Source organism: Staurois parvus, unplaced genomic scaffold (genome assembly GCF_062004578.1).
Source record: "Staurois parvus isolate SC_StPar_1 unplaced genomic scaffold, SC_StPar_1.0 ptg003186l, whole genome shotgun sequence".
Classification (NCBI taxonomy): domain Eukaryota; kingdom Metazoa; phylum Chordata; class Amphibia; order Anura; family Ranidae; genus Staurois; species Staurois parvus.
In genome coordinates, this window is record NW_028320982.1 from 117,712 (window position 1) to 261,890 (window position 144,179).

The 144,179-nt window shown below is 45.0% G+C and overlaps 2 protein-coding genes across 2 annotated transcripts; one reads left to right on the top strand and one right to left on the bottom strand.

Moving 5' to 3' along the window:
- Window positions 1-6,903: 6,903 nt before the first annotated feature.
- LOC149428502 (uncharacterized) lies at window positions 6,904-102,508 on the top strand. Its single transcript, XM_089667330.1, is given in 9 exon segments — window positions 6,904-7,058; window positions 7,145-7,348; window positions 8,118-8,241; window positions 8,358-8,455; window positions 8,563-8,704; window positions 39,436-40,400; window positions 40,402-41,333; window positions 41,568-41,735; window positions 101,825-102,508. Coding segments are annotated over 9 exon segments (3,375 nt in total). The 5' UTR covers window positions 6,904-6,962; the 3' UTR covers window positions 102,471-102,508.
- Window positions 102,509-119,965: 17,457 nt separating this feature from the next.
- LOC149428503 (uncharacterized) lies at window positions 119,966-127,782 on the bottom strand (the record flags this gene model as incomplete). Its single annotated transcript, XM_089667331.1, has 3 exons — window positions 119,966-122,074; window positions 127,314-127,455; window positions 127,579-127,782. Coding segments are annotated over 3 exons (1,482 nt in total), but the record flags the coding sequence as incomplete, so codon positions are not given.
- Between the last annotated feature and the right edge of the window lie 16,397 nt (window positions 127,783-144,179).

Consider the following 144,179-nt stretch of genomic DNA (forward strand, 5'->3'; position numbering starts at 1 on the left):
GTGTGAGTTGCGGCGATGTCCTTGCGAATTGTGTCAATCTTGTTTTTGAAGTGATTGGCAATCTCAAGGGCAGTGAGTGAGGTGCTGGGTGGAGGTGGGGGTGGAGAGAGTAGAGAGTTGAAGGTGGAGAAGAGTCAGCAAGGATTGGAGGAGAGGGCCTTGATGAGGGTCAGGAGGTAGGCTTGTTTGGCTGCGTGGAGGGAGGAGGTGTAGGTGTGGAAGGCAGATTTGTAGCAGGTGAAGGCTTGTTGGGATTTGGTTTTGCACCATAGTCGCTCCAGGGCACGACTGCGTCGTTTGAGGGTTTTGGTGTGATCAGTCTGCCAGGGCTGGAGCGGTCGGGGTCTGATGTTGCGTGTGGTTAAAGGCGCTAGTGAATCAAGGGCTGCTGACAGCGCGTTGTTGTAGGCAGTCATAGCCAAGTTGGGGCAGGACAGGGGGAGGATGCTGTCGTGGAGTTGATCAGCTGCGCAGTGGAGGGGGGCAGGGTTAAGGTTGCTGAGGTTACGGCTGGTAGTAGTGTGACATTTGGAGGGGTAGGCGTTGGAGGACGAGGAGACAGAGAAGGTGATCAGGTTGCATCATAGAGCTGAGTTTATGTAAAGGGGTTTAGACCCACTTTGAGGGCGCCATGTAAGTGTTTCCTCTGCTCTTGGGGTTATTCACGGTTGGAATCCCCTGAAAGCAGCCTGAGTGTAAAAGTGAGTTATATTGCTTCCGGTCTCAGGATTTGCTGTTCTCTGGATTCACCGAACGTATACCTGTTGTTCATGTTTATTACTTCCCATAGAGGTCTTACAGTAAAGCTGATCTCTGTGTTTATTATACCGTGTGTGCTTTTCATTGGTCCTTGTACTTCACTATTGTCAGGGGTGTCAGTTGGGGCTGAGACAGTTCTTGGGGTTGGGAGGCAGAGTGGTGGAGTGAACAAACTTACCCCCTTTGGGGGGATCGCTACACTTATAGAGGGGTCACCTCCACTCCCACCAAGGGGGACAGAAATATATGACTGCCTAGTCCAGCCTTCCTCAGTCAGGGTTCCTCCAAAGGTTTCTCGGGGTTCCTTCAGCAATGAACAATCCCTGTGTGAATCTGTCAGATTACAAGTCCCCATTATCTGGGTAAGGGGGTGTCAATCATCGCACGTCGCTGACATTTACAGATCTAGAGAAGAGTTTTAAATTGCCAACAAATTACATTTCCCTCCCAGATTCCTTTTTACACTCAGCCGATGCGGGGCCGCTGCATTTTTCAAAGCCCTGCTTGTCACATTTTTAGTGCAGGTTTGGCGTGGTAAAAAAAAAGCCACACAAAAAATGCACCTCCCCATTGAAATCAATGGAAAACATGGCAAACCACATCAAAAATGCACCTGCCTTGTGTTTTTGGTGCAGTTTGTGAGTCACATGCATTGAGTGCACTTGTTGGGGTCAAAGAACAGCCTCATTCACTTCAATGGGTCACATTCAGCAGGAGCTACACCCATCAAAAGTGACATCTTGGGAAAATTCCTGCTGTGACTGCGAAGACAACCATCACTACTGGGATATGTGTAGACACTGCCCACTGCCTCTGCAGATATAGGGGGCAGTAAAAGTTCAGCTCAACTGTGAGGGCTAACAATATAAAGGAAAACTCTGCTTCAAAACTAAACAAGTGTGGGGTTCCCCTTTAATATCCATACCAGACCCTCATCCAACATTAGGAGAAGTATGAAGATGAAGGGGAACTCCACTTAAAAATGAACTAATGATAACACGGTGTTATCTTATTGACAAATGGTGGGTCCCCCATATACCCCAGTAATGGTTGGCTCCCCCGAACTCCATTGTAATGGTGGGTTCCCCCACACACCCCAGCAATGGTGCCCCCCCGCGCACACACCCTGGTAATGGTGAGCCCTCCCGCACACACCCAGGTTATGGTGGATTCCTCAATACATATAAGTAATAGTAGATCCCCCTACATAGCCCAGCAATGGGGTTTTTCCCCACACACCCTGGTAAAGGTAGGTCCCCCCACACACCCCTGCCATGGGCCCATTAGCACACCTAGGATTGACACAGGGGGTGATGCCAGTTAGAGGGGTGGGATTTCCACTTCCCATGGTGAACATTCACTCCTGGATTTCTCCCTCCTGGAGTGAGCATTCATTCATGGATCTCCCCTTCCTTTAGTGAATGTTCGCTCCTGGATACCCCTTCCTTCAGTGAACATTGACTGGTGGATATCAGAGGATGGGGAGATGTCAGAGGTCCATCAGCTTCATCAGATGACAGGAGAGACATCAGAAGTCCATCAGCTTTATCTGAGAATGGGGAGACATCAAAATGTCCATCAGCTTCATTGTAGAACAAGGGAGTCATCAGAGGTCCATCAGCTTCATCAGAGGATAGGCACACATCAGAGGTCCATTAGCCTCATTGGAGATGGGAGACATCAGAGGTCCATTAGCTTCATCAGAGGACAGAGGAGAAATCAAAGGTCTATCAGCTTCATCAGAGGACAGGGGAGACATCAGAGGTCCATCAGCCTCATTGGAGACAGGGGAGACATCAGAGTTCCATCAGCTTCATCAGAGTAGAGGAGAAATCAGAGGTCTATCAGCTTCATCAGAGGACAGGGGAGACATCAGAGGTCCATCAGCTTCATCAGAGGACAGGGGAGACATCAGAGGTCCATCAGCTTCATCGTAGCACAAGGGAGACATCAGAGGTCCATTAGCTTTATCAGAGGACAGAGGAGAAATCAGAGGTCTATCAGCTTCATCAGAGAACAGGGGAGACATCAGAGGTCCATCAGCTTCATCGTAGGACAAGGGAGACATCAGAGTTCCATCAGCTTTACTGGAGGACAGGGGAGTCATCAGAGGTCCATCAACTTCATCAGAGGATAGGGGAGACATCAGAGGTCCATCAACTTCATCAGAAGACAGGGGAGACATCAGAGGTCCATCAGCTTCATCGTAGGACAAGGAAGACATCTGAGGTCCATCAGCTTTATTGGATGACAGAGGAGTCATCAGAGGTTGTCACAGATCCCACCCACATGCACACACCCACAGCCACTAGCTAACAGAGGCGTGCATGTCTGGCCATGACTTGGTGTAAAGAGGGAATGAGGGGGACTTATTTTGTCACAGCCCGCACTACCTCTCCTCTCATATTAGGACACATGCAGTCTAAGACCCTGATGTTTTGGTATCGGACCCCTGAGGTTCTCCATGATCATAACCTGAATGTTTCTTCTGTTTGCTGGTGTTGTGGGACGGAAACTGACACTCTTTTCCACATTTTTTGGGATTGCCGGTCCATTGCGCCCTTTTGGAGGAGGTCCTTACCCCATTGTGGTTACTTCTGCGGGCTCCTGTTCCTTTTGAGCCCATTTACTTTCTGTTGGGTCTACTTTTTTCAGGTCTCTCTAAATGTGCGAGGAAACTTTCCACCTACATGAGGGCAGCCAGGAGAACCATTCCCATGCATTGGCTGTCTTCTATGTCCCCCATGTTACCGGCACTGATGAAGGTCAGAGCAGAAATGAGAAAGTTGGAGTACCTACCTGCTTTACACCCTGCTACTGTCCCTGCGCTGGAGGCAGTTCAGGACCCACGGGACACCTATGACACCGATCTGTCTGCTCCGATCGTTTGTGATTGATGGCCATGTCACTGTTTTGTATTGACATTGTATGTTCTTATGTACCTCTCATCGATGAGCTGCTTTATCAGCCTTCTCTCCCTCTCTGCTTTTATTTTACATTTACCTTTGTGACTGCTTGTTGTAATATGTGACATAGAGATGGAAATGGGTGCTAATAGGCTGCAGGAGATCTGCTGAGACATAGAGAGGGAAATGGGAGCTAATAGGCTGCAGGAGATCTGCTGAGACATAGAGAGGGAAATGGGAGCTAATAGGCTGCAGGAGATCTGCTGAGACATAGAGATGGAAATGGGTGCTAATAGGCTGCAGGAGATCCGCTGAGACATAGAAAGGGAAATGGGAGCTAATAGGCTGCAGGAGATCTGCCGAGACATAGAGAGGGAAATGGGTGCTAATAGGCTGCAGGAGATCTGCCGAGACATAGAAAGGGAAATGGGTGCTAATAGGCTGCCGGAAATCTGCCGAGACATAGAGAGGGAAATGGGAGCTAATAGGCTGCAGGAGATCCGCTGAGACATAGAGAGGGAAATGGGTGCTAACAGGCTGCAGGAGATCTGCTGAGACATAGAAAGGGAAATGGGAGCTAATAGGCTGCAGGAGATCTGCTGAGACATAGAGAGGGAAATGGGTGCTAATAGGCTGCAGGAGATCCGCTGAGACAATGAAATGTGTATGAAATGGATGGATGTGCAGACACTCCCAGAAGATGATGTCATTATGAGTGGATATATATTTTTGCATTGTCCCCCCCAGAAGGATCAGGTTTGGCGGGATCGCTCTCATTAGCTATACATTTGTATTTTGTGTTCTGTGTTTGTAAGACTTTTCTATATGTAATAAGAGATGTTTGTTGAACAGTTGGTTACATAAGAGTTACATTTATTTCTTCTTCCTTTATTCAGTAATGTTTCATCTCCCGTAGTATCCCTGTAAGGTACATATTATACAGGAAGGGGGATTATGGGATGGATCTCGGGGCTGCAGTTCCTCTGAACTCCACAAGGTGGGGATCTCACCTATACTCACACAGGAAGTCTCTATGGAATACAGACAGGAAGTGATGTCAGGTACAGACAGGAAGTGATGTCAGGCACAGACAGGAAGTTCCAGATGAGAGGTGAGGCAGGAAGAAGTATAGAGGAGACGTTGGTGGAAGTGGCAGCAGAGGAGGTAATAAGATGTAATTTCCTATTTACAACAAATGTATATAAATCTGAGGCTCTTTTAGGAATGTTTGTGGCTTTAAAAAAATTAAAGGGGTTTTATAGCAACTTAAATGTGTAATATGTGTAACATTGCGCTGTTTATCTCCTCCTCCCCTCCCCCGCCTGTCTCCAGCACCGCACCCGGGGACTAGCAGGGAGGGGAGAGACCTTGCAGTGTAATGAGAACCGATTGGCTGCTCCTCAGGAAAGGGGAGTGTCTGGCTTATCCTTCTGTTCACTCCCAGAGCCGTTTTTGCATTTTTTGCACACGTTTAAAAAATCATTTTAGGCCTGAAGATGACATAAAACCCCCAAAATATCGATTTTCTGAAAGTAGAGACTTTAGAGAATAAAATAGTGGCAGTTCTAATTTTTATGTCACAAAATATTATCACAAAGTCTAGGAAATGCCAAATTTCATTAAAAAATTCACTTAAGCTGATTTCAGGGCACAAAAAAGCAATAAATGACTCATTTATGTGTAACAATATAAAAGCCGAGGTTGCAGCGAGTAAATAGATATCCAACATGTCAAACCTTAAGTTGTGTGTGCTGAAATGGTGACAACCTTTAGTCCCCGGTATTATCTATAGGGGACACATTTATAGCCCCTTCTAGGTCATCAGTATAGAGTACGGAGGAGGTCTGCTCCTAGAATTATCCTCTCATTCTGGTGTGACCGGCGATATGTAACGTGTATCGCAATCAATGTTATCACGTGTAGGCGCTCCAGCGTGTGCTCTTACATTTGGGTGCGCATATATGTGGGGGTGGGGAGCCTAAAAATTTTTTAAGGGGAGGAGTTATGTACTTGGGTGTAACTTTATTTGTTTACAATTAAAAAAAAGCATTTTTACTTAAAGGGACAATGTCCTCTATGAGATGACTTTTGATGACAGGTTCTCTTTATTGAGACATCCAGGGTCTAAAAGACCCCCAATGTCTCCCCTGTACTCCATTGGATGTAATGTAGTGCACATCGCACCGCATTACATTCTTTGCCGTCCTCGATGGTCGGGAAATCTGTCATAACGTCACTTCTGGGTCAGGACAAGAAGGGAGTGAACATGTCCGCTCTCCTCCATCCCCTCTACCCTCCGACACCCGCTGACCCGGGCCCACAGATGGGCAAGCAGAGCTGGGGAAGCATAGTAGGTACAGGAGAGGTTCACACAGACGGGGTGGCAGAGGCTGGCACCTGAAAGTAGAGCCCTGCGGCTTGCCCTCAGCAGGGATAAAGAATAAACACAATACTTGCCCGGCCCCCAGAACTACATATCCCGGGCGTCGGGTGATGTAAAGTGACCATCCCTGCATGATGAGCCGACATTGACCTCACAGCACTGCCTCAGAGCAAACTAGTCATAGGAAGGATCAGATTTATCATTCCTTGTCTGCAGATCTAATACTCATCAAAACCAGTTCAGAGACCAAACAAACCCAACAGAGAAAAGGGCCCCGGACCCCAAAATTGTAGTAACACTAAACAGTCCAAACAAAATGTCTTCCCATGGGGGGAGTAGTTCTTCAATGTCCAGCAACCCTCCTATTCCCCCCTCACATCCACATCCTATTATTGTGTGACCAATACCATCCAAATCATTCTTACTTTCATTTCCCAAAGTTATCCGTCTACAAGGAGACCTGTATAGATCACATGATGGCACCAATGAGGATGGAGGAGGACCGGAGTCACATGACTGAGAAGATACTAAACCTCACCCTGGAGATCATCTACCTGCTGACCGGAGAGGTGAGGAGGATTCTGGGAGGTCACATGACATCACTCTTATCTCTATTAATAAAACACAGACCTGACCGGAGAGGTGAGGAGGATTCTGGGAGGTCACATGACATCACTCTCATCTCTATTAATAAAACACAGACCTGACCGGAGAGGTGAGGAGGATTCTGGGAGGTCACATGACATCACTTGTCTATTCTGGTCAATAGACCATTTTATTTTTGCACACATTTAGATGATGTCAGGTGGTTGATATTGTTTTATTTGTCTCCTGATCTGTAGGATTATGTTGTAAAGAAGAAGTCTAGTGGGGAGCCAATCTCAGGAGGATGGAGCAGAACCCAGAGCCTCACCATGGTGCCTCCATCTCCTTCTCTGATACCTGAGAGGGAGAAAGAGCATAAGATTCTGGAACTGACCACCATGATGGTCCATCAGCTGACAGGAGAGGTGAGCGGTGCCGGGAATTCTGGGACATTCTCCAGTAACAGACAAGGGGTGTGTCTGGATGGTGACTGTATCATTGTGTGTGTCAGGTTCCTATAAGGTGTCAGGGTGTCACTGTCTATTTCTCCATGGAGGAGTGGGAGTATTTAGAAGGACACAAGGACCTCTACAAGGACGTCATGATGGACAATCAGCAGACTTTGGGTTTTGTGAAGATTGTAAGGAAGGAATTTCCCCGGAATGAGACGATATTGAAGCTCACCCTGGAGATCCTCAGCCTGCTGACTGGAGAGGTGAGTGTAATGAAGGGGTTAAATCTGACTCGGCTGTACACTGGGGGTATTCAGAGTCACTTGAAGTCTTCTGATGTTCTGTAATCAATAACGACATCCACACAAGTACTATGAATACATAAAGTGTCCGGACTCTATGAGATTTGGTTATAGCACAAGATGGCGGCATTGGTTATAGAAGAGAACAATCTCAGCTTTAGTCCAATCAGAGAGACCCATGATTACCAGCATGCCACGCCCACTGACCACTAAATCCATGGGTGACATTTCCTGGTGGGTCAGTGAGCCTTACTAGTAAACCATTAGTGACTCTATTATATGACTTCTAGAAGGAGCTATAAATCTGACCCCATTGTCATCATATCATTGGATGGACATGTCTGTCCTTTGCTGAGTCGGCACATTGTGGCCAATCCCTGGAGAATAAATCTAGAGCTGACCATAGAAGTGAGGGATTATGGGAGAGTGAGATTTATCTTTGTATCACACAGAACTGTACAGGAGTCATGAAGAAATCTACCGACAATGACACCAGAAGGAGATCTCATCGTATGACCACAAGATCCTCGAGAATCCAGAATCCCATCACCATCCCCCCACCTCCATCCCTGATCCCTACAAGACAGAAGACACAGAAGATTCTAGAAGTCACCAAGAAGATGATGGAGCTGCTGACAGGAGAGGTGAGCGGTGCCGGGAATTCTGGGACATTCTCCAGTAACAGACAAGGGATGTGTCTGGATGGTGACTGTATCATTGTGTGTGTCAGGTTCCTATAAGGTGTCAGGGTGTCACTGTCTATTTCTCCATGGAGGAGTGGGAGTATTTAGAAGGACACAAGGATCTCTACAAGGACGTCATGATGGACAATCAGCCGCCCCTCACATCACCGGGTAAGAGGAGACTTTATTGTAAAGGAGAGAGCAGTACGGAGGATCCACCTAGATCCCCCATCATCTGATAAACACATAGAAACACAGGATTCAGTCAGTGTGTGTGTTTCCTACAGATGGATCCAGTCATGGGAACCCACCAGAGAGATGTCCCCATCCTCTGTATTCCCGGGATTCCACACAGGAAGATCACATCATCCCTCCCCATTGCAAGGTTGGTGGGATGGAGCATCTAGAACATGGACTTGTGGAGATGATATGTGGAAGTGTATGTGACCTTACATTTTACAGATGATATTCTCTCTCATTTCCTTGATTTAGAGTGGAGATCCAATCGATATAGAATTTGAGGTGAAAGCAGAAGAAGAAGAGGCGTATGTGAGGGATGATCAGCAGTCTATGGAGGAGGATGGAATAACGGGGACATTTATAGAGGAGGACACTCCTACAGAGATCAGCACAGGTGGGTCATGAACACTAAATCCATTCCTCCACCCATACTGCTCACTGATTGGTTCAGAGTAGGGCGGGGACTGGGTGATATCAGCCTGTAATCCCCTGGTCACTTTCCTGAGCTGTGTTCCCCGTCCTGTATTCCTGGATTTCTCTCGGATAATCTTCCTTCTCTGTGCTGCAGACAAAAGAATCCAGGACTTTCCTACAGCAATCCCCCCCATCATGTATTATACATGGAGATCATATCCCCTCTTATGTATTATACATGGAGATCATATCCCCCCTTATGTATTATACATGGAGATCATATCCCCCCTTATGTATTATACATGGAGATCATATCCCCCCTTATGTATTATACATGGAGATCATATCCCCCCTTATGTATTATACATGGTGATCATATCCCCCTTATGTATTATACATGGAGATCATATCCCCCCTTATGTATTGTACATGGAGATCATATCCCCCCCTTATGTATTATACATGGAGATCATATCCCCCCTTATGTATTATACATGGAGATCATATCCTTCTTATGTATTATACATGGAGATCATATCCCCCCTTATGTATTATACATGGAGATCATATCCCCCCTTATGTATTATACATGGAGATCATATCCCCCCTTATGTATTATACATGGAGATCATATCCCCCCTTATGTATTATACATGGAGATCATATCCCCCCCTTATGTATTATACATGGAGATCATATCCCCCCTTATGTATTATACATGGAGATCATATCCCCCCTTATGTATTATACATGGAGATCATATCCCCCCTTATGTATTATACATGGAGATCATATCCCCCCTTATGTATTATACATGGTGATCATATCCCCCCCCTTATGTATTATACATGGAGATCATATCCCCCCTTATGTATTATACATGGAGATCATATCCCCCCTTATGTATTATACATGGAGATCATATCCCCCCTTATGTATTATACATGGAGATCATATCCCCCCCTTATGTATTATACATGGAGATCATATCCCCCCTTATGTATTGTACATGGAGATCATATCCCCCCCTTATGTATTATACATGGAGATCATATCCCCCCTTATGTATTATACATGGAGATCATATCCTTCTTATGTATTATACATGGAGATCATACCCCCCCTTATGTATTATACATGGAGATCATATCCCCCCTTATGTATTATACATGGGGATCATATCCCCCCTTATGTATTATACATGGAGATCATATCCCCCTTATGTATTATACATGGAGATCATATCCCCCCCTTATGTATTATACATGGAGATCATATCCCCCCCTTATGCATTATACATGGAGATCATATCCCCCTTATGTATTATACATGGAGATCATATCCCCCCTTATGTATTATACATGGAGATCATATCCCCCCCTTATGTATTATACATGGAGATCATATCCCCCCCTTATGTATTATACATGGAGATCATATCCCCCCCTTATGTATTATACATGGAGATCATATCCCCCCCTTATGTATTATACATGGAGATCATATCCCCCCCTTATGTATTATACATGGAGATCATATTCCCCCCTTATGTATTATACATGGAGATCATATCCCCCCTTATGTATTATACATGGAGATCATATCCCTCCTTATGTATTATACATGGAGATCATATCCCCCCCTTATGTATTATACATGGAGATCATATCCCCCCCTTATGTATTATACATGGAGATCATATCCCCCTTATGTATTATACATGGAGATCATATCCCCCCTTATGTATTATACATGGTGATCATATCCCCCCTTATGTATTATACATGGAGATCATATCCCCCCTTATGTATTATACATGGAGATCATATCCCCCCTTATGTATTATACATGGAGATCATATCCCCCCTTATGTATTATACATGGAGATCATATCCCCCCTTATGTATTATACATGGAGATCATATCCCCCCCTTATGTATTATACATGGAGATCATATCCCCCCTTATGTATTATACATGGAGATCATATCCCCCCCTTATGTATTATACATGGAGATCATATCCCCCCTTATGTATTATACATGGAGATCATATCCCTCCTTATGTATTATACATGGAGATCATATCCCCCCCTTATGTATTATACATGGAGATCATATCCCCCTTATGTATTATACATGGAGATCATATCCCCCCTTATGTATTATACATGGTGATCATATCCCCCCTTATGTATTATACATGGAGATCATATCCCCCCTTATGTATTATACATGGAGATCATATCCCCCCTTATGTATTATACATGGAGATCATATCCCCCCTTATGTATTATACATGGAGATCATATCCCCCCTTATGTATTATACATGGTGATCATATCCCCCCTTATGTATTATACATGGAGATCATATCCCCCCTTATGTATTATACATGGAGATCATACCCCCCCCTTATGTATTATACATGGAGATCATACCCCCCCCTTATGTATTATACATGGAGATCATATCCCCCCCTTATGTATTATACATGGAGATCATATCCCCCCTTATGTATTATACATGGAGATCATATCCCCCCTTATGTATTATACATGGAGATCATATCCCCCCCTTATGTATTATACATGGAGATCATATCCCCCCCTTATGTATTATACATGGAGATCATATTCCCCCTTATGTATTATACATGGAGATCATACCCCCCCTTATGTATTATACATGGAGATCATACCCCCCCTTATGTATTATACATGGTGATCATATCCCCCTTATGTATTATACATGGAGATCATATCCCCCCTTATGTATTATATATGGAGATCATATCCCCCCCTTATGTATTATACATGGTGATCATATCCCCCCTTATGTATTATAAATTGAGATCATATCCCCCCTTATGTATTATACATGGAGATCATATCCCCCCTTATGTATTATACATGGAGATCATGTCCCCCCTTATGTATTATACAGTTGCAAGAAAAAGTATGTGAACCCCTTGGGATTATGTGGAGTTTTGCATGAATTGGGCATAAAATGTGCTCTGAACGTCATCTAAGTCACAACAATAGAAGAACACAATCTGCTGAACATAATACTACACAAACATTAGATGTTGCCATGGTTTAATTGCACATAACATGTAAACATTCACAGTGCAGGGAGGAAAAAGTATGTGAACCTTTGGACTTAATAACTGGTTGACCCTCCTTTGGCAGCAATAACCTCAACCAAACGTTTCCTGTAGTTGCAGATCAGACCTGCACAACGATCTGGAGTCATTTTGGACCACTCCTCTTCACAAAACTGTTTCAGTGTAGCAATATTCTTGGGATGTCTGGTGTGAATCGCTCTCTTAAGGTCATGCCACAGCATTTCAATGGGATTGAGGTCAGGACTCTGACTAGGCCACTCCAGAAGGCGTATTCTGTACTGTTGCAGCCATTATTTTGTTGAATGACTTGTATCTTTGGGTCATTGTCCTGTTGCATCACCCATCCTCTGCGGAGCTTCAGTTGGCGGACAGATGGTCATACGTTTTCCTGCAAAATGTTTTGATAAACTCTGGAATTCATTTTCCCATCAATGACAACAATCCGTCCAGGCCCTGAGGCAGCAAAGCAGCCCCAAACCATGATGCTCCCTCCGCCATGTTTCACAGTGGGGATGAGGTTCTGATGTTGGTGTGCTGTGCCTTTTTTCTCCACACATAGTGTTGTGTGTTCTTCCCAAACAACTCAATCTTGGTGTCATCTGTCCACAGTATATTTTGCCAGTAGTGCTGTGGAACATCCAGGTGCTCTTTTGCAAACTTCAAACGTGCTGCAATATTCTTTTTGGACAGCAATGGCTTCCTCTGTGGTGTCCTCCCATGTACTCCATTCTTGTTTCATGTTTTCCTTATTGTAGATGTGTCAACAAAAATGTTAGCATGTGCCAGAGATGTCTGTAGGTCTTTAGCTGATACTCTGGGATTCTTCTTTACCTCATGCAGCATTCTGCGCTGTGCTCTTGCAGTCATTTTTACAGGACGACCACGCCTAGGGAGAGTAGCAACAGTGCTAAACTTTCTCCATTTGTAGACAGTCTGTCTTACCGTGGACACATGAACATCAAGGCTTTTGGAGATACTTTTGTAACCCTTTCCAGCTTCATGCAAGTCAACAATTCTTGATGGTGGGTCTTCTGAGAGCTCTTTTCTGCGAGGCATGGTTCACATCAGACAGTGCTTCTTGAAACCAGTAAACCCAAAACAGGTGTGTGTTTTTTAAGGGCAGGATAGCTGTCAGCAACACATCCAATATCATCACACTGATTGGAGTCAAGGTTGGCTCACTCCTGGCTCCAATTAGCTCTGGGAGAAGTCATTAAGCTAGGGCCTCACATACTTTTTCCTCCCTGCACTGTGAATGTTTACATGTTATGTGCAATTAAACCATGGCAACATCTAATGTTTGTGTAGTATTATGTTCAGCAGACTGTGTTCTTCTATTGTTGTGACTTAGATGACGTTCAGAGCACATTTTATGTCCAATTCATGCAAAACTCCACGTAATCCCAAGGGGTTCACATACTTTTTCTTGCAACTGTACATGGAGATCATATCCCCCCTTATGTATTATACATGGAGATCATACCCCCCTTATGTATTATACATGGAGATCATATCCCCCCCTTATGTATTATACATGGAGATCATATCCCCCCCTTATGTATTATACATGGAGATCATATCCCCCCTTATGTATTATACATGGAGATCATATCCCCCCTTATGTATTATACATGGAGATCATATCCCCCCCTTATGTATTATACATGGAGATCATATCCCCCCTTATGTATTATACATGGAGATCATATCCCCCCTTATGTATTATACATGGAGATCATATCCCCCCTTATGTATTATACATGGAGATCATATCCCCCCTTATGTATTATACATGGAGATCATATCCCCCCTTATGTATTATACATGGAGATCATATCCCCCCCCTTATGTATTATACATGGAGATCATATCCCCCCCCTTATGCATTATACATGGAGATCATATCCCCCTTATGTATTATACATGGAGATCATATCCCCCTTATGTATTATACATGGAGATCATATCCCCCTTATGTATTATACATGGAGATCATATCCCCCCCTTATGTATTATACATGGAGATCATATCCCCCCTTATGTATTATACATGGAGATCATACCCCCCTTATGTATTATACATGGAGATCATATCCCCCCCTTATGTATTATACATGGAGATCATATCCCCCCTTATGTATTATACATGGAGATCATACCCCCCTTATGTATTATACATGGAGATCATATCCCCCCCTTATGTATTATACATGGAGATCATATCCCCCCTTATGTATTATACATGGAGATCATATTCCCCCTTATGTATTATACATGGAGATCATACCCCCCTTATGTATTATACATGGAGATCATATCCCCCCCTTATGTATTATACATGGAGATCATATCCCCCCTTATGTATTATACATGGAGATCATATCCCCCCTTATGTATTATACATGGAGATCATATCCCCCCCTTATGTATTATACATGGAGATCATATCCCCCCCTTATGTATTATACATGGAGATCATATCCCCCCTTATGTATTATACATGGAGATCATATCCCCCCTTATGTATTATACATGGAGATCATATCCCCCTTATGTATTATACATGGTGATCATATCCCCCCTTATGTATTATACATGGAGATCATATCCCCCCTTATGTATTATACATGGAGATCATATCCCCCCTTATGTATTATACATGGAGATCATATCCCCCTTATGTATTATACATGGTGATCATATCCCCCCCTTATGTATTATACATGGAGATCATATCCCCCTTATGTATTATACATGGTGATCATATCCCCCCTTATGTATTATACATGGAGATCATATCCCCCCTTATGTATTATACATGGAGATCATATCCCCCCTTATGTATTATACATGGAGATCATATCCCCCTTATGTATTATACATGGTGATCATATCCCCCCCTTATGTATTATACATGGAGATCATATCCCCCCCTTATGTATTATACATGGAGATCATATCCCCCTTATGTATTATACATGGAGATCATATCCCCCTTATGTATTATACATGGAGATCATATCCCCCCTTATGTATTATACATGGAGATCATATCCCCCCTTATGTATTATACATGGAGATCATATCCCCCCCTTATGTATTATACATGGAGATCATATCCCCCCTTATGTATTATACATGGAGATCATATCCCCCTTATGTATTATACATGGAGATCATATCCCCCCTTATGTATTATACATGGTGATCGTATCCCCCCTTATGTATTATACATGGAGATCATATCCCCCTTATGTATTATACATGGTGATCATATCCCCCCCTTATGTATTATACATGGAGATCATATCCCCCCCTTATGTATTATACATGGAGATCATATCCCCCTTATGTATTATACATGGAGATCATATCCCCCTTATGTATTATACATGGAGATCATATCCCCCCTTATGTATTATACATGGAGATCATATCCCCCCCTTATGTATTATACATGGAGATCATATCCCCCCTTATGTATTATACATGGAGATCATATCCCCCTTATGTATTATACATGGAGATCATATCCCCCCTTATGTATTATACATGGAGATCATATCCCCCCCTTATGTATTATACATGGAGATCATATCCCCCCTTATGTATTATACATGGAGATCATATCCCCCTTATGTATTATACATGGAGAATCATATCCCCCCTTGGGATTTTTAATATCAGACCCGATATTGTTTATAAATATATTAATAAGTCGGGGTCCCAACACTGAACCTTGGGGTACTCCACTAACCCCTTCCATTGAAGACACTGAACCTTGGGGTATCCCACTAATTACACTGAACCTTGGGGTACCCCACTAATCACACTGAACCTTGGGGTACCCCACTAATCACACTGGACCTTGGGGTACCCCACTAATCACACTGAACCTTGGGGTATCCCATTAACAATAAACTTTGGGATACACCACTGATGACACTGAACCTTGGGGTACTCTACTAACACTGAACCTTGGGGTACTCCCACTAAGAACAGTGAACTTTGCGGTACCCAACTGGCACCCCCAGACCATTCAGAGTATGAATCATTACCCACTACTCTCTGAATACCATCTTTTAGCCAGTTTCCTATCCATTTACATTCAGATTTTTCCAGCCCATAGACTTTACCTTACACATTTGCCGTGTGTGGGGAACTGTGTCCAAGTATACCACGTCCACCATCACCCCTCTGTCCAAGTATACCACGTCCACCGCCACCCCTCTGTCCAAGTATACCACGTCCACCGCCACCCCTCTGTCCAAGTATACCACGTCCACCGCCACCCCTCTGTCCAAGTATACCATGTCCACCGCCACCCCTCTGTCCAATTATACCACGTCCACCGCCACCCCTCTGTCCAAGTATACCATGTCCACCGCCACCCCTCTGTCCAAGTATACCACGTCCACCTCCACCCCTCTGTCCAAGTATACCACGTCCACCGCCACCCCTCTGTCCAAGTATACCACGTCCACCTCCACCCCTCTGTCCAAGTATACCATGTCCACCGCCACCCCTCTGTCCAAGTATACCATGTCCACCGCCACCCCTCTGTCCAAGTATACCACGTCCACCGCCACCATTCTGTCCAAGGATTTGCTCACCTCCAATCTAACCTGTTTCATGATGGTTTAATCCCAGCTCACCTCTACATGTTGTCTACAGTAAACATTTAAGCTTCCACTGATTACAGAATACTAATACTGAGAGTCCTGACCCTTATACTATATAACTTGTACATTACATACTCCTGACCCCTGCACTATATACTCTATGTTGTACATTACATCCTCCTGACCCCTGCACTATATACTCTATGTTGTACATTACATACTCCTGACCCCTGCACTATGTACTCTATGTTATACATTACATACTCCTGACCCCTGTAGTATATACTTTGTTGTATTTTACATCCTCCTGACCCCTGCACTATATACTTTATGTTGTACATTACATCCTCCTGACCCCTGCACTATATATTCTGTGTTGTACATGACAACTTCTGAGCTCTGCACTATATACTTCGTTGTACATTACATACTCTTGACCCCCCCCCCCACTATATACTTTATGTTATACATTACATACTCCTGATCCCTTGCACTATATCAGTGGTCGGCAAGCCGTGGCTCGCGAGCCACATGCGACTCTTTACACACTCTAATGCGGCTCTTCTGTGTGCCGGGCGCCCGCTCCCCTCCCTCCTCTCGGGCGGCCGCCCCAAAAGTCAGGACTCTGCAGCTAGCCCAGCAATGGGCAAACTTTGGCCCGCGGGCCGTATATGGCCCGGCGGACCTTTTAATCCGGTCCGCGGAGCTTGGCAAACACTGGCTGTCAGGATGTAGGCGGGGGAGCGTAACGAACTTCTCTCCTCTCACAGTCCGCCCTGAAGACCGGAACGGCGCGGGAACACGGCGAGAGGAATGCGCGGAGCAAAGGTAAGTGAATTGACACAGTATGGGAGATGAATTACTATATGGGGGATGAATTACTATGGGGGATGAATTACTATAGGGGGGATGAATTACTATAGGGGGGATGAATTACTATATGGGGGATGAATTACTATGGGGGATGAATTACTATAGGGGGGATGAATTACTATATGGGAGATGAATTACTATATGGGGGATGAATTACTATATGGGAGATGAATTACTATATGGGGGATGAATTACTATGGGGGATGAATTACTATAGGGGGGATGAATTACTATGGGGGATGAATTACTATATGGGGGATGAATTACTATATGGGGGATGAATTACTATATGGGGGATGAATTACTATAGGGGTAATGAATTACTATATGGGGGATGAATTACTATGGGGGATGAATTACTATAGGGGGGATGAATTACTATATGGGGGATGAATTACTATGGGGGATGAATTACTATATTGGGGATGTATTTTCAGTTTTAAAAATGTGGCTCTCAAAATAAATTTCATTCGTGGTTTTGGCGAGATTTGGCTCAGTTGAAAAAAAAGGTTGCCCACCACTGCACTATATACTCTATGTTGTACATTACATCCTCCTGACCCCTGCACTATATACTCTATGTTGTACATTACATACTCCTGACCCCTGCTCTATATACTCTGTTGTACATTCCATACTCCTGACCCCTGCACTATATACTTTATGTTGTACATTACATACTCCTGACCCTCCCCGCACTATATACTCTATATTGTACATTACATCCTCCTGACCCCTGCACTATATACTCTATGTTGTACATTACATACTCCTGACCCCTGCACTATATACTCTGTGTTGTACATTACATACTCCTGACCCCTGCACTATATACTCTATGTTGTACATTACATACTCTTGACTCCTGCACTATATACTCTATGTTGTACATTACATACTTCTGACCCCTGCACTATATACTTTATGTTGTACATTACATACTCCTGGCCCTCCCCGCACTATACACTCTATGTTGTACATTACATACTCCTGACCCTCCCCGCACTATACACTCTATATTGTACATTACATACTCCTGACCCCTGCACTATATACTCTATGTTGTACATTACATACTCCTGACCCCTGCACTATATACTCTATGTTGTACATTACATCCTCCTGACCCCTGCACTATATACTTTAAAGGCAAATTTGTCTTTTTTAGATTTTTGATCAAATCAAACATTACATAACAGGAAAATTATAAGAATATCAACAATAAAATGGGCAAGAATAAAGCACAATATAGGTAGTAGTATGATTCATGGGGATGGAGGAATACGTATCCAACCAGAGCTACAAAAGAGGTGTCCCCAAAGAGGTGATATTCAACAATAACAAAATCATACCATAAAGCCTAGAAAATATACCCAATCAGAGAGCAAGGGAGAAAAGGGGGGGAGGGAAGGAGAATGGAGACATCAGATCGAAAGATATTGAAGGAAGAGAGGAAAGTAAAGGGAGAGAGTCAGGAGACAGGCATGGTGACAAGTGCAGACAAGGTGGGAGGGAAGGAGAAGGGAGACATCAGATGGAAAGATATTGAAGGAAGAGAGGAAAGTAAAGGGAGAGAGTCAGGAGACAGGCATGGTGACAAGGGCAGACAAGGGGGGAGGGAAGGAGAAGGGAGACATCAGATGGAAAGATATTGAAGGAAGAGATGAAAGTAAAGGGAGAGAGTCAGGAGACAGGCATGGTGACAAGTGCAGACAAGGAGGGGAGGGAAGGAGAAGGGAGACATCAGATGGAAAGATATTGAAGGAAGAGAGGAAAGTAAAGGGAGAGAGTCAGGAGACAGGCATGGTGACAAGTGCAGACAAGGTGACCATCCATCGGTATCCCAGCAGGGTGATCCCACTGGTTGTACCCCAGCATGGACTACAGAGCCTCACCGAGGAACACACCAGGGGGAGTGGGCACAACTCCATTAAAGCACAACAGGGGAACACAAGTCTCGGAGTAATAAAGAGGAGGAGAAATGGGGCCAGACTGACCACAACTTGTGTTTATCGTAGGTATCATTAGCAAATGCCAGCATTTCCTCCATACACATGGCATCATGAAGTACCGAGACCCACAGGGGGAGAGGCGGGGGAGTAGCCAATTTCCAAAAGAGAGGTATCAATTGGCAGGTCGCGGATAGAGAGTAACACAGCAAATTTTTCTTCTGCACAGCCAGTGAACCCGGTAAGATAGAGAGGAGAGCAATTTCCGGGGAGGGGGTCAAGGACTCCCCATAAATCTTGTCATATAGAGCAAAGACCTGCCACCAGAAGGGGTGTATTAGGTCGCAGTCCCACCAGATATGGAGCTTTGGTACAGCCCCAGCATAGATTGGATGTACAAGGAACTATTCTGTGTAAAGAGACGGGGTCTCTGTACCATCGAGAAAGGGGCTTAACCGTTTCAATACCGGGCAATTTTACACCTTCCTGCACAGGCCAGTTATCACGTTTCAGCGCTCTTACACTTTGAATGACAATTGCGCGGTCATACAACATTGTACCCAAACTAAAATTGTATCATTTTCTTCACACAACTAGAGCTTTCTTTTGGTGGTATTTAATCACCGCTGGGGTTTTTATTTTTTGCTAAATTAACAAAAAAAACAAAACATTTTGAAAAAAACACACGTTTTTCTTTGTTTCTGTTATAAAAGTTTGCAAATAAATAATTGTTCTTCATAAATTTAGGCCGAGATGTATTCTGCTACATGTCTTTGGTGAAAATAACCCAAATTAGGATGTATTATTTAGTTTGTAGGAAAGTTATAGAGTTCACAAACTATGGTATAGATCTGAATATTGATCAATCCTGAAGTACTGACAGCCAATCTCATTTCTTGAGGTCCAAGAATGTCAGAACAGTACAGATATCCCCCAAATGTCAGGACGGTACAGATATCCCCCAAATGTCAGGACGGTACAGATATCCCCCAAATGTCAGGACGGTACAGATATCCCCCAAATGTCAGGACGGTACAGATATCCCCCAAATGTCAGGACGGTACAGATATCCCCCAAATGTCAGAACGGTACAGATATCCCCCAAATGTCAGAACGGTACAGATATCCCCCAAATGTCAGAACGGTACAGATATCCCCCCAAATGTCAGGACAGTACAGGTATCCCCCAAATGTCAGGACAGGACAGATATCCCCCAAATGTCAGGACGGGACAGATATCCCCCAAATGTCAGGACGGGACAGATATCCCCCAAATGTCAGGACGGGACAGATATCCCCCAAATGTCAGGACGGTACAGATATCCCCCAAATGTCAGGACGGTACAGATATCCCCCAAATGTCAGGACGGTACAGATATCCCCCAAATGTCAGGACGGTACAGATATCCCCCAAATGTCAGGACGGTACAGATATCCCCCAAATGTCAGGACGGTACAGATATCCCCCAAATGTCAGGACGGTACAGATATCCCCCAAATGTCAGGACGGTACAGATATCCCCCAAATGTCAGGACGGTACAGATATCCCCCAAATGACCCCTTTTTGAAGAGTAGACAGTCCAACATACTTCATAAGAGGCATAGCGAGTTTTTTGAAATTGTATTTTTTTTGTCATTTTTCAGAAAATGAAAAAATTTAAAAAATTTGTTTCACTATTTTTTTTTACATACTGTCACCAGTGCAGTACAGCGTCATCATATAACTGGCATGGCGGTGATCAGGGACACTGACTGGTGACAGTATGAAAAAAAAAATATATATATTTTTTTTTATTTATTTTTTTTTTAAATTTTCATATTTTACTATGTGAAGTGATCAGTATTTTTTTTTTTTACACAATTTGCTTATAGCAAAGAATTACTTTGCTATAAGCAAGCATTTACCTGAATGACATCGATTCATTCAGGGTTTTTTTTTTTTGTGCTTAGCTGTGACTTGGCCACAGCTAATCACATGACATGTGCATGTGATTAGCTGTGACCATTCACAGCTAGACACTAGTATACAATGGATGGCATGAATGAAGCCATCCATTGTATACAACTGTCATGTGACCTGCTGTGATTGGTCACAGCAGGTCACATGGTATCGGTAATGGGGTCCGATACTCAGATCTGTCATCAGCTGTGTCTGAGGTACATGGCCGGTGACAGATCGTGCCGCTGCGTGGCTCTGCAGGAGTGCAATCTGCACCTGTGCGGGATGACGCCATATGGCGTCCACCCGGAACGCTGATGACATTTGCCGGCTGCCATTCGGCCATAGGGCGGGGGGCAAATGGTTAAAGTTCTTTTCTTGTGAATAACAAGAAATAGAGGTGAAATGGAATGACATGGACCAGTCAGCCGCCAAGATGTCTTTATCGAGATCTCGTGCCCACGCCTTGGTGTAGGGAGGGAGATCGGAATAAAGAGCATTGTGTAGACCTTTATATAAGGAGGCTAGGGCATGTCTAGGCAGATTAGAGAGGGAGCATAGCCGCTCAAACTCAGTAAGCGGACAATGAATGTCGGAAGAAGAGTGTAGGAGTTTGCAAAATGTGGATAAGTGTAAAGTGGTCAACCAATCCCGAGATCCGCCCCGCAGGAGCGGAAGACCTGATTGAGGGCAGATAAAGTCTTGGGCTACGGGCCATAAGGTGCGTGTAAAGGGACCAATGACAGAAGAGCCCAAGCCCTGAGGGAGAGCAGGGTTGTCAAACGGGTGATAAAGGAGAGGGATCAGACGATAAAAGAGCAACAATGTCCTGTTGGTACCACAATCACATTACAGCCACAGTCAATAGGGATAGGCTGAGAAAACGCCGGTGGTCTCGACTATAACCCCACGGCAAAGCCCGAAGATCGACCGGAGACAAATCTTGTTCAATCATACAAGAGGCTTTAAGTTAGGGCCTGGGAAACCAGTCAAGGATCCGGGCCAGCAGTATGGCTCTGTAGTATAGTTCAAAGTCCGGTAAACCTACTCCGCCTCCGGACTTCGGGTATGGAAGCACCCTATATTTTAATCATGAGAAACCTTGGCGCCAAATCTAATTGAAAGGGAATGTAGGGAGAGGAAGAAACTCTTAGGGACAGTAATTGGTACAGTCTGGAAAACTTATAGTAATTTCAGTAAGGTGTCCATTTTGAGGGTGTTGATGCGGCCGAACCAGGACAAGGCCAAAGCACCCCAGGACGCCAGATCCTTTTGGATATGAGAAACCAAGGGTAAGTGTGATGGAAGCATAAGGAGGACAGAACACACAAGGCAGATGGCAAACACTTAAAGCTTTATTAAAACAGACAACAGTCACTCAATGGGGAGTAGTGCAGGGAGAGAGAGTCCAAAATACTTGTAATCCAGCCCCGGTGGGCAAAGTTAAAGTCTACACAGCAATTTGTAATCCAAGAGGCAGTTCATAAGCAGTCAGATAGCACAAGGGAAGCATACACTCATGCAGGGCTGATGCGGTGGTCTCAGGCAGAGCTGATGTGGTGGTCTCAGGAAAAGCTGACAGCATTTCAGGCAGGGCTGATGTAGCTTCAGGGGTCCCCCTTCCTTCAATGGGGCTCAGGCAGAGCCAGGGGGCCACTATAGTCCAGCCGCAGCTGGACCCCTCAGTAGTTGCACAGCAGAAATAGCACACAGGAGAGGCCAGCACTGACCTCTTAAACCCCCTGAGCAGGACGAGAGGTGGAGGGGGGTCATTAGCAGGATGACAATAATTGAGTTTAGGGACATTTTGGATGACACTGGAGAGAATGGACAGGAATGGAACTACAGTAATTTAATTTGTAGCTGTAAACAGAAAGGACTGGTTGGACAGGATGGACACTGAAACACAATAATTGAATTTGCAGCTGTAAACAGAAAGGACTGGTTGGACAGGATGGACACAATAATTGAGTTTGCAGCTGTAAACAGTGTAACAGTGGGGAAAATACATTAATACAAAAGTAAGGCACTAATTAGTGGGCAAGATATTATAATTAGGCAAACGACTGGTTGGACAGGATGGACACAATGTAGGACATCTGGGCACAACACAATATTTAGATTTGTAGCTGCAAATAAGATAACAATGGGGGAGGATACACTAATTTAATTTGGGACCTTTGTGGAGGGGCGCAAGCCCAAACCTATCTGTTCTAAAGTAAGACGTAAGAAACGCCAATCAACGTGATTGAACGCTTTCTCGGCATCAAATGAGAGGAGGCAAGCCTTTAAGCCATGTCGCTTGATATAAGAGATGAGATGGACAGTTTTAGAGGTGTTATCCCTAGCCTCACGACCTGGGACAAAACCAACCTGATCACAATGATCCAAAGTTGGTAAAAAAGGTGAGAGGCAGTTCGCTAAAAGCTTCACAAAAAGCTTAACATCTAGGTTAGGTAGAGATATTGGGTGGTAGCTACCGCAGAGAGATGGGTCTTTATCCGGCTTCGGGATAACCGAAATGTTGGCCAACAAAAAGGCTGACGAAGGCACATTCAGATCGTCGATGGTAATAAAAGCTTGGGCTAAAAGTGGGGCCAGTGAGGCGGCAAAAAATTTGTAAAAGCAAGGGGTAAACCTGTCCAAGCCCGGGCACTTACCTGCCTTCAGGGCCTTGATCGCCCTAAGGACTTCCACAGTCGAGAAGGGCTCTTCCAGAGCCAATGCATCCTGAGTATCTAAGACAGGCAGTGCCGTCTCCGTAATGTATTGAGACATAGCCGTAAGAGAAGAAGCAGGAAGAGTATCAGGATGCACTGCGGATAGGTTATAACTAGAGATGAGCGAAGTATTCAAAAATTCGATTCGACTGATTCGGCGAATTCGTGGAAAATATTCGATTCGAGTCGAATATATTCGCTGTGAATTTAACTTAAAAAAGGGTGTTTCTAGGCTTCAGAGAGACTTAATATTAGTGCAGAACACTGTACCTTTAATTTAAATGCCCTTGGAGTCTGCTGGGGAAGAGAAATAATACTGTCAGTCAGTATGACATGCAGATGAGTGCCGTCGATCTTAGAATCACCGCACACTTCACTCATTTGGCCAGTCACGGGGCCAAAACCAGTGTTTGGAGCTACAGTGTGGCGGTGGAGGCAGCAGCAATGGGAGGCCATACAGCAACCTATGACAAAATGGAAACCAGCAGGAGTGTGAGGAGACCTGAAAGTGGCACATGGCAGAGTGGGAGCAATGGGAGGCGGTACAGGGACCCAGGTCACACTGTGGGCCCAGCAGCAGCGTGACCAGGCGGTACGGGGGCCCATGGCAGATTTGGGGCCTGGCAGCACCTATGGGAGGCCTGTAATCTGCCAGCAACCTATGACAAAATGGAAAACCGCAGGAGTGTGAGGAGACCTCAAAGTGGCACATGGCAGAGTGGGAGCAATGGGAGGCGGTACAGGGACCCAGGTCACACTGTGGGCTCAGCAGCAGCGTGACCAGGCGGTACGGGGGCCCATGGCAGATTTGGGGCCTGGCAGCACCTATGGGAGGCCTGTAATCTGCCAGCAAACTATGACAAAATGGAAAACCGCAGGAGTGTGAGGAGACCTCAAAGTGGCACATGGCAGAGTGGGAGCAATGGGAGGTGGTACAGGGACCCAGGTCACACTGTGGACCCAGCAGCAGCGTGACCAGGCGGTACGGGGGCCCATGGCAGATTTGGGGCCTGGCAGCACCTATGGGAGGCCTGTAATCTGCCAGCAACCTATGACAAAATGGAAAACCGCAGGAGTGTGAGGAGACCTCAAAGTGGCACATGGCAGAGTGGGAGCAATGGGAGGCGGTACAGGGACCCAGGTCACACTGTGGGCCCAGCAGCAGCGTGACCAGGCGGTACGGGGGCCCATGGCAGATTTGGGGCCTGGCGGCACCTATGGGAGGCCTGTAATCTGCCAGCAACCTATGACAAAATGGAAAACCGCAGGAGTGTGAGGAGACCTCAAAGTGGCACATGGCAGAGTGGGAGCAATGGGAGGCGGTACAGGGACCCAGGTCACACTGTGGGCTCAGCAGCAGCGTGACCAGGCGGTACGGGGGCCCATGGCAGATTTGGGGCCTGGCAGCACCTATGGGAGGCCTGTAATCTGCCAGCAAACTATGACAAAATGGAAAACCGCAGGAGTGTGAGGAGACCTCAAAGTGGCACATGGCAGAGTGGGAGCAATGGGAGGCGGTACAGGGACCCAGGTCACACTGTGGGCCCAGCAGCAGCGTGACCAGGCGGTACGGGGGCCCATGGCAGATTTGGGGCCTGGCAGCACCTATGGGAGGCCTGTAATCTGCCAGCAACCTATGACAAAATGGTAAACCGCAGGAGTGTGAGGAGACCTCAAAGTGGCACATGGCAGAGTGGGAGCAATGGGAGGCGGTACAGGGACCCAGGTCACACTGTGGGCTCAGCAGCAGCGTGACCAGGCGGTACGGGGGCCCATGGCAGATTTGGGGCCTGGCGGCACCTATGGGAGGCCTGTAATCTGCCAGCAACCTATGACAAAATGGAAAACCGCAGGAGTGTGAGGAGACCTCAAAGTGGCACATGGCAGAGTGGGAGCAATGGGAGGCGGTACAGGGACCCAGGTCACACTGTGGACCCAGCAGCAGCGTGACCAGGTGGTACGGGGGCCCATGGCAGATTTGGGGCCTGGCAGCACCTATGGGAGGCCTGTAATCTGCCAGCACCCTATGACAAAAAATGGAACACACCAGCAGTGTGAGGAGACCTGAAAGTGGCACATGTTTGGGGCATGATTCATGGCGGATTTAGTCAGTTGTGTCAGGAACTGGTGGTTTGAAATCCAGACTAATCCACGCCTGATTCATTTTCACAAACGTGAGTCTCTCCACACTTTGGGTGGACAGTCGTGTCCTCCGCGGAGTTACAATACCTCCTGCCGCACTAAACACGTGCTCCGATGCCACGCTACTGGCCGGGCATGACAGCCTTTCAAGGGCAAATTCAGCTAGTTGGGGCCAAAGGTCAAGTTTTGTTGCCCAGTAGTCAAGGGGATTGTCTACCTCGGTTGGCAGGGTGCTATCCAAGTAGGCCTAAGCCTGTTGTTTGAGGTCCTGCTCCAGGTCCACCTGATGCTGCTGCTGCTGTGGCTGGTTAGTAGTTTCCTCACTGCGCTGGTGAAGAAAGCTACTCATCATCGACTGCAGACTGAGGCAGCCGCTGCTGGTGGAGCTGCCACTGCTCCTACCACCCCACCCCTCCCCTGCTGCCATGGCAGCGGAACGCGAGCGCACAGGGCCCACAGTGTCTGAGGATGGACGTTGGCGCAGAAAGGCAGAGACCAGCTGACTACATAGGTGGTTTTTATAGTACGTTATTTTGGCCTCCCTCTCAGCAGGTGTGAAAAAGGCCACCATTTTTGAACGGTAGCGAGGGTCCAACAAGGTGGACAGCCAAAAGTCATCCCTCTGTCTGATGGTTATTATTTGGCTGTCGCTACGCAAGCAAGCGAGCATGCTATGGGCCATTTGTGCCAAGGAATGCGAGGGACTCCCTGCCTCCATCTCCACAGCATACTGCCACGGTGCGTCTGGGTCCTCTGTCTCCTCCTCCTCTACCAGATTCTCCTGCTCCTCCACTCCTGTCCGCTGAGTGGAAAAACCACCCATTTCACTCAATAATTCCTGAGCACCAATGTCCTCCTCTACCTCCTCCTCTTCTTCCTGTCCTGCCCCCACAGGGGTCATGTGGCGTTGAGATCTGTGCGCCACGTCTACCGCACCCTGACCAGCCATTGTTAACAGCATTTGTTCCAGGACGTGCAACAGAGGAATGACGTCGTTCATCCCATAGTCCTGCCGACTCACGAATAGCGTGGCCTCCTCAAAGGGCCTGAGCAAGCGCAGGTGTCACGCATGAGCTGCCAATGGCTGACATCTAAGTTACACAGGGAGTACCTTTATCCGCTTGTAACATCAGGAAATCGGTGATGGCCTTTCGCTGTTTGTAAAGGCGGTCTAACATATGTAGGGTTGAATTCCACCTTGTTGCAATGTCACAGCATGAGGAGTCGGTACGGGGGCCCACGGCAGATTACGTGCCTGGCAGCAGCAATGGGAGGCCCGTAATCTGCCAGCACCCTATGTCAAAAAATTGAACACACCAGCAGTGTGAGGAGACCTGAAAGTGGCACATGGCAGAGTGTGGCGATGGAGACAGCAGCAGTGGGAGGCCGTACAGGGACCCATGACACACTCTGGACTTGGCAGCAGCATGAGGAGGCGGTATAGGGGCCCATGGCAGATTAGGGGCCTGGCAGCAGCTATGGGAGGCCCGTAATCTGCCAACACCCTATGTCAAAAAATTGAACACACCAGCAGTGTGAGGAGACCTGAAAGTGGCACATGGCATGAGAGACTGTGGACCTGGCAGCAGCATGAGGAGGCGGTATAGGGGCCCATGGCAGATTAGGGGCCTGGCAGCAGCTATGGGAGGCCCGTAATCTGCCAGCACCCTATGTCAAAAAATTGAACACACCAGCAGTGTGTGAGGAGACCTGAAAGTGGCACATGGCAGAGTGTGGCGATGGAGACAGCAGCAATGGGAGGCCGTACAGGGACCCATGAGAGACTCTGGACCTGGCAGCAGCATGAGGAGGTGGTACAGGGGCCCATGGCAGATTAGGGGCCTGGCAGCAGCTATGGGAGGCCCGTAATCTGCCAGCACCCTATGTCAAAAAATTGAACACACCAGCAGTGTGTGAGGAGACCTGAAAGTGGCACATGGCAGAGTGTGGCGATGGAGACAGCAGCAATGGGAGGCCGTACAGGGACCCATGAGAGACTCTGGACCTGGCAGCAGCATGAGGAGGCGGTACAGGGGCCCATGGCAGATTAGGGGCCTGGCAGCAGCTATGGGAGGCCTGTAATCTGCCAGCACCCTATGTCAAAAAATGGAACACACCAGCAGTGTGTGAGGAGACCTGAAAGTGGCACATGGCAGAGTGTGGCGATGGAGACAGCAGCAATGGGAGGCCGTACAGGGACCCATGAGAGACTCTGGACCTGGCAGCAGCATGAGGAGGCGGTACAGGGGCCCATGGCAGATTAGGGGCCTGGCAGCAGCTATGGGAGGCCCGTAATCTGCCAGCACCCTATGACAAAAAATGGAACACACCAGCAGTGTGTGAGGAGACCTGAAAGTGGCACATGTTTGGGGCATGATTCATGGCAGATTTAGTCAGTTGTGTCAGGAACTGGTGGTTTGAAATCCAGACTAATCCACGCCTGATTCATTTTCACAAACGTGAGTCTCTCCACACTTTGGGTGGACAGTCGTGTCCTCCGCGGAGTTACAATACCTCCTGCCGCACTAAACACGCGCTCCGATGCCACGCTACTGGCCGGGCATGACAGCCTTTCAAGGGCAAATTCAGCTAGTTGGGGCCAAAGGTCAAGTTTCGTTGCCCAGTAGTCAAGGGGATTGTCTACCTCGGTTGGCAGGGTGCTGTCCAAGTAGGCCCAAGCCTGTTGTTTGAGCTCCTGCTCCAGGTCCACCTGATGCTGCTGCTGCTGTGGCTGGTTAGTAGTTTCCTCACTGCGCTGGTGAAGAAAGCTACTCATCATCGACTGCAGACTGAGGCAGCCGCTGCTGGTGGAGCTGCCACTGCTCCTACCACCCCACCCCTCCCCTGCTGCCATGGCAGCGGAACGCGAGCGCACAGGGCCCACAGTGTCTGAGGATGGACGTTGGCGCAGAAAGGCAGAGACCAGCTGACTACATAGGTGGTTTTTATAGTACGTTATTTTGGCCTCCCTCTCAGCAGGTGTGAAAAAGGCCACCATTTTTGAACGGTAGCGAGGGTCCAACAAGGTGGACAGCCAAAAGTCATCCCTCTGTCTGATGGTTATTATTTGGCTGTCGCTACGCAAGCAAGCGAGCATGCTATGGGCCATTTGTGCCAAGGAATGCGAGGGACTCCCTGCCTCCATCTCCACAGCATACTGCCACGGTGCGTCTGGGTCCTCTGTCTCCTCCTCCTCTCCCAGATGCTCCTGCTCCTCCACTCCTGTCCGCTGAGTGGAAAAACCACCCATTTCACTCAATAATTCCTGAGCACCAATGTCCTCCTCTACCTCCTCCTCTTCTTCCTGTCCTGCCCCCACAGGGGTCATGTGGCGTTGAGATCTGTGCGCCACGTCTACCGCACCCTGACCAGCCATTGTTAACAGCATTTGTTCCAGGACGTGCAACAGAGGAATGACGTCGTTCATCCCATAGTCCTGCCGACTCACGAATAGCGTGGCCTCCCCAAAGGGCCTGAGCAAGCGCAGGTGTCACGCATGAGCTGCCAATGGCTGACATCGAAGTTACACAGGGGAGTACCTTTATCCGCTTGTAACATCAGGAAATCGGTGATGGCCTTTCGCTGCTCGTAAAGGCGGTCTAACATGTGTAGGGTTGAATTCCACCTTGTTGCAACGTCGCAGATCAGGCGATGCTGTGGAATTCCGTTCTGCCGCTGCAGCTCAAGGAGGGTGTGCTTTGCGGTGTAGGAATGGCTGAAATGCATGCAAAGTTTACGTGACATTTTAAGGATGTCTTGCAGTGGGATGGTGGATTTTAGGAACCGCTTGACAACCATATTGAACACGTGAGCCATGCATGGCGCATGGCACAACCTTCCTTGACGCAGAGCAGACACCATGTTCTTTCCGTTGTCGGTCAACATGGTTCCGATTTTCAGTTTGCGCGGAGACAGCCATCTGTCGATTTCTCTGTTCATTACACTCAGAAGTTCCTCCCCTGTGTGACTACGTTCGCCAAGGCATACCAGGTGCAGCACAGCGTGACACCGTTGCGCCCTGCACATGTGATATGCCGGTCGGGTAATGGGACTTGGCACGGGAGTGGCGGCTGAGGACACGGCGGAAGAAGAGGTGGTAGAGGCGGACATCTTTTGTGGAGCAAGGACGTGCAAACGTGGAGGCAAAAGCGGAGTGACCTGTCCAAGTTGCTGGTGCTGCTGTGACGGCACCACGTTCACCCAGTGGGCCGTAAATGACATGTACTGTCCCTGACCGTAGTTACAGCTCCACACGTCGGCGCTGCCGTGCACTTTGGCAGAGACCGACATGCTCAAAGACTGGCCCACCATCTCTTCTACATGTGAATGCAGGGCTGGCGAAGAAATGACGGCTTGGCACTCTCCACCGCGGCGCGGCACAAGCCATCATTTCTCGGAAAGGTGCTGAGTCCACCAGTTGGAAAGGGAGGGACTGCAGCACCAGCAACTTGGACAGGAGGACGTTCAGCTTTTGCACCGTCGGGTGCGTGCTCGCAAACTGTTGTCTCTTGGAAACGGATTCCAAGAAAGACTGCTGACGGAATCCGAGAAGAGGAGTAGCAGGAGAAGGAGCATCTGAACGAGCGGAAGATGCCAACGAGCGACAACTCCCCTCAGCAGAGGTGTTGGAGCCTTGACTGGCTGATAGAGGGCGATTGACGTCGGGTGACGGAGCAAGTAACGGAGCGGGTGATGGAGCGGGGGCTGGGGCAGGCAGAACCGCCGTATCTTTATCATGGTTTTCCCAGGCCACCGAATGGTGACGCTGCATATGCTGACGCAACGCTGCAGTCCCAACATGGGCCCCCTGGCCACGCTTGACTTTCTGGCCACATAGTCGACATACGGCTACGTTTACTTCCTCGGGCGGCTTGACGAAAAATTGCCACACCGCCGAGTAGGAAACTTTGCCCCCGCTACTCCTCACTGGCTGACTGCTACTTCCTCCGTGCGCACCGGCACCACTACTGGCCGTGGTGGTAGGCTGCAGTGGAGCTGGTGCTCTACTCCGTGGCTGTTTGGCTCCACTGACACTGCTGCGACCCTGCTGCCTCCTGGGCAACCCACCGACTGTTTCGCTCGCTGCCAAGCTGGCACCCTCTTCTCCTGATGATGCGGAAGAAATTACCTGATGACGACGAGGCTGCCAAGTGCGATCAACCTCCTCATCATCAAGTAGGGTCTCCGCCTCACTACTAGACCCCTCGGCTGCGTCTGGGTCAGGAGACAGACCTGTCTCTTGACCGGCTACCGAGCCACTCTCCTCGCCAGTACTTCTTCGTCTGGCTGCTGAAAAGGCGGATGTCTCCCCCCGTTCCTGACCGCCCTCTGTTAGCTCTTCCTCACTGTACAGTGGGGCTGAGCCCACAGCATGCTATACTTCGCTTGGTGAGGGAACAGCAAAGGACAGGGGCAGGTAGAGGACACGTGATTTCAGTGGGCTTGCTCCCGGGCCATGCCAACTAACGGTTGTGTCTGACGTACCCACCGACCGTTGGCTGTAGGTGTCAGAGGTGACCTGGGAAGAGGAAGACGACCGAGCCAACCAATCGATGACGGCAGGGTTGTCGGTGGAGACACGACCGCTGGATGACACCGGGAGCACTGGCCTCTGGCTGCGAATAGTGCTGCCTCGACCCCTTCCTCTGCTGCCACGTCTGCTCGCTCCTAAAACATTGCCTCCTCTGCCACTCCTCTGCATGTTGTCTGACATACTCTTTAATTCAACGATTCTGTGTCCCTGAGTAACAATTCTGTGTCCCTGAGTAACAATTCTGTGTCTGTCCCTGAGTAACAATTCTGTGGCCCTAAGTAACGGTTCTGTGGCCCTCAGTAACAATTCTGTGTCCCTGAGTAACAATTCTGTGTCTGTCCGAGTAACAATTCTGTGGCCCTAAGTAACGGTTCTGTGGCCCTCAGTAACAATTCTGTGTCCCTGAGTAACGTTTCTGTGGCCCTCAGTAACAATTCTGTGGCCCTCAGTAACAATTCTGTGTCTGTCCCTGAGTAACAATTCTGTGGCCCTAACTAACGTTTCTGTGGCCCTAAGTAACAGTTCTGTGGCCCTCAGTAACAATTCTGTGTCCCTGAGTAACGTTTCTGTGGCCCTCAGTAACAATTCTGTGGCCCTCAGTAATAATTCTGTGTCTGTCCCTGAGTAACAATTCTGTGGCCCTAACTAGCGTTTCTTTGTCCCTAAGTAACGATTCTGTGGCCCTCAGTAACAATTCTGTGTCCCTGAGTAACGTTTCTGTGGCCCTCAGTAACAATTCTGTGGCCCTCAGTAATAATTCTGTGTCTGTCCCTGAGTAACAATTCTGTGGCCCTAACTAGCGTTTCTTTGTCCCTAAGTAACGATTCTGTGGCCCTCAGTAACAATTCTGTGTCCCTGAGTAACGTTTCTCTGTCCCCAAGTAACGTTTCTGTGGCCCTAACTCTGTCCCTAATACAGAGCGGTCTGCCTTTCTTGAATGACTGGAGGCAAATGAAGAATTCTAAAATGGCCGCCATTTATAGCTCGACCATTACACAGTGCTGGCTGGCTGGCTGCTGATTGGCTAATGCGATCACATGTCATTAATTAATGCATTATGGGTCAGCGCGCCTTGTCTGCGCGCCTTCCCAGACATCCCCGCTCCGTCGCCGCACATGTCGCCGCCATTTTAGGAAAAATTTTGATTCGCGCATCCGAAGTAGGCTATTTTTCGGAAAATTTTCCAATATTCGAAACGAATTCCACTTCGCCTACTTCGATTCGCTCATCTCTAGTTATAACGTTGAGAATAGTAACGCTTAAACGTGGATGAAATTCCTCGATTATGGTAGTTTAGTATTGGCGGGCGCCTTGATGTGCTGGATTGGACGATGGTATGGCCGGGGGTGGAGTACTCGTGCTAAGTGTTGACCACATTTATTTGTTAGGAAGTAGTAAGTGTTGTGTGCTTTGTCTCGAGCAATAAGAAAAGAAGAATCTAATAGTTGGAGTAAATCTCTGTGAGCATTAGTTATGTCCACCACAACCCTCGGGTCTAACGTGCTCTTATGAGAAGATTCCAGGCGCAAAATGAGTAAGAACAAGCGAGGCATTTCTGCCGTTTAAGACTTTTTTAAACAAGAGCCATGCTTAATAAGAACCCCTCTAATAACACATTTAAGAGTCTCCTATTGATTAAGAGAGACAGTTGTGTCTGAGGAGTGATCAAGAACAAAATGTTGTATAGTCTGCAAAGCCTCTGCGGTACACAAAGAATCCTTGAGCAGAGTATCATTCAAGCGCCAAGAAAAGTGGCGCAAAGATGATGATCGGTCCTGAATCATAAGATGTATTGGGGCATGGTCAGACCACAGGAAGTGACCGATGGAGGAAGAAGTCGGACAATCAAGGAGAGACTGCATCACAAAGAAATAGTCAATACAACTGTATGACGTGTGAGCCACAGAATAATAACTATATTCGTGCTCCGAAGGGTGTTGGGTTCACCAAACGTCCACAAGGTGTAGGTCATGCAGGCGCGACTTAATAAGGGATAAGATCAATGAAGGGAGAGAAGATTTACCCATGGAAGAGTCCAGGTCTGGAGAAAGAGCTACATTAAAGTCCCCTCCAACAATGTAATAGGGAACCCCAAAATCAGACAGCTTAGAGAGGACCTTTGCAAGAAATGGAGCTTGATCTTGGTTGGGAGCGTATACATTCGCCACCGTGAAAACAAAATCTTGAAACTTTAATTTGAGGAAGAGGTATCGACCCGCTGGGTCTATTAGTGAGTCCAAGACCTCCGGGCCAAAGGTATGATGAAAAGCAATCGACACCCCTCGAGACCTAGCCAGCGGGTTAGTACTATGATACCATTTAGTATCATAATGATTGCGGAGGACTGAGATACCATCGGAGCGGAAATGAGTTTCCTGAAGGAGCAGTATTTGTGAAAATGATAGAGCATCTGGCCCCGCATCTCCAGAGTGTTGAAGCCCCTACAATTAATAGAGGAACATTTAATTTGGAGTCATAGTCATTGGCAGTGGAGCAAATAGGAAAAAGACGCATCACAAGCAATGCTGAGCAAAACCTCTCCCGAGCTCTGAGGAAAAGAAAGAAGAAGAGAAAGGATAAAAAGAGAAGAAGGGAAAAGAAGAAAAAAAGGGGGGGGGAGGAGCAGAAAAAGAATGAAAAGCAGAAGAAAAAAACTAACAGACAAGCTGTCTGAAAAAACATACAGTGTGGTACAACACAGTACACTGAAGACCTAGGTGGGGAACGTCAAAGGCGCATGAATTCGATCCCGACCCAGGCCTCCCACAGGCAATTAGTAACTTCAGGGAGGGTCCCCCTCAGACAAGAATGACCCCCCTTATAAAACATATTCAATGAACCCTCAAACAGGCATGAAAAAATAGACACCTTCCTCAATAGATAAACATATACACATAACCAGGTGCAGATGAGGTGAATAGAGGGAGGGCCCAAGGCCCCTGAGACCATGGCTGGAGGCACCCCAGTCCACCACAGCAAACGGCGACGGTGTCACCCGAGAACAATCCTTGAGCCATGGCCCCAGGGCCCGGAAGGCAACAAGCACAAATATAAAAGTCACTGAACCAACAGGAGCAACCAAAAGAGGCAATCAACCCATAAAAAATAGGAAAAAGGGTGCAAACGTCTCAAATTACTTGGACAGTAGATCATCTTTCTGGGAAGAGGACCTGGAATGCTTCTTTTGGACGGACCGCTGCCAGGGAGAGGGAAATGGGTGACCTGGTGTCGGGAGCTGAAAGGACAAGTCCAGGAGGGACACCTGAGGTAGCTCGAGCACACCTAGGAATGTGGGACAGTCTCCAAGAGTGCAGAATTGAGCGGATTTACCTTGCTGTGAAGCTTGAAGTTGAAACGGAAATCGCCAATGATAGCGGATATGCCTTTCCTGCAACATCTGAGTGAGAGGACGCAGAGCCCTGCGCATGGCCAGAGTCTGGCGGGAGAAGTCAGGAAGTAGCATCACCGACACTTCATTGAATACAATGGTATCCTGCAAGCTGGCTGCACGCATGATGGCGTCTTTGATCTTGAAGTAGTGAACCCTGCACAAGGTGTCATGAACAAAAGATGGATCAGGATTCCTGGTGCCCAGCGTGCGATGTACTCGATCCAGCTCTATATAGGTGTCTTTAGGTTGCTGTAAGAGTTGATCGAAGATAGCGGTAACCACCGCGGCTAAATCTTTAGATTCAATGGATTCTGGATGCCCCTAATCCGCATCTTGTTATGGCGGTTTCTGTCCTCAATGTCATCTTGTTGGTACATGAGATGTTGTATAGGGACCGTGTGGGAGTTGAGGGTCTCTTTGTGGGTTTGTAAGGCATTAGTTACGCCATCAGCGGTACTTTCAATCCTTTCCAGACACGTACAAACGTCTTGTTTAAGAGCACAAATTTCCTGTTTGTACGCTCAATACGTTTCACACACTGCTCAAAATCCATCTTCGTAGGGAGAGATTTGATGTAAGTGTGTAAGGATCGCATGTGGGACTGCAGATCCCAGCTATCCTCAGAACAAAGAGAAGCCGGAGAAGGGCTGCAGGACCCCTGTGTGTCCTGTGGTCTTAGTGTAGAAGAGGGGTTGTGGGACCCCTGTGTGTCCTGTGGTCTTAGTGTAGAAGAGGGGCTGTGGGACCCCTGTGTGTCCTGTGGTCTTAGTGTAGAAGAGGGGCTGTGGGACCCCTGTGTGTCCTGTGGTCTTGGTGTAGAAGAGGGGCTGTGGGACCCCTGTGTGTCCTGTGGTCTTAGTGTAGAAGAGCGGCTGTGGGACCCCTGTGTGTCCTGTGGTCTTAGTGTAGAAGAGGGGCTGCGGGACCCCTGTGTGTCCTGTGGTCTTAGTGTAGAAGAGGGGCTGCGGGACCCCTGTGTGTCCTGTGGTCCTAGTGTAGAAGAGGGGCTGCCGGACCCCTGTGTGTCCTGTGGTCTCAATGGTGAAGAGGGGCTGTGGGACCCCTGTGTGTCCTGTGGTCTCAATGGTGAAGAAGAGGGGCTGCGGGACCCCTGTGTGTCCTGTGGTCTCAGTGGTGAAGAGGGGCTGTGGGACTCCCGGGCGACCTGTGTTTGCAATGCAGAAGAGGGGCTGTGGGACCCCTGTGTGTCCTGTGGTCTTAGTGTAGAAGAGGGTCTGTGGGACTCCTGTGTGTCCTATGGTCTCAATGGTGAAGAAGAGGGGCTGCGGGACCCCTGTGTGTCCTGTGGTCTTAGTGTAGAAGAGGGGCTGTGGGACCCCTGTGTGTCCTGTGGTCTTAGTGTAGAAGAGGGGCTGTGGGACCCCTGTGTGTCCTGTGGTCTTAGTGTAGAAGAGGGGATGCGGGACCCCTGTGTGTCCTGTGGTCTCAATGGTGAAGAGGGGCTGTGGGACCCCTGTGTGTCCTGTGGTCTTAGTGTAGAAGAGGGGCTGCGGGACCCCTGTGTGTCCTGTGGTCTCAATGGTGAAGAGGGGCTGTGGGACTCCTGTGTGTCCTGTGGTCTTAGTGTACAAGAGGGGCTGTGGGACCCCTGTGTGTCCTGTGGTCTTAGTGTAGAAGAGGGGCTGTGGGACCCCTGTGTGTCCTGTGGTCTTAGTGTAGAAGAGGGGCTGTGGGACCCCTGTGTGTCCTGTGGTCTCAATGGTGAAGAAGAGGGGCTGCGGGACCCCTGTGTGTCCTGTGGTCTTAGTGTAGAAGAGGGGCTGTGGGACCCCTGTGTGTCCTGTAATCTCATAGCAGAAGAGGGGCTGTGGGACCCCTGTGTGTCCTGTAATCTCATAGCAGAAGAGGGGCTGTGGGACCCCTGTGTGTCCTGTAATCTCATAGCAGAAGAGGGGCTGCGGGAACCCTGTGTGTCTCGTAATCTCCGCATAGGAGAGGGGCTGCAGGACTCCTGCAAGTCCTGTGGTATCAGTACAGGAGAAGGTGGTTTTGCAGGATCCCCAGGGAGAGAGAGATAGAGCCCCATGGGCTTACCTGCCCATCTTCCGGCAGCCCTGTGTATAAGAGGGATGAGGAGGGGAGAGCCATCAGTGCCATCTTTGAGGCCGGGGTGCCGAAGGCCTCGGCCGTGGATTGGGCCAGGAACAGGATTATTGTGCCACCAGACCGGTCCCCCGTTGCTCCCTGGGGGGTCCAGTGTTGTTTCTTGCACATAAGGATGAATGTGGAGAGCCTGGGAGGAAGATAGGAGCCTGTGAAGGAGGTCCAGGCCAGGAGCTGTGCAGAAATGCTGCATAGCTTGTCATGCGCCAAGCCACGCACCCCGCTCTATATACTTTATGTTGTACATTACATCCTCCTGACCCCTGCACTATATACTCTGTGTTGTACATTACATACTCCTGACCCCTGCACTATATACTCTATGTTGTACATTACATACTCCTGACCCCTGCACTATATACTCTATGTTGTACATTACATAGTCCTGACCCCTGCACTATATACTCCATGTTGTACTTACATCCTCCTGACCCCTGCACTATATACTCTATGTTGTACATTACATACTCCTGACCCCTGCACTATATACTCTGTTGTACATTACATACTCCTGACCCCTGCACTATATACTCTGTTGTACGTTACATACTCCTGACCCCTGCACTATATAATCTTTGATGTACATTACATCCTCCTGACCCCTGCACTATGTACTCTGTTGTACATTTCATACTCCTGACCCCTGCACTATGTACTCTGTTGTACATTTCATACTGCTGACCCATGCACTATATACTCTGTTGTACATTACATACTCCTGACCCTTGCACTATATACTCTGTTGTGCATTACATACTCCTGACCCCTGCACTCTATACTGGCTGTTGTACATTACATACTCCTGACCCCTGCACTATATACTCTATGTTGCACATTACATACTCCTGACCCCTGCACTATATACTCTATGTTGTACATTACATACTCCTGACCCCTGCACTATATACTCTATTGTACATTATATACTCCTGACCCCTGTACTATATACTCTGTTGTATGTTACATACTCCTGACCCCTGCACTATATACTCTATGTTGTACATTACATACTCCTGACCCCTGCACTATATAATCTTTGTTGTACATTACATACTCCTGACCCCTGCACTATATACTCTGTTGTACATTACATACTCCTGACCCCTGCACTATATACTGGCTGTTGTACATTACATACTCCTGACCCCCGCACTATATACTCTATGTTGTACATTACATACTCCTGACCCCTGCACTATATACTGTATGTTGTACATTACATACTCCTGACCCCTGCACTATATACTCTGTTGTACATTACATACTCCTGACCCCTGCACTATATACTGGCTGTTGTACATTACATACTCCTGACCCCTGCTCTATATACTCTGTTGTACATTACATACTCCTGACCCCTGCACTATATACTCTGTGTTGTACATTACATACTCCTGACCCCTACACTATATACTCTATGTTGTACATTACATACTCCTGACCCCTGCACTATATACTCTATGTTGTACATTACATACTCCTGACCCCTGCACTATATACTCTATGTTGTACATTACATACTCCTGACCCCTGCACTATATACTCTATGTTGTACATTACATACTCCTGACCCCTGCACTATATACTCTGTTGTACATTACATACTCCTGACCCCTGCACTATATACTCTATGTTGTACATTCCATAGTCCTGACTTCTGCTCTCCCCCCCTCCCCCCACTGCTATATATACACATAATATGGATTCTCTTTTGTTCCCCCCATTTCCTCCCAGCTGGACATTTTATATCGGATGATGTGATTGGAGCACAGACTTTTACATGGTGATAATAATGTGATAACATCCTCCAACTTTGGACCCTTAAACAGAAAGTGATAATGAGGGAGGAGTCAATACCCCAATGATGGTGGTCTTCAGGATCAGTCTAGTCTTCATCTTGGTTGTTCTCCCCCCATCCTCACTCTCTGACCTCTGGTGGGGCTCAGCCCCGCTGTTCTTCATGACTAAATCATGGAGTAAATAAGGAAGTGCAGTACTTCTTGTGTTGGGAAGATGGCGATGAGTGATAGAGGGGGTGGGGACCCTCGTCCTATAATCCCCTCATCACTGTCCCTCCTATAAAAGACAGTTCTGGTTGTTTCCTCACTCTCTGACTAAGGTCCATGAATAAAGAAATGACCTGGTAGGAGATCAGAGGAGCCATTTCCTAGTTCCCTTGAGGGTGGAATTGTAAGCTCCTCAGAGCCCAAGCTGCCTGATGTGGGCGGAGTCCTGGTTTGGGGGAACCAATCAGCTCCTGTCTAGTAATCCTCTTTGTCTTTGTATTTTAGTCCATGGCCGGGAGATGAGGAAAACCTCCGAGGATTGTCTCACTTTGTCTCCAGACTGGAAAGTAGAAGATGAGGACATCACACAGTATAGTCCAGGAGAAAACCCGGCTCCCTCCAATGTCCATCCGGCACCACCCAGTGTAGATGGACCATCGGATTCCTCGTATCCTGAGGAACCTCAGACTGTGCGGGACCGGGCCGGCCTTCCAACAGAGAAGAGATTCTCCTGTACTGAGTGCGGGAAGGGTTTCCAATATAAATCCGGTCTTAATGTGCATAAAAGGTCTTGCACAGGAAAGAAGCCGTATTCCTGTCCTGAGTGCGGGAAATGTTACCATTCTAAATCCAAACTTAATGTGCATAAAAGATCTCACACAGGGGAGAAGTCCTATTCTTGTACTGTGTGCGGGAAATGCTTTTCAGACAAGTCCAATCTTTCTGCCCATCAGAGATTGCATACTGGGAAAAAGACATTTTCCTGTCCCGAGTGCGGGAAATGTTTTTCAGTCAAGTCCAGTCTTTGCATACATCAAAGATCTCACACGGGGGAGAAGCCATATTCATGTCCTGAGTGTGGGAAGGATTTCCAGCGTAAATCAGATCTTAATGTGCATAAAAGATCTCATACGGGGGAGAAGCCATATTCCTGTCCTGAGTGCGGGAAATGTTTTTCACAGATATCCAGTCTGCATAAACATCAGAGATCTCATACAGGGGAGAAGCCGTATTCCTGTCCTGAGTGCGGGAAATGTTTTTCACAGACATCCCATCTTTACAGTCATCAGAGATTTCATACGGGGGAGAAGCCGTATTCCTGTCCTGAGTGCGGGAAATGTTTTTCAAATAAGTCCAGTCTTCATAAACATCAAAGATCTCACACGGGGGAGAAGCCTTATTCCTGTCCTGAGTGCGGGAAATGTTTTGTAGAAAAATCAAAACTTGACACACATCAGAGATCTCACACGGGGGGAGAAGCCGTATTCCTGTCCTGAGTGCGGGAAATGTTTTTCAGATTCGTCCAGTCTTCATAAACATCAGAGATCTCACACGGGGGAAAAGCCTTATTCCTGTCCTGAGTGTGGGAAATGTTTTGTAGAAAAATCAAAACTTGACACACATCAGAGATCTCACACGGGGGAGAAGCCTTATTCCTGTCCTGAGTGCGGGAAACATTTTTCACAGAAGTCCCATCTTTCCAGACATCAGAGATCTCACACGGGGGAGAAGCCATATTCCTGCCCTGAATGCTGGAAATGTTTTTCACTGAAGTCCAATCTTTACACACATCAGAGATCTCACACGGGGGAGAAGCTATTTTTCTGTTCTGAGTGTGGGAAGGGTTTCCGGCATAAATCAGAGCTTAATGTGCATGAAAGATCTCACACAGGAGAGAAGCCGTATTCCTGTCCTGAGTGCGGGAAATGTTTTTCAGTGAATTCCAAACTTCATAGTCATCAGAGATCTCACACGGGGGAGAAGCCGTATTCCTGTCCTGTGTGTGGGAAATGTTTTTCAGTGAAGTTCAATCTTTACACACATCAAAGATCCCACAAGGGGGAGAAGCCGTATTCCTGTCCTGAGTGTGGGAAGGGTTTTTGGCATAAATCAGAGCTTAATGTGCATGAAAGATCTCACACAGGGGAGAAGCCGTATTCCTGTCCTGAGTGCGGGAAATGTTTTTCAGTGAAGTCCAATCTTTACACACATCAAAGATCTCACACGGGGGAAAAGCCACATTCCTGTTCTGAGTGTGGGAAGGGTTTCTGGCATAAATCAGTGCTTAATGTGCATGAAAGATCTCACACGGGGGAGAAGCCGTATTCTTGTCCTGAGTGCGGGAAATGTTTTTCAGTGAAGTCCAGTCTTTGCAGACATCAGAGATCTCACACGGGGGAGAAGTTATTTTTCTGAACTGAGTGTGGGAAATGTTTTTTAGAGAAGTACAAACTTCATAATCATCAGAGATCTCACACGGGGGAGAAGCCGTATTCCTGTCCTGAGTGCAGGAAATGTTTTTCACAGATATCCAATCTTCACACACATCAGAGATCACACACAGTGGAGAAGCCATATTCCTGTCCTGAGTGTGGGAAATGTTTTGTGCGGCAGTCCCTTCTTCATAAACATGAGAGATCTCACAAGCGGGAGAAGCTCTATTCCTGTCCTGAGTGTGGGCAATGTTTTTCAGTGAAGTCCAGTCTTCACATACATCAGAGATCTCACACAGGGGAGAAGCCATATTCCTGTTCTGAGTGCGGGAAATGTTTTTCACAGAATTCCAATCTTTACAGACATCAGATGTCTCACACGGATGAGAAGCCACTCTGCTGTCCTGAGTGAGGGAAATGTTCCTCTCTGAAGTCCTGTCTTCCTGTACATCAGGGGTCCCACACAACCCTGGAGGTGTATTAGTGCCTTGAGTGCGGGAAATGTCTTCTAGATGAATGTTGCTGGACATCCCAGCTCTCATGTGGGGAAGAAGCACACCCTGATATACACCTCAGATATACTCCATGGCTGATCTTCATCATGGAAGAAACAGTTCAAGGAGATCAGAGGCCCCCAAAGACATGGATGAAGTGTGGGACCGGGTTGACCATTGATGGCAGGAGAAGAAGTTTTCAATGTATTTCCCATCAATGGAAGACATTCCAGCAGCTCAGATGTGATCCTAATAACATTGGTTCCCCCATTCACACAGGAGGAATGGACATGAACTCTCACTGAGGGAATTGCTATACAAACATTCTATGAATAGACCCCCAAATGTCAGGAGACGTTTCTATAAAGACGGGAAGTATGGAGCAGAGAAATGAATAGACCTCCCAGCAATGCTATTACCAGGCTGCAGCTAGGGGGAGCTCTAATGTCACCCCAGCAGAGTGATCCCATCTAGCCCACATTAACCCTCTCACTGCCAGAGCTGTTTCTGCATGATTTTGCACACATGGGAAAATGCAGATTTTGGTCCTGAAGATGAGATAAACCCCCAAACATCTATTCTGTGACATCAGAGGCCCTGGAGAATAAAATGGTGGTGATTGTTAAGGTGTTCCCCGTACACAGATTCCCCTTCATATCCGCCTTTATTTCCTCCTTTCCCCCATTTTCTATGTTGGGATCTTTTCTACAATACTTTGTTATAATAATGGAACACGTTGTGTATTGTATTGTACACCAATAATAATGACTCCGCCCCCACATTCCAGACAAAGGATCTTCTTGACCAATCAGATTTCTTCCTTTGTTATTTCCTGATTCTATGATCACAATCTTGTTAAAAATATAATTACAATAAAAAGTTTATTGAATGAAAAAACAAAATTGTGTTGTGAGTGACAAACGTCTTCATCATAAATTGTTCATAGATGACACATTGAGAGCCTTCCCAGGTCATCAGCCTAGAGTGCAGTGGTCAGGAGTGTGTCCTATACAGCCCTGTGTATAGAGTGCAGTGGTCAGGAGTGTGTCCTATACAGCCCTGTGTATAGAGTGCAGTGGTCAGGAGTATGTCATATACAGCCCTGTGTATAGAGTGCAGTGGTCAGGAGTATGTCATATACAGCCCTGTGTATAGAGTGCAGTGGTCAGGAGTATGTCCTATACAGCCCTGTGTATAGAGTGCAGTGGTCAGGAGTATGTCATATGCAGCCCTGTGTATAGAGTGCAGTGGTCAGGAGTATGTCATATACAGCCTTGTGTATAGAGTGCAGTGGTCAGGAATATGTCCTATACAGCCCTGTGTATAGAGTGCAGTGGTCAGGAGTATGTCCTATACAGCCCTGTGTATAGAGTGCAGTGGTTAGGAGTATGTCATATACAGCCCTGTGTATAGAGTGCAGTGGTTAGGAGTATGTCCTATACAGCCCTGTGTATAGAGTGCAGTGGTCAGGAGTATGTCCTATACAGCCCTGTGTATAGAGTGCAGTGGTCAGGAGTATATCATATACAGCCCTGTGTACAGAGTGCAGTGATCAGGAGTATGTCATATACAGCCCTGTGTATAGAGTGCAGTGGTCAGGAGTATGTCCTATACAGCCCTGTGTATAGAGTGCAGTCGTCAGGAGTATGTCCTATACAGAACTGTGTATAGAGTGCAGTGGTCAGGAGTATGTCATATACAGCCCTGTGTATAGAGTGCAGTGGTCAGGAGTATGTCATATACAGCCCTGTGTATAGAGTGCAGTGGTCAGGAGTATGTCATATACAGCCCTGTGTATAGAGTGCAGTGGTCAGGAGTATGTCATATACAGCCCTGTGTACAGAGTGCAGTGGTCAGGAGTATGTCCTATACAGCCCTGTGTATAGAGTGCAGTGGTCAGGAGTATGTCATATACCAAGGCCTTCCTCTCTGCCTGGCAGTCAAGGAACTTTAGGTATGCCCCAGGAACTGTCTCCATGATGCATTTCAGGGCTTCCTGCATCTGAGGAGAATCTCTACTGGTTACAGGCTCTCTGGTGCTGGCCCACTCAGGTGGTGGTGTGAAGATAACATTTGATGATACTCCAGTGTCAGTCTCTGTATGCCCATCCTGTGAGGCCATCTCTGAGCCCCTGGGATCTGAGGAGGCGGGAACCCCATCATGGTCAGGTTCCCTCGAGTTCTGGTCTGCTCGGCTATCATGCTCCTGTAGGTGCCAAATCAAATCTTTACGAGTTTTGCAACCGATGTCCATTCCTCATGAGGCACATTCAGCACTCAAATTACTTTTGCTCATTTTCTTGCATTCTGCGTCACCAGGCATAATTGCAAGCAAAGATAGAATAGGAAGCAGAAAAAGGAAGGAGCTGTTGCTATATGTCTTTCTCTCTATATACAGTTGTGTTCAAAATAATAGCAGTGTGGAGTTCTATTAGTGACGTCATTCATTCTTTGAAAAACAGGTGGCAATTATTGCCCTTATTTAAGGAAGGAAGGCAGCAAATGTTGTACATGCTGGTTACAGTGCATTTCTCTCTGAAATTCTGAGGAAAATGGGTCGTTCCAGACATTGTTCAGAAGAACAGTGTACCTTTATTAAAAAGTTGATTGGAGAGGGGAAAACATATAAAGAAGTGCAGAAAATGATCGGCTGCTCAGCTAAAATTATCACAAATGCTTTAAAATGGCAACCAAAACCTGAAAGACGTGGAAGAAAGCGAAAAACTACCATTGGAATGGATAGAAGAAGAGCCAAAATGGGGCGGACTCAGCCAACAATCAGCTCCAGGAAGATGAAAGAAGGTGTGACGTTCCCTGTGAGGACTGTTACAATTAGAAGACGCCTATGTGAAGCCAAGCTATCTGCAAGAAGCCCCCGCAAAGTCCCACTGTTGGGAAAAAGACGTGTGCTGAAGAGGTTACAATCTGCCAAAGAGCACATTGACTGGCCTAAAGAGAAATGACGCAACATTTTGTGGACTGATGAAAGTAAGATTGTTCTTTTTGGGTCTAGTGGGCGGAGACAGTTTGTCAGACGACCCCCAAACCCTGAATTCAAGCCACAGTACACTGTGAAGACTGTGAAGCATGGTGGTGCAAGCATCATGATATGGGGATGTTTCTCATACTACGGTGTTGGGCCTATTTATCGCATACCAGGGATCATGGATCAGTTTGAATACATCAGAATACTTGAAGAGGTCATGCTGCCTTATGCTGAAGAGGAAATGCCCTTGAAATGGGTGTTCCAACAAGACAACGACCCCAAACACACCAGTAAATGGGCAACATCTTGGTTCCAGACCAACAAGATGGACGTTATGGAGTGGCCAGCCCAATCCCCGGATCTTCATCCAATAGAAAACTTGTGGGGTGACATCAAAAATGCAGTTTCTGAGGCAAAACCAAGAAATAGAGAAGAACTGTGGAATGTGGTCCAATCATCCTGGGCTGGAATACCTGATCACAGGGGCCAGAAGTTGGGGGACTCCATGCAACACAGATGTACAGCAGTTCTCAGAAACAGTGCGACTACAACCAAATATTCATGAAGTCATTCAAAGGAAAGCAAAATCTTCAAACATTTCTCAGTTTATATAGTGAATGTTTGAGTTTGTAAAGAAGAATACAAACATTGCTATTTTTTTGAACCGTCTAATATTCACTTTTCTTCAAATTTTTTAGAGGAACAACACAAATTTGATGTATTTTTCTTCATGTTGTGATTTGGAATAGAATGTGTCGTGTTCCCAATGCATTTGTGTGGATGGAAATAAAAGCTATTAGAAGGATTTTCAGCTTTATTCACTTTTTTCAACACACTGCTATTATTTCGAACACAACTGTATATAAAACATATGCACCGCTTGTCTCTAAGGACTGTTTCCACAAAGGTTACAATCCTTCAGTGCAGAGCTAATTCCTAACACAGCTCTTACTGCAACTATCCCACATATGCTACCATCCAATATGTGACGGGCGCGGCGTCAGACCCCTGACCTTCTCACCAAACTCATGATTAAATGACTAGCCAATCTAAAACCGCGCTGTCATGTGTGTAACAATGTCACGCCCAGCTGCACCCTGCACAATGATTTTCCAGCTCACTGGACCACAATCGATGTACTGGCAGTCTGAGCGATTGTTACTGGGTCAGGTTAATTACACAATTAACCCTTCACACTGCCACCACCTCCTTTTTGTACAGAGAAAGAGAAAGCAATAACACTAGGATGGTTGAATAATTGTCTGTACACCACTGTCACCGCAGGCAGGTTATACAGAGGGTTAAACACACACAGTAGCGCACTTCAGAGGCAGGAATACATAGTTTGCATTAAAGAGCTTTAGAAACAGTTCAACACTTTCAGAAATTAAGATTTATTACTAAAAGGTCAAAAGGGTGCAATAAAAATATTTACAGAAAAAGATGTAGCCAATATATATATAAATATACAGAGAACAATAACACAGCAAAGAGATAACGGAAAGGAGTTTAAAGGGATAAAGTACTTGCCAAAAGCCTTGGGTTAAGCAACTTCAAGTTTTCTGAGCAAAAGGGTGTTTTTCCCAAAGTTTGTTCTGATGTTAAAGGGAGAATCTTCAACGCTCACCCACCTCAACTCAGCCTAGCTTATATTTTTCTAGCAACTCCACAGGGTGTCTGACTGGAGCAGTAAACCAATCGCCTCATTTGGGGAGGGAGTTGTAGGTGGAGACCTCCGGCTATGACCAAAGCCTGCAAAAATTATATTATGGTTCATAACTTATTCTAGATACATATCCACGAGTAGATTATTACGCAGAATCTTTGGCTGAACGGATAGATATGAAATATGAAATATCCACTGGAATGGTTAAGAAGATGTAATTTTCAGCTCTCCTGTATATGCCAGCTAGGGGGTGTAATATACCAGAATGGTCTTAAATTAAGCTGTCCGAATATGGGCTCCATGTTTAGGTAATTATGTCCTATTTAAAGATATAAACTTATATGAAATGTGAGTTTTTAAATGTAAGTCTGTTTTTACGACCCCTTGGAATGTCTTTTGAACTCAGTGAAGGACTTGGTTTATGGCTTTACGAGCCCAGATTGCAAAGTTAACAGACATCTAGGCCCCAGCTCAGTTGTGGGATTTATAGCCATGATGCCCTCTCATGGAGTTTGCTGCCTGTGATCTGCATCAAACAGACCACATGTCACTCAACAGAGAGGGAGGGGGGATGAGGAAAGCTGATTTGGGAGTAGAGATGATACAGCTTGGAAGATTCTTAAGAAGATGGATGACCGTGTCCATCTCGGTGTGCACGATTGCTACAATGTGAAGTCATTTTACCTGCAGTATAAATTATTTTCTTTTCACTCCTCTGGGGAAGATTTATTTTAACCACCACCCGCCCGCCATATAGTCCAATGATGGGCGCAAAGTGGTTCTCTCATTCTGGGAGGACATCATATGATGTCCTCCCATTCTCACCACGCATGTGTGGCTCTGGGAGCGTGCAGCACGGCGATCGGCGGTGCGCTGTGTCCCTTGGAAAGAGCTGAAGATGTCGGCTTGGTCATGTGATCAGCTGTGTTCAATCACAGATGATCACATGTAAACAGGGAAATGTCGGTTATCGGCATTTCTCTCCTCACGAGCTGTCACGCTGACAGAGGAGAGGAGAGCCAGTAATCGTCATTCTGCAGAGGGGACATGTACACTGATCATCTGGGCACTGATGATCAGTGTCCCCTGATGATCAGTGTGGCCCCAGAAGTGCCACCTGCCAGTGTCCATCAGTGCCAGCTGTCAGTGCTGAACAGTGCCACATTCCAGTGCCCATCAATGCCACATATTTGCCTACCAGTGCACATCAATGCCACATATCAGTGCCCTTTTGAGCTGCCTTTCAGTGCCACCTATCAATCCAATCAGTGCCGCCTATCAATGCCAGTCAGTGCTGCCTATCAGTGTGCATCAGTGCCAGTCAGTGCTGCCTATCAGTGCTATATATGAGTGCTGCCTTTCAATGCCCATCAGTGCTACCTACCAGTGCCTTCTCATCTGCGCCCATCAGTGCAGCTTCATTAGCACACATCAGTGAAGGAGAAAAATCACTTACTTACAAAATTTTATAACAAAAACTAAGAAAAAAAATTTTTTTTTTCAAAATGTTCAGTGGTTTTTGGTTTGCTTAAGAAAAAATAAAAAAAACCCTGAGTTGATTAAATACCACCAAAATAAAGCTCTATCAGAAAAAATTATAAAAAATTTCATATGGGTACAGTGTTGTATGACCGCGCAATTGTGAAAGTGTGATAGCGCTGAAAGCTAGAAATTGGCCTGGGCAGGAAGGGGGTAGAAGTGCCCGGTAGGCTGATTCTGGCTTCTAGTCAATGGTTTATCCGGATGTATACAGTATATATATGACAAGGTAGACTACTTCATGTAACATTACATCTTCATCTCAGATTGTAAGCGGATTGGATTGGCCTGTGTATGGGATTCCAGATCAAGTCATGGCAAGGTACACGTTGAGCGTTGAATATCTGGCTGTAGAGAGATCACGGGGGGGATTTGTATATCTGTTGTCACATGTTGCTGAGTTACTGATTTCTTACACGACATTTCCAGACAGTTGGATGTAATTCATTAATATTTGGAAGTAATTGCTGGCTTGTATTTCTCCCCATTATTGTGGATTAGATCTTTGTACTGTTATCTTGTATTGTTTATTATTTATCATCACCTATTATATTTCATCCCCATTTTGTACTGATTTATATTATTAATAAATATATATTTTTGTACATTATTGCGTTTTATTTTGTCTTCCAATTATCACAAATACAGAACTGGGATGTCGGTTACTTTGTGAGAATTAGTAGGGAATCTCCTTCATTCCAGATCCCGCCTGTTTCCATGAATTGTATACGGATTATTTCCTCACAGATAAAGTTCTGACAATTTGTACCGTTCTGGTGTTTTTGATCCTCAGAAATGAGATCTGCCGTCATCAGACATGATGGATTTTCAGACATCTATCCCATAGTTTGTAGACTCTATAACTCTCCTACACACTGAATCATAGACACTGATTGGGGTTATTGTACCCAAGAAATGGCGCAGAATACACCTTTGTCTACATTTAGAAGGAAAGACGATTTATTTGTAAAAACAAGAAACAAGAAAAATGGTAAAAAGTGGTGTTTAATACCACCAAAATAAATATCTATTTGTGTGAAAAAATTACAAAAATATAATTTGGGTACAATGTTGCATGACTGTGTAATTGTCATTCAAAGTGTGAGAGCGCTGATAGTTACCAGTCGGCCTGGGCAGGAAGGGGGTGGAAGTGTCCGGTATACAGGAGGTAGAAATATTTATTTTTATACAGACCTCCAAGTGTTTGTGAAATCTCCCACCACAAAATGTACTCAGCCAATCACAGGGCAGGACTCCATTTTTTTTTCTTCTCCTGCCATCAATGGCCAACCCGGTCCCACACTTCATCCATGTCTTTGGGGACCTCTGATCTCCTTATGAACTGTTTCTTCCATGATGAAGATCAGCCATGGAGTATATCTGAGGTGTATATCAGGGTGTGCTTCTTCCCCACATGAGAGCTGGGATGTCCAGCAACATTCATCTAGAAGACATTTCCCGCACTCAAGGCACTAATACACCTCCAGGGTTGTGTGGGACCCCTGATGTACAGGAAGACAAGACTTCAGTGAGGAACATTTCCATCACTGATGTCAAGAAAGTGGTTTCTTGGGGCGTGTCCAAGATGGTGACCGGAGCAGGCGCCTAATCCAGAACTCCGGCGCCCAGGATTGTAATCTGCTGTCATCCGGGCAGCGGGGGCATTGTACGGGGTGCTGGAGGCTGCTGCACAGTCCCCTGCATCTGGAGGAGGGGATCCGGGCTGTATTGCCCATCTCCACAATCGCGGACATCCGCGGCCTAGTGCGGCTGCGGAGCCTCGATGCCTCGGCCTCATCTCCGCTGCCATCTGGCGACCGTGGACCCATCTGAGTCACAGGGGGGCTCCCTCACTATCCTCTGCATTTGGGAGAGGGGATCCAGATTGAATTACCCCTCTCCACGACCGCGGAGGTCCAAGGCCTGGTGCGACTGCGGAGCCTCAGCACAGAATCCGTGGCCATCTGGGTGGAGGGGGACCCATCCGGGGCATCGGAGGCACCTGGACCATTCCCTATATCTGGGGGGGCGCCGGACCTTATTTCCCTCCTCTGAGGCGGCAGAGGCCTGCAGCCAAGTGTGACCTGCTCCATCCAACCCTGATCCTGTCCCATCGGGATCGCAGTGAGTACAAGCAGTATAGGGGGGCAGGTGCTAGTTATCTGGTCCCCCTCCAACGTTTGGTGGTCCGTGGCTCCCACTGTCTGGTCCGCGTGCTCCTCCCCCTGTGAATGTGAACCCTGCTGGGCCCAAAGGCCTCCTGTGGTGGGAATTGGAGCCAGCTCTTGGATCCTTGGTCTCGTTGGGGGAGCCTGTTGCAGCCTATGTCCACTCTGCATTTCTGCGGCTTGATAATAATTTTTACAATATAACGATCCTGCTGATGTGCCTGACCGCATCCATGTGACTATCATCGTACCTGCTTAGGGCGTTATAGGTCTCCTGGGGTATCTTCCTTGGACATCTAATTTTCAATTGATCACCCCCAAGAGACTTCCTATATGCCATCCACCAAGAAAAAGAAGGGACAAGCTCAAAAGTCCCTTACGACATACCTACTTAAAACGCACGAGATAAGCAACATAATTAAAAATAACCACCTCCAAATTAAAATAAATACCCTATAACACCATCAACACCCTCCCCTAAAGGTGTGCAAAATCATATAAAGTGACAGTGAATTTACAAATTTATCCTAATATACAATAACTATGAAAAATGTCTCTATATACCTTTGTCCTAAAAATAAAAATTATTTTTTTTATATATATATCCAATCCACTAAAAAATAAAGTCCACTCAAATTTTATGTCCAATCCACCAACTAAAAAGTCCAAAATTTCTTCCAACGATATCCCAAAATATATCCACCTCAAAAAAAGGAAAATCACATAGTGCATTACCCTTTATACATAACAATTTCCATATACTTCATATAGTGAATATCCGTGAAAAATAGTGAAAAACGTGAAACATACGTGAATAAGTGAAACAAATAAATAAATGTGTATAACACTCAACAGTGCCACATCAACGCCACAGCAAAATTTAGTGCCACTTCTATTTATAGTAAGGGTACCCTTACCAACTATCCCAAAATAATATGCTTCAAAATGCTTCAGGAACTTTCCAGGCTAGCCCTCTCATAGATTTTACTTCAGACCTCTCTTGTTATCACGGTACTTTCTGATCTCCTCAGACACTCTGTTTGTATTCATCTCCAAGAGAACACACAGGACATAGTATAATACCGCCAGATAGATATATCAAATATGCTTTAATGTAAACTGCTCACATGATATAAGGTTTAAAACCGCTTAATATGAAATGGAAGGAGTCTCACAACCATCCAGGGAAACGTCCACGTGTGTCTCCACGATTTTCCCTTCTCCAAGATGGCCACCAGTAAACTTCCGGTTTAAGGGGTTAAGGGGTTAAGGGGTTATGATTAAGTCAATGAAGAAACGCGTCAAGGGTAGTGACGTCAAGACGTTTTACCGGAACCAGAAGTTTACTGGTGGCCATCTTGGAGAAGGGAAAATCGTGGAGACACACGTGGACGTTTCCCTGGATGGTTGTGAGACTCCTTCCATTTCATATTAAGCGGTTTTAAACCTTATATCATGTGAGCAGTTTACATTAAAGCATATTTGATATATCTATCTGGCGGTATTATACTATGTCCTGTGTGTTCTCTTGGGGATGAATACAAACAGAGTGTCTGAGGAGATCAGAAAGTACCGTGATAACAAGAGAGGTCTGAAGTAAAATCTATGAGAGGGCTAGCCTGGAAAGTTCCTGAAGCATTTTGAAGCATATTATTTTGGGATAGTTGGTAAGGGTACCCTTACTATAAATAGAAGTGGCACTAAATTTTGCTGTGGCGTTGATGTGGCACTGTTGAGTGTTATACACATTTATTTATTTGTTTCACTTATTCACGTATGTTTCACGTTTTTCACTATTTTTCACGGATATTCACTATATGAAGTATATGGAAATTGTTATGTATAAAGGGTAATGCACTATGTGATTTTCCTTTTTTTGAGGTGGATATATTTTGGGATATCGTTGGAAGAAATTTTGGACTTTTTAGTTGGTGGATTGGACATAAAATTTGAGTGGACTTTATTTTTTAGTGGATTGGATATATATATAAAAAAAATAATTTTTATTTTTAGGACAAAGGTATATAGAGACATTTTTCATAGTTATTGTATATTAGGATAAATTTGTAAATTCACTGTCACTTTATATGATATGAGATAAGCAACATGTCTCAAGATAATACAGAACGAGCATCTCCATTCGGTCCCACGCAAGATACCGTAGTTCATACATTAACTCAGGACACTGAATGTGCACAGCAACTTACCAAGGGGGACTTGGAATCTTTCCTGGAAACTATGTACACTAAGCTAGCTGCTAAATTCCAATCAGAACTCCACAAGAGCACGAATGTTCTATCCCAGGAAATAGCGGCATTGGGCTCCAGAACCGACCGCTTGGAAACCAAACATGATGAACTCAGTCTGGCTCATGGTGAGCTTTCCAGGGATCACGATCATTTACAGACAGCCTTTGCACAATTGCAGGCACAGGTTGAGGATCTTGATAATCGTAACCGCAGGAATAATTTGCGAGTCAGAGGAGTCCCGGAGTCTGTGAATGACCTTTCAAAAGCCATGACCAAGCTATTCCAATCACTCCTCCCGGACCATGACACCGGGTCCTTTGCTTGTGACCGCATTCACAGAGCCCTGTGCCCAAAGCCTCCTAACGATAAACCACCTCGCGACATTGTCCTTTGTATGAAGGATTTCCTGATTAAAGAAAACATACTCAGGGCTGCCCACAATATCCCAACAATCATTTTTGAAAGCTCCGCTTTGCAAATATTCCCAGATGTCTCTCCAGCTACGTTGGAGAGACGCAGAAAAATGAAGGAAATTACGTCCACCCTTTTTTCAGCTCGGATCCGCTATAAATGGGGCTTCCCCTTTAAGTTGATAGTCCCCCACAATGGAAGCACATACACAGCTACCTCTCTCTCTGAGGGCCAGGATATTTTGGCCAAATTGGGCTTGGTTGATCCTCCTTCTCATCGATGCCCTCCTTCCACTCCTCGGGTATCTCCAATATGGCACACTCCATCTCCAAGAAGAGAACGGAGGAGAGTCAGACAAGAACCAGGATGAACCGTTATTGATGGATTTTGCTCGTTTGTGTCTCATACATCCTTTGGATGTTTTTCTTGGTCACTGCTGAGATGTCTCTATATCCTGCATATTATGTTTGCGTTTTTGGTACTTATATCTGGATGTGTAAAGTTTAACTAAGGTCTTCGGACCTATATTACACCGCCCGTATGTTCATGATCTTAAGACTCTTGGACACGTGACCCCCCCTGCCACCTGGCATGGCCGGAGATGTCACCGCCCGATTGTGGGGTGGCGGCTCTGGTTTCCATGCTTTACAGAGTCAGGGTTTGGGCCTGATTGGCCCTTTGATGTTTGATTTTTCTGTTTTTTCAGGTATGGCAAAAGGCCCACCTGATCCATGTTTTCTAGCTAACCTTTTAATTGTAGAAGTTCTTAAAACCTCACCTCTATTGCTTTCTATCTTTCTTCTTTATAAAGCCTTAGTACATGATATTGGTTTTGTGCTGATTTGTGGATGTCCTGGCGCCCACACTGGGGTCTGGATGTTCCTTAAATTGTCACTACAGATTATTGCTTTGTCTGTTGTGGATCTGCTGATTCTAATGTCTAGCCAAATAGTTTTTAGAGATTTCCTGTCAATATGTACTTTTATGCCGATAGCTATTATTTCCGTGTTGCCATGGTTATTCAATGTATTTCACATTATGTCCAGGGTTTCAATTCACCAAACAAGCGCAAAACATCCTTTCTTCAATATAAGCGATTAGGGGCTAAAATTATTTTACTACAGGAGACCCACTTTGCATCCGCAAAACACCCGACATATTTTCATAAATCCTATAGGCAGGGGTATTACACTTTACATTCCTCTAAAAGCAGAGGTGTAGCCATTTTTGTTGCATAATTCATTCCCTTTTGAGGTTCAACATGTGTACCGTGATCCGGACAGTAGGTTTATCATTCTTAAAGGCATCCTTTCGGGTCGTGAACTTACGATCGCTAATATCTATGCGCCTAATTCGGCACAAGCTTCCTTTTTTTCTCAATTTTTTAACATTCTGGATAGGTTTTTATCCCCCCATCTATTGGTGGGTGGTGATTTTAACCTGGTAGCAAACCCACTTTTGGACCATAGCTCTCCCTCGCAATCTTCCCAAACTTTCCCAAAATCCCTCACTAAAAAACTGGATGCCCTCCAGTTGGTTGATACCTGGAGGGCACATAATGTGGGAGCCAGGGACTACTCATTTTATTCTCACCCACATGACTCTTATGCTAGATTAGATTATATCTACTGCACCCCCATTTTACTAGCTAATTCTAGGACAGATTGCATCCACTTGAGTCCCTGGTCAGATCACAATATTATGGCCTTATCTATCACATTTATAGGATTGGCACCTACCCCCTACTCTTGGAGACTTAATGACTCTATGCTCACTGATACTGACTCTCGCCAAGAGGTGGTCACATCTATTCAAGAATATTTTCAGTCTAATTCTACTCCTGATATATCTCCAGCCACACTATGGGTAGCCCATAAGGTGGTCCTACGCGGCCACCTTATCTCCATGGCTTCTTCCAGAAATAGAAAACGATGGCAGCAAATTCTGCAACTTACCCGAGAATTAGAAACACATATTGCTAATCCATCTCTTCTTAATAAACGGTTACTATCTCAAAAGCGTTTAGAATTGAATACTCTGCTTTCTCAAAAGACTGAAAAAGCTCTCCGCTGGTCGAAGGCCTCATTTTTATTACACAGCAACTCAGCATCCACTATGTTTGCAAGGAAATTGAATCACTCTCTGCGCCCCTCACATATCTATAAGTTATGCACTAACTCTGGCGCTGTATCATCTCTACCTCAAGAAGTTTTGGGTATTTTGGAAAATGTTTATTCCAATCTATTAGCTCCCCCACAGTCAAATTCTGTTCCACCATCCGACTCATGGCTGGACTCTATACTCCTCCCTGCTCTCTCACCCTCTCAATTAGCTTCTCTTAATGCCGGCCAATATGTCTTTACTACCCAAACCACAGAAAGACCACCATCTACCACAAAACTACAGGCCAATCTCAGTGATAATTAACGATCTGAAAATATTCAGCCGCATTTTGGCAGACAGGTTGGCCCGTATTATCTCCTCTTTGGTCTCTCCAGACCAGTCAGGTTTTATCCCAGACAGATTTATCACTGATAATATTCGCCTTACTTTAAATGTTATTCAGGATGCCAATTTGTATTCTAAAGAGGTTTTGTTTGTAATTTAGGCATAGTATTTAGAGATGAGGGAATCGAATCAGGTGAAGTGGAATTCATTTCGAATTTCAGGAAAAATTCGATTCGCGGCGAATCCGAATTTTTGCCGACTTCGGATGGTCGAATCGAATTTTTCCTGATCGGCCGTTTTCATCCCTTCTACAGCCGGCAAAAATGTCCCTGCAGAGAGCTCCGCTATTTCTGACAGCTGTCTGACAGTTCTTTCACATTTCCAGCGGTTGAAACATTGTATGTATTTGTTTCCATTTAGGATACAGATGTTTTTATTAGGAAACAAATAGATACAATGTTTCAATCGCTGTAAATGTGAAGGAACTGTCAGAGAACTGTCAGAAATAGAGGAACTCTGCACATACACTTTTTGCTTTACTGGAATTATTCTTCTTTTCATTTTTCTTCTTCTTATTTTCATTCTTCTTTTCATTCTTTTCATTCTTCTTTTCATTCTTTTCATTCTTCTTATTTTCATTCTTCTTTTCATTCTTTTCATTCTTCTTTTCATTCTTTTCATTCTTCTTCTTCTTTTCATTCTTCTTCTTCTTTTCATTCTTCTTTTCATTCTTTTCATTCTTCTTTTCATTCTTCTTATTTTCATTCTTCTTGTCATTCTTTTCATTCTTCTTGTCATTCTTTTCATTCTTCTTTTCATTCTTCTTCTTATTTTCATTCTTCTTTTCATTCTTTTCATTCTTCTTTTCATTCTTCTTCTTATTTTCATTCTTCTTTTCATTCTTTTCATTCTTCTTTTCATTCTTCTTCTTCTTTTCGTTCTTCTTTTCATTCTTCTTTTCATTCTTCTTTTCATTCTTCTTCTTATTTTCATTCTTCTTTTCATTCTTTTCATTCTTCTTTTCATTCTTCTTCTTATTTTCATTTTTCTTTTCATTCTTTTCATTCTTCTTTTCATTCTTCTTCTTATTTTCATTCTTCTTTTCATTCTTTTCAGTCTTCTTTTCATTCTTCTTCTTATTTTCATTCTTCTTTTCATTCTTTTCATTCTTCTTTTCATTCTTCTTCTTTTCATTCTTCTTTTCATTCTTTTCATTCTTCTTCTTATTTTCATTCTTCTTTTCATTCTTTTCATTCTTCTTTTCATTCTTCTTTTCATAATTCTTCTTATTTTCATTCTTCTTTTTATTCTTTTCATTCTTCTTTTCATTCTTCTTATTTTCATTCTTCTTTTCATTCTTTTCATTCTTCTTTTCATTCTTCTTCTTATTTTCATTCTTCTTTTCATTCTTTTCATTCTTCTTTTCATTCTTTTCATTCTTCTTCTTCTTCTTTTCATTCTTTTCATTCTTCTTCTTCTTCTCATTCTTTTCATTCTTTTCATTCTTCTTCTTCTTCTTTTCATTCTTTTCATTCTTCTTCTTCTTCTTCTTCTTTTCATTCTTTTCATTCTTCTTCTTCTTCTTCTCCTTCTTCTTCTTTGGCCCTGTGACTGGCCAAATGAGTGAAGTGTGCGGTGATTCTAAGATCGACGGCACTCATCTGCATGTCATACTGACTGACAGTATTATTTCTCTTCCCCAGCAGACTCCAAGGACATTTAAATTAAAGGTACAGTGTTCTGCACTAATATAAAGGCTCTCTGAAGCCTAGAAACCCTTTTTATAAGTAAAATTCGCGGTGAATAAATTCGAATCGAATCGAATTTTTTTGGAAAATTCGGCGAATCAGGCGAATCAAATTTTTGAAAAATTCGCTCATCTCTAATAGTATTGAATGACTGCTAAAGTGTCAGGTCTTACTGTTAACTTTACCAAATCAGTGGTTATGCCTGTTAATATTCCTGACTCCCTGAGTGCCTCTCTCCGTAGTTCTTTTCCATTTCGTTGGGCCACGGATCGGATTTCCTATTTAGGTATTAATCTCACTTCCAGATAATCAGATACATTTGCTGCTAATTACCCCCCATGTGTGTCGCGCCTTTCTACTCTATTGAAGATATGGCATGGTTACCCCATCTCCTTCCTGGGTAGAGTCACGGCAGTCACAATGAATATTTTGCCCAAACTACTTTACCTATTTAGAGCACTTCCAGTCCCGGTCTCAAAAACATTTCTGGATCGCTTTCAGCGGGTTATTAATAATTTTATCTGGTGTAATAAACATCCACGCTTTATCTCATCTGCTCTGTACAGCTCACAACGGACGGGGGGCCTCGGTCTTCCCAATTTTTGCCTATATTACCTCTCAGCCTATTTTGCACAATTATCACAATGGGCGATTGTAAATTCTCAGACCCCGTGGATTAGATTTGAATCTCAGTCTATACGACCATTTTACTTACCGGGTATTTTGTGGTCCAGAACCCCCCCTCGATCATTCACTTTTTACAACTCTATAGTTGCCCATTCACTGACACTTTGGTTCAAATATACACTTAAATAAAATCTGGTCTCTTCTGTTTCTCCGGGTGTTTCGTTTTTTGGTGATCCAAACTTTATTATGGCGTTTTCTTCTCCTCAAGCGTTTCGTTGGTGGTATGACAGATCTCTTATTAGATTATCTGATTTTCAAAGGGGAGGATCTTATATTACCTTTGATATGCTGCGTGTACTTTTTGAGGTTCTGCTTTGAGAGTACCATCGTTACCGACAGATTAGACATTTTTTTCAGTCACATTTTGGCCTCATACCCTCTTCTCCGATCTCATTCTTTGAACATATTAGCCGTGACTCTCCTAGGGGTAGGGGTCTTATCTCAGATCTTTATCACCAATTTTTGATCAGTTTCTCACCCACGCCCCCTTTATATAGAAAAAGGTGGGAGGAGGATAGTGGTATCACCTTTTCGGATGAGGATTGGGATTCCATGGTGGATAACATATGTAAGAGCTCTCAATCTCTTTCTGTCCGTGAGACGGCCCTCAAGGTATTAACCAGATGGTATTATACCCCGTCAAGGCTACATGTACTGTACCCACAAACGTCCCCGTTATGTTTCCGGGGCCCTGGCCTCACGGGCACATTGATTCACACGTTTTGGGCTTGCCCAACTATATTGGTTTGGTGTAGGATATCTGAGGTAGCTGCTTCATTGGTAGGTACCCCGGTATGTCTGACTATACAGTCTTGTTTACTGGGAGCTCGTATCCCGGGGGTCTCTGATGCTGTTATGAGATTGATACATACCATTTGTATTTCTACTTTATGGTCTATTGCTCTACATTGGAAATCCATCACTGTACCCCTGGCCTCTGTTTTACATAGAGTTGATGCTCATGGAGCGTATTCATTATACTTTGCTGGATAAGATGCACTTATTCGATAAAAAAATGGAATCATGGAGGGTTCATAGACATTTATTACAGGACTAAAAAGCATTCCATTTGAAGGTTATTTGGCATATACTATTGGCAGATGGGTCTTTCGACCCACTTTATTGTTCCCGTTTCTCATGTACCTAAAATCTTTTCTCTTTCTTTTTCCTTCCTATCTATCTCTTTTACATATATGTACTCTTCTGAAATGTACTTTTCAAATGTGCTTTGTTATTGATGTATGCATTACTTGAAACTGTACTGTTGTTTTACAGTCTACCTTTGAAGAATAAAACCGTTTGTAAACAAAAAAAAAAAAAAAAAAGACTGTATGTGACCACACTGCAAAATATATTCCCATGGGCAACAAGTATAAAAGGCTAAAAATCCAACCTATGTGGCTTACGGCCAAAGTTACAAAAGCGAAAGATAATAAGAAAAGAGCTTTTATTAAATATAACAATGAAGGAACGCGATCATCGTTTACACATTACAAAGAATATTATTTACATGTTTCCCTCTGTACAATGCACATCCTCTGCCATTGAAGTGTTACATTTGTTGGAATGGGATTGTGGATCCATCAATATCAGTGAGTTCCGGGGTCAAGAATGACTACATTTCATGTCTTCTTATCAGGCGGACTTTTCCCAGAAGGAACAAACTGGAACAGAAATATATTCGCTGTTTTTGAGGTTGGGAAAGCTCTTGGAAAAGAAATCAGCAATTTTTTGGCATATTACACATTCGATAAGTATGCCCAAGAAAAAATCAACCCACTTGGGTGGAGGATCCAGATCTTTCCCAACTTTGAAAAAGTAAGTGAGGAGTTCAAGAGGGAACGGGAGGAAAGCCTACAATCATGCTCACAGCAAATGATGTCCATATTGGCTCCGGAATATAATAAACAGATGTTATCATTGGAGAAGGATATTGGAGGTGCAGAGAGATTGTTATCTGTATTCACAGCAAATTCATTGTATTCTGATTTGGAGAGGAAACTTAGGGAAGGCCTAGCAGATTTGTACAAACACATATCAACGAAAAAGGGGAATACATTTTGGTGAGATTAAACAGGGAAAGCATACAGGTGGACTACCCCTCAATACACGAACCTCCAGAGGAGGCGCTATCACCACACTACACAGGACACCTTAGAACATGAACCTCCAGAGGAGGCGCTATCACCACACTACACAGGACACCTTAGAACATGAACCTCCAGAGGAGGCGCTATCACCACACTACACAGGACACCTTAGAACATGAACCTCCAGAGGAGGCGCCATCACCACACTACACAGGACACCTTAGAACATGAACCTCCAGAGGAGGCGCTATCACCACACTACACAGGACACCTTAGAACATGAACCTCCAGAGGAGGCGCTATCACCACACTACACAGGACACCTTAGAACATGAACCTCCAGAGGAGGCGCTATCACCACACTACACAGGACACCTTAGAACATGAACCTCCAGAGGAGGCGCTATCACCACACTACACAGGACACCTTAGAACATGAACCTCCAGAGGAGGCGCTATCACCACACTACACAGGACACCTTAGAACATGAACCTCCAGAGGAGGCGCTATCACCACTCTACACAGGACACCTTAGAACATGAACCTCCAGAGGAGGCGCTATCACCACACTACACAGGACACCTTAGAACATGAACCTCCAGAGGAGGCGCTATCACACCACAACGCAGGACACCTTAGAACATGAACCTCCAGAGGAGGCGCTATCACCACACTACACAGGACACCTGAGAACATGAACCTCCAGAGGAGGCGCTATCACCACACTACACAGGACACCTTAGAACATGAACCTCCAGAGGAGGCGCTATCACCACACTACACAGGACACCTTAGAACATGAACCTCCAGAGGAGGCGCTATCACACCACAACGCAGGACACCTTAGAACATGAACCTCCAGAGGAGGCGCTATCACCACACTACACAGGACACCTTAGAACATGAACCTCCAGAGGAGGCGCTATCACCACACTACGCAGGACACCTTAGAACATGAACCTTCAGAGGAGGCGCTATCACCACGCTACACAGGTCACCTTAGAACATGAACCTCCAGAGGAGGCGCTATCACCACACTACACGGGAAACCTTAGAACATGAACTTCCAGAGGAGGTGCTATCACCACACAACACAGGACACCTTAGAACATGAACCTCCAGAGGAGGCGCTATCACCACACTACACAGGACACCTTAGAACATGAACCTCCAGAGGAGGTGCTATCACCACGCTACACAGGACACCTTAGAACATGAACCTCCAGAGGAGGCACTATCACACCACAACGCAGGACACCTTAGAACATGAACCTCCAGAGCAGGCCCTATCACCACACTACACAGGACACCTTAGAACATGAACCTCCAGAGGAGGCCCTATCACCACACTACACAGGACACCTTAGAACATGAACCTCCAGAGGAGGCGCTATCACACCACAACGCAGGACACCTTAGAACATGAACCTCCAGAGGAGGTGCTATCAGCACGCTACACAGGTCACCTTAGAACATGAACCTCCAGAGGAGGTGCTATCACCACACTACACAGGACACCTTAGAACATGAACCTCCAGAGGAGGCGCTATCACCACACTACACAGGACACCATAGAACATGAACCTCCAGAGGAGGCGCTATCACCACACTACACAGGACACCTGAGAACATGAACCTCCAGAGGAGGCGCTATCACCACACTACACAGGACACCTTAGAACATGAACCTCCAGAGGAGGTGCTATCACCACACTACACAGGACACCTTAGAATTATGATGAAAAATACAATACAAAGTGCAGCGCTTGAAATAAAACTAGAGGGGTGGAATCAGTCTAAAACATAAGAATAATCCACAAATCCGCCAATGTAGATAATAGCTGTCGAAAATGGTAGGATTGTGCGCTCACCAGATGCGCATCGAATACGCACATATAAAAATTCCTCCTTAGGGACTAATGGTGATGATGTGTGATGGTTATCTGTAGAACATCCGTCTAGGAATGGGCAGCTCTGCGGTCGGTGGAAGATGTCTGCTTAGCTCCAGAGGTCTCCTTTAGGGTCAGTCACCTGTTTACAGGGATTCCCTTCCTCTGGGTACTTGTTCAGACTGGTACTCCTCACAGGCTCTGCAGGCTCCATAAAGAAGCCATAAAGATTGTGCCCATAGTGTAGTAGTATTAAATCACTTCATTTTATTCAGAAACGGTAATCAAATATAAGGGATGACAGGTACACTGACCATTCCAAAGATGGCCGCCGGACCAGCTCGTGGCTGCGGCGGCTAGACGTCACAGCTAGTTGATCTCCTGAAGCCTTTCATGCAACCGCACGTCTTCAGAGGAAAATCAACTAAGCCCTGACAGTTATAGATCGGGTTTATATACGGTCCACGCATGCGCACCGCGTCGCCGCCATTTTGCCGAAGTGCGGCCAGTGCGCATGCGTGGGTGCATCAGTGCTATTTTACCGTGGATTTTTAGTGACCGCAGAATAAATCTACTCTGACACAGTCAACCTTTGACAGGCAGGACATCCGAAAATTGGCAAAAGAACATCTGAGCTAGAATGACCGATCTGGCAGCTTATACAATTAGTACTGGTGACTGAGACAGTACATGAAAATGAAATAAATAAATGTAAATTCATTGTATGAAAGGGATGTTATACACTGAAAATGTGATACCTTCAGGTAAGTAACAAATATATGAATATCACTCGTAGTATATCATGTACTGTAATGGTGATTATACAAATCTTCTCAGATGCCTAAAAAATATTAAAAAAAACCCAGTTGTCACACCAGGTCATAAAAAAAGGTGAGGGGGATCCAAGGTGCAATAGGACGCTCAATAAACCACATTATATATACTCAATAAAAACAATAAAATACAAAATGCAAATTAAATTGCCATAAAGTGTAAAATTGCAAAATAAAACCTGGTCCTATAGACCTGGATAGGCATGAATCAGAAATATAGTCATAATATATGTAGTCCATATTAAAATATCATAAAACAATAAAACTACATAAGGAAGGTTATAAAATCTAGAATAGTATAGCCTAAAAAGTGTATGTATAATATTATGCATAAAAATATGTATAAAAATCAAAATTACACTAAAATTACTCGTGTTTCAAATTTAAACGCTACATAACTAATAAAAGTACATTGGAACCAGCATAACAATAAACCAACATAAGAATGAATAAAAATGAAAAAAGTACAAATGTGGATCTTGATAAACATAAATTGATTAACTATTATCAATAAAACAATTGAGATCCACTTCGATGTTATGTCCGTTGGGATATAGGGTGCCTAATTCATATACCCACTTAGTTTCTAACTGCGAGACCACACGTATTTTATATGTGCCTCTCCAGTGTGGGGTGACAATATCTATCCCCACAAATCTCACAGAAGAAGGGTCTCTATTGTGATATAGCCTGAAATGTTCAGACAAGGAATGTTCTTTCAAACCCCGCTTAATGTTGTAGACATGTTCCCGGAGGCGGTCTCTCAGTCTCCTTGTTGTTCGGCCCACGTATTGCTTATCACAGGGACATGTAAGCATATAGACCACGTTTCTAGTGTTACAGGAAATGAAATTCTTCATGTTATCCGATCTGCCTGTGCTGCTCCAGGTGAAGGAATCTAATCTGCGTTTCCTTATACCATTACAGGTACATATAACACACCTATTACAGGGATGACACCCTGGAAGGTTAGCAAACAATGAAACCGTCTTGGGTGGGTCCACAGTATTAGGTGCCAACCGGTGTCTAATGGGCATTGCCTTACGGAAGATTATTTCTGGTTTGCCAGGTAAAATGTTGGCAAGCACGGGGTCTGTTTTCAGGATATCCCAATTTTTAACCATTTCAATACCTGGCAATTTTACCCCCTTCCTGCCCCCAGGCCATTTTTCAGGTTTCAGCGCTCTCACACTTAGAATGACAATTGCGCTGTCATACAACATTGTACCCAAACTAAACTTTTATCATTTTCTTCACACAACTACAGCTTTCTTTTGATGGTATTTTTATTTTTTGCTAAATTAAAAAGAAAAATGAAAAAAAAAACACGTTTTTCTTTGTTTCTGTTATAAATGTTTGCAAATAAATAATTGTTCTTCATAAATTTAGGCCGAGATGTATTCTGCTACATGTCTTTGGTGACAATAACCCAAATTAGGAGTATTTTTTAGTTTGTAGGAAAGTTATAGAGTTCACAAACTATGGTATAGATCTGAATATTGATCAATCCTGAAGTACTGACAGCCAATCTAATTTCTTGAGGTCCAAGAATGTCAGAATAGTACAGATATCCCCAAATGTCAGGACGGTACAGATATCCCCCAAATGTCAGGACGGTACAGATATCCCCCAAATGTCAGGACAGTACAGATATCCCCTAAATGACCCCTTTTTGCAGAGTAGACAGTCTGACGTACTTCATAAGAGGCATGGCAAGTTTTTTGAAGTTGTATTTTTTCTGGCATAATTATTCGGAAAATGAAAAAATGCAAAAAATTATTTTCACTTTTTTTTTTTACATCCTGTCACCAGTGCAGTACAGCGTCATCATATAACTGGCATGGCGGTGATCAGGGACACTGACTGGTGACAGTATGAAAAAAAATATATACATTTTTTTTAATTATTTTTAATTTTTTATTACAGTTTTTTTCAAGATTTTTTTTCATATTTCACTGGCCAAAGTAGTACAATGTTACCATAGTAACATTGTACTACTTTGGGAAAGTGATCAGTATTTTTTTTTGTACACAATTTGCTTATAGCAAAGAATAAATTTACTATAAGCCAGCATTTACCTGAATGACATCGATTCATTCAGGGGTTTTTTTTTGTGCTTAGCTGTGATTTGGCCACAGCTAATCACATGACATGTGCATGTGATCACTGTGACCATTCACAGCTAGACAGTAGTATACAATGGATGGCATGAATGAAGCCATTCATTGTATACAACTGTCATGTGACCTGCTGTGATTGGTCACAGCAGGTCACATGGCACTGACAACGGGGGCGGGTACTCAGATCTGTCATCGGCAAGTGTGAAAACTGCACATGTTCGGGAGGACGCCAAGTGGCATCCACCTGGAAATCTAGAACGTTTTCCCAGCCGCCATTCGGCTATTGGCCGGGAGGGAAGAGGTTAATAATCCCGCTTATAGCTCTATATTGTATGGAATAGGTTGTTATGAAAGGACAGACCCGTGAAGTTGATGTTTTCATTGTGTCAATCAGCATTTGGTCCCTATCAGGACCAGCCACAGTTTTGAGAGTATTATCCAGCGTATTTACACTGTAACCTTTTTCTACAAATCTGTCTTTAAGGACTTTAACCTGAGAATGGTAATCATCAATATTTGTGCAATTTCTACAAATTCTTGTGTTCTGGCCCTTGGGAATATTTTGTAACCACGTCGGGTGGTGGCAACTATCCATAGGAATATAACTATTCCGGTCTGTTTTTTTAAAAATGATTTCATTGTGACATTACCATTTATGTTCATTATAGTAAGGCCTAAAAAGTCCATTTCTGATTTGCTGTAGGAATGTGTTAGATTAATGTTCAGGCTATTATTATTGTTTTGTGTCTCGGAGATATGATGGTGTCTGTGTAACTAGTGTCTGTAGGTAATAATCAATATACTCTCCTACTTTACAACACAGCGACCCTATACCACTAACGATCGTCTACCTGGTGCTGTAATAGGGTCCTTGTGAATTTTAGGTAGTAGATAAAACACGGGTAGTTTAGGTGCTACTGGACATAAAAAGGCTTTTTCTTTATTTAAAATCTTATTGTCAAAACCAGTTTTGATAATCTGTTTCAAAGTACGTTTAACCACATGCTGTCCAGCCACTGTATAAATACGGCGGCAGGGCGGCACGGCAGGGCAAAAGCACATTTTAAAACATGTGTTTTGTAAACAGGTAGGGGGCGTGCGCGAGGCGTGTGGCCGCCCTACCTGTCCCACCGATCACAGCTGTGGATGTCAGTTGCCGAGTCACAGCCGGTCGTTACCAGCTATGTCCTGGCGATCATCGCTGACAGAGAGCACAGCTGCAGTAGCTGTGCTTTCTGTCAGTTCCCTGACAGCTCCAGGACACGCTGATCAGGACAGAAGAGTTTCTCTCTCCCGATCAGCGTTGTTCCCTGCAGTACACACCCCGCCCCCTAGTAAAACACTCCCCTCACACAGTTAACCCTTCCCTGAAAAATAAACTCAACCCCTTCCTCCCCAGTGCCATTAGTACAGTGTCAGTGTTTTTTTTTTGCACTGATCACTGTATTGGTGTCACTGGAGATGTCAGTGACCCCAAGTCAGTTCCCCCCAGTGCCAAAATGTCCACTGCAGTCCTGCCATAAGTCGCTGATCGCCGCCATTATTAGTATAAAAAAAATATAACTCACAGTATCTTTCCCGCCATTTGTAAACGCTATAACTTTCACATAAACCAATTAATTTACACGTATTGGGTTTTTAGCAAAGACATGTCGCAGAATGCATTTTGGCAGAAATTTATGACTAAATTTGATTTTTGCATTTTTTTTTTACAGGACATGTTTTATAGCAAAAAGTCCAAAATATTGTTATTTTTTCCTCAAAATCATCAGCCTTTTTTTTATAGCGCAAAAAATAAAAACCGCACAGGCAATCAAATACCACCAAAAGAAAGCTCAATTTGTGGGGAAAAAAAGATGTAAATTTCATTTATGTACCGTTTTGCATGAAAAATCAAAATTACACTAAAATTACTCGTGTTTCAAATTTAAACGCTACATAACTAATAAAAGTACATTGGAACCAGCATAACAATAAACCAACATAAGAATGAATAAAAATGAAAAAAGTACAAATGTGGATCTTGATAAACATAAATTGATTAACTATTATCAATAAAACAATTGAGATCCACTTCGATGTTATGTCCGTTGGGATATAGGGTGCCTAATTCATATACCCACTTAGTTTCTAACTGCGAGACCACACGTATTTTATATGTGCCTCTCCAGTGTGGGGTGACAATATCTATCCCCACAAATCTCACAGAAGAAGGGTCTCTATTGTGATATAGCCTGAAATGTTCAGACAAGGAATGTTCTTTCAAACCCCGCTTAATGTTGTAGACATGTTCCCGGAGGCGGTCTCTCAGTCTCCTTGTTGTTCGGCCCACGTATTGCTTATCACAGGGACATGTAAGCATATAGACCACGTTTCTAGTGTTACAGGAAATGAAATTCTTCATGTTATCCGATCTGCCTGTGCTGCTCCAGGTGAAGGAATCTAATCTGCGTTTCCTTATACCATTACAGGTACATATAACACACCTATTACAGGGATGACACCCTGGAAGGTTAGCAAACAATGAAACCGTCTTGGGTGGGTCCACAGTATTAGGTGCCAACCGGTGTCTAATGGGCATTGCCTTACGGAAGATTATTTCTGGTTTGCCAGGTAAAATGTTGGCAAGCACGGGGTCTGTTTTCAGGATATCCCAATTTTTAACCATTTCAATACCTGGCAATTTTACCCCCTTCCTGCCCCCAGGCCATTTTTCAGGTTTCAGCGCTCTCACACTTAGAATGACAATTGCGCTGTCATACAACATTGTACCCAAACTAAACTTTTATCATTTTCTTCACACAACTACAGCTTTCTTTTGATGGTATTTTTATTTTTTGCTAAATTAAAAAGAAAAATGAAAAAAAAAACACGTTTTTCTTTGTTTCTGTTATAAATGTTTGCAAATAAATAATTGTTCTTCATAAATTTAGGCCGAGATGTATTCTGCTACATGTCTTTGGTGACAATAACCCAAATTAGGAGTATTTTTTAGTTTGTAGGAAAGTTATAGAGTTCACAAACTATGGTATAGATCTGAATATTGATCAATCCTGAAGTACTGACAGCCAATCTAATTTCTTGAGGTCCAAGAATGTCAGAATAGTACAGATATCCCCAAATGTCAGGACGGTACAGATATCCCCCAAATGTCAGGACGGTACAGATATCCCCCAAATGTCAGGACAGTACAGATATCCCCTAAATGACCCCTTTTTGCAGAGTAGACAGTCTGACGTACTTCATAAGAGGCATGGCAAGTTTTTTGAAGTTGTATTTTTTCTGGCATAATTATTCGGAAAATGAAAAAATGCAAAAAATTATTTTCACTTTTTTTTTTTACATCCTGTCACCAGTGCAGTACAGCGTCATCATATAACTGGCATGGCGGTGATCAGGGACACTGACTGGTGACAGTATGAAAAAAAATATATACATTTTTTTTAATTATTTTTAATTTTTTATTACAGTTTTTTTCAAGATTTTTTTTCATATTTCACTGGCCAAAGTAGTACAATGTTACCATAGTAACATTGTACTACTTTGGGAAAGTGATCAGTATTTTTTTTTGTACACAATTTGCTTATAGCAAAGAATAAATTTACTATAAGCCAGCATTTACCTGAATGACATCGATTCATTCAGGGGTTTTTTTTTGTGCTTAGCTGTGATTTGGCCACAGCTAATCACATGACATGTGCATGTGATCACTGTGACCATTCACAGCTAGACAGTAGTATACAATGGATGGCATGAATGAAGCCATTCATTGTATACAACTGTCATGTGACCTGCTGTGATTGGTCACAGCAGGTCACATGGCACTGACAACGGGGGCGGGTACTCAGATCTGTCATCGGCAAGTGTGAAAACTGCACATGTTCGGGAGGACGCCAAGTGGCATCCACCTGGAAATCTAGAACGTTTTCCCAGCCGCCATTCGGCTATTGGCCGGGAGGGAAGAGGTTAATAATCCCGCTTATAGCTCTATATTGTATGGAATAGGTTGTTATGAAAGGACAGACCCGTGAAGTTGATGTTTTCATTGTGTCAATCAGCATTTGGTCCCTATCAGGACCAGCCACAGTTTTGAGAGTATTATCCAGCGTATTTACACTGTAACCTTTTTCTACAAATCTGTCTTTAAGGACTTTAACCTGAGAATGGTAATCATCAATATTTGTGCAATTTCTACAAATTCTTGTGTTCTGGCCCTTGGGAATATTTTGTAACCACGTCGGGTGGTGGCAACTATCCATAGGAATATAACTATTCCGGTCTGTTTTTTTAAAAATGATTTCATTGTGACATTACCATTTATGTTCATTATAGTAAGGCCTAAAAAGTCCATTTCTGATTTGCTGTAGGAATGTGTTAGATTAATGTTCAGGCTATTATTATTGTTTTGTGTCTCGGAGATATGATGGTGTCTGTGTAACTAGTGTCTGTAGGTAATAATCAATATACTCTCCTACTTTACAACACAGCGACCCTATACCACTAACGATCGTCTACCTGGTGCTGTAATAGGGTCCTTGTGAATTTTAGGTAGTAGATAAAACACGGGTAGTTTAGGTGCTACTGGACATAAAAAGGCTTTTTCTTTATTTAAAATCTTATTGTCAAAACCAGTTTTGATAATCTGTTTCAAAGTACGTTTAACCACATGCTGTCCAGCCACTGTATAAATACGGCGGCAGGGCGGCACGGCAGGGCAAAAGCACATTTTAAAACATGTGTTTTGTAAACAGGTAGGGGGCGTGCGCGAGGCGTGTGGCCGCCCTACCTGTCCCACCGATCACAGCTGTGGATGTCAGTTGCCGAGTCACAGCCGGTCGTTACCAGCTATGTCCTGGCGATCATCGCTGACAGAGAGCACAGCTGCAGTAGCTGTGCTTTCTGTCAGTTCCCTGACAGCTCCAGGACACGCTGATCAGGACAGAAGAGTTTCTCTCTCCCGATCAGCGTTGTTCCCTGCAGTACACACCCCGCCCCCTAGTAAAACACTCCCCTCACACAGTTAACCCTTCCCTGAAAAATAAACTCAACCCCTTCCTCCCCAGTGCCATTAGTACAGTGTCAGTGTTTTTTTTTTGCACTGATCACTGTATTGGTGTCACTGGAGATGTCAGTGACCCCAAGTCAGTTCCCCCCAGTGCCAAAATGTCCACTGCAGTCCTGCCATAAGTCGCTGATCGCCGCCATTATTAGTATAAAAAAAATATAACTCACAGTATCTTTCCCGCCATTTGTAAACGCTATAACTTTCACATAAACCAATTAATTTACACGTATTGGGTTTTTAGCAAAGACATGTCGCAGAATGCATTTTGGCAGAAATTTATGACTAAATTTGATTTTTGCATTTTTTTTTTACAGGACATGTTTTATAGCAAAAAGTCCAAAATATTGTTATTTTTTCCTCAAAATCATCAGCCTTTTTTTTATAGCGCAAAAAATAAAAACCGCACAGGCAATCAAATACCACCAAAAGAAAGCTCAATTTGTGGGGAAAAAAAGATGTAAATTTCATTTATGTACCGTTTTGCATGACCGCGCAATTGTCTGTTAAACTAGCGCAGCGCTGTATAGCAGAAAAAGGCGTAAATTACAGTATCTCTCCCATAGTTTGTAGGCGCTATAACTTCCACACAAAGCAATCAATATACACTTATTGGGATTTTTTTCACCAAAAACATGGAGCAGAATACATTTTGGCCTAAATTTATAACCAACTTTGAGTTTACTATATATTTTTTATAGCTGAAAAGTAAAAAATATTGTTTTCTTCAAAATTTTTGGTCTTTTTTTGTTTATAGCGTGAAAAATAAAAAGCGCACAGATGATCAAATTACACCGAAAGAAAGCTCTATTTGTGTGAAAAAAAGGACGTAAATTTTGCTTGGGTGCAGCATTGCATGACCGCGCAATTATCAGTTGAATTAGTGCAGCGCCGAGAAGCAAAAAGAGGCGTGGTCATTAAGGGGGGTAAATCCTCAGGAGGTCAAGTGGTTAAAAGCTGGGAGAGGGTCTTCTGGGAGGAGAGAGTAAGTAGTTGTATCATTTAAAATATTGTAACCTTCTGGAATGTAGTCACTTTTATTAAGGATCACCCCCCCTCCCCCCTTATCAGCCGGTCTAATGACCAAATCCTTCTTCTGGAGGAGGGACTTCATGGCTTTGTTGATGCCGGCACCACCATGCGGCTGCTTAATGCGTATATTTACCAAATCTTTCAGGACTTTCTCTTTATAGAGATTGATAAAAGAGTGATTGTGGTGGGGGGGTTGTAGGTGGATATTGTGGTGGGGGGTTGTAGGTGGATATTGTGGTGGGGGGTTGTAGGTGGATATTGTGGTGGGGGGGTTGTAGGTGGATATTGTGTTGGGGGGGTTGTAGGTGGATATTGTGTTGGGGGGGTTGTAGGTGGATATTGCGGTGGGGGGGTTGTAGGTGGATATTGCGGTGGGGGGGTTGTAGGTGGATATTGTGGTGGGGGTTTGTAGGTGGATATTGTGGTGGGGGGTTTGTAGGTGGATATTGTGGTGGGGGGTTGTAGGTGGATATCGCGGTGGGGGGGTTGTAGGTAGATATAGTGGTGGGGGGGTTGTAGGTGGATATTGTGGTGGGGGGGGTTGTAGGTGGATATTGCGGTGGGGGTTGTAGGTGGATATTGCGGTGGGGGGGTTGTAGGTGGATATTGCGGTGGGGGGGTTGTAGGTGGATATTGCGGTGGGGGGGTTGTAGGTGGATATTGCGGTGGGGGGGTTGTAGGTGGATATTGCGGTGGGGGGGTTGTAGGTGGATATTGTGGTGGGGGGTTGTAGGTGGATATTGCGGTGGGGGGTTGTAGGTGGATATTGCGGTGGGGGGGTTGTAGGTGGATATTGCGGTGGGGGGGTTGTAGGTGGATATTGCGGTGGGGGGGTTGTAGGTGGATATTGCGGTGGGGGGGTTGTAGGTGGATATTGTGGTGGGGGGTTGTAGGTGGATATTGCGGTGGGGGGTTGTAGGTGGATATTGCGGTGGGGGGGTTGTAGGTGGATATTGTGGTGGGGGGTTGTAGGTGGATGCCTTGCAGAGATTTCAATGTACAAAGTGACTGGAGGAAACTTCGGTAGGAATCAGATTCTTGGCAAAATGCCTTTTGAGAGATAATTGTCTGGTAAACTCCCGTATATCAATGTCAGTTGTAATTTGTGACGTTTCCTGGCTGGGGATATTTTACACCTTTGTCCAATAAGTGTAATTCCTCCTTGGTAACTTCATTCTCACTCAAATTAATAATGCCCTTGTCTATTAGAGTCTCCGTTTTGTTGCTGTGTCTGTTACAGCGTCTGCCCCCTCTCTTTCCCCTGTAGTGTCACTCCTTTTTCGGACCCTTCCTTCCCCTATAAAACACTGTTGTGTATTAGAGTTGTAATTATACTGAGTCCTCCCTAGGAGTGGAAGGAGGTGCCCTATGGGCTTGATACTGAGGTCTATTAGGTGGGCCTCTCCTATGATGGTTGGAATAGGATTGTGGTCCCCTTCGTTCATTATTTGGGGAAGGTTGGTATTGGGTGTGAGGAGAATGGTATGATGGGGATCCAGAGTAGGTATTGTCATGGTTTGGTCTAGAACCTTTGTTTTTAGATGTGGAATTTCTATTCTGTGTGGTATTTATGGATACCATCTATGGTCTCTAGTCCATTCCTTAGCAGACCCGGAGAGGTAAGTGTGCATGGATGGGGTGTAGGTCAGTCCTTACCCTAGATGAAATCTCTCATACAGACACAATGGGACTCATGGGACTTTATAAAGAGGAACTCCAGAAAAACACATCAATAAAGAGCTTAAAATGTTTTATTCACAATCAGTATATAAATCATAAAACCCTCCCAGCAGGTGTACAAGGCCATGAAATCTATCACAAAGTGCATCAATGGACAATTCCTGGACAACAATCACCGTGGGACAGAATTCTGAGAGGTTATCTCCTGTCCATTCCTTCTCTGTGAATGGGGCTAAAACACCGATGTCATTAGGAGATTTGCTGAGCCGGGAGAATGTTCTCCATCATTACAGAGCATTTCACACTTCATGTCTTTGGTGACCTCTGATCTCCTTATGAACAGTTTCTTCCATGATGAAGATCAGCCATGGAGTATATCTGAGGTGTATATCAGGGTGTGCTTCTTCCCCACATGAGAGCTGGGATGTCCAGCAACATTCATCTAGAAGACATTTCCCACACTCAAGGCACTAATTCACCTCCAGGGTTGTGTGGGACCCCTGATGTACAGGAAGACAGGACTTCAGTGAGGAACATTTCCCTCAGGACAGGAAAGTGGCTTTTCCCCATGTGAGATCTCTGATGTTTGTAAAGATGGGACTTCTGTGAAAAACATTTCCCACACTCAGGACAGGAATACGGCTTCTCCCCAGTGTGAGATTTCTGATGCGCAGAAAGATTGCACTTCTTTGAAAAACATTTTCCACACTCAGAACAGCAATATGGCTTTTCACCTGTATGCACTCTCTGATGTGTGTAAAGACTGGACTTCTCTGAAAAACATTTCCCACACTGAAGACAGGAATACGGTTTTTCTCCTGTGTGAGATCTCTGATGTCTGACAAGTTTAAATTTTAGTACAAAACATTTCCCACACCAAGGACAGGAATACGGTTTCTCCCCTGTATGAGATCCTTTATGCCTATTAACACTGGACTTATCTGAAAAACATTTCCCACACTCAAGACAGGCATACGGTTTTTGCCCCGTGTGGGATCTCTGATGTCTGACAAGTTCAACTTTTTGTACAAAACATTTCCCACACTCAAAACAGAAACACAGTTTTTCCCCCGTGTGAGATCTTTTATGCCTATTAAGGCTGAATTTAGAATGGAAACATTTTCCACACTCAGTACAGGAGAAGCTCTTCCCTGTTGGAAGGCTGGCCCGGTCCCGCACAGTCTGAGGTTCCTCAGGATACAAGGAATCTGATGGTCCATCTACACTGGGTGGTGCCGGATGGACATTGGAGGGAGCCGGGTTTTCTCCTGGTCTATACTGTGTGATGTCCTCATCTTCTACTTTCCAGTCTGGAGACAAAGTGAGACAATCCTCGGAGGTTTTCCTCATCTCCCGGCCATGGACTAAAATACAAAGACAAAGAGGATTACTAGACAGGAGCCGATTGGTTCCCCCAAACCAGGACACCGCCCACATCAGGCAGCTTGGTCTCTGAGGAGCTTACAATTCCACCCTCAAGGGAACTAGGAAATGGCTCCTCTGATCTCCTACCAGGTCATTTCTTTATTCATGGACCTTAGTCAGAGAGTGAGGAAACAACCAAGATGAAAACTGGACTGATCCTGAAGACCACCATCATTTACATAGGTAGTCTTGCTGAAAAAAGACAAAAAAGTCCATCCAGTTCAACCATAGAAAAAAAAATTATAATCTTACATCCACAGTTGATCCAGAGGAAGGCAAAAAAACCCCCAGCAAAGCACGATCCAATTTGCTCCTGCTGGGAAAAGATTCCTTCCTGACCCCCCGAGAGGCAATCAGATATTCCCTGGATCAACTTTCCCTATAAATGTTATATCCAGTTATATTCTGTGTATCCAACAAAGAATCCAGGACTTTCCTCCAGCAACCCCCCCTTATGTATTATACATGGAGATCATACCCCCCCCTTATGTATTATACATGGAGATCATATCCCCCCTTATGTATTATACATGGAGATCATATCCCCCCTTATGTATTATACATGGAGATCATATCCCCCCTTATGTATTATACATGGAGATCATATCCCCCCTTATGTATTATACATGGAGATCATATCCCCCCCTTATGTATTATACATGGAGATCATATCCCCCCTTATGTATTATACATGGAGATCATATCCCCCCCTTATGTATTATACATGGAGATCATATCCCCCCCTTATGTATTATACATGGAGATCATATCCCCCCCTTATGTATTATACATGGAGATCATATCCCCCCTTATGTATTATACATGGTGATCATATCCCCCCCTTATGTATTATACATGGAGATCATATCCCCCTTATGTATTATACATGGAGATCATATCCCCCCCTTATGTATTATACATGGAGATCATACCCCCCCCCCCTTATGTATTATACATGGAGATCATATCCCCCCCCCTTATGTATTATACATGGAGATCATATCCCCCCCTTATGTATTATACATGGAGATCATATCCCCCCCTTATGTATTATACATGGTGATCATATCCCCCCTTATGTATTATACATGGAGATCATATCCCCCCTTATGTATTATACATGGAGATCATATCCCCCCTTATGTATTATACATGGAGATCATATCCCCCCCTTATGTATTATACATGGAGATCATATCCCCCCTTATGTATTATACATGGAGATCATATCCCCCCTTATGTATTATACATGGAGATCATATCCCCCTTATGTATTATACATGGAGATCATATCCCCCCTTATGTATTATACATGGAGATCATATCCCCCCTTATGTATTATACATGGAGATCATATCCCCCCCTTATGTATTATACATGGAGATCATATCCCCCCTTATGTATTATACATGGAGATCATATCCCCCCTTATGTATTATACATGGAGATCATATCCCCCTTATGTATTATACATGGAGATCATACCCCCTTATGTATTATACATGGAGATCATATCCCCCCTTATGTATTATACATGGAGATCATATCCCCCTTATGTATTATACATGGAGATCATATCCCCCCTTATGTATTATACATGGTGATCATATCCCCCTTATGTATTATACATGGAGATCATATCCCCCCTTATGTATTATACATGGAGATCATATCCCCCTTAATCTCCTCTTCTCAGTAGAGAATACATTCAGTTCCTCTAATCTCTCCTCATAGCTGATCTCCTCCATGCCTCGTATCAGTTTGGTTGCCCTTCTCTGCACTTCCTCCAGTTCCCCAATGTTCTTTTTGTGAATTGGAGCCCAAAACTGAACTGCATATTCCAGATGAGGTCTTACTAATGATTTGTACCGGGGGGAGGGGGGGGGGTTATATCTCTCTCTGGAGTCTATACCTCTCCTAATACAAGAGAGGATTTTGCTCGCTTTAGAACACGCAGCTTTGCATTGCTGCCATTATTAAGCTTGTGATCTACTAGAACCCCCAGATCCTTCTCCACCATTGACCCCCCCAGCCCCTTCTCCACCATTGACCCCCCCCAGACCCTTCACCACCATTGACCCCCCCCCCCAGACCCTTCACCACCATTGACCCCCCCCCCAGACCCTTCACCACCATTGACCCCCCCCCAGACCCTTCACCACCATTGACCCCCCCCAGACCCTTCACCACCATTGACCCCCCCAGACCCTTCTCCACCATTGACCCCCCCCAGACCCTTCCCCATTGACCCCCCCAGATCCTTCTCCACCATTGACCCCCCCCCCAGTATGTATGATGCATGCATGCATATTCTTAGCCCCCAAGTGCAGAACCTTACATTTATCACCATTAGCCCTCATTGGCCCCATAGCCCCCCAATTACACAGAGCATTGAGGTCGGCTTGTAAGTTGGAGACATCCTGTAAGGACGTTATTCCCCGGCACAGCTTGGTGTCATCTGCAAAGACTGGAATGGGAATTATAATCTCACACCCCATATTGTTTATATATATATTAATAAGTAAGGGTCCCAACACTGATCCCTGGGGTACCCCACTAATAACACTGAACTTGGGGTACCGCACTAATAACACTGAACCTTAGGGTACTCCACTAACACTGAGCCTTGGGGTACCCCACTAATAACTCTGAACCCTGGGGTACCCCACTAATACTGACCATTGGGGTACCCCACTAATAACACTGAACCCTGGGTACCCCACTAATAACACTGAACCCTGGGTACCATACTAATACTGAACCCTGGGGTACCCCGCTAATAACACTGAACCCTAGGGGTACCCCACTAATAACACCGAACCTTGGGGTACCCCACTAATAACACCGAACCTTGGGGTACCCCACTAATAACACCGAACCTTGGGTTACCCCACTAATAACACTGAACCTTGGGGTACCACACTAATAACACTGAACCTTGGGGTACACCACTGATGACCCCAAACCATTCAAAGGATGAATCAATAATCACTACTCTCTGAATACGATCTTTTATCCAGTTTTCTATCCATTTACATTCAGATTTTCCAGCCCATAGACTTTACCTTACACATTAGCCATGTGTGGGGAACAGTGTCAAATTATACCACATCCACCGCCACCCCTCTGTCCAAGTATACCACGTCCGCCACCACCCCTCTGTCCAATTATACCACATACCCCGCCACCCCACTGTCCAAGAACACCACGTACCCCGCCACCCCTCTGCCCAAGTATACCACGTACCCCGCCACCCCTCTGTCCAAGTATACCACGTACCCCGCCACCCCTCTGTCCAAGTATACCACGTCCACCGCCACCCCACTGTCCAAGTATACCACGTACCCCGCCTCCCCACTGTCCAAGTATACCACGTACCCCGCCTCCCCTCTGTCCAAGAACACCACGTACCCCGCCACCCCTCTGTCCAAGAACACCACGTACCCCGCCACCCCTCTGCCCAAGTATACCACGTACCCCGCCACCCCTCTGTCCAAGTATACCACGTACCCCGCCACCCCTCTGTCCAAGTATACCACGTCCACCGCCACCCCACTGTCCAAGTATACCACGTACCCCGCCACCCCTCTGTCCAAGTATACCACGTACCCCGCCACCCCTCTGTCCAAGTATACCACGTACCCCGCCACCCCACTGTCCAAGTATACCACGTACCCGCCACCCCACTGTCCAAGTATACCACGTACCCCGCCACCCCACTGTCCAAGTATACCACGTACCCCGCCACCCCACTGTCCAAGTATACCACGTACCCCGCCACCCCACTGTCCAAGTATACCACGTACCCTGCCACCCCACTGTCCAAGTATACCACGTACCCCACCACCCCTCTGTCCAAGTATACCAAGTCCACCGCCACCCTTCTGTCCAAGTATACCACGTCCACTGCCACTCCTCTGTCCCAAGTATACCACGTGCACAGCCACCCCTCTGTCCAAGTATACCACATCCACTGCCACCCCTCTGTCCAAGTATACCACGTCCACCCTTCTGTCCAAGTATAAAACGTCCACCGCCACCCTTCTGTCCAAGGTTTTGCTCACCTCCTCATAAAAGAAATCAGATTTGTTTGACAACTTCTGTCTTTCATGAATCCATGTTGTCTGTGGCTTACAATATTTGTTTCCAGCAAGAACTCCTCTCTGTGGTCTTTTATTAAACTCTCCAGTATCTTCCCAACTATAGAAGTTGCACTAACAGCTCTATAATTACTTGGGAAAGATTTTGTCCCCTTTATAAATATTGGCCCCACATTGGCCTTACACCAATCCAGTGGTACTATGCCAGTCATTAAAGAGTCCCTAACAGTGAGAAACAATGGCTGTGAGATGACAGAGCTGAATTCTTTAAGGCCCCGTGGGTGTCTGCCATCCGGTCCAGGGGCTTTATTCACCTTTATTCTGTCTAAATATTTCTGGATCATATCAATTGTGAGCCAATGTGGATCATCTGGGGGGTGTCAGTACCACCCCCATTATGGACAAGAGCCCCCCCATGCTCCTTTGTATACACAGAGCTGAAGAAGGGATTTCATACATTGTCCTTCTCTTTGTCCCCCCCCCTCTAGATGGTTCTGTAAAGGGCCTACATGCTGGGACCGGACCTTTCTACTATTCATATATTGGAGGAATGTTTTGGGGTCGTCCTGATATCTTTCTGTCGTTTGTTTTCAGTTTTTGTGCCTTTATTTCCTTTTTGCATCTTCTGTTCTATTCTTTGTAATGTGTAAACGATGATCACGTTCCTTCATTGTTATTAGAGATGAGCGAATCGAACCAGGCGAAGTGGAATTTGATTCGAATTTCAGGAAAAATTCGATTCGCGTCGAATCCGAATATTAGCCTATTTCGGGTGCGCGAATCGGATTTTACCCGATCAGCCGGCAAAAGTGTCCCTGCAGAGAGCTCCGCTATTTATGACAGTTCTCTGACAGTTCCTTCACACGTACAGCGGTTGAAACATTGTATCTATTTGTTTCCATTTAGGATACAGATGTTTTTATTCGGAAACAGATACAATGTTTCAACCGCTGTATGGAGTGAATGTCAGAGAACTGTCAGAAATAGCGGAGCTCTGCAGATACACTTAGCGGAGCTCTGCAGATACACTTTTTGCCGGCTTGGAATTCTTCTTATTTTCATCCTACTTCTTCTTCTTCATCCTCAGAAGAAGAAGATGAGGATGAAGAAGAAGAAGAAGTAGGATGAAAATAAGAATTCCAAGCCGGCAAAAAGTGTATCTGCAGAGCTCCGCTAAGTGTATCTGCAGAGCTCCGCTAAGAAATAGCGGAGCTCTGCAGATACACTTTTTGCCGGCTTGGAATTCTCCTTCTTCTCATCCTTCTCCTTCTTCTCATCCTTCTCCTTCTTCTCATCCTTCTTCTCCTCCTTCTCATCCTTCTTCTTCTCATCCTTCTCCTTCTCATCCTTCTTCTCATCCTTCTCCTTCTCATCCTTCTCCTTCTTCTCATCCTTCTCCTTCTTCTCATCCTTCTCCTTCTTCTCATCCTTCTCCTTCTTCTCATCCTTCTCCTTCTTCTCATCCTTCTCCTTCTTCTCATCCTTCTCCTTCTTCTCATCCTTCTCCTTCTTCTCATCCTTCTCCTTCTTCTCATCCTTCTCCTTCTTCTCATCCTTCTCCTTCTTCTCATCCTTCTCCTTCTTCTCATCCTTCTCCTTCTCCTTCTCATCCTACTTCTCATCCTTCTCCTTCTCCTTCTCATCCTTCTCCTTCTTCTCATCCTTCTCCTTCTCCTTCTTCTCATCCTTCTCCTTCTCCTTCTCCTCATCCTTCTCCTCATCCTTCTTCTCCTTCTCATCCTCATCCTTCTCATCCTCATCCTTCTCATCCTCATCCTTCTCCTTCTCATCCTTCTCCTTCTCATCCTTCTCCTTCTCATCCTTCTCCTTCTCATCCTTCTCCTTCTCATCCTTCTCCTTCTCATCCTTCTCCTTCTCATCCTTCTCCTTCTCATCCTTCTCCTTCTCATCCTTCTCATCCTTCTCCTTCTCATCCTTCTCCTTCCTCATCTCCAAGGGCATTTAAATTAAAGTGTTCTGCACTAATATAAAGGCTCTCTGAAGCCTACAAACCCTTTTTATAAGTTAACTTCGTAGCGAATAAATTCGCATCGAATTTCTTCCTGAAATTTGGCGAATCAGCCGAATCGAATTTTTGAATAATTCGCTCATCTCTAATTGTTATATTTAATAAAAGCTCTTTTCTTATTATCTATCGCTTTTGTAACTTTGGCCGTAAGCCACATAGGTTGGATTTGTACCCTTTTATACTTGTTGCCCATGGGAATATATTTTGCAGTGTGGTCACATACAGTCTTTTTGAAGGACTCCCATTTCTGTGTTGTGTTCATCAATGCCAATATTTCTTCCCAGTCTAAGGTTTGGAGAGCAGCTCTCAGCCTTGGAAAATTAGCTCTCTTGAAATTGAGCATTTTAATTTTTCCCATATGTGCTCGCTGTTTACAGGTAACAATAAATGAAATCATGTTATGGTCACTGCTACCCAGATGTTCTTTTATATGGACATTCATAATAAGATCTGCATGGTTGGAGATGACCAGGTCCAGCAGAACATCATTCCTAGTAGGGGCCTCTATGAACTGGATCATAAAATTGTCCTGTAGTAGGTCTATACTTTTTTTGCTCTTTAACTGTTACTCCAGTCACTTTCCGGGTAGTTACCATCCCCCATTATTATCACTGTCCCAGCCCTTGCAGCCCTTTCCATCTGTGGGAGGAGCGGAGTCTCCACCTCCTCATTAACACTGGGAGGCCTATAACAAACTCCAATGATGACCTTTGTAGTACCACCCCCCATGTGCAGTTCCACCCATAATACTTCAGCCTCATCGCACTCTCCATCAACTAGGTCCTCTTTCACACTCGCTCTGAGATCACTTCTCACATAGAGACAGACACCACCACCTTTCCTATTTCCCCGTCTCTCCGAAAGAGAACCTAGCCAGGAATATGAATGGCCCAGTCATGTGAGGAATGAAGCCAAGATTCAGCAATACCAATTCAATCCTAGTTCTCTTCATGCACCAAACCTTCCAACTCACCTATTGTGCTGGGCAGACTTCTGGCATTGGTGAACAAACACTTTCATTCTTTGACACCTTGTTCATTCACCGACACCTTGTTCATTCACCGACACCTTGTTCATTCACCGACACCTTGTTCACCCAACATTGGGTTGTTGGATTGGGGAACTTCAGAAAGTACAGAGAAGGGCAACTAAACTGATAAGAGGCATGGAGGAGATCAGCAGAACTGCATTTACTCTCTCTTAAGAAGAGGAGATTAAATGGGATATGATCTCCATGTATAATACATAAGGGGGGGATATGATCTCCATGTATAATACATAAGGGGGGGATATGATCTCCATGTATAATACATAAGGGGGGGATATGATCTCCATGTATAATACATAAGGGTGGATATGATCTCCATGTATAATACATAAGGGGGGATATGATCTCCATGTATAATACATAAGGGGGGATATGATCTCCATGTATAATACATAAGGGTGGATATGATCTCCATGTATAATACATAAGGGGGGATATGATCTCCATGTATAATACATAAGGGGGGATATGATCTCCATGTATAATACATAAGGGGGGATATGATCTCCATGTATAATACATAAGGGGGATATGATCTCCATGTATAATATATAAGGGGGGATATGATCTCCATGTATAATACATAAGGGGGATATGATCTCCATGTAGAATACATAAGGGGGGGATATGATCTCCATGTAGAATACATAAGGGGGGGATATGATCTCCATGTAGAATACATAAGGGGGGGATATGATCTCCATGTAGAATACATAAGGGGGGGATATGATCTCCATGTAGAATACATAAGGGGGGATATGATCTCCATGTATAATACATAAGGGGGGATATGATCACCATGTATAATACATAAGGGGGGGATATGATCACCATGTATAATACATAAGGGGGGATATGATCTCCATGTATAATACATAAGGGGGGATTGCTGTCCTGGATTCTTTCTTGGATACACAGAATATAACTGGATATAACATTTATAGGTAAAAGTTGATCCAGGGAATATCCGATTGCCTCTCGGGGGATCAGGAAGGAATCTTTTCCCAGCAGGTGCAAATTGGATTATGCTTTGCTGGGGATTTTTTTTGCCTTCCTCTGGATCAACTGTGGGTGTAGGATTATAATTTTTTTTCCTATGATTAAACTGGATTGACTTTTGTATTTTTTCAGCCAGACTAACTATGTAACTATGTTATTGACTCCTCCCTCATTATCACTTTCTGTTTAAGGGTCCAAAGTTGGAGGATGTTATCACATTATTATCACCATGTAAAAGTCTGTGCTCCAATCACATCATCCGATATAACATGTCCATCTGGGAGGAAATGGGTGCAAAATAATGAAGGCCAATGTAATGTACAACTTATCATATAGGATACAAAAGTTAGGACTGTACAGTATTAGTTTTTTTTTTAGGATTTCTTCTATATTCAGCTGTTGATCTAGCCAGTAAATCTGTTTTATAAAAACTCTGCAGCAGAATGTATCAGTTCCAGGGATGAAGCAGACCATTTACCACTGACAGGGGGCTTACAATGAGCAGCTTTTATTTATTCATGTAAAACTTTTAACCCAAAAGGAAAACCTGTTTGATGTAACTGATTATGAAGTGTGAGCTGGAGTTTGGCTTCAATAAGTTCCGTTTGGTAAACCTGCTAATACATCTAACACTCCCCTCCCCCAAAGACTGACCATGCTGCTGTCTCCAGAGTTGGGGCGCTCTAATACAGAAGGTGTGTTACTGGCCAGATCACCAGGTGAAAACAGAGGGGAAAAAAGCCAAAGAAAAGGAATGCAGCCACCACATCCCATGATTGGTAAACTTCAATATGGGACATTTGTGGTCTAATATCCCTTTAGTTTGGTTGGTGAAATCTCATCCTATGTCCAGTGATAGCAGTGACATCTACTGGCCACAGTGAGACATCACAAGACAACCTAAACTTAGGGAGAAACCAAGTGAAGAACTATACAATCAGCCTGAGCCAAGTACAGCCCAGCCACAAACTAACACCCACATAGTAGCCTCTAGTTAGGACAAAGGGGGCCACACTAATAAATAGTATAAATTGGTATTTAGTAAATAGAGATCACTTACAGTGGCTGTAAACCTCAGACATGGAATATGAACAAAGCATATCCCTCTACAGTGTGTACTTGTATCAGTCCAGAGCATTAAGTGCAATTTATTTCTACTGCCTCCTTCCTCTGCAATCAGCATGAATCACTTATGGCAATTATTCCTGACACCAGGAGAAAAGGGGGTGTGAAGGGGGTGTGTCCCTTCCCACCTATCATCTCTCAAAGCTCACCTCAATGAGCTCTGAAGAGAGTGACTTCAGCTCTCTGACCCCTTTTTTCTGACTTCTCAGACAAGCTGTATAAAATTCTGGACTTTGAACAAATATAGAGAAAATATTGCTACAGATAAACCGGTTCAACGTATGTAGGAGGATTTGTTGTATCTCTGTGTATCACCTGAGGCCAGTCACTTCTCTGGGTATATGGAGGGTTTACAACCACTTTAAATGTTTACTGTAGACAAGGTGCAGAGGTCCCACACCGCTGCCTCCCATCTCCTGAGACTGCACTCAGTGACTTGGGTCTGAGACACTACAGACATATCCCTCCACCCGGCACAGCCAGCAGATAACAGAGCAAGGAACCCTGGGAGAATTGTTCTGTCAGAGATCTTACTGGACCCGAACATGGGGGAGAAGATCCAAATCACATGTCCCAGGAGCCTAGGTCACATAATGCTGCCAGCTGAGCCCCAGAACCTCCATAAATCCAGTCTAGATACAAAAATTGTGTCTGCAGCACAGAGAAGGAATATTATCCGAGAGAAATCCAGGAATACAGGACGGGGAACACAGCTCAGGAAAGTGACCAGGGGATTACAGGCTGGGTGTAAATAGAAAATAACATCTTATTACCTCCTCTGCTGCCACTTCCAACAATGTCTCCTCTCTGCTTCATACCACATGGAACTTCCTGTCTTTATTCCAGATGACTTCTTGTTTGTACCTGACATCACTTCCTGTCTGTGTTCCAGAACTTCCTGTCTTGGTATAAGTGAGATCACCATCTTGTGGAGTTCAGAGGAACTGCAGCCCCAAGAAACATCTCATAATAACCATTCCTGCATTGTATCCACCTTACAGGGATACTACAGAAGTTCAAAAATAACTAAAAAAGTAAGAAAAAATAAATATGGCCCTTATGCAACAAGCGGTTTAACAAAGATATTTTATTACATATAGAGAAGTCTTAAAGACACAGAACACAAGATAACAATAAAGGTACATATAATAAAACAGATCTTTTGGGTAAAGAAGATGTAGAAATAAGCCCTAAAGTATAAAAATAAATATCAATCCACTGATAATGAAGATGTTAGACATAAATGACAAGGATGTAATGGTCACAGAGGAATGGTGGTGGAGATCTCTCAAAGTAAGAACACTTCCTTGAATGGTTCTATAAATAAAGAATGAATCCTGGAGGGAATAAAGCTGTAAAGCAATAAATAATATATAAACTGGGCCATCCACTTCATCCATAAAGACATTGTGATTGAAGATCATCTAGATCACATAGAAGGAGGACTCATCCATGATTTCATACATTTGTTTGGAAGGATAGAACAATCCTCAGAAGGGAACATGTAGGATGACAGGAAAGGCTCCTGACTGGTGAGATCCTCCAAACATAATGATGACATCCATGAACTGGAGCGAGCTCGTTGGGGTGATAAAGCCAATCTGGAAACACTGTGTAGACGTTCTCCAAGAACTCAGCACACTCCAGGTGTGGAGAAAGTCTCCAGGTGGGTTTAGCCTGTCATTTATCATAGGTAGAAATGTCCACACATGGACTTCTACAGGGACCCCAAGACTACATATATAACATGGAGGTACCTGTAATGGAATATATAACTTGTACAGTGTCTCCAGGTCTCCAGGTGGGTTTAGTCTGTAATTAATAATGCACAAATGCCCATATATATGGATTTCTACAGGAACCACCAAAACCATTCTGCATAGCTTGGATGTCACCAATATTACTAGGAGCCCATAAAGCAGATGACCATATAAAGATATAAAAGTCCAATCACTGCCATGGAACTTTAGATTAAAGGAACTTCGTTCCAGTCACACCATTCATTTTTTACATGTAAGGACCAAGTTGGTGTTGGTGAATAACTAGCAAAAAATAGGAGCATGGAGGAGGGGAGAGTGGGAATAGAAGAAGCAGGAAAACAAAGAGATCTTAGTCAAGGAGGGGGTATAGGAAGGGAACGGGTTGGGGAGGGAGATTCTCCACAAATGGGGTAGAAAACAATATACTGGAATAAGAGCAGGATGGATAAACAATAGAGGAAAGTGACTATAAAATTGTTAACGTTTCCAAGGTGATTTGTTTTCTTTCTAACAGTTTGAGGTTTGCTCTGTTATGAAAGGTTCGAGTGAAGCAGTTAAAGATTTATATTTATTTACCAGTAAGTTGGTCTTGAAAGCATTACATTCTAGAAACAATAGACAAGATGATCCTTTAATGGACTGATAAAAGATTGGCCCCATCTCTCCAGAAAGGAGTACAGAGCTTTAGGAGATGTTGTTGCCAGATGACAGGAAAGTCATGTAGAGGATATTGAAGATGATTTAGCTGACATGGCTTTAGAACTGGAGGAGGAAATTCAGGGATACGAGAATGGTGAGGAATAGAGATGAGCGAAGTATTCAAATATTCGATTCGGCTGATTCGGCGAATTCGAGGAATAAATTCGATTCGATGCGAATGTATTCGCTGCGATTTTAACTTATAAAAGGGTGTTTCTAGGCTTCAGAGAGCCTTTATATTAGTGCAGAACACTGTACCTTTAATTTAAATGCCCTTGGAGTCTGCTGGGGAAGAGAAATAATACTGTCAGTCAGTATGACATGCAGATGAGTGCCGTCGATCTTAGAATCACCGCACACTTCACTCATTTGGGCAGTCACGGGGCCAAAACCAGAGTGTGGAGCCACAGTGCGGCGGTGGAGGCAGCAGCAATGGGAGGCCATACAGCACCCTATGTCAAAAATGGAACCCACCAGCAGTGTGAGGAGACCTGAAAGTGGCACATGGCAGAGTGTGGCGATGGAGACAGCAGCAATGGGAGGCCGTACAGGGACCCATGACACACTCTGGACCTGGCAGCAGCATTAGGAGGCGGTACAGGGGCCCATGGCAGATTACGGGCCTGGCAGCAGCAATGGGAGGCCCGTAATCTGCCAGCACCCTATGACAAAATGGAACCCACCAGCAGTGTGAGGAGACCTGAAAGTGGCACATGGCAGAGTGTGGCGATGGAGACAGCAGCAATGGGAGGCCGTACAGGGACCCATGAGAGACTCTGGACCTGGCAGCAGCATGAGGAGGCGGTACGGGGGCCCATGGCAGATTACGGGCCTGGCAGCAGCAATGGGAGGCCCGTAATCTGCCAGCACCCTATGACAAAAAATGGAACACACCAGCAGTGTGAGGAGACCTGAAAGTGGCACATGTTTGGGGCATGATTCATGGCGGATTTAGTCAGTTGTGTCAGGAACTGGTGGTTTGAAATCCAGACTAATCCACGCCTTATTCATTTTCACAAACGTGAGTCTCTCCACACTTTGGGTGGACAGTCGTGTCCTCCGCGGAGTTACAATACCTCCTGCCGCACTAAACACGCGCTCCGATGCCACGCTACTGGCCGGGCATGACAGCCTTTCAAGGGCAAATTCAGCTAGTTGGGGCCAAAGGTCAAGTTTCATTGCCCAGTAGTCAAGGGGATTGTCTACCTCGGTTGGCAGGGTGCTTTCCAAGTAGGCCCAAGCCTGTTGTTTGAGGTCCTGCTCCAGGTCCACCTGATGCTGCTGCTGCTGCTGCGGCTGGTTAGTAGTTTCCTCACTGCACTGGTGAAGAAAGCTACTCATCATCGAATGCAGACTGAGGCAGCCGCTGCTGGTGGAGCTGCCACTGCTCCTACCACCCCACCCCTCCCCTGCTGCCATGGCAGCGGAACGCGAGCGCACCGGGCCCACAGTGTCTGAGGATGGACGTTGGCGCAGAAAGGCAGAGACCAGCTGACTATATAGGTGGTTTTTATAGTACTTTATTTTGGCCTCCCTCTCAGCAGGTGTGAAAAAGGCCACCATTTTTGAACGGTAGCGAGGGTCCAACAAGGTGGACAGCCAAAAGTCATCCCTCTGTCTGATGGTTATTATTCGGCTGTCGCTACGCAAGCAACCGAGCATGCTATGGGCCATTTGTGCCAAGGAATGCGAGGGACTCCCTGCCTCCATCTCCACAGCATACTGCCATGGTGCGTCTGGGTCCTCTGTCTCCTCCTCTACCAGATGCTCCTGCTCCTCCACTCCTGTCCGCTGAGTGGAAAAACCACCCATTTCACTCAATAATTCCTGAGCACCAATGTCCTCCTCTACCTCCTCCTCTTCTTCCTGTCCTGCCCCCACAGGGGTCATGTGGCGTTGAGATCTGTGCACCACGTCTACCGCACCCTGACCAGCCATTGTTAACAGCATTTGTTCCAGGACGTGCAACAGAGGAATGACGTCGTTCATCCCATAGTCCTGCCGACTCACGAATAGCGTGGCCTCCTCAAAGGGCCTGAGCAAGCGGCAGGTGTCACGCATGAGCTGCTAATGGCTGACATCTAAGTTACACAGGGAGTACCTTTATCCGCTTGTAACATCAGGAAATCTGTGATGGCCTTTCGCTGTTCGTAAAGGCGGTCTAACATATGTAGGGTTGAATTCCACCTTGTTGCAACGTCACAGCATGAGGAGTCGGTACGGGGGCCCATGGCAGATTACGGGCCTGGCAGCAGCAATGGGAGGCCCGTAATCTGCCAGCACCCTATTGTCATGGAAATTTTGTATTGTTGGTCGAACTTTAAATGTGTCATGTATTCGTGTTATTCATATGTCTCTCGTGTGGCTTAATTAAAGCTCTGAAGGCTGCAATTGGGCCATGCGCATGTACAATGTATGTATTACAGTACTCAGCTCGGTAATGGATGAGATGGCAGATCTGCGCTTATAGACCGGCGTGTATACCACCACGGCATTCCATGCGAATGCTGCTGTCAGTAGACCGTGGGCCTGTATCCGCATATCAGCAGCATGGTACCACGTGGGCTTCATAACGCAATGCGCAAGCGGTGTGAACTCCACGTGTAGGCTTATGCATATCTTACAACCCATTACCAACTTGAAACTGTATCTGGGATGGATGTGTTTTAATAAAGATCGTATCGGGCCCATCCAGGTACAGACTGATATTTTTAGGGAGTGCTTGTGCAGAGAATTTTACATACCAATAGAAGCTAGTAGGACAGGAAATATGACCTCAGATGGCTCATAGGGGGGAAGGGGAGGAAGTCTGCTGACCTCAGAAGGTTCATGGGGGAGGACCAGTGATAGATAATAGCAAAGGCTATGCTCCAATTGGAATGTATATCCTCTGTATAGGCAATCCCCATTGCATTGTTCGGTGGGAGGGATTGACTTTATTCATGTGGGGGGCATGTGTGTATTTTTAATAAAAACAGAGAGCTGAGCCTAAAGCCGGCCCTTATGTGGATTGCAACCAGCCTTAGAGTGTCGTGTGATCATTCTAGGGTAACGGAGCTCCATCACCCACAAATTCAACAGAACCAAAGTATTTGGATGGGCAGGAATCGTGTAGTTTGGCTGCAGTCGTGGTAAGCGAGATTCGCACAGCTTTATGGGGGATTTCTGTGCATCCAACTGCGAGTACTCACGGTAAGGAGAAATTCGTTAAAGCAAATTTCCAAGACAGTTTGGCGAGCCTGGTGGATACTAACGCGTATTCTTGCGTAGCTAACCTAGAACGAGGGGGGAATGGCCATCATGAACTAGCAAAAAGTATGCCGGCACATTTCAGGTCTCTCTGCCATTATGAGGATCGCTTTTTGCGTGTTCGTGTGGCTGATTTCGCTCTCTGTTAGCTAACAAGAAATACCGCTTAACAAGGACCTCGTTTTTTGTCCTAAACTCTTGATTTTGTGGGTGAAAGACGAGGGTTTGTCTCTGCGGAGAGCAGCAGAGGGGTGGGTTTTGGTTGGCTGGATTTGGTCAAGTTTAAAAATCTTCCAACCAAAAATTAAACGGGTATATGTTTTAGTGGGTAAAAGTTGTTGCATAGTGTTAGGTAAGTATTTGTGGGCTGTAGGTACTGTGGTGATTGCTCTACCCCCTCCACGTGAGGTAATTATTACAGTGCTGAAAGGCTTAGGTTAATTGTTAACTGTTGTAAGATCTCTGTGTGTATGTGATCTGTACAATGTTTTGTGGTACTACTGCTCCCAGCAAGCATGCAGCAGGGGGTCCTTTCTGTTACATGTGCATGTTAGTGTGATATGTTGGTGTTTTATGTCCGTTCTGTGATTGTGCCCAAATTGTGTTGTATGTGTACTTCATATTGTTGTGTAATTGTCCAGTGTATGTTCTGTCTAAAAGTCTGTTTTATGTAAGAGGCAATTTTGAGGCTAGAGTCTGCCGTGTGTTTCCCTGTGGGGGGTCATTCTAGTATCTGCCATGTGCTCCTCTGTGGGGGGTCATCTTCTTGACTAAACCACATGGACTCCTTTTGTTTGGTGGCCATTTTGTTGGCTACCAAATGTGCAGTAATCTCTATGCAATGTGCATGAAGTTTCCTATATGCATTTGACCCATATTGTGTTTTAATCCAAATTTTTTTACAGTTTCATTTGTTTGCTTTTAGCTTTAAATTTGCGTATTGCCAGCCAATTTAAAGTGTATTAAGCGAGTTTTCCCTTCACGTGTTCCACATTTAATGAGCGCGGTGAAGTCTGGGTTTTTGCACATAGATTTCTTGTATAGTGATTATGTTTTTCTTGTGTTTTTCCTGTTAAAAGTAGTTCCTTATTGTAAAGCGGGTTTGTTTTAAGCTGCTGTGTCGCGTGTTCCGCGTCCAGCAGACTTTTTGTGTAAACGGTTCTAGGTGGTTGCAGTAAAGATTGCGTGTATAACGTGGATCGTTTAGCGGTGCTGATAGGAGTGATTTTTGCGTCAGCAACAAGGTTACTTTTGGCGCAGTTTTTCGGTTTACCTCTGTGTAATTGTTTTACTGTGAAACGTCTCGTGTTTTTCATAAGGATCCACTTTGTCCTTTTTAACAGTTTTTCAGGTTGAAAAAGGGTTTTTCTGTGTGTATTAGGAAAGTTTTTTTTCTTTACACAAATTTCCTAAAGGTCAGTTAGCAGGTTTCTGGCCAACCAGTGACCCCTAAGTAACATCCAAGAACCCCTCTTTTTGTTTTGACTTGTGTTAGCTACTGTGTGCAGGGAGAGAAAAGCCACTTTCATCATTGTGCGGTGTGGCCTGCCAAACACAGTGGGTGATGAGAACCACATAAATTACGCTGTGCGAGTGGGCGGTCCAGGGAAGTATAACGCTTAGCCTGGTTACCACAAACACTTCGGGTGGTCAGGATCACATAAATTGCGCTGTGCGAGTGGGAGGTGTGCTCTCAGTCTGACCGCCACTTGATGCGCTTCGGGTGATCGATAAGTATCACATAAATTACGCTGTGCTGGGAAAGTGGTGGAATCAGGCCTCTCGGTAGGATCCCACCGAGTGCTCCAGGGGGTAAACAGGTACCCGGACGTGGGATATATACCAGTGACTAGTCACGATGGGCAGTAGTCAGTCCATGAAGAGAGAGGGGGAACCAGCCCTCTTCAGGGTAAGGACAGCTGCACAACTGATGAAGGTGAGTTTGGGGGGGAAGTCTACAGAACCCCTCAAAAGGTGGAATAAATGGTCGAAGGGTACCAGATGGGAAATTCCCCGGGAAGGTACATTTGACGCATGGAGGTGGGAAAAATTCATCTCTGAATTTGGACCACGGATGCAGGCGTCAGAACTAGAGATCGCACAGCTATGGCTTCACAGGTCAATCCAATTAGGGAAGCAGGGCATACATAAACTGGTGTCTGTCCGGAAGAACCAGGTGATGTATACCTGGCCTCCAGAGGGAATAAAACAGGAGGATCCAGTGTCAGAGGTGGAGGAAGCTCTTTCAGGGCTGACTACTAAGGCAGGCAGGATCAGGGTCTGCTGGGGTTCCCGAACAACCAACAGTGGCTGAGATAAGTATAACTGCACCTGTCTCTTCTGTTAGTGACGTCACTCTTGATGTACCTTCCGTGTCTTCTGTATCTATGCCTCAGCCTCTACCTCTACCTCTACCTCTACCTCTCCCTTCTTCCTGCTTCACCCCAGCTCCTTCTGTTTCCAACTATGAAGCCTACTCAACAACCGATTTGCAGACTATCTGTGAATCAAGGGGAATAGACACCCGGTTAAGAAACAGGGCGGATTGCATCAAAGCGCTACGAACCACTGATCAGACCCCTGCCCCCCAGCTATACCCTGATCTGAGGGACCTCAAACCTGAAGGTGCAGTAAGCGAGGTGGTTAATCTAAGCCCACCGATGAAGCTGGGTCAGCCCTTGCACTCTTCCCGGACCGAGGCCTATCCAGTCAGAGTGCAGCAATTTGAAGGTCCTCCCAATGCACGGGGGGAACGGACTTTAGGGGAACGGGTAGTTTGGCATGTCCCCTTCACCCCGGCAGAGATCCGCACTATTCTGGCTGAGCTCCCGGACTATCGAGTCAATCCGAGAGGATTTGCTCGAATGTTTGGACAAAACCAGTTCAGCTATGGTATGAGCGGGTCAGATTGTGCGCAGATCCTGCGGGCTAAGGTGGGCATGGAAGTGGCCAGTACAGTGATTGCAGGATGCTCTATAAACAAGCATGAGGAGATGACTTCTGGGGGCAAAGAGTTCTGTACACAGCTAAAGGCAAAGCTTCCAGAAATGTATGGTGCTACCTCTACTACGGACATGATGAAGCTCACCCAGGGTCCTAATGAGGAAAGCGCCTGCTTCTGGCGCCGTCTCAAGCAGACGGCACTGGATGCGGATCTGGAAGTTGGACCTGATGCTCCAACTGAAGGGGTAAAGGTGACCGCGACGCACATTCTGTTGCGGGCCAAATTTTTGGAAGGCATCAATATTAAAATTCGGGAAAGGCTGGTTCTGGCCCGACCCGAATATAATGAGATGTCTATCTCTGCTATCCTTTCCACTCTTGCGGCAATAGAGAGGGAAATGGATAGAAGAAAACAAGACAAGGCCAAAGTTCTTATGTCCCAGACCCCACACGAAAAACCAAGGGATCTGGGTCACAGGAAGGATAGGCCCCCACCCAGGTGCTTCCAGTGCCACCAAATGGGGCACATGAGGAGGAGCTGTCCCCAATTACCTAAAGGTCGGTGGCAGTTCATTCCTGATGAGTCCTCCGCCCCTGTGACCACCATGGTAAGTAACTCCTATGAATCCTCATAGGAAGTTGGCAAATCGGTGTCGGCCCAGATCCATCTTTTTCTCGAGGAATTAAAATATCCCCTCCCTTGCCTCATCGACACCGGTGCAGCCAGAACAGTCTTGCGAAAACAGGACATCCAAGGCAAGGTACCCCTCTCAGGGGCAAGCACACCGACGGTAGGTCTCACAGGTCAAACGGTGTCTCTACAGTCCACCAAACCACTCCATTGCAGGTTAGGTCTGCACACTGAGGCTGTCAGGTCAGTTCTGGTCTCAGATGACGTCCCCATCAATCTTTTGGGAGCGGACATCTTGTCAGACATTCAAGCTGTCATTGAGTTCACCCCATCGGGTGTTGTGGTGAGTAGTGCCCTGTCGGAAGAAAGACTGTGCACATTGTTGGCCCTACCTTATCTCACCGAGGCTACATATTGTCTGGAGTTGGACATATTGGCTGAAGTTGACCCCAAAGTTTGGGCAGCAGATAAATATGATGTGGGTCTCTTGCCGGTACCTCCAACTACAGTCAACATCAGACCAGGAAGCGTGTTACCACAACTACCACAATATCCTTTAAGTGTAGCTCAAATGGACAGCCTAAAAACCCAGATCGACCATTATCTACAGATAAAGGTCCTCACCCCAACCCAGTCGCCATGTAACACACCATTATTCCCAGTAGCCAAAAAGACAGCACCGGGTCAACCGACCACCTACCGGCTGGTACATGACCGGAGAGCGGTAAACAAAATCATCATCAGTGATGCCCCTTTGGTGCCCAATCCACACACCCTGCTGGCAACCGTACCACCCAATGCAAAATTTTTTACCGTCATTGATCTGTCAAACGCGTTTTTCTCGGTACCCCTGGATCCCCAGTGTCAGTACCTTTTTGCCTTCTCCTTCCAGGGCCGACAACTTACCTGGACCCGTCTCCCCCAGGGGGCGGTAACCAGTCCCTCGGAATACAGCTGCAAGCTGAAAATCGTGTTAGATCAGTGGACCCCAATGAATCCAGAGGTGGTGTTGTTACAGTATGTTGATGACTTGCTCCTCTGCTGTCCCACTAAAAAGGATTGTTATCAACATACTGTTTCATTACTCAACCATCTGGCGTCAACGGGCAACAAGGCCAGCAAGGAGAAATTACAACTCTGCCAGGAAAAAGTCATCTTCTTGGGGCATTGTATTTCTCAGGGCACCAGGCACCTAACAACCCAAAGAGTGCAGACATTGCAAGACCTAAAGAGACCCAAAAACCACCGTCAGCTGAGATCCGTCCTCGGCCTTATCAACTACTGCAGAGATTGGGTCCCCAATATCTCGGGCAAACTTGGTCCCCTGTATGAGCTGACATCCAAAACACCATTTCAAATGTCAGATGACGACTGGTCAACTCTTCAAGATTTGACTCAGGAACTCTCAATAGCACCAGCCCTAGGTCTACCCAACTATGACCTACCTTTCTACCTTTTCTGTCACGAAAGTCAGGGCCATGCAACCGGAGTACTAACCCAACTTCACGGAACCAAATACCGCCCCATCATGTACCTATCGACCGCTCTGGACCCAGTCATCAAAGGGTCCCTGGGTTGTGTGAGGGCAGTGGCTGCTTGTGCTGTCCTTGTCCAAAAAGTGGGTGACATCGTTTTGGATTCACCCCTCACACTCTACACTCCGCACTCGGTGCAAGAGATCCTAAACCAGGTCCAAACTAAACATCTCTCTGCAGCAAGATTGACCAAATACGAGGTAGCCCTCCTAACTCCTACTAACCTCTCTATCAAACGATGCACTATTCTTAACCCAGCTTCTCTTCTTCCTGTGTTGGAAGACGAGAAAGGGGGGGAGGACAACAACGACAGTGCTGAATTTTGCAACCCGACTAACAATACTAACACCTCTTCTATACATGTCTTCTACTAACCTCTCTTCCAAAGGACACAACTGCATTTCTTTGATGGAACTGGAGTCAGCGGCGATCAGCCCAGTGAAGGAAACGCCAATACCGGAAGCGAAAAATCTTTTTGTCGATGGGTCCAGGTACTACACCCAAGACGGTAAGCCACACACTGGTTACGCGGTCACGACGGAAAGTGACGTTGTGGAAAAGGGCTCTCTGAACGCACATATGTCAGCTCAGGAAGCTGAGCTGTGGGCACTGGCCAGGGCATGTGAGTTACATGAAGGTCAGAGGATTAATGTTTATACGGATTCGAGGTACGCGTTTGGTATTGCACATGACTTTGGTCCCATCTGAAAAGCGAGGGGATTTCTCACAAGTTCAGGTAAACCGGTGAAGCATGCAGAACTGATTGACAGGTTGTTCATTGCTTTCGGCCTGCCACGGGAGATTGCTGTTCTTAAGGTGAAAGCTCATACCACTGAGACTAGTGTGGAGGCATGTGGAAACGCTTTGGCAGATCGGTCCGCAAAGGCCGGTGCACTGGTTCAGGAAAGGGGGGTTCTGATGCTGGCCATCCCTTCAGAGGTTTCGTTAGACGAGTTTAAAAAACTGCAATCGCAGGCAGGTTTGCAGGAGAAGGCTAGATGGACAGCAGCAGGAGCCTCCCAAGGGTCGAATGACATTTGGTGCCTGAACAAAAGATGGTGTTTGCCAAAGTCCCTTTTCCCCATGATGGCCCACTTGGCTCACTACCCTGGGCACCAATCTAAGACGGCTATGTGTGCGTTGGTAGACGAGCATTGGATTGCACCTGGGTTCAGTACTGCTGCAGCTACCTTTGCAGCTTCTTGCCTAGTCTGTGCCCTACACAACCCTGGCAGAACGGTAGTAATACCCCAAAGGCACTCACCAAAACCTGAACGCCCCTTCCAACGCATCCAGATTGATTACATCTCGTTACCAAAGAGTGGGCCGTACGAATACGCCTTGGTCTGTGTAGATATGTTTTCAGGCTGGCCTGAAGCGTGGCCCGTCACATGTGCCAACGCTAGTACCACGGCGAAGAAAATCCTGTCTGAGGTTGTGTGCCGCTGGGGTCTACCTGAAACCATCGAGTCTGATAGGGGGTCACACTTCACTGGACAGATCTTTGCAGAGGTATGTAAAGCCCTTCACATCAACCAAGGGCTACACACCCCGTATCACCCTGAGAGTAGCGGTAAGGTTGAACGTCTCAACGGAATCCTTAAAAACAGGATCTCCAAAATCATGGCCGATACCAAAAAACCTTGGCCTGAGTGTCCCCCCATTGCCCCCTATTCCATCCGGAATGCCCCTCGGCAACCACATGGGCTGTCACCCTACGAGGTGTTGTTTGGGGGACCTCCCAAAACAGGGTTGTACTTTCCTCAACAGTTGTCGTCTTTGCATTCACAGCTTACAGGTTATGTGCAATCTCTGCAACGGGAGCTGCAGAAGATACACCATCGGGTTCGCGAATCGCTCCCTGATCCAAATGCAATAACTGGTGTTCTTTCTATTGAGCCAGGTGATTGGGTCGTCCTAAAGAAACATCAAAGAACCGGACTCGAGCCACGGTTCACCGGACCATACCAAGTCCAGCTGATGACACCTACCTCACTCAAGCTCGAGGGACGAGACAACTGGGTGCACGCAAGCCACTGCAAGAAGCTTTTCAGCTACACCAGAGAATGAGGGGTGTCATTTTCCTTTTTCTTTTTGTTTGTATGTCATACATGTGTGTGAACGGAGGAAAAGACGGCAGATACCCCAACCTTTTATTTAAAATGCACCTGCGTTTAGCCAGAACCGCCAACAAAACCAACTGTTGGGTATGCTCTAAGCCCCCACCCAGTCATCACATGTCCGCAATGGCCGCTGTTCATGCCCTATATGACATCCGCGTCGGCATGAAAAAGCAAGGGACCCCTGGTTAGCCCCCACGTAGACATTTGTCGGTAGAACTTAATGACACATTTTTAGCAGGTAACATCAGTTTCAGCACCAATATTAGCTCTAGCTCCTGTAGGGCCCTCGTCAGTCCATTATGGGTAACTGGACAGCTAGGCAGCCCTCAGGTGTGCTTTAACATCAGCTTTGGCACAGGTAACAAGTTTGTTGGGACTACCACCTGCGAGGGAGGTATAACTGTCAATCTGACTAACCAGACTTCCCTTCTGAGTAACCACACTGACCGACCAGACCACGTGTGTTGAAAGGACGGATGTGATGTGCAGACTGAGGGAGCAATCCCCCAGTCTGTGCAACTGTTGCTCAGTGCCAGAGGCCGAACGAGGAACTCCTCCTGTTCTGCTCTGACAGGTCCATACTATTTTCTGTGTGGTTCGGCAGCCTATAGAACATTTCCCCAGAACCCGAAAGGTTCGTGTGCCCTCATAAAGCTAGTGCCCGCATCCTATGTAGTGATGGATCATGAAGAGTTGATGGTCCACAAGAAGGTAAGGATGGCAGGGAGAGTTCGCAGAGAGCTGTTCTCTGAGGGCGACCAGGCATGGGCTTGGTTCCCCTCATGGACAGGATGGGGAATAGAACTTATGAAGCGCCTGAACAATTTTTCTGTCATCGTGGATAGTATGTTTAACGAGACCGTAGAGGCTGTCAGAGAAATTGCCCAAGAACAACGGCAGATGGGAATTTTAGTGCTTCAGGAGAAGATGGCCCTTGATTATCTTTTAGCCGCCAAAGGGGGGTTCTGTGAGTTCATCGGAGAGGATTGTTGTACTTGGATAGAAGACACCGATGACAAGGTCCAGGCCCATATGGACAAAGTTAGTGAACTACAGGGAAAAGCTAGAGCTATAGCTAGTGAGGGTTGGAATCCGTTCAAGGGTTTGGGAGGATTGGGAGATTTCCTGTTCTCCATCGGATCTTGGTTGAAGGAAGTGGGAGTGTATGTCCTGATGCTTCTCTTTTTCATCTGCCTTTTATATGCCACGGTGAGATGTTCCTGTTGCCTCATCGACCGTGTAAGCCAAGCTCGGGCAGACGACCACATCTCCATGCCCGCTCCTGGGATTCCACTCCAACCACTGATCGGAGGAAGACCTCACCAACCAACCACCTTCTCTACAGATTACGTCCTGGCTTCCCTCTAATTTATCTCTCTGAAGACCACATTCTCCAAGACCTTCAAGCAAGCTTCAAGCCTCATCATGGTTTGTGTCTGCGATTTGGAAAACTGTCTGGGTCGAGACCAGCCTTGTGTGGCCCCGTCTGCAGGGGCAATTTGAGAATCTGCTGCTGGATCTCCCCAGACCACCGTGGGATCACAAGCCTTATTCATACCACAAGTCTGTTTGTGGTTTTTGCAAGAGCCTTCCTGTAGTGAAGGTTCCAACGCTCTTGAGGATCATTGCTTCAATCAAGCCTGTTTGCGTCGAGTCTGCGTCGGGTCTTGTTGTTTCAGGTACCCCGTGGAGCTTTATTCTCAGGGACAACTACAGGAACTCTTTGAGGTTTGAGACTACACCCATCAAGCTGAAGAAGATCAAGAAGGGACACGAGGAGAATATGATAAAACAGGAGGGAATGTCATTGAAATTTTGTATTGTTGGTCGAACTTTAAATGTGTCATGTATTCGTGTTATTCATATGTCTCTCGTGTGGCTTAATTAAAGCTCTGAAGGCTGCAATTGGGCCATGCCATGAACAATGTATGTATTACAGTACTCAGCTTGGTAATGGATGAGATGGCAGATCTGCGCTTATAGACCGGCGTGTATACCACCACGGCATTCGATGCGAATGTCGCTGGCAGTAGACCGTGGGCCTGTATCCACATATCAGCAGCATAGTACCACATGGGCTTCATAACGCAAGGCGCCAAGCGGTACGAACTCCGCGTGTAGGCTTATGCATATCTTACAACCCATTACCAACTTGAAACTGTATCTTGGATGGATGTGTTTTAATAAAGATCGTATCAGGCCCATCCAGGTACAGACTGATATTTTTAGGGAGTGCTTGTACAAAGAATTTACATACCAATAGAAGCTAGTAGGACAGGAAATATGACCTCAGATGGCTCATGGGGGGGAAGGGGAGGAAGTCTGCTGACCTCAGAAGGCTCATGGGGGAGGACCAGTGATAGATAATAGGAAAGGCTATGCTCCAATCGGAATGTACATCCTGTGTATAGGCACTCCCCATTGCATTGTTCGGTGGGAGGGGATTGACTTTATTCATGTGGGGGGCATGTGTGTATTTTTAATAAAACCAGGGGCTGAGTCTGAAACCGGCCCTTATGTGGATTGCAACACCAGCCTTAGAGTGTCGTTTGATCATTCTAGGGTAACGGAGCTCCAATTCCCCCACATTTCAACAGAAGCTAAAAGTATTTTGAGGCGCAGGAATCGTGTAGTTTGGCTGCAGTCGTGGTAAGCGAGATTCGCACAGCTTTATGGGGGATTTCTGCGCATCCAACTGCGAGTACTCACTGTAAGGAGAAATTCGTTAAAGCGAATTTCCAAGACACTGCTCACTGATTGGTCCAGAGTAGGGCGGGGACTGGGTGATATCAGCCTGTAATCCCCTGGTCACTTTCCTGAGCTGTGTTCCCCGTCCTGTATTCCTGGATTTCTCTCGGATAATCTTCCTTCTCTGTGCTGCAGACACAATTTATGTATCTAGACTGGATTTATGGAGGTTCTGGGGTTCAGCTGGCAGAAAAATGTTGAATGACCTCGGTTATGTGCTTTGCGTCTTCTTCCCCATGCCCGGATCTAGTAAGATCTCTGACAGAACAATTCTCCCAGGGTTACTTGCTCTGTTAAGTGAAACAACAAGAAGCGCACCAACCTTGTGCATTACCTCAGTAACCAAAATTTATTTAATGAAGGAAAGGTACTCACAAACAGCAAATAAAAACAGGCCTGTAAGTCCACCAAGGGACTTGAAAGGTAAGAGGCCAGCGCGAATCCCATCATGGGTGTAGGTACTCAGTCCTCAGAGCTCTGAGGAAGAAGGCATGAGCTTCGAAACGCGTTAGCTGGACTGAGTACCTACACCCATGATGGGATTCGCGCTGGCCTCTTACCTTTGAAGTCCCTTGGTGGACTTACAGGCCTGTTTTTATTTGCTGTTTGTGAGTACCTTTCCTTCATTAAATAAATTTTGGTTACTGAGGTAATGCACAAGGTTGGTGCGCTTCTTGTTGTTTCACTTCGCAGTTTGTTCGGGCTTCCCCAGCCTTGGTTTGGAGCTGCACGACCTTGGATACTCCGGTGGTTGCTTCTCTGGAGGTTTTAATTCAATCTACTCACCACCGGCCTGGGTCCCGGAGCGCAGGAGAAATCGCTTTTGGTTTATTTACTTGCTCTGTTGTCTGCTGGCTGTGCCGGGTGGAGGGATATGTCTGTAGTGTCTCAGACCCAAGTCACTGAGTGCAGTCTCAGGAGATGGGAGGCAGCGGTGTGGGATCTCTGCAACTTGTCTACAGTAAACTTTTATATTATACATTACATAATCCTGACCCCTGCAATATATACTCTATGTTGTACATTACATACTCCTGACCCCTGCACTATATACTCTATGTTGTACATTACATACTCTTGACCCCTGCACTATATACTCTATGTTGTACATTACATACTCCTGACCCCTGCACTATATACTCTATGTTGTACATTACATACTCCTGACCCCTGTACTATATACTCCATGTTGTACATTACATACTCCTGACCCCTGCACTATATACTCCATGTTGTACATTACATACTCCTGACCCCTGCACTGTATACTCTATGTTGTACATTACATACTCCTGACCCCTGCACTATATACTCTATGCTGTACATTACATACTCCTGACCCCTGCACTATATACTCTATGTTGTACATTACATACTCCTGACCCCTGCACTATATACTCTATGTTGTACATTACATAATCCTGACCCCTGCAATATATACTCTATGTTGTACATTACATAATCCTGACCCCTGCAATATATACTCTATGTTGTACATTACATACTCCTGACCCCTGCACTATATACTCTATGTTGTACATTACATACTCTTGACCCCTGCACTATATACTCTATGTTGTACATTACATACTCCTGACCCCTGCACTATATACTCTATGTTGTACATTACATACTCCTGACCCCTGTACTATATACTCCATGTTGTACATTACATACTCCTGACCCCTGCACTGTATACTCCATGTTGTACATTACATACTCCTGACCCCTGCACTGTATACTCTATGTTGTACATTACATACTCCTGACCCCTGCACTATATACTCTATGCTGTACATTACATACTCCTGACCCCTGCACTATATACTCTATGTTGTACATTACATACTCCTGACCCCTGCACTATATACTCTATGTTGTACATTACATACTCCTGACCCCTGCACTATATACTCTATGTTGTACATTACATACTCCTGACCCCTGCACTATATACTCTATGTTGTACATTACATACTCCTGACCCCTGCACTATATACTCTATGTTGTACATTACACAATTCTGATACTATATAGTCCTATCTATTGTATCTTACACTATATGTTGTACATTACATAGTCTGTTCCCCCCATTTCCTCCCAGCTGGACATTTTATATCGGATGATGTGATTGGAGCACAGACTTTTACATGGTGATAATAATGTGATAACATCCTCCAACTTTGGACCCTTAAACAGAAAGTGATAATGAGGGAGGAGTCAATACCCCAATGATGGTGGTCTTCAGGATCAGTACAGTCTTCATCTTGGTTGTTCTCCCCCCATCCTCACTCTCTGACCTCTGGTGGGGCTCAGCCCCGCTGTTCTTCATGGCTAAATCATGGACTAAATAAGGAAGTGCAGTACTTCTTGTGTTGGGAAGATGGTGATGAGTGATAGAGGGGGTGGGGACCCTCGTACTATAATCCCCTCATCACTGTCCCTCCTATAAAAGACAGTTCTGGTTGTTTCCTCACTCTCTGACTAAGGTCCATGAATAAAGAAATGACCTGGTAGGAGATCAGAGGAGCCATTTCCTAGTTCCCTTGAGGGTGGAATTGTAAGCTCCTCAGAGACCAAGCTGCCTGATGTGGGCGGAGTCCTGGTTTGGGGGAACCAATCAGCTCCTGTCTAGTAATCCTCTTTGTCTTTGTATTTTAGTCCATGGCCGGGAGATGAGGAAAACCTCCGAGGATTGTCTCACTTTGTCTCCAGACTGGAAAGTAGAAGATGAGGACATCACACAGTATAGTCCAGGAGAAAACCCGGCTCCCTCCAATGTCCATCCGGCACCACCCAGTGTAGATGGACCATCGGATTCCTCGTATCCTGAGGAACCTCAGACTGTGCGGGACCAGGCCGGCCTTCCAACAGGGAAGACATTCTCCTGTCCTGAGTGCGGAAAAGATTTCCGTTCTAAATCCAAACTTAATTTGCATAAAAGATCTCACACGGGGGAGAAGCCGTATTCTTGTACTGTGTGCGAGAAATGCTTTTCAGACAAGTCCAATCTTTCTGCACATCAGAGATTGCACACAGGGGAGAAGCCATTTTCCTGTCCTGAGTGCGGGAAATGTTTTTCACATAAGTCACATTTTTATACACATCAGAGATCTCACACAGGGGAGAAGCCATTTTCCTGTCCTATGTGTGGGAATTGTTTGTCACACAAGTCACATTTTTATACACATCAGAGATCTCACACAGGGGAGAAACCTTTTTCCTGTCCTATGTGTGGGAATTGTTTGTCACACAAGTCACATTTTTATACACATCAGAGATCTCACACAGGGGAGAAACCTTTTTCCTGTCTTGAGTGCGGGAAATGTTTTACACAGAAGTCTATGCTTTACACACATCAAAGATCTCACACGGGGGAGAAGCCTTATTTCTGTCTTGAGTGCGGGAAATGTTTTTCACAAAAGTTCAATCTTTACACACATCAGAGATGTCACACGGGGGAGATGCCATATTCCTGTCCTGAGTGCGGGAAATGTTTTTCATGGAAGTCCAGTCTTTACAAACATCAGAGATCTCACACGGGAGAGAAGCCACTTTCCTGCCTGAGTGAGGGAATTGTTCCTCACTGAAGTCCTGTCTTCCTGTACATCAGGGGTCCCGCAAAACTCTCAAGGTATATTTGTGTCTTTAGTGTGGGAAAAGTCTTCTAGATGAATGTTGCTGGACATCCCAGCTTACATGTGGGGAAGAAGCACACCCTGATATACACCTCAGGCAAGGAATCGAGAGGTAATGTACCATAACTGATTCCAGGGCTAGAATGGGACCAAGGGTTAGGTAAGAATGGGAGGGAGGGATGGGGTGGATTGGGGGGAAAGAGGAGGGGGGAGGGGATCTGAGGAGGGGGGGAAGGGTATAGAGAGAAAATCTTTTTGCTTCAGATGGTTTGTACCCACATTACCCCAAATGGGAATACCCAGGAAGAACAAAATAGTAGAAGTAATGAATATGGTTACTTATTGTACTAGTATTTAGGCTCAGTTGGGGTGTTTTAGAGCCCCCCCTTGGATGATCAACTCTTCATGCTGTTAGAGGCTTCCTGACCAATCAGATTTCCAGCTTTACTATTTCCTTAGTTTTATGACTACAGTCTTGTTAAAGTAAAAATATAATAAACAGTAACAAAAAAAATTGTGTGTCGCTGCAATGATGAAAATCTGGTATCCAAAAATGACTCATAGGTGACTTCGAAAGCCTTTACAGGTCATCAGTTTACTGTTAATCATGAATAATGGCCCAGAGTGCAGGGGTCAGGAGTCTGTTATATACAGTACAGAGTGCAGGGGTCAGGAGTCTATTATATACAGTACAGAGTGCAGGGGTCAGGAGTCTATTATATACAGTACAGAGTGCAGGGGTCAGGAGTCTATTATATACAGTACAGAGTGCAGGGGTCAGGAGTCTATTATATACAGTACAGAGTGCATGGGGTCAGGAGTCTGTTATATACAGTACAGAGTGCAGGGGTCAGGAGTCTATTATATACAGTACAGAGTGCAGGGGTCAGGAGTCTATTATATACAGTACAGAGTGCAGGGGTCAGGAGTCTATTATATACAGTACAGAGTGCATGGGGTCAGGAGTCTGTTATATACAGTACAGAGTGCAGGGGTCAGGAGTCTATTATATACAGTACAGAGTGCAGGGGTCAGGAGTCTATTATATACAGTACAGAGTGCAGGGGTCAGGAGTCTATTATATACAGATTGTAAACCAAGTTCAGCTGCAGCACCCCCTCATCTCTGCCTTCCCCATCTCAGCATTCAACAGACTCTGGTAACTGACTCCACTCCTCCTCTGGTTCTCCTCCAGACCCTGCACTCACTGCTTTCCAGTTCTGCTTCCAAAGGGGGTGCACAGTGATGTTAGGGAGGGTGTGGGATTCTTGACAGGAGTATATGATTTACATCTCAGAGTACAGAATGTAGTTGTCAGGAGTATTTCCATATACAGTACAGCATGCAGAGATCAGGAGTATTTCATATACAGTACAGAGTGCAGTGGTGAGGAGTATTTCATATACAGTACAGAATGTAGTGGTCAGGAGTATTTCATATACAGTACAGCATGCAGTGGTCAGGAGTATTTCATATACAGTACAGAGTGCAGTGGTCAGGAGTATTTCATATACAGTACAGAGTGCAGTGGTGAGGAGTATTTCATATACAGTACAGAGTGCAGTGGTCAGGAGTATTTCATATACAGTACAGAGTGCAGTGGTCAGGAGTATTTCATATACAGTACAGAGTGCAGTGGTCAGGAGTATTTTATATACAGTACAGAGTGCAGTGGTGAGGAGTATTTCATATACAGTACAGAGTGCAGTGGTCAGGAGTATTTCATATACAGTACAGAGTGCAGTGGTGAGGAGTATTTCATATACAGTACAGAGTGCAGTGGTCAGGAGTATTTCATATACAGTACAGCATGCAGTGGTCAGGAGTATTTCATATACAGAGTGCAGTGGTCAGGAGTATTTCATATACAGTACAGCATGCAGTGGTCAGGAGTATTTCATATACAGTACAGAGTGCAGGGGTCAGGAGTATTTCATATACAGTACAGAGTGCAGTGGTCAGGAGTATTTCATATACAGTACAGAGTGCAGTGGTCAGGAGTATATGATATACAGCCCTCATACAGCGTGAAGTGGTCAGAAGTAGTATGTCATATGCAGCTCATGGTACAATGTACATGGGGAAGATCAGGTCTTTTACAGCCCAGCATTTAGATTTCAGTGGTCATTGGTCAGGAGGATGTCATATACGGCTCAGCAAAAAGGGTACAGTGGCCAGGAACATTGTAACATAAATGTGAGAGTCGGGTAGTTCTGCCAGTAGCTGAGATGTGACGTGATCTGTAGAAGGATGTGATTGTAGATCTAGTTTCATTCCGTGTTATTAGAGATTCCGTGTTCAGTCAGAGACATATGTTCACCAATTAGCATGTGAAAGGACAGAGCAGCTTCTAGGCCAGGAGTGACACCGAGATGCCAATACAACTTTCACATCGGGGTGGACATGGATGTCTCACCTTCTTGAATTCTAAAAGAAGAGCTCTAGCCATAGCCAACCAGCAGGAGACCAGGAGTGGCTCTGAAAGGTCTGCCAGCTTTGATTTATATCCACAGATCAGAGGAATCTATTTCCTCTCTCATAAAAGCTAAAATATTAGTTGCAGAGAGATGGAAATACTTCCTTCTGATTGGACACATTTTAGGCTCCATGTCCATATAAAAATGTATTTGTAGCCTCTGTAGAATCCCGGAGAAACACACAAAACAAATATATGGCACCTGATTGCGACAGTTGAACAATGATTGGTACTGTCATGATCGGACTGATACGCTGGTGTTGGGAACCCTATCCTTGACTTGGCCACTTTAACTGTCCCTGGCCCACTCAGCTATGGACACTTCAGAACACAGAATGTCCTGTGGGCTGGTACAAGGACACCCCCCAGGGCTGATTGGCCAAGGGATAAAATCCCACCCACATCCATATTTTGATAAATTGAGGACCCTGAGATATGGACGGTGTGATTCGTACGGAGCCGGTTCCATATGACTGGCGAATCGTGGACTTTCTCTGACTTGCTCCTGTCGCAGGATAAATCTTGGTAAAAGTTGTATTTCTGTTTTTATTTCCTTTTTATCTCATAGTGAATAGCCAATTGTGTGTCTTTTTGTATTTTCTGTAACTCTTTTTTCTTTGTACATATTTTATGCACTGCCCGCTTTTAGGATATTAAATCATAAATTGAACAAGTGACTTCTGTGTACTAAGCTCGGGCTCATATCTCCGGAGAGATTGTTGTATTGTAGTGTCTATGTGCTCGGTCTAAAGCTGACCATACACGTGTAGATTTTTGGACGAGAATATTCTTAAGAAAAGTCATACGAATATTCTTTGAACATTCAATAAATGGACGAATGTCGTTCAAAAATTGTCTTTCACTTTTAACATTCAATTTTAAAATGAATGTAATTTCTGAACGATAACCACAGGGCTCATACCTCCGGAGAGATTGTTGTATTGTAGTGTCCATGTGCTCAGTCTAAGTTCATTGCCAATATGTATGCAATTGTACTGTGTGCTGATAGATTGCATGAAGATTGTAAAGTAGCAGATCTGCCAGACGGAGATCTGTAGGTGTGTGTGTTGTGGCCCAGCAGACCAGTCTGTGGACAAACTGTTGCTTGGTGGCAAGCTACCGTGTGTGGTGTGTCTGGTGTGGGGGTGTGTGGACAGTGGAAGAGTGATTAACACCCGGGTTCCAGCTTGTAGGATAGCTGGAGGAATCCTAGAAGGATGTGCTAATTGGTAGACTGCTCCTCAACCCTTAGAGTGCACCAGATTGTATATAAGATTCTTATCTGCCTGTGAGTGGTCAGCCAGCTAGATTGGAGTGAAGTCCCCCTCTAGTGGTGGCCAGAGGTAGTGCAGGCTGTGAAAGTGTATCACGGCCAGTCTTATATGTTCATAGTAAGTTCCCCTCATTCCCGGACAGACCACGCCTCGGTTAGCTAGTCGCCATGGGTGTGCGGTTTTTATCCGTGACAGTGTGTTAAATGGGTTGGGACATAGACCACCTGGAAATGCATTTAATGCCTGAATGAAGAGTAGGCATGTTGATAGGGCAGGAGCCTATCCTGATCCAAATCTGAATCCAGTCTTCCTTGTCTCTAGTGTCTCTAAGGTCATGTTCCCCCTTATGGACATAAATGTGGCCTCTAGGACTTTTAAGGTCGTTCAGTTGGGAATAGATAATTGAGATAAGTTTGGAGGAAAGAGGATTGCGGTAGCAGATATGTTCAAACAAGGAAAGATCTTTGTTAGTAATTATGGTGGTCAACCAGTGTTTAATTTGTAGGAAACAAAAAAGTTGAGTGTGTGAGGTGTTGGTATTTTTCCTAAATTTCTGTGAAATGTGATGAGACTCTAAACCCTGAGGAAATATTGGATCGCCCAAAACAGGAAGGAGAGGCAAGTGAGGCGATATTAAGTTGCTGGAATATTTATTAGAGTCCCAGGTGCAGAGTGTGTGACCCATCAAGAGGCTGATAGACGTAGGTCTGGATTTAGGAGGACTCCATGGGAGTGAATGGTGAGAAGTTTGAGAACAGAGCAATGCTTCTAAGTCAGCCCATAAGGAGCCATGTATTGTGGTGTAAAGGGGGGTTAGTGGGGTAATCTGGGCACCAAGAAATATTTATTACAAACTGGAACCTCCAAGCCCAAACCTTGTTTCTTATGTATAAACATAGTATGGCTTGAGATTTGTGGCCCTTTGCCCATTTGAATCGCAAGGCCTGATTTTAAAAAGATTTGAGAGTATGCTGTTAATATTTGAAAATGTGCTGTTATTTTATTGTCTACTTATATTCAATAAAATCGTTTGTAAACAAAAAAGATTTGAGAGTATAGGAGGGGATTGGAAGAGTATGAGATAAGTGTAGCACCCTCCTAGTCAGCTTAGGGGAGCTCTAGCTCTAATTGTTAGATAGAGGGCTGAGTAGCATCATGGGTGTGATAGCCAGGTGGTTCAAATTTGAGTCAGGGCTGAAAGGCTCTGCAGATCAGCCTTCTGGAACTTCCTCCTGCCCTAAAACTTTGGAGAAAGATCTGGAAGTAGTGGGTGGAGGTGAGGAGTGGCTGGTCTGTGCTCTTAGAGGATCCTGGCAAATCCCCAACAGGAGGCTTGGCAAGGGGCCAGGACATACTCTAGGAGTAACCGAGCCTGCTCACCAGTGGCAGAGTTCAGGTGAAAGAGGAGGATATAAGGCTGGAGAACAGGAGCCTGGGAGGGGGCCCAGATGGCAGATGGGCTCACCTCCAGGCAGAAGGACCTTGGAAGAGGGAAAGCTTGGAGCTTTATCGGCCCCCTGAGACAGGACCACCTATAAGGTGGGGAAGGTGCTGCCCAGTTAGAAGGTAGCAGCCAATGACCCACCAGCAGCACAGGAGAAGGCCCAAGTGAGTAAACCTGCACCCCCTGGACCAGATAGGGGAAGGAGCACTCTAGAGGGAATCCAGATTAGCAACTATCCAGGACTGACTTACTCTAACATGGCAGGCACTGGATCCCCAGCTCAGGGATTTCTCTCACATAGCTGGATGGGAGGAGAATTCATCTGAAGTCTAGGGTGGTACAAGATGCTGGATAGCTTAACAAGAAAAGGATTTTTTTTGTGTAAAGACTTTTACGTAGTTCAGGAAGTTGTCCTCATTTCCGCAGTTCCATTGGGCCTCCTGTACACCCCTTACCCTATCCAAGTTACAATCCCCTAATAAAATTACAAAAACTGACTCCTGCATGCAAGTCTATGTGAAAATGTGTGTTGCCTGGCTGTGCAGGACTATAGAGGGACCCAAAACTTTAGCGGGTAGGGCTACATGAGTAAAGGAGTTTTGGTAAAATTGTCAATTTTTCATCACTGATCCTCCCTATCCAGGAGAGGTGAAGATGAGTCCAGGACAGAAGTAGGACTTTCAGGTATTTGAAAGTGGGATGTAGTTGGCCTCATGGAGTGTGTTGTACGAGCGAGGGAGATGAATGCCCAAATTATCCAGGTAGGAGGTGGGCCAAGGAAACTATAATTCTGTTGTAAAGAGACGACTGCTGCATTGGAAGGGAAATGTATGGAGTACAGAGAATAGGACTGGCAGGGAGGTGTTGGGTTGGACAAAAACTAGCAAAAGATCGTCGGCAAACAAACTCACTTTATCCAGTTCAGGATCGCCCACCACACTTATACTGCATTAGGGCAGCCCTGCTGCTCCAGATTACATACATGTACATGTACGAGCCCCTCACTGTGCTGTCATTCGGTACAGCATAAGATGATTATCATGTATGGGCCAATGATTTTTGGCCTAGACCTGCTGATCACCTTTACCAAATCACAGATCAGCCCGTGTCCCCATATATGTAAACACAGACACGGGAACTGCATGGATCTTCTCTCCTGGAGCCCCCCAGAGAGCAGACCTGTGTGAGTACAAACAGTACACCTACACTTACTAACACCTAGGCAAGCACATTTAACCCCTTGATCACCCTCCAGTTAACCCTTTCACTGCCCTGTCACCGGTGTCATTAGTACAGTTTACAGATTTTGTTTTACTGTATTAGTGTCACAGGTGATGTCAGATAGCATCAGTGTCCCTCCCAGATAGCATCAGATTGTCCACCACATTACCACCATCCACAGCTATCTCTCTGATTGCCTGACCCACTATCACAGACACACTATAACTGCCATTGCTAGTATAGTGTCTGAAGGGATCAGTATCTTTGATCAGAACTATACTAGCATAAACAATAGTATAGTGTCCCCAAAAATGGAGCGTTTGCAGGGTCAGCCTTAATACCCTCCAGTACTTGCATTCAGCCCCCCCCAAGTGCAGTGTCAATAGATCACTGTCCCCTCTGATACATTGCACACAAAACCGCAGCATTAGCAGAATCAGGCCTGATCTCTGCTAGCACTTGCAGGTAAATTTGATTTGTAGTGGTTCAAGCAGTCCCTGACAGCCAGGTGCTCTTTTTCCTGCGAGTCACACTACATACCTATAACTTTAGTGGCCAAAATGTCCAAAGAAAAGTACACTAGTGAAGAGGCCTACAGGATTCTGAGCATGTCAGAGGAGAATGAAGGGGGGTTCTCACTGTCAGAATCAGGATCAGAATACAAACCTGTAGAAAGCAGTGGCATCCTGAAAGATAGCTCAGACGATGGAGAAGAGGTTCCTGCTAAGGTCAGGTGTACCTGACTCCATGCCTAGGTTACTGAGCTGCTAAAAATGCATGATTATTCTCATATGCAGCAGAGTGCCAGAACAACTATTGCACTACCTTTTTGTGAGCTGGTGGGCACCGGCAGCCTAGTATATCCTGGCCTTTTACACACCAGCACTGCAGCATCTCATGAGGATGTGGTGAGTCCCAGAAGAGCAGTCCAAGTTGGTGAGGCGACTAGCACTAGTAGCATCCCGCAGCCACCAAGAATTTGCACACAGGCCCATGGAGCCCATAGTGTCCTTCCGGATTGTGTGTTTGCAGATCCTGATTGGCAGTCCTCAAATTCTGCAGCACCCATACTTCGCCCATACGCTGACCAACCTGGAATTCAGGTGGAAACAGTAAATTTCCCTACTCCCCTTGAATTATTCATAGCTGTTTTTCACAGAAGATCTGTATAATTTCATTGCGGACTAAAGCAATCTTTATGCTGATCAGTACATTGCCACCAACCTGAATTCATACCTTGTCAGACCATCCAATTGGAAACGTATTATGGTTTCTGAGTTTAACATTTGGAGGCCTAACCCTCAACATGGGCATTATAAAAGAGAATGAATTGCGATCATATTGGTCCACAGACCCGACTCATCATATGCTCGAGTTCTCTGTTGCAAGGGCCAGGCATAGATATGAGAATATAATGCTTTTTATACATTTTAACCACTTCCTGACCGGCCGTTCTATATAAACGGTCGGACGGTGGCAGTGCAGGGTTGGGTGGCCATTTATAAACAGCCTCCCCACCTCCTGCTTGTGCGCGCTCCCTGGGAGCGTGCATCATCACGATCCGGTGCCCGCTGTGAAACACCGATCATCGGATGGTACCTCTGTACGAGGTTACGATCATGTGATCACTGATTGGCCAATCAGTGATCACATGCAAAGTAGTAAGAAAGTTGTCACTTGTGACATCATTGCCTACTACGTGTGAAATCTGTGAATGATCACAGAGGTCACATGGTACAGGGCTATTCACAACAGCCTTGTACCATGTGACAAGCTGTGACCAATAACAGCTCACTCAGTTCTTTTCAATGACTGCAAGAATGCAGACAGAGAGAAAAAGAAATGATTGCTTTTACATCCTATATGGGTGTAAAAGCAATCAGTGTAGAAGAAAAAAAATCTTCATCACCCCCCACATGTAGTACAGTGTCACCATGGTGACACTGTACTGCTAGAGTGACAGTATGTAAAAAAAATAAAAATAAATATAATAATATAAAAAAAAAATTAAAATGAAAAAAAGTTTTAAAAATTATAATTTTTGGTTATAAACTAATTTGGATTTTTTTTTTTTTACTAAAAAGATAATGGAATAAATTTTGGCCAGGATTTATGATGAAATATTATTTATTTGCAAAATTTAATAAAAAGTTTTGGACATTTTCATTTACATAGCAAAAAAATAAAAATCTCAGCGGTGAATAAATACCACAAAAATAAAGCTTTATCTGTCTCAAAAAATGGTAAAAAATTCATTTGGGTACAGTGTTGCATGACCGCGCAATTGTCATTCAAAGTGTGATAGCGCTGAAAATTGCCCTGGTCAGGAAGGGGGTAAAAGTGTCCAGACTGGAAGTGGTTAATGACAATACTCTGCCGTCCTCGGGGTGACCCTGACTATGATCAGCCCACAAAAGTTGGCTCCTTGTAAACTACTGGTCCCAAAAATGTGCAGATGTGTATACGCCCCCACAAAACATCTGCTTAGATGAGTCCTTCATGAATTCTTCTGGTCACCTTGTATTCAAGCAATATCTCCTCAGTAAGTGTGTCAGATCTGGGGTCAAAATGTATCAGCTCAGTGAGAGGGTGGTAGGCTATACATACAATGTTAGAGTTTATGAGGGAAGAAGCAGTGAAGTGGAGCCCCCGAATGCCCAGACTACATGGGGAGCAATTTCATGATAGTATGGGGCTTGGTGTCACCCTTATTCCTGGAAGGGTACTATTTGTATGAGGACATTTCTATACAAGGATGCCACTTTTTAGACACTTATTAAATCTTGGAATTGGCTGCTGTGGTGCAGTTCAGCCTAATAGTAGGGGCATCCCCCAACAGCTCTTTACCACCCGACATAGAAAGGGGGAGAAAGCCTGCTTATTGTGTGTATTCTGACAGCAGTAGGGTGCTGCTCTCAGAATACAGAGGTCAGTGCCTTCAGTGCTGCAGGAGGAGATTTCTTATCCGCAGTTAAAAAAGAAAATGTGTACTGTATGCCCAAGCATGAGGGGCCTGGTGTAGTCAGTGGGTGGACCATGCCTATGCTTGGACCTATTTTTTTTTTTTACTTTTTTCTGGAAAAGATTTCTCCATCCACATCGATTGATGAAAGAAATGAAAATGAGCTAAATGAAAAAAAGAACATTGCGTGTATGCCCATCACTAGAAGTGGGTGGATGCAGGGTGGTAGATTCTAATGGTGGGCATATCATCCTTTTTCTGACAAAGATTTCTTCATCGATCAATGTGAATGGAGGAATCTGTATGAAAAAAAAGAACATTGCATAGGTGCCCAACAAGGACCAGCGATGTACCGGTATGACTCCGATCTTCTCCATGATCTAAGAAACCAGCAGTGATGAGCATTTATTCACTTACGGTTTTGCTGGATGTAAACAGCGCCATGTGATAGGTAGTGAGGAAGTGAAATGAGAAATTTATGCCTTTGAAAGCCAGAAGGTGGTCATTAGTTTTTGCCCTCATACCTAGCTAGGCTCCCAAAAGGTCTTACACATGTGGTATCCCCATACTCGGGAGAAGTAGCAAAATGTATTTTGGAGTGTAATTCCACATATACCCATGGCATGTGTGAGAAATATCTCACTAAAGTGACAACTTTGTGCAAATATGTTTCTATATTGTTTGTGTGTGTGTATATACAGTTGTGTTCAAAGTAATAGCAGTGTGATGAAAAAAGTGACTAAAGCTGCAAATCCTTCTAATCCTTTTATTTCCATCCACACAAATGCATTGGGAACACGACACATTCTATTCCAAATCACAACATGAAGAAAAATACATCAAATTTGTGTTGTTCCTCTAAAAAAATGGAAGAAAAGTGAATATTAGACGGTTCAAAAAAATCGCAGTGTTTGTATTCTTCTTTCCAAACTCAAACATTCACTATATAAACTGAGAAATGTTTGAAGATTTTGCTTTCCTTTGAATGACTTCATGAATATTTGGTTGTAGTCGCACTGTTTCTGAGAACTGCTGTACATCTGTGTTGCATGGAGTCACCCAACTTCTGGCCCCTGTGATCAGGTATTCCAGCCCAGGATGATTGGACCACATTCCACAGTTCTTCTCTATTTCTTGGTTTGGCCTCAGAAACGGCATTTTTGATGTCACCCCACAAGTTTTCTATTGGATGAAGATCCGGGGATTGGGCTGGCCACTCCATAACGTCCATCTTGTTGGTCTGGAACCAAGATGTTGCACGTTTACTGGTGTGTTTGGGGTGGTTGTCTTGTTGGAACACCCATTTCAAGGGCATTTCCTCTTCAGCATAGGGCAGCATGACCTCTTCAAGTATTCTGATGTAATCAAACTGATCCATGATCCCTGGTATGTGATAAATAGGCCCAACACCGTAGTATGAGAAACATCCCCATATCATGATGCTTGCACCACCATGCTTCACTGTCTTCACAGTGTACTGTGGCTTGAATTCAGTGTTTGGGGGTCGTCTGACAAACTGTCTCCGCCCACTAGACCCAAAAAGAACAATCTTACTTCCATCAGTCCACAAAATGTTAGGCCATTTCTCTTTAGGCCGGTCAATGTGCTCTTTGGCAGATTGTAACCTCTTCAGCACACGTCTTTTTCCCAACAGTGGGACTTTGCGGGGACTTCTTGCAGATAGCTTGGCTTCACATAGACGTCTTCTAATTGTAACAGTCCTCACAGGGAACGTCACACCTTCTTTCATCTTCCTGGAGCTGATTGTTGGCTGAGTCCACGCCATTTTGGCTATTCTTCTATCCATTCCAATGGTAGTTTTTCGCTTTCTTCCACGTCTTTCAGGTTTTGGTTGCCATTTTAAAGCATTTGCGATCATTTTAGCTGAGCAGCCGATCATTTTCTGCACTTCTTTATATGTTTTCCCCTCTCCTATCAACTTTTTAATCAAGGTACGCTGTTCTTCTGAACAATGTCTGGAACGACCCATTTTCCTCAGAATTTCAGAGAGAAATGCACTGTAACCAGCATGTCCAACATTTGCTGCCTTCCTTCCTTAAATAAGGGCAATAATTGCCACCTGTTTTTCAAAGAATGAATGACCTCACTAATAGAACTCCACACTGCCATTATTTTGAACACGCCCCTTTCAATGAGTGATTCAATGACACAGAATCAGCAGCATGCATGTCATGACTGTTGGGTCTGTTGGATTTCTATTACTCTACTACACCTGCTAGGAAATTATTTGCCATGTAGAAATATCATTTCCACCAAAAACAGAGATTGATCCGGTTAGTGATGTCTGACTGCTATTATTTTGAACACAACTGTGTGTGTATATATATATATATATAATTATTTATTTATTTTTTAATTTCCCAAAAACTTGTGGCAAAAAATAAAATCTTCATTCCTCTCAGCAAATACCTTGGGGTGTTTACTTTCCAAAAATGAGTCTTTTGGGGAGTGCTTCTACTATCCTGGCGTTTCAGGGCCTCCAAAACTGTGATAGGTAGTGAGGAAGTGACATGAGAAAATTCCAGCTCTTGAAAGCCTGAAGGTGGTCATTGGTTTTTGGCCTCTGTATGCAGCTAGGCAATAGAAAAGTCTCACAAGTGATAGCTCCATGCTCAGAAGTAGCAGAATGTGCTTTGGGGTGTAATTTCACATACAACCAAGGCATGTGTGAGAAAGATCTTATTAAAATGACAATTTTGTGTAAACAAAAAAAAAAAGGATTTTGTAATTTTTTAAAAAACTTGTGACAAAAAATAAAATCTTTCATGGACTCAACATGCATCTCAGCAAATTCCTTGGGGTGTCTTTCCAAAAAGGGGTTATTTGGGGGGAGTTCATACTGCCATGGCATTTTAGCACCTGATAGTCAGAAAGTAAAAGTTGCATAAATTCCGGTATATGTACCATAGTTTGTAGACTCTATAACTTTTACAGAAACCAATATACACTTACTCAGATTTTTTCTTTTACCATCCAGCATAATACACTTTAATCTTAATTTATGAAGACATTTAAATGTATTGGATTTTTTTATAACAGAAAGTAGAAAATATAATTTTTCTAAATTTTTGGTATTTATTTGTTTATATCACAAAACATTAAAAACCCAGAGGTGATCAAATACCGCCAAAAGAAAGCTCTATTTGTGGGAAAAAAAAATTATATGAATTTTGTTTGGGTACTGCATTGCATTAGTGCGCAATTACCCTTTAATGTAGCGCAGTGCAGTATAGCAAAAAATGGCCTGGTCAGGAAGGGGATAAAATGTTCCGGAGGGCAGGTGGTTATGACCCAGTTTCTTGTGGCCGAGTATATGCCGTATCAGGAAGGGGTAAAGATGTACTTGCTTTTTGGGTAGAATACTCTGAGCAGACAAAGGGCCCACGTAGATGACATACAGTGTGCAGTTTTATAAAATGCTGCTTCATGTAGCCACCATACCTGTAGGCCATTCCAGATGGGAAATTCCCACACTGTCTATATTATATCCAGCAACACAGGACTGATCTCATATCCGTGTTCAAATGTCGCACATACACATGTGCTTTCTTCTATAGGAGCAGCGGCTGAGCTCAGTGTTGTTAGGGAAGGGAGTGCACTGGGCATGCTCAGCATTTAGGATCATGGAAGCATGATAACCACCCCTGGACATCACCCATATACATAGCTGGAGCTCATCCTTCCAGAATCATTCCACTGATGGAAAACACGGCCCCCAGATTAATATGGTGGTCCAATCAGAACACTCCAGGTCCCAACAGTGCACACCACCAGATTAATATGACACAGGTACCGGTGGTCCAATCAGAACACTCCAGGTCTCAGCAGTTCACACCACCAGATTAATATGACACAGGTACCTGTGATCCAATCAGAACTCTCCATGCCCCAGTAGTGCACACCTCCAGATTAATATGAAACAGGTACCAGTGGTCCAATCAGGACACTCCAGGCCAGAGCAGTTTACACCACCAGATTAATACGACACAGGTACTGGTGGTCCAATCAGAACACTTCAGGCCCCAGAAGTGCACACCACCAGATTAATACGACACGTATACTGGTGGTCCAATCAGAACACTCCAGGCCCCAGAAGTGCACACCACCAGATTAATACGACACAGGTACTGGTGGTCCAATCAGAACACTCCAGGCCCCAGAAGTGCACACCACCAGATTAATACGACACGTATACTGGTGGTCCAATCAGAACACTCCAGGCCCCAGAAGTGCACACCACCAGATTAATACGACACGTATACTGGTGGTCCAATCAGAACACTCCAGGCCCCAGAAGTGCACACCATCAGATTAATACGACACGGGTACTGGTGGTCCAATCAGAACACTCCAGGTCTCAGCAGTGCACACCACCAGATTAATATGACACAGGTACCTGTGATCCAATCAGAACTCTCCATGCCCCGGTAGTGCACACCTCCAGATTAATATGACACAGGTACCAGTGGTCCAATCAGGACACTCCAGGCCAGAGCAGTTTACACCACCAGATTAATACCACACAGGTACTGGTGGTCCAATCAGAACACTCCAGGCCCCAGAAGTGCACACCACCAGATTAATATGACACTGTCATGGAACACACGCCCACGGCTCTGAGAAGCAATCTAGCACATGGCACACCCGTCTAGGATTCCTCCAGCTATCCTACAAGCTAGAACCCCGGTGTTAATCACTCTTCCACTGTCCACACACCTCCACACCAGACACACCACACACAGTAGCTTGCCACCACCCAACAGTTTGTCCACAGACTGGTCTGCTGGGCCACCACACACAAACAGATCTCCGTTTAGCAGATCTGCTACTTTACAATCTGCATGCAATCTGCCAACACACAGTACAATTGCATACAGATTTTCAATGAACTTAGACCGAGCACATAGACACTACAATACAACAATCTCTCTGGAGATATGAGCCCGAGCTTAGTGCACAGAAGTCACTTATTAATTTTAGATTTATTATCCTGGAAGTGAGCGGTGCATAAAATATATACAAAGAAAGGAATTACAACAAAGACAAGAAGACCCACAGAGTTGGCTATTCACTAGGAAAATAAAAGGGATAAAAACAGAAATAAACGTTATCGAGGTTTATCCTGAGACAGAAGCATGTCAGAATTGTCTGCAATTCCCCAATTGTACCGGTTCCATAGGAATCACCCCATCCATATCTCAGGCTCCTCAATTTATTGAAATTTTAATGTGGGTGGGACTTTAGCCCTTGTCCAATCAACCCTGGGGGATGTTTCTGTATCAGCCTACAGGGCGTTCTGTGTTCTGAAGTGACCTGGATCCAATGGACCAGGAATGACTCTGATCGTTGGGTCAGAGATAGGATTTTTGACACCAGCGCATCAGTCCGATCATGACAGTACCAATCACTGTTCAGCTGTCACAATCAGGTGCCATTTTTGTGTGTTTCCCCGGGATTCTACAGAGGATACATATTCAGTTTTATATGGACATGGAGCCTAAAATGTGTCCAATCAGAAGTATTTTCATCTCTCTGCAACTAATATTTTAGCTTTTATGAGAGATGAAATAGATTCCTCTGATCTGTTGGTATAAATCAGAGCTGGCAGACATTTTGGAGCCTTCTCCTGATCAGGCTACAGCTCTTGTTTCAGGTTCAGGAAGGTGAGAAATCCATGTCTACATGGATGAGTTCTATTGGCATCTCAGTGTCTCTCCTGGCCTAGAAGCTGCTCTGTCCTTTCACATGCTAATTGGTGACCATATGTCTCTGACTGATTACTGAATACCATGGAATGAAACTAGATCTACAATCACATCCTTCTACAGATCACGTCACATCTCAGCTACTGGCAGAACTACCCGACTCCCACATTTATGTTACAAATATATTTCTATATCATTATCATATCTCCTCTGAAGGATCTCGTCTCCAAGGACAATACATGTCATGTTTGTAGTCATTCCTCATAACTGAGGTCTTCCAATCAGTCAGAAATTCTCCAATCAGTCACAAATGTAAGGGACCACTGCTCTGACCACTGATAGAAGGGAATTCTCCCATTGGTCCCTAATGTAAAGTACCAATAATTTAACCTCTGATGTAAGTGGGATCCTTCTCCCATTGCTCACCAAAGTAAGGGACCACTACACTGACCACTGATATAAGGGGGTCCTTCTCCCATTGGTCACCAATGTAAGGGACCACTATGCTGACAACTGATGTAAGGGAATCCTTTTTCCATTGGTCACTAATGTAAGGGACCACTACACTGACCACTAATATAAGGGGTCCTCCTCCCATTGGTCACCAATGTAAGGGACCACTACACTGACCACTGATATAAGGGGTCCTTCTCCCATTGGTCACCAATGTAAGGGGCCACTACACTGACCACTGATATAAGGGGATCCTTCTCCCATTGGTCACCAATGTAAGGGACAAATACAATGACCACTGATATAAGGGGTCCTTCTCCCATCGGTCACCAAAGTAAGGGACCACTACACTGACCACTGATATAAGAGGGTCCTTCTCCCATTGGTCACCAAAGTAAGGGACCACTACACTGACCACTGATATAAGAGGGTCCTTCTCCCATTGGTCACCAAAGTAAGGGACCACTACACTGACCACTGATATAAGGGGTTCTTCTCCCATCGGTCACCAAAGTAAGGGACCACTACACTGACCACTGACATAAGGGGTCCTTCTCCCATTGGTCACCAATGTAGGGGACCATTGCACTGACCACTGATATAAGGGGTCCTTATCCCATTGGTCAAAAATGTAAGGGACCACTACACTGACCACTGATATAAGGGGTCCTTCTCCCATTGATCACCAATGTAAGGGACCACTACACTGACCACTGATATAAGGGGGTCCTTCTCCCATTGGTCACCAATGTAAGGGACCACTACACTGACCACTGATATAAGGGGGTCCTTCTCCCATTGGTCACCAATGTAAGGGAACACTACATTGACCACTGATATAAGGGGGTCCTTCTCCCATTGGTCACCAATGTAAGGGACCACTACACTGACCACTGATATAAGAGGTCCTTCTCCCATTGGTCACCAATGTAAGGGACCACTACACTGACCACTGATATAAGAGGTCCTTCTCCCATTGGTCACCAATGTAAGGGACCACTACACTGACCACTGATATAAGGGGGTCCTTCTCCCATTGGTCACCAATGTAAGGGACCACTACACTGACCACTGATATAAGGGGGTCCTTCTCCCATTGGTCACCAATGTAAGGGACAAATACAATGACCACTTGGGATGATCTCTGGGTTTAGTTGTCGGAGAGTAGGGATGAGACGACAGTACAAACCAAACTTTGCCTGTTCCGGTCCCGTGTTTTGCAGGAGCCGATCATCACATATAGAAGAGACATTTCTACCACTTCTATATATAACAGCTTCCCGCTGTCACTGGTGCCTGAGGAAGACATGGATGGGTACAGCGGCCACACCCCCAGGAATCAGTGATGTCATTGGGAATCCCTGCCATGTAAGGAAGGGGGCGGGGATAGCAGTGACATCACTGACCAAATATGGTCACTGGTCACATTTGGGTAATAAGGTCCCACCATCCCTGTCCCTTCACTTATGTAGATGATGACAGTTTAGGGAGCTGTCATTGGGCTGGTGCTATTGTCGGGTACTATATACCCCATACTCATTCACATGGGGGGACGGTATATGGGGGCCCCCTGTTATTAAAGGGGGTTTCCAGAATCCAATATGACCCCCACCCACAGATCCCCACACCCACCAACCAAGGTGACAAGGTGCTATGCCTGGGGGAATCCCCCCTGGTAAGGTGACCCCCATGTTGTGGACATGTGGCCTGGTATGGATCAGGAGGGGGGGGCACACTACAGCCCCCTCTGCACTCTGTATGGTGGGCTGTATATGATATACTGCTGACCCCCGCACTCTGCGCCGTTATTGAAGGGTGTGAGGTGTCACCGAGGAGCAATGTTCTATATTGAAGTTTGCCATCATTGCACCGACACACACAATAGTTTTTGTTCAATAAATGTTTTATTATAATTTTACATTTAACAAGATTGAAGCATAAAAATCAGGAAATAGTAAAGGAAGGAAGCCGATTGGTCAGGAAGATCCCTTGTCTGGAATGTGGGGGCGGAGTCATTATTATTGGTGTACAATACAATACACAACGTGTTCCATTATTATAACAAAGTATTGTAGAAAAGATCCCAACATAGAAAATGGGGGAAAGGAGGAAATAAAGGCGGATATGAAGGGGAATCTGTGTACGGGGAACACCTTAACAATCACCACCATTTTATTCTCCAGGGCCTCTGATGTCACAGAATAGATGTTTGGGGGTTTATCTCATCTTCAGGACCAAAATCTGCATTTTCCCATGTGTGCAAAATCATGCAGAAACAGCTCTGGCAGTGAGAGGGTTAATGTGGGCTAGATGGGATCACTCTGCTGGGGTGACATTAGAGCTCCCCCTAGCTGCAGCCTGGTAATAACATTGCTGGGAGGTCTCTTCATTTCTCTGCTCCATACTTCCCGTCTTTATAGAAACGTCTCCTGACATTTGGGGGTCTATTCATAGAATGTTTGTATAGCAATTCCCTCAGTGAGAGTTCATGTCCATTCCTCCTGTGTGAATGGGGGAACCAATGTTATTGGGATCACATCTGAGCTGCTGGAATGTCTTCCATTGATGGAAAATACACTGAAAACTTCTTCTCCTGATATCAATGACCAACCCGGTCCCACACTTCCTCCATGTCTTTGGGGGCCTCTCATCTCCTTATCAACTGTTTCTTCCATGATGATGATCAGCCATGAAGTATATCTGAGGTGTATATCAGGGTGTGCTTCTTCCCCACATGAGAGCTGGGATGTCCAGCAACATTCATCTAGAAGACATTTCCCGCACTCAAGGTACTAATACACCTCCAGGGTTGTGTGGGATCCCTGATGTACAGGAAGACAGGACTTCAGAGAGGAACATTTCCCTCATTCAGGACAGCAAAGTGGCTTTTCCCCCTTGTGAGATCTCCGATGTCTGTAAAGATTGGAGTTCTGTGAAAAACATTTACCGCACTCAGGACAGGAATACGGCTTATCTCCCGTGTGAGATATCTGATGTTCATGAAGATTGGAGTTCTGTGAAAAACATTTTCCGCACTCAAGACAGGAATATGGTTTCAACCCTGTGTGAGATCTCTGATGTCTGCAAAGATGGGACTTGTCTGAAAAACATTTCCCGCACTCAGGACAACAATACGGCTTCTCCCCCGTGTGAGATCTCTGATGACTATGAAGTTTGGACTTCTCTGAAAAACATTTTCCACACTCAGAACAAAAAAACAGCTTTTCCCCCGTGTGAGATCTCTGATGTCTGTAAAGACCGGACTTCACTGAGAAACATTTCCCGCATTCAGGACAGGAATACGGCTTCTCCCCCGTGTGAGATCTTTCATGCACATTAAGGTCTGATTTATGCTGGAAACCCTTCCCACACTCAGGGCAAGAATACAGCTTCTCACCTGTGTGAGATTTCTGATGTGTGTAAAGATGGGACTTTTGTGAAAAACATTTCCCGCACTCAGGACAAAAATACGACTTCTCCCCTGTGTGAGATAACCGATGTCTGTAAAGACTGGACTTCACTGAAAACCGTTTCCCGCACTCAGGACATGAATAAGGCTTCTCCCCTGTGTGAGATCTCTGATGTGTGTAAAGATGTGACACTTTTGAAAAACATTTCAAACACTCAGAACAGGAATAGGGCTTTTCACCCGTGTGAGATCTTTTATGCACATTAAGACTAGATTTATATTGGAAACATTTCCCGCACTCAGGACAGGAATATGGCTTCTCCCCCGTGTGAGATCTTTTATGCCTATTAAGATTGTATTTATAATGGAAACATTTCCCGCACTCAGGACAGGAGAAGCTCTTCCCTGTTGGAAGGTCGGCCCGGTCCTGCACAGTCTGAGGTCCATGTACACTGGGTGGTGCCGGATGGACATTGGAGGGAGCCGGGTTTTCTCCTGCACTATACTGTGTGATGTCCTCATCTTCTACTTTCCAGTCTGGAGACAAAGTGAGACAATCCTCTGAGGTTTTCCTCATCTCCCGGCCATGGACTAAAATACAAAGATAAAGAGGATTACTAGACAGGAGCTGATTGGTTCCCCCAAACCAGGACTCCGCCCACATCAGGCAGCTTGGTCTCTGAAGAGCTTACAATTCCACCCTCAAGGGAACTAGGAAATGGCTCCTCTGATCTCCTACCAGGTCATTTCTTTATTCATGGACCTTAGTCAGAGAGTGAGGAAACAACCAGAACTGTCTTTTATAGGAGGGACAGTGATGAGGGGATTATAGGACGAGGGTCCCCACCCCCTCTATCACTCATCGCCATCTTCCCAACACAAGAAGTACTGCACTTCCTTATTTAGTCCATGATTTAGTCATGAAGAACAGCGGGGCTGAGCCCCACCAGAGGTCAGAGAGTGAGGATGGGGGGAGAACAACCAAGATGAAGACTGGACTGATCCTGAAGACCACCATCATTGGGGTATTGACTCCTCCCTCATTATCACTTTCTGTTTAAGGGTCCAAACTTGGAGGATGTTATCACATTATTATCACCATGTAAAAGTCTGTGCTCCAATCACATCATCCGATATAAAATGTCCAGCTGGGAGGAAATGGGCGTAACAAAAGAGAATCCATATTATGTGTATATAGAGCAGTGGGGGGAGGGGGAGAGCAGAAGTCAGGAGTATGTAATGTACAACATAGAGTATATAGTGCAGGGGTCAGGAGTATGTAATGTACAACGTGGAGTATATAGTGCAGGGGTCAGGAGGATGTAATGTACAACATAGAGTATATAGTGCAGGGGTCAGGAGTATGTAATGTACAACGTGGAGTATATAGTGCAGGGGTCAGGAGTATGTAATGTACAACATAGAGTATATAGTGCAGGGGTCAGGAGTATGTAATGTACAACATAGAGTATATAGTGCAGGGGTCAGGAGTATGTAATGTACAACATAGAGTGCATAGTGCAGGGGTCAGGAGTATGTAATGTACAACATAGAGTATATAGTGCAGGGGTCAGGAGTATGTAATGTACAACATAGAGTATATAGTGCAGGGGTCAGGAGTATGTAATGTACAACATAGAGTATATAGTGCAGGGGTCAGGAGTATGTAATGTACAACATGGAGTATATAGAGCAGGGGTCAGGAGTATGGAATGTACAACATACAGTGGATATAAAAAGTCTGCACACCCCTGTTAAAATGTCAGGTTTCTGTGATGTAAAAAAAAATGAGACAAAGATAAATAATTTAAGAACTTTTTCCACCTTTAATGTGACCTATAAACTGTACAACTCAGTTAAACAACAAACTGAAATCAATTAGTTGGGGGAAGTAAAAATAAAAAACTAAAATAATCTGGTTGCATAAGTGTACACACCCTTACACTAATCCTTTGTTGAAGCCCCTTTTGATGTGATTCCAGCACTCAGTCTTTTTGGGGAGGAGTCTATCAGCACGGCACATCCTGACTTGGCAATATTTGCCCGCTCTTCCTTGAAAAAACACTCCAAATCTGTCAGATTGCGTGTCATCTCCTGCGCACAGCCCACTTCAGATCACCTCACAGATTGTCCATCGGATTCAGGTCTGGGCTCTGGCTGGGCCATTCCAAATCTTCCATCTTCTTCTGGTGAAGCCATTCCTTTGTGGATTTGGATGGATGCTTTGGGTGGTCGCAATGCTGAAAGGTGAAGCTCCTCTTTGTTCAGCTTTCTAGCAGAAGCCGGAAGGTTTTGTGCCGATATTGACTGGTATTTGGAACTGTTCATAATTCCCTCTACCTTGACTAAGGCCCCAGTTCCAGCTGAAGAAAAACAGCCCCAAAGCATGATGCTGCCACCACCATGCTTCACAGTGGGTATTCTGTTCTTCTGGTGATGTGCAGTGTTGTTTTTGTGCCAAACATATCTTTTGGAATTATGGCCAAAAAGTCCAACCTTGGTTTCATCAGACCAGAACATCTCCCCACATGCTTCTGGGAGACTTCAGATGTGTTTTTGCAGAATGTAGCCGGGCTTGGATGGTCTTCTTCCTAAGAAAGGACTTCCGTCTTCCACTCTACCCCATAGCCCAGACATATGAAGGACATGGAGATTGTTGTCACATGGACCACACAGCCAGGACTTGCCACATATTCCTGCAGCTCCTTACATGTTGCTGTAGGCCTCTTGGCCACCTCCCAGATCAGTTTTCTTCTCGTCTTTTCATCCATTTTGGAGGGACGTCCAGTTCTTGGTGATGTCACTGTTGGTGATGTCACTGTTGGTGATGTCACTGTTATGCCATATTCTCTCCACTTGATGATGACTGTCTTCACTGTGTTCCATTGTACATCTAATGCCTTTGGAATTCTTTTGTACCCTTCTCCTGACTGATACCTTTTAACAATGAGATCCCTCTGATGCTTTGGAAGCTCCCTGCAGACCATGGCTTTTGCTGTAGGATGCAACTAAGAAAATGTCAGGAAAGACCAACTAGAACAGCTGAACTTTATTTGGGGTTAATCAGAGGCACTTTAAATGATGGCGGGTGTGTACTGACTCCTATTTACCATGATTGTGATTGCTTAATTCTAAACACAGCTACATCCCCAGTTATAAAGAGGGTGTGCACACTTATGCAACCACATTATTTTAGTAATTTTTGTTTACTTCCCTCCTAAAAGATTTCAATTTGTATTTCATTTGAGTTGTACAGTTTATAGGTCACATTAAAGGTTGAAAAGTTCTGAAATCATTTTTCTTTGTCTAATATTTTTACATCACAGAAACCTGACACAGGCGTGTGTAGACTTTTTTATATCCACTGTAGAGTATATAGTGCAGGGGTCAGGAGTATGTAATGTACAATATGGAGTATATAGTGCAGGGGTCAGGAGTATGTAATGTGCAACATAGAGTATACAGTGCAGGGGTCAGGAGTATGTAATGTACAACATAGAGTATATAGTGCAGGGGTCAGGAGTATGTAATGTACAACATGGAGTATATAGTGCAGAGTCAGGAGTATGTAATGTACAACATAGAGTATATAATGCAGGGGTCAGGAGTATATAATGTACAACACAGAGTATATAGTGCAGGGGTCAGGAGGATGTAATGTACAACATAGAGTATATAGTGCAGGGGTCAGGAGTATGTAATGTACAACATAGAGTATATAGTGCAGGGGTCAGGAGTATGTAATGTACAACATAGAGTATATAGTGCAGGGGTCAGGAGTAAGTAATGTACAACATAGAGTATATAGTGCAGAGTCAGGAGTATGTAATGTACAACATAGAGTATATAATGCAGGGGTCAGGAGTATGTAATGTACAACATAGAGTATATAGTGCAGGGGTCAGGAGTATGTAATGTACAACATAGAGTATATATTGGTCTGTTGCTCAGTGGTCCAAAGTCCTCATTTGGAAACCAAGGACCCCGAGTATGGAGGAAGAGGCCCAAGGACCCCTAGTATGGAGGAAGAATGGAGGCCCAATGACCCCAAGTATGGAGGAAGAATGGAGAGGCCCAAGGACCCCGAGTAAGGAGGAAGAATAGAGAGGCCCAAGGACCCCGAGTTTGGAGGAAGAATGGAGAGGCCCAAGGACCCCCGAGTATGGAGGAAGAATGGAGAGGTCCAAGGACCCAAAGTATGGAAGAAGAATGGAGAGGCCCAAGGACCCCGAGTATGGAGGAGGAATGGAGAGGCCCAAGGACCCTGAGTATGGAGGAAGAATGGAGAGGCCCAAGGACCCCGAGTATGGAGGAAGAATGGAGAGGCCCGAGGACCCCAAGTATGGAGGAAGAATGGAGAGGCCCAAGGTCCCCGAGTATGGAGGAAGAATGGAGAGGCCCAAGGACCCTGAGTATGGAGGAAGAATGGAGAGGCCCAAGGTCCCCGAGTATGGAGGAAGAATGGAGAGGCCCAAGGACCCTGAGTATGGAGGAAGAATGGAGAGGCCCAAGGTCCCCGAGTATGGAGGAAGAATGGAGAGGCCCAAGGACCCCGAGTATGGAGGAAGAATGGAGAGGCACACACTGCAAGATGCTTGAAGTCCAGTGTGAAGTTTCCACAGTCTGTGTTGATTTGGGGAGCCATGTCATCTGCTGGTGTTGGCCCACTGTGCTTCATTAAGTCCAGGGTCACCGCAGCCGTCTACCAGGAGATTTTGGATCACTTCATGCTTCCTTCCGCAGACGAGCTTTATGGGGATGCTGACTTCATTTTCCAGCAGGACTTGGCACCGCCCACACTGCCAAAAGCACCAAAACCTGGTTCAGTGACCGTGGGATTACTGTGCTTGATTGGCCAGCAAACTCGTCTGACCTGAACCCCATAGAGAATAAATGGGACATTGCCAAGAGAAAGATGAGAGACATGAGACCGAACAATGCAGAAGAGCTGAAGGCCGCTATTGAAGCATCCTGGTCTTCCATAACACCTCAGCAGTGCCACAGGCTGATAGCTTCCATGCCACGCCGCATTGAGGCAGTAATTGCTGCAAAAGGGGCCCCAACCAAGTCCTGAGTACATATGCAGCTTCTACTTTTCAGAGGTCCGATATTGTTCTATGTACAATCCGTGTTTTATTGATTGCATGGAATATTCTCATTTTCTGAGATTGTGGATTTGGGGTTTTCATGAGCTGTAAGCCATAATCATCACAATGATGACAAATCACGGCTTGAACTATCTTGCTTTGCATGGAATGAGTCTCATATATTAGTGTCACCTTTTAAGTTGCTGCACTGAAATACATCAACTTTTGCAACATATTCTCATTGTTCGAGTTTCACCTGTATAGTATAATGGTCAGGACTCATATTATTGTTATTCAGTAATGAAAGGTCCTTAAAGGGTTGCTTGCCTCCCATCTCCTGAGACTGCACTCAGTGACTTGGGTCTGAGACACTACAGACATATCCCTCCACCCGGCACAGCCAGCAGATAACAGAGAAGATCCCCTGGAGGAGTCAGGCACAAGGCAGGAGACCCCAGTCACATGTCCTGGGTGCCTACATTATGCAATGCTTATAGGAAAAATCAACATTTTGCTGCCAGCTGAACCCCAGAACCTCCATAAATCCAGTCTAGATACATAAATTGTGTCTGCAGCACAGAGAAGGAAGATTATCGGAGAGAAATCCAGGAATACAGGACGGGGAACACAGCTCAGGAAAGTGACCAGGGGATTACAGGCTGATATCACCCAGTCCCCGCCCTACTCTGGACCAATCAGTGAGCAGTATGGGTGGAGGAATGGATTTAGTGTTCATGACCCACCTGTGCTGATCTCTGTAGGAGTGTCCTCCTCTATAAATGTCCCCGTTATTCCATCCTCCTCCATAGACTGCTGATCATCCCTCACATACGCCTCTTCTTCTTCTGCTTTCACCTCAAATTCTATATCGATTGGATCTCCACTCTAAATCAAGGAAATGAGAGAAAATATCATCTGTAAAATGTAAGATTTATTATTGTGACATCACACACAAAATCCACATATAGTCTCCATGAGTCCATGTTCTAGATGCTCCATCCCACCAACCTTGTAATGGTGAGGGATGGTGTGACCTTCCTGTGTGGAATCCCGGGAATACAGAGGATGGGGACATCTCTCTGGTGGGTTCCTGGTATTAGGTGGCTCCATCATATCCTTGGGTCCTGAAAACTCCTCCATCACTCCATACTCCTCATCCTCCTCTTTATACTCTTCTTTACCATCAATATTCTCATCCCCGAGGATTCCACTCTGAAAGATATAATAAAACATTCATTGTAACAAACATGCTGTGTATAAATCACAACTACCAATAATTGTCATCATATACCTGATGGTGAGGGATGGTGTGACCTTCCTGTGTGGAATCCCGGGAATACAGAGGACGGGGACATCTCTCTGGTGGGTTCCTGTAGCTGGATGACTCCACCATGGTGTCCTGGTACAGATCTTTGTGTTCTTTTAGAAGCTGTAACTCCTCCATCCCCCCATCCTCATCCTCCTCCTCTTTTATCTCTTCTTTAACCTCAACTTTAGGATCTCTCAGGTTTCCACTCTGAATATATAATAAAAATGACATCAATGGTAACAATGCAGATAATGTACAGATCCTAATGATACTATCAGTGATTGTTCCTCATCTACCTGATGATGGTGAGGGATGGTGTGACCTTCCTGTGTGGAATCCCGGGAATACAGAGGACGGGGACATCTCTCTGGTGGGTTCCCATGACTGGATCCATCTGTAGGAAACACACACACTGACTGAATCCATTGTTTCTATGTGTTTATCAGATGATGGGGGATCTAGGTGGATCCTCCGTACTGCTCTCTCCTTTACAATAAAGTCTCCTCTTACCCGGTGATGTGAGGGGCGGCTGATTGTCCATCATGACGTCCTTGTAGAGATCCTTGTGTCCTTCTAAATACTCCCACTCCTCCATGGAGAAATAGACAGTGACACCCTGACACCTTATAGGAACCTGACACACACAATGATACAGTCACCATCCAGACACATCCCTTGTCTGTTACTGGAGAATGTCCCAGAATTCCCGGCACCGCTCACCTCTCCTGTCAGCAGCTCAGTGATCTCTCTGGTGACTTCTAGAATCTTCTTCTTCTTTCTCTCTTCTATCAGGGAGGGAGGTGGAGGCAATGTGATGTCATATGATCTCCAGACTTCACAGGAGGAAAACTCTACATCTGAACACAAATAGTCACATCAAATGATATTCCCAGAATCCTCCTCACCTCTCCATTCAGGTCTCCATTTTATTAAAGCCCCACTTCAGAATGAGATATATAGCGCATCCAAGAGACCAAGCCGGGGTCACTACACAGAAAATCAATCCAAGGAAACAACAGGCAGGACGAGGAATAGCAAGAAGGAGCTGAGAGACAAATGAGAATATTGCTCAGCCAATGGGAGATGATCTCAGCATGACTTCCATCATGAAGGAGATGAGGGGGAGGGGAGGAAGTCACTGAAGGTGACCATAGATCCATGGAAATTCAGCTGGTTCAGCATGGATCGCTCACATTTCCATCCATGTGCGGCCACTGCCGGATAAAAGCCACTCCCCCAGTGGCTGCAGCCAATAGCTTCAGTGCTGATCTGTGTATTCTGAGAGCGGAGGAGTCCCCCCATTGTCAGAATACAAGAGTGCCGCGGAGAGGATTCCCCCATCCACCTCCAATGTGTGGATGGGGGAATCCGTTCAGTGTGTTCACTCATCCCGCTGGCTGAACAATAAAACTGAACCATGTAGGCCAGCTTTGGGAGCAAATATATTATCATCAACTCCTCCCCCTGAAGGGGTTCATCTGGGTTCCCACACTATATATGTGTGTATCATCATCTGCTGGACATAAAAGACGTCACAGTGACTATGGAGGAAGAGGACGGACATGATGGGGGTTACTGAGTGTAAATAGGAAATAACATCTTATTACCTCCTCTGCTGCCACTTCCAGCAATGTCTTCATTGTACTTCATACCACATGGAACTTCTTTTCTGTACCTGACATCAGTTCCTGTCTGTACCTGACAACACTTCCTGTCTGTACCTGACATCACTTCCTGTCTGTATTCCATAGAGAAGTCCTGTCTGGAGAGAAATGAGATCCCCATCTTGTGGAGTTCAGAGGAACTGCAGCCCTGAGAAGCATCCCCTAATAACCATTCCTGCATTGTATCTACCTTACAGAGATACCAGGGAAGATCAAAAAGAACTAAAAAACGTAAAAAAACAATAAACCTAACTCTCATGCAACCAACTTTTTAAAAAAGATATTTTACTACAGATAGAAAAGTCTTAAAGACACAGAACACAAGATAAAAACAAAGGTTTACATAATAAAACAGAGACCTCCAAAACAGATCTTTTTGGGTAAAAAAAATGCAAAAATACATCCTAGAGCATAAAAATATATATCAATCCACTCATAATGAGGATGTTAGACATAAATGACAAGGATATAATGGTCACAGAGGAATGGTGGTGGAGATCTCTCAAAGTAAGAACACTTCCTTGAATGGTTCTATAAATAAAGAATGAATCCTGGAGGGAATAAAGCTGTAAAGCAATAAATAATATATAAACTGGGCCATCCACTTCATCCATAAAGACATTGTGATTGAAGATCTTCTAGATCACATAGAAGGAGGACTCATCCATGATTTCATACATTTGTTTGGAAGGATAGAACAATCCTCAGAAGGGAACATGTAGGATGACAGGAAAGGCTCCTGACTGGTGAGATCCTCCAAACATAATGATGACATCCATGAACTGGAGCGAGCTCGTTGGGGTGATAAAGCCAATCTGGAAACACTGTGTAGACGTTCTCCAAGAACTCAGCACACTCCAGGTGTGGAGAAAGTCTCCAGGTGGGTTTAGTCTGTCATTTATCATAGGTAGAAATGTCCACACATGGACTTCCACAGGGACCCCCAGACTACATATAGAACCTGTACAGTGTCCCCTGTAATGAACTGCTTCCCACCAGGCCTATAGCAGAATGACAGCTGAGCGGGATCTCTCCCATCCTGGGTGGACATCATATGAAGTCCTCCAAGTCTAGTGGCTCTGCTGTATCTTGATATGTCACCTGCTGTGTCCACCAGATGACAGATCATTGTACCAGGCCAGCCCAGTACCATGTGATTGCTATGACCAATCACAGTGATCACATGACAGTTGTACACAATGAATAGCTTTCATTCATAGCCATTCATTATGTACTATTGTGATGATCTCTGTGATTTGTCACTGGCTCACTACCTCTACTGGAAGTTTATTCCCGGCATCAAATACTCTTTCAGTAAAATAATACTTTCTGAGATTAGTTGTGAACTTCCCTCCAGTTAGTTGGAGGTCATGTCCTCGTGTTCTTCATTTTGGTTTCATATTGAAAATCCTGCCCTCCTGAACCTTATTCACTCCCTTGTTGTATGTAAAGGTTTCAGTTGAAAGGATCTAGAGAACCTCCATTGTGTTGATGTACGCCATTTCAAGTAATAAGTTAGGTTTTTGCAGATATATTAGAAGTTTAATGGAACTGTTTTAGTTTGCTGAAGGATGTATCAACAAAAGATAACACGACCCTGAAACTTTCTTCGCCCGGCTAAGCTAGCAAAAACAGTTTATACCAAGAAATGTATATGTCATGTTTCATGTAGTCAGCTCATGATGGAAACTTACAAGTTACATTTTTAGAACTCGCTCCCCCCCCTTATTATTATCTGTATCCTATATAATCTTAGTAATGTCTAATAAACTTTGAACATCTCTGAACATAAGCTGCCGTTATTTCCGTGTTCAAGGGGTGTTCCCAGAATTCTGCTGATAAACCAGGAATCTCTCCACAGACCGGGGGTCTCTGAGGGGATAAGAAAATCATCCTTTCAGCTGGGGGCTCAGCCCGGGATGACCACCCACCTCACTTGGTAAGTAAACCTTTTGTCTTTTTATGACTAAAAGCTCTTTCTTGCCCTGTGTTGAGGGAAGGTCTTGAATCATTCTGTATTGTCTATATAGACCCGTGATAACCTGTAGCTACTTTTGGTAAGAAGACTTAACTCTTTGGTAGAGTTACAAAATAGTGCACTATAAAAAAGGTGTTTTTTGGTAAACACAGATTGTTCTTTGGTAGAACATAAAAGAGACTGTTCTTTGGTAGAACACACTGTCCTTTGTTAGAACAGTGAAGAGATAACTTTTGGGAAGTTATCAAAAGGTTAATAAGTCTGTGGAGCAGATTCTGGTTTATCTGTCTTTTGCTTGTTCTTTCTGTTGCGTAGAAGTATAAGATAATTTGTTGTGTGGAACAAATGAAGATTATAAAGTAAGATAATCTTATCCACTGTCTAAATATGGGTCAAGGAGGTAGTTACCCACCAGGTCCCCCAGAAAAGGGAGAAAATTGTAAGGATTATGTTGCTAGAGTTTGTGGAACGGACTATTATTTAATAAATCCCTGGGTGGATTGTATGGCAGGCTGGACAGAAGCTATGGGAAGTACAGACCCATTCCCAAGAAAGGGGGCAAATGATCCTTTTCATACAGACATGGTTAAGGGATTATGTTTGGGGGACAAACAAGCCTTTCCTTGGTATGAGGGGGACCCGCAATGGGACCAAGCTTATATGAAGAAAGGGAGAGAAAACTGGTTAAAATGGTCACTGTACTGGGTTGATAATAGCAAGGGAAAGTTCAATTTGATCTTCTCTTTAAAACAAAAGAGGAAGATGAAATTGGATACATTAAAAATATTCCAGGAAAAGCATCAATCTGAAAAGACATGCAGACCCAAGATTGGACTGAAAACAGTTCAGACACCAACCCCACCCCCTCCGTATAATATATATCCTTCATTAAGTGGTTTTAAAAATGCTGCTGATGATGATTTTTTGATCAGTTTGGGGATGACTACTCCCCAGCCTAATGCCCCTCCAGCCCCTGCCTCTGCAGCCCCTGCGCCTGTCCCTGCGCCACTTCCCGTCCCGGATCTACAACCAATACAGCCAGGCCCCTCCACTAGACCCAAACAGATTCTTAGTATAAAATCACCAGACAAAGAGGGTAGCCAAGTTCAAGGCATCCTTACGGAAAATAATGACGACGAAGGAGAGTTGGAATACGAAGAACAGGGACAGGTAAATATAATAAAATTACAGAAAAAGGATGGTCAATGGAGAAGAAGTGACACCAGTCATAGAAAGGGCAGAGATGTGGAGGAATTTAGAATGCAGCTTAGATCCATTGATAAGAAACTAGAGGGAAAAAGAGAAGATGAGGGGGCCATAGGAGGAAAGGAGGTGGCTATATTGACACTACCTTTTCTCACAGCAGGAGAACTAATTCTAAAAAACCCCATAGAATTAGAAGATATTAATAAGATTGTTAAACATTGTCCCAAGCCTACAGTATCTCCTGGAGGTACACTTGCTTATTTAAAAAAGGCATGTTTGGGAAAAAATTACACGCAGGAAGATATGAGATTGATCATTGATGGTATTCTGGGAAATAATCCAGCTTGGGATTGGATAAATGTAAAAAGCATTAGTCACATAGAACCAAGTAATACACAGGCTACTGCCTATAAACTAAACACCACAGAAGGGGGAGAAACTATGTGGGGGGAGCTTGACACAGAACTAAAAAGGGTTTTCAAGAATAAGGCTTCCCTCCCTATTGCTACAGCATGTAAACAGAAGGCAGGAGAAACTGTATTAGAATTCTGGAAAAGGTTGAAGGATGTCTGGACACAAGAAGCAGGACTGGCTCTAACTGGAGAGTTAAGTCCATTGATGATTCATACATAACAGGTCTTAAGCCAGAAGCAGGATTAGCCGTGAAGCAGCAGGTCTCTGACTGGGCAACTAAAACTGTTGTTGAGTTTCAGACCTCCCTTCACGAGAAGGAGGCAGCGGGATGTTTAGATATTGTAAGAAAAGAGAAGGTTAATAGTAGTAATTTCCAAAGTGACCCCCAACAGGGAAATCAAGGGCAAGGACAAAGAGGAAGAGGATGGTATAGAGGCAGAGGAAAAGGAGGATTTGGCAGGGGAAAAAGTAACTCTGAACCCTGCCAAATCCCTGGAAGAACTGGATGTTTTAACTGTGGAGGACAGGATCACTGGAGATATAACTGTCCGTATGAACCTTTCTCCTCCCAGGGACAGCCACAACAGCGCAAACAGAGATACCAACCACCTAATGCCACCACCACCCCCCAAACACCACAGGCACGGGCACAACCCCAAGATATTAAATATCCAATTCAGTGGGGGCCACAGCAGAACCAGAGACAATAGGGATGCCCGGAAGGTGGTGTCCCAGCATTTCCATTGGTTTCTTCATCATACAGGCAGCAGCCCCTCATTTCTTTACAAGTAGGGGGCGCTGAAGTTCCATTTCTGATTGACTCAGGCGCGACATGCAGCAGCCTGAGTGAGGAATGTATCATGGAGAAACTACAAATGCCGAACCTTCTATGGGAATAAATGGGATACTATCAAAAACCCTCAAGACTCCCCCCTTGTCCGTTTCAGCCCTCACATGGGATGAGGCCATCATTTGTCACAGTTTCAGAATCATTCCAAATTGCCCTGTAAATTTGTTGGGAAGAGATCTTATGGGAATTTTAGGGATTTCTCTGAGAGTAACATCAGAAGGAGGTATTGTTGCCAGATCCTCCAAAGTACCCATTATACCCATTTATTTCAATGATGAGAGTCATCCCTCACACATTACACCCCCTCCTGATACACATCCAGTTTGGGCCACAAATTCTATGGATGTAGGATTGATTTCATGTACACCATACACAGTCACACTCAAGGAAGGGGCATTGCCCTACAAACAGAGGCAATACAAATTGACGCCAGAGAAGGAGGAAGGGATTGCTCCTCTAGTGGAAAGATTTTTAGAGATGGGTATTTTAGAAGAAACTGTTTCTCCTTACAACACACCTATCAATCCTGTTAAGAAGCCGGATGGCTCTTACAGGTTTGTACAAGATCTGAGGGCCATAAATAATTTGGTGGTTCCATTAGCCCCAATAGTGCCTGATGTGCCATCACTCTTCACCTCCATTCCGTCCGATGCAGAATATTTTACAGTGATTGATTTAACAAATGCATTTTTTTCGGTTCCTGTGGACCACCAGACGAGGGCTCTCTTTGCATTTACGTTCTGTAACCGCCAGTTGACCTGGTGTAGAATGCCTAGGGCTATGTAGATTCGCCTGCAGTCTACTCACTTGCCCTCCAGACCACACTGAGGTCCTGGACCCCTCCCAATGGTTCGGTCCTCATTATATATGTGGATGACCTATTGATTTGTAGTTCAAGTCAGGAGGCCAGTCAGGAGGATAGTTGGTCTCTGTTAGAATGGTTGTCAGGGAATGGTCACAAAGCATCTAAAAAGAAATTGCAATGGTGGCAAAAACAGGTTGAATACCTTGGTTTACTCTAAGTCATGGTGAGAGGAATGTCAGTCACAAAAGAGCTGCGGCCCTCGTGGGTCTGCCCCGCCTACAAACAAAAAAGGACATGCTAACTTTTCTTGGTATGATTGGTTACTGCCGCCAATGGATACCTGATTGTTCATTCTATGATCACACTCTGAGGTCTGCCACACTTTCAGAATCACCTGACATTCTCACATGGTCAAATGAAATGGTTGATGCCTTTGTGTACCTGAAGAATGCTATGGTAACGGCCCCTGGTCTTGGACTACCTGACTATAAGAATGTTTCATCTGTATGTGGGGGAAAATTGTACAACCATGGCGGGGGTCCCGGCTCAGGAACATGGAGGCAAGCTCCGCCCGTAGTTTTTTTTTCCAAAGTAGTGCCAACTCAGGTTCAGGGCATGCCTGCTTGTCTGAGAGCTGTTTCATCCTGTGCAATGGTGGTGGAGATGGCTATTTCTTTCACATTGGGACATGAAACTACCCTACACACCACACACCAAGTGTCCTTACTACTGAAAAACATACACACTCAACACATGTCAGCACAAAGGTTGAGCGGATATGAAGTGATTCTTCTATCTGATCCCAACTTGATTATTAAATATTCTTCAGCAAATTCAGGTCCTGTTCCAATTTTGAATGCCCTACTGGGGCTAAAGGGGGAACAGGATGAAGTGGCACCAGAACACAATTGTATAACCCACATACAGCAAGACACTTCCCCTAGGTCCGACATGTCAGCTGTGGCTCTTGATGGGGCCCCAGATGTGTTTGTAGATGGCTCATGTTCTAGGCCAAATGATAGTACTTACCATGCAGGAGACAGCATTGTGCAACTTCCTGACAAAATACTCGAGGCAAAGCCAATTCATATCAGTCAGCCCAAGCAGCCCAACTGATTGCCCTTACAAGAGCATGTCAATTATTCGCAGGACAGGATGTCAACATTTACACAGACTCCAAGTACGCCCATGGTGCTGTACATGATTTTGGGGTCATTTGGGAGAGGATTCATTGCTGCTGATGGCAAAACCATATCTCACTCTTCCTTGATATCTGATCTACTCAAAGCCATACAGTTACCAAAAACATTAGCCATTCTACATTGCAGGGCACATACAAATCGCAGAGATCATATTGCCAAAGGAAATGCATTAGCAGATAAGGTAGCAAAGGAAGCTGCATTACAAAAGGTGGCCAGTGAACAGATGTCTATGCCCACTTCAGGCGTCACAACCACCCCACATGACCAGATGTATGCAGATTTACAAACATTTGCTACAGAAGTCGATCTAGAAGACTGGAATGGTTCTGGAGCACAACTAGATCCAGCTTCTGGTCTAGTGTGCTTAGAGGGGAAACCATGCATTCCCATGTCAAGTGCCCCATTTACAAATAGATTTTACCCACATGCCAAAAACAGGACAGAGGCAAGAGTTTTTGTTGATAATGGTGGATATGTTCAGCAGATGGGTGGAAGCATTTGTCACTAATAAAGAAGATGCACAGACTGTAGTCAGAATTCTTACACAGGAGATAATACCCAGATGGGGATGTCCGCTGCAGATAAATTCTGATAACGGACCAGCCTTTGTGGCCAAGGTATGTCAAGATTTGGTAAAAGTACTTAAGATAGATTGGAAATGTCATATTCCCTATCATCCTCAAAGTTGGGGTATAGTAGAAAGGATGAACAGGACAATTAAGGATAAGTTGAGGAAGGCCACTGGAGGAACCTATACCCACTGGAAGAAGATGTTACCTGCAATTCTAGCAGAGGTAAGAATGACACCTAATAAGACTACAGGGTTATCTCCTTTTGAAATATTAATGGGAAGACCGTTCCCCACTCCTTGGGCTAGACAGCCACTTATGTTAGAAAGAGGGGACCTTGACCTGGTACAACAAGAATATGTGAGAAAATTGATTCAGAGTTTAGATAAGGTTGAAAGAAATGTTGCTCGCACTTCTCCTTTATCTTTTCAGGAACCAACACACCTTTTCCAAGTGGGAGATGTCGTAGTGGTCCGCCAACTCGCTAAAGACAAGAAGCAAGGCTACCCCTTTGGACCACCTACTACGGTGATAGCGGTTACCAGAACGGCTGTTCTGGTGGAGAATTCCCAGTCCTGGATCCATGCTAGTCGAGTGAAGAAGGTGAACCAAACACCTGAGAAACATGAGATGGAAAAAGGAGGTGAAGTATGAGAGAAAAATCCTCGAAGAGTGGGTGAAGTAAGTGAAAAAGGCCCTGAAGATGAAATTTTTTACTGCCCCTCATGGTGCTTTGAAACTCTGGGTCCTATTGGGCACACTGACTGTGCTCTTTTTCCTGCCAGTATGGATCCTAACTGTATTTATCACCCTGAGGACTTGGGCCTAATAAAAGGTATCTGTGGTCAAGGACTAGTTTTAAATGAGACCCAGATAACCAAAAGTGAAAGAAAGTCAAAAAGAAGTTTTGAAGAGAACAATCCTTTTTCAGGAAAATGTTGATGATGCAGTTTAAATCTGCTTATGCTCAAAAGTCAGGTTCTGATAAATGTTGGATCTGTAGTAAGTTACATCCGAGCACATAGGAAATTCCTCTTCTGGCCGCTCCAGTCAAAATATTTTTGTTAATAACAGGGAATGTAAGTATTGGTTTGACCAATATTACTTCTAATGCCGCCATATCTTTTCCAACTCTGGGAGTCACTCAACTCCCCGATTGGTGTTTTAGACTGGGGAATACTTCCCACAAGGGAAAGGGAATGTGCTCTCAGTCCATATTAAATATATCTGATCCTGGAAGGAGGGATGGAACTTCTTCTGTGAAACGCTGGCAGGTAAATGGTAGAGCCCTGAATGAAAGTTTAGAAGGGATACAAGACAATGTGGGGAAAACTATGTTTGGAAAACATTGTTTTTTATTTCACACTTGTCACCCCTGAATTTTGCTCTGCAATACAAAAATTGCCGATCTCCTTGGGAAACAATACCTATATCTGTTGTGGTAAGATCTGTTACCCTTGGATGCCGAGTAATGTCCAGGGCTGGTGCTATGTAGCCCAATTAGTGCCAATTATGGCAGCTATAGACCAGAAGGAACATCAGGTAAAAGCCAGTACATACCCAAAACACCAACTAACTCTGAGACAGAGAAGGGAAACCAAACAAGGAAAGGTAGATCTATTCTCTACAGGGGATAAGGTTTGGTCATGGTTCCCTACCTACACGGGATGGGGAATAACACTCATGAACAAAATAAATAATGACACAAACATTATTGATGATATACTGGAGAGGAACTCTAAGGACATGGGGCTGCTAAATACCGAGACCAGAGCTATTAGAGAACAGCTGGAGATGCAAGAATTAGCTATTGAAAGTATGAGTGCTGCTCTGACAGGTCTGTGTGAGATGACAGAGGATTCTGAATGTTGTACTTGGATATATAATACCACAATGACTGTTCCAGATTATTATGAATTAATAAAGCAACACAGGGAACAGGTAGATGGTTTAATGGAAGAAGCTAGAGCTATAGGAAAAGATGGATGGACTCCTTTTGATTGGTTAGGATCAGGATTTGGTTCCGTCTTTTCATGGACGAAAGGTATCGCTGTAATCATAGTCATGATATTGTTTTTTGTTTTATTTTTATATCTATGTTTTAAATGCTTATTATATTGCATTGCTAGAGCTACCAAGCCGCAAAATACAAATGAAGGGTATCTGGCTATGTACAAAAAGATGAATGAGGTAAAGAATTGAGATCATGTCCATGATCTAAGAGGGGATTGAAAGGATCTAGAGAACCTCCATTGTGTTGATGTACGCCATTTTAAGTATTAAGTTAGGTTTTTGCAGATATATTAGAAGTTTAATGGAACTGTTTTAGTTTGCTAAAGGATGTATCAACAAAAGATAACATGACCCTGAAGTTTTCTTTGCCCGGCTATTTCTCAGAAAGCTAGCAAAATCAGTTTATACCAAGAAATGTATATGTCATGTTTCATGTAGTCAGCTCATGATGGAAACTTACAAGTTACAGTTTTAGAACTCGCTCCCCCCCTTATTATTTCTGTATCCTATATAATCTTAGTAATGTCTAATAAACTTTGAACATCTCTGAACATAAGCTGCCGTTATTTCCGTGTTCAAGGGGTGTTCCCAGAATGCTGCTGATTAGAGATGAGCGAATCGAAGTATCCGAAGTGGAATTCGAGTCGAATATCGGAAAAATTTCGATTCGTGCCGAATCCGAAAAACAGCCTAATTCGGACGCGCGAATCGAAATTTTTCCGAAAATGGCGGCTGACATGTGCGGCGACGGAGCGGGGATGTCGGGGAAGGCGCGCAGACAAGGCGCGCTGCCCCATAATGCATTCCTCAACGACATGTGATCGCATCAGCCAATCAGCAGCCAGCCAGCCAGCACTGTGTAATGGTCGAGGTATATATAGCGGCCATTTTGGAAATCTTCATTTGCCTGCAGTCATTGAACAGAGGCAGACCGCTCTGTACTAGGGACAGGGACAGAGTTAGGGCCACAGAAACGAGAATTGGGGACAGAGAGAAGTTACTTAGGGACAGAGAACCATTACTCAGGGACACAGACTTGTTAATGAGGGCCACAGAATCGTTATTTAGGGACAAAGAAACGCTAGTTAGGGCCACAGAATTCATACTCAGGGACAGACAGAATTTTCACTCAGTGCCAGAGAATTGTTACTTAGGGCCACAGAAACGTTATTAGGGCCACAGAATTTTTACTCAGGGACAGACAGAATTGTTACTGAGTGCCAGAGAATTGTTACTCAGGGACAGACAGAATTGTTACTGAGTGCCAGAGAATTGTTACTCAGGGACAGACAGAATTGTTACTGAGTGCCAGAGAATTGTTACTCAGGGACAGACAGAATTGTTACTGAGTGCCAGAGAATTGTTACTCGCACAGACACAAAATTGTTACTTGCACAGACACAGAATTGTTACTCGCACAGACAGAATTGTTACTCAGGGCCACAGAATTCATACTCAGGGACAGACAGAATTGTTACTGAGTGCCAGAGAATTGTTACTCAGGGACAGACAGAATTGTTACTGAGTGCCAGAGAATTGTTACTCAGGGACAGACAGAATTGTTACTGAGTGCCAGAGAATTGTTACTCAGGGACAGACAGAATTGTTACTGAGTGCCAGAGAATTGTTACTCGCACAGACACAAAATTGTTACTTGCACAGACACAGAATTGTTACTCGCACAGACACAGAATTGTTACTCAGGGCCACAGAATTCATACTCAGGGACAGACAGAATTGTTACTGAGTGCCAGAGAATTGTTACTCAGGGACAGACAGAATTGTTACTGAGTGCCAGAGAATTGTTACTCAGGGACAGACAGAATTGTTACTGAGTGCCAGAGAATTGTTACTCGCACAGACACAAAATTGTTACTTGCACAGACACAGAATTGTTACTCGCACAGACACAGAATTGTTACTCAGGGCCACAGAATTCATACTCAGGGACAGACAGAATTGTTACTGAGTGCCAGAGAATTGTTACTCAGGGACAGACAGAATTGTTACTGAGTGCCAGAGAATTGTTACTCAGGGACAGACAGAATTGTTACTGAGTGCCAGAGAATTGTTACTCGCACAGACACAAAATTGTTACTTGCACAGACACAGAATTGTTACTCGCACAGACACAGAATTGTTACTGAGTGCCAGAGAATTGTTACTCAGGGACAGACAGAATTGTTACTGAGTGCCAGAGAATTGTTACTCAGGGACAGACAGAATTGTTACTGAGTGCCAGAGAATTGTTACTCAGGGACAGACAGAATTGTTACTGAGTGCCAGAGAATTGTTACTCGCACAGACACAAAATTGTTACTTGCACAGACACAGAATTGTTACTCGCACAGACACAGAATTGTTACTCAGGGCCACAGAATTCATACTCAGGGACAGACAGAATTGTTACTGAGTGCCAGAGAATTGTTACTCAGGGACAGACAGAATTGTTACTGAGTGCCAGAGAATTGTTACTCAGGGACAGACAGAATTGTTACTGAGTGCCAGAGAATTGTTACTCGCACAGACACAAAATTGTTACTTGCACAGACACAGAATTGTTACTCGCACAGACACATAATTGTTACTCAGGGCCACAGAATTCATACTCAGGGACAGACAGAATTGTTACTGAGTGCCAGAGAATTGTTACTTAGGGACAGACAGAATTGTTACTGAGTGCCAGAGAATTGTTACTCAGGGACAGACAGAATTGTTACTGAGTGCCAGAGAATTGTTACTCGCACAGACACAAAATTGTTACTTGCACAGACACAGAATTGTTACTCGCACAGACACAGAATTGTTACTCAGGGCCACAGAATTCATACTCAGGGACAGACAGAATTGTTACTGAGTGCCAGAGAATTGTTACTCAGGGACAGACAGAATTGTTACTGAGTGCCAGAGAATTGTTACTCAGGGACAGACAGAATTGTTACTGAGTGCCAGAGAATTGTTACTCGCACAGACACAAAATTGTTACTTGCACAGACACAGAATTGTTACTCGCACAGACACAGAATTGTTACTCAGGGCCACAGAATTCATACTCAGGGACAGACAGAATTGTTACTGAGTGCCAGAGAATTGTTACTCAGGGACAGACAGAATTGTTACTGAGTGCCAGAGAATTGTTACTCAGGGACAGACAGAATTGTTACTGAGTGCCAGAGAATTGTTACTCAGGGACAGACAGAATTGTTACTGAGTGCCAGAGAATTGTTACTCAGGGACAGACAGAATTGTTACTGAGTGCCAGAGAATTGTTACTCGCACAGACACAAAATTGTTACTTGCACAGACACAGAATTGTTACTCGCACAGACACAGAATTGTTACTCAGGGCCACAGAATTCATACTCAGGGACAGACAGAATTGTTACTGAGTGCCAGAGAATTGTTACTCAGGGACAGACAGAATTGTTACTGAGTGCCAGAGAATTGTTACTCAGGGACAGACAGAATTGTTACTGAGTGCCAGAGAATTGTTACTCGCACAGACACAAAATTGTTACTTGCACAGACACAGAATTGTTACTCGCACAGACACAGAATTGTTACTGAGTGCCAGAGAATTGTTACTCAGGGACAGACAGAATTGTTACTGAGTGCCAGAGAATTGTTACTCAGGGACAGACAGAATTGTTACTGAGTGCCAGAGAATTGTTACTCAGGGACAGACAGAATTGTTACTGAGTGCCAGAGAATTGTTACTCGCACAGACACAAAATTGTTACTTGCACAGACACAGAATTGTTACTCGCACAGACACAGAATTGTTACTCAGGGCCACAGAATTCATACTCAGGGACAGACAGAATTGTTACTGAGTGCCAGAGAATTGTTACTCAGGGACAGACAGAATTGTTACTGAGTGCCAGAGAATTGTTACTCGCACAGACACAAAATTGTTACTTGCACAGACACAGAATTGTTACTCGCACAGACACAGAATTGTTACTCAGGGCCACAGAATTCATACTCAGGGACAGACAGAATTGTTACTGAGTGCCAGAGAATTGTTACTCAGGGACAGACAGAATTGTTACTGAGTGCCAGAGAATTGTTACTCAGGGACAGACAGAATTGTTACTGAGTGCCAGAGAATTGTTACTCGCACAGACACAAAATTGTTACTTGCACAGACACAGAATTGTTACTCACACAGACACAGAATTGTTACTCGCACAGACACAGAATTGTTACTCAGGGCCACAGAATTCATACTCAGGGACAGACAGAATTGTTACTGAGTGCCAGAGAATTGTTACTCAGGGACACCTAATCGTTGAATTAAATAGTATGTCAGACAACATGCAGAGGAGTGGCAGAGGAGGCAATGTTTTAGGAGCGAGCAGACGTGGCAGCAGAGGAAGGGGTCGAGGCAGCAGTATTCGCAGCCAGAGGCCAGTGCTCCCGGTGTCATCCAGCGGTCGTGTCTCCACCGACAACCCTGCCGTCATTGATTGGTTGGCTCGGTCGTCTTCCTCTTCCCAGGTCACCTCTGACACCTACAGCCAACGGTCGGTGGGTACGTCAGACACAACCGTTAGTTGGCATGGCCCGGGAGCAAGCCCACTGAAATCACGTGTCCTCTACCTGCCCCTGTCCTTTGCTGTTCCCTCACCAAGCGAAGTATCGCATGCTGTGGGCTCAGCCCCACTGTACAGTGAGGAAGAGCTAACAGAGGGCGGTCAGGAACGGGGGGAGACATCGGCCTTTTCAGCAGCCAAGCGAACAAGTACTGGCGAGGAGAGTGGCTCGGTAGCCGGTCTAGAGACAGGTCTGTCTCCTGACCCAGACGCAGCCGAGGGGGCTAGTAGTGAGGCGGAGACCCTACTTGATGATGAGGAGGTTGATCGCACTTGGCAGCCTCGTCGTCATCAGGCAATTTCTTCCGCATCATCAGGAGAAGAGGGTGGCAGCTTGGCAGCGAGCAAAACAGTCGGTGGGTTGCCCAGGAGACAGCAGCAGGGTCGCATCAGTGTCAGTGGAGCCAAACGTCCACGGAGTAGAGCACCAGCTCCACTGCAGCCTACCACCACGGCCAGTAGTGGTGCCGGTGCGCACGGAGGAAGTAGCAGTCAGCCAGTGAAGAGTAGCGGGGGCAAAGTTTCCTACTCGGTGGTGTGGCAATTTTTCCTCAAGCCGCCCGAGGAAGTAAACGTAGCCGTATGTCGACTATGTGGCCAGAAATGCAAGCGTGGCCAGGGGGCCCATGTTGGGACTACAGCGTTGCGTCAGCATATGCAGCGTCACCATTCGTTGGCCTTGGAAAACCGTGATAAACATACGGCGGTTCTGCCTGCCCCAGCCCCCGCTCCATCACCCGCTCCGTTACTTGCTCCGTCACCCGACGTCGTCAATCGCCCTCTATCAGCCAGTCAAGGCTCCAACACCTCTGCTGAGGGGAGTTGTCGCTCGTTGGCATCTTCCGCTCGTTCAGATGCTCCTTCTCCTGCTACTCCTCTTCTCGGATTCCGTCAACAGTCTTTCTTGGAATCCGTATCCAAGAGACAACAGTTTGCGAGCACGCACCCGACGGTGCAAAAGCTGAACGTCCTCCTGTCCAAGTTGCTGGTGCTGCAGTCCCTCC